The 118138-nt window shown below is 32.5% G+C and overlaps 2 protein-coding genes across 2 annotated transcripts; one reads left to right on the plus strand and one right to left on the minus strand.

Annotated features, from left to right (window-relative positions):
- The first annotated feature begins 1085 nt into the window (after positions 1–1085).
- Positions 1086–20223, plus strand: LOC127709522 (uncharacterized). The gene is made up of 2 exons (XM_052215127.1): positions 1086–2196; positions 19907–20223. Exons 1-2 carry the CDS (start codon positions 1557–1559, stop codon positions 20221–20223), a joined length of 957 nt encoding a protein of 318 aa, XP_052071087.1. The 5' UTR covers positions 1086–1556.
- A 7431-nt stretch (positions 20224–27654) lies between these two features.
- LOC127708483 (sodium-coupled monocarboxylate transporter 1-like) lies at positions 27655–78133 on the minus strand. The gene is made up of 15 exons (XM_052213360.1): positions 77714–78133; positions 69620–69685; positions 66373–66424; positions 63575–63642; positions 60729–60883; positions 58793–58933; positions 57810–57939; positions 57320–57408; positions 56301–56416; positions 55210–55277; positions 37780–37866; positions 33925–34142; positions 33214–33314; positions 29665–29783; positions 27655–27952 (listed from the first exon to the last, which is right to left on the minus strand). Exons 1-15 carry the CDS (start codon positions 78065–78067, stop codon positions 27773–27775), a joined length of 1944 nt encoding a protein of 647 aa, XP_052069320.1. The 5' UTR covers positions 78068–78133; the 3' UTR covers positions 27655–27772.
- Positions 78134–118138: the final 40005 nt, after the last annotated feature.

A 118138-nucleotide genomic window follows, 5' to 3' on the forward strand; every position in this document is an offset into this window, starting at 1 on the left:
TTTTTTAAACGCCTTCATATATTGAGCTGATTTTTTGTATGTGAGTGTACTATCATGAGTTACAGATCGAGTTAACAATTGGTTCCGCTCCATTAATTTTTGCTGAAATTACAGGCTTTGGACATTGAAAATTTCGCGAAAAATAACAGTTGTACAGACTTTCATTCTCAAATCATCACTCCAAAAAATGTCTCTAAGCTTTGTTGCGAACGGGGCCATTTGTACCGCTCTGACAGATCTAGTTTCATGAGAAATAATTCTACAACTTAAAGTGCATATGTAGCATTATTTTTATGTATCTGTTTCTTTAAGTGGTATATTTATAACCCAATTAACACCTTTGATGATCGTTTATCTGTTTATATTTAACATTCGATCCCGGGTTAATAATTTTCATCACTTCTGATTATCCGTGTGCAACAATTAAAATGTTTACTTTGCAATTTCCTTCAATCGAGACAATTTGTAAGCATAGAAGAAACAGCTTATTATATCCGTGTGCAACAATTAAAATGTTTACTTTGCAATTTCCTTCAATCGAGACAATTTGTAAGCAGAGAAGAAACAGCTTATTTTCTAAAGCACATATTTAATAAAAATTTGACGAATGTCGTCAGTAATGAAAGACGAATGAGTAAGTGAAAATGAACACCTTATTTTGCAAAATAAAACAAGATATTACTATTTTTAAAAATCTTCATTTCTGATGGCTTCAAATTCTTCACTCGTTTTTGTTTTCTTCAGAAAACTAAGATCCACGAATTTGAGAACCCACGAACATATAACTTTCCTCTAACCACGAAAATTGATACCCTCGAATAAAAGTACCTTCACACTATAATACTTTGATAGTATACGAAAAAAAATCAAAGTAATAATTAACAACAGCATATATATGCGACTTGAATTTGTTATTCAGATGAATGAGGAAAAATTAACAAAACTAAAATATGAGAACTAGGTTATCCGGATATCTGGTTTGATATTTAGGTAATCATTAATTGTTTTAATTTCCCATTTTTCGAATAGAATAAAAATTCAATAAAACTGCCATGGATGAAGCTCAAACAATCTGGTTTTGCAATTTATGTCAAGGTAGTGAAAATGTTAAATGGAAATGTGTGAGCTGTCAACTATTACTGTGCAATACTTGCAAATCAAATGTTCATTCAAAATTTAAACTTGCTGATACTCATATCATCATCGATGTCAAAGACGTAGGGACAAGTATTGAAGACTCTTCTTCAGAAATCGAATATGGAAAGTGTACTTTGCACAGAATCAAGGAAACGTGTTTGTATTGTAGAGACTGCAATAGTCTTGTTTGTTTGAAATGTGTATCCGAAACACACCAACAACACTTGTTAATTGATACTGATCAAATATACACGGAGAAAGAAAGCCAAGTTTCAAATCTTATTGAGTTGTACAAACAGAGAATTACGTCAATTACAAATATCAACAAAATCTGTCTGAAAAAATATGAAGAATCCAAAGAGAAAATAATCAAAAGAAAGGAAGATCTGACATCATTATTGGATGACCATTCAAAACATATGTTATATCAACTAGAGGAAAAATCTAAAAATACGGACTTCGAGTGTAAGTTAGAAGATTTGAGCAAAACTTTAGATCTACTGCAAAAATGTCAACTATCAAAACGTGCAGATTTATTAATAGAAACCTTAAACACCATTCAAGACATAGATTTACATCAGGATCTTGCAGAACGCTTCCCTAGATTTGTCATGGGAAGGCCATTACCATGCAAAATAATTGAAACGTTCGGTTCATTTCAAGAAGAAAACGTTGTAGATCCTAACGAGGAAATAGAACTGTTGTTGGAGAGTTCTCACTCTACATCGCTTAAAATGATCAAGCGAATAGTAGAAATTTCAGATGAGAAATGTTATGTCTTTGATGAGTCGTCTCTTTATTGTCTTGAATTTAAGAAAGAAGAAAAGGTTCATATAAAAAAGATTGCCGATATTAAAGCTTTTGATATTTCTCTTTTAAAGTCCAATGAAATTTTGATAGCAATGAAAACAGAAGGAAAAATTATGATTCTAAAACATTCACTTAAGATGAAACTATTCCACTCTTGTTCAGGTCTTTTACCAAGGGGAATACATATTTCAAAAGACGATAAAGTTATTGTCGGAGTTCGAGAAGAAGGTGAATTAGGACTTTCGGTAGGTAAAGATTGCAAACGGCAAATAAAAATTCTTGACATAAACGGACTAGAGGAAAATGTATTTGAATATGACAAAGATGGAAAACGCATTGTTTCAATGCCGATGAAAATAAAAACAAACACTGATGAGGATATGTTTATTATTGATACGATTTCAAAACTCGAAGGGCGCATTGTATTTTTGACTAAATATGGTAATGTTTCTTGGGTGTATAAAGGGGAAGAATCTGCAAAATATTTGTTTCAACCATGGGATTTGGTCGTTACCTCAAGAGACAATGCCATTATCTCTGACGTGGGGAATCAAGCATTTCACATCTTGAACAGTAATGGACAATTGCTTAAAAAGCACAGTTCAATTGATATAGGATTTTCATTTCCATTTTCTCTGTCAATCTACCGAGGAAATAAATTGCTTGTTGGATCACAAATACTCTATATGGATGATATCACTGATACGTGTAAACACAAATCCACGAACATTTTTCGTATTACCATCAAAGGAATATGAATAAAACCAACTATTTCTAGGTATAAAAACAAACCTTTTTGCAGATGTGGAAGTCTGCTTTCTTTGATCAGGACATACATTTGCAGATTACTAGTATTCTACTGTTCGTTATGTATGTACCATTGCGAAAAATTATTTTCACTGTTTTGCAGAATAGAAAACAATCAAATCAAGTTTTGTACTCTAAATTAAAAACCTTTTACTAGTGGTTATTGATGTTTCATTGTGCTATTTTCAGCTATATGGAGTTCAGGTTCATTGTTTTAAAGTTATTTCCCTTCTTTTTTTGTATTCATCTTGTCATTGGATATTCAGTACCTCTTAGATATTAATCTCCTTTTTACAACAAATTTGATTTGTGTGTTTGTTGATTTTGTGATTGGCCGATACTTTTTCTTACCTAGCACCTGGAATGTCTAATGTGGACAAGGTGTTTTTATACCATTGCGGTATTTGTACGGTTTAAATGATAATTTTCACTGTAAATTTTCAATTTATAAGTTATATAATTGTAGTACCGTCAGGTATTTCTTATTTTTTGGGGTCATTTTTCGTTTTTTTGCCATGGCATTATCAGTTCGTTTTCGACTTATGAGTTTGATGATCACTTTGGTGTCTTTCGTCTCTCTTTTTCATGACGAGAACAAATTAACAATATATACAACAAAAGGGTTATGCAAGGTAGGGATTGACCGGGTTGAATGTGAATAGATGTGAAATTTAAAAATCACTGGAAAATTAGGATATGATGGATAGGAACAGAAGTTTTGACGGTAAACATGCCACGAAAGGACCCCTCGGAGAGTTTTTGTAAGGGTTGGTTAATGCGCTGAGATCATGATTCTCTCTCTACACGAGGCATCGGATTTAAAGTACCCATTTCCACTGGACCTGACTGTGTATTTGTTCATCCTCCACAGCCAAACAGACGCCCCAGTCTAGCAAGGGTTTTACGACATGAATAGGAAAAATTTAAGGATTTCAACCATGAGAGTTATATCAAACCCAAAAAACATAATACAATACACAATAAAGGTCTTTCCACCACAAATTTACATCAGGTAATAAAACAGATGTTCGAATAAAGTAACCTTAAGATCAAAAAGTCACTTCCAGTATCACAAGATAGCTCATATAACACCTATTCTTAAAAACATAGGTTGTATTTATTGTTTTTCAATGATAAAGGGAGATAATTATCAGTTTGACGACTTTTTCGAGGTTCTACCCCCTAGGTCATAGCCCAGCCACTTTCAATTAATAAGCAATTTTTAATGTTACGTTTTCTGCTTAAGTCAGTTTGATAGGAACTACCTTTGAAAGATCGATGATATTTTCTATAAAGTTACATTACTATCAGTACATATCAGTTTGATGACTATTGTGAGGCCCTGCCCCCTAGGACATGATCCAGTGACTTTGAATTAAATAGCAATTTTCAATGTTAAGTTTTCTGCTTAAGTTTGTTTGATAGTATCTATTTGTGTTAGATCAATGATGTTTTGTATGAAGTTGCATTACTATCAGTTCATATCAGTTTGACGACTTTTTCGAGGTCCTACCCCCAACGTCATAGTTCAGCCACTTTCAGTTAATACACAATTGTTAATGTTAAGTTTTCTGCTTAAGTCAGTTTGATAGGAACTACTTGTGTGATAGATTGGTAATATTTTCTATAAAGGTACATTACTATCAGTACATCTCAGTTTGACGACCATTTCCAGGCCCTACCCACTAAATAAAGGCAACAGTAGTATACCGCTGTTCGAAACTCATAAATCGATAGAGATAAAAACAAATCCGGGTTACAAACTAAAACTGAGGGAAACGCATCAAATATAAGAGGAGAACAACGACACAACAAAAACACAACATTAAAATGTAACACACACAGAAACGAACTATAATATAACAATGGCCATTTTCCTGACTTAGTACAGGACATTTTAAGAAAAAAATGGTGGGTTGAACCTGGTTTTGTGGCATGCACAACCTCCCGCTTTTATGGCAACGTCAAACACAACACCAAAACGACAAAATCACATGACAGGACCACAATACAAATAAATGGGAGAACATATAGGACAAAGAAACATACGAATAATAGCTAACAAAAGGTACTAGGCTTAAAATTCAATACGCCAGACGTGTGTCTCGTCCACACAAGACCAACCAGTGACGCCCAGATGAAAAACGTTTGAAAGCCAAAACAAGTACAAAGCTGAAGAGCACCGAGGCCCAAAACTTCCAAAAAGTTGCGCCTAACACGGCCAGGGTTTTCTGCCTGGGACAAGAACATCCTTAATATTTAGAATAATTGATAATTTTGCAAACAGTAAATTTTATAAATTGACTATATAATAGATATACATGATAAAACCGAAGTGGGGACTAACTACAGAATAAAAACGGATACATCACATAAAACAACTTAATCCAACACACAAAAATACACAGCAGAGTTAGCCAAAGCCTAAACGCATAAAGTGACGTCACATTTGAAACACTAAATCATGGTCCAGCGACTATTGATGATATTGATAAGCAATGTTGCTGTCCATCAGATTGTCTTTTCCGGAATTTAATGCCTACAGACGAGACATATCTCTGTGTCAACAGTTTATTATAAAATCTAAACTGTACGACTTTTAATTCTCATGAGCAATTAGTTTTGGTTGATGAAAGTCAGATTTCCAGTGGTGATATGTGATGATGAAATAGATATAAGAAGATGTGGTATGAGTGCCAATGAGACAACTCTCCATCCAAGTCAAAATTTATAAAAGTAAACCATTATAGGTCAAAGTATGGTCTTCAACATGGAGCCTTGGCTCACACCGAACAGTAAGCTATAAAGGGCCCCAAAAATTACTAGTGTAAAACCATTCAAACGGGAAAACCAACGGTCTAATCTATATAAAAAACGAGAAACGAGAAACACTTATGAACCACATCAACAAACTGAACATCAGATTCCTGACTTAGGACAGGTGCATTCTATCTCCTCATAATTCTTATACGAAAGAAAAATTCAGATAAGGCTTGCGTTTTTATTATGGCCCAGCAACAAAGTTGTCGGGGCCATATGGTGTTATCCTTGTCCGACTTTCCGTCATTTTGCAACGAACAGTTATACGGACTTTTTTTTTCTAAACCCCTTCACATAATGAGCCTATATTTAGTATGTGAGTCAACTATGATAAGTAACAAATCGAGTTTACGTTTGGTTCCGCTCCGCAGATTTTTGCAGAAGTTACGGGCTTTGGACTTTGAAAATTTGGCGAAAATAACAGTTATACGGACTTTTTTTTCTAAACGCCTTCACATATTGAGCTAGTTTTCAGTATGTGAGTCTACTATGATGAGTTACAGATCGAGTTTACGTTTGGTTTTGCTCAATTGATTTTTGCTGAAACTAGGGGAAAGGACTTTGAAAATTTTGTTAAAATAACATGTATACGTTTTTTTTTTAAACGCCTTCACCTATTGAGCTGATTTTTAGTATGTGAGTCAACTATCATGAGTTATAAACCAAATTTACGTTTGGTTCCGGTCCATTAATTTTTGCTGAAATTACAGGCTTTGGACATTGAAAATTTTGTGAAAAATAACAGTTGTACAGACTTTTATTCTCAAATTATCACTCCAAAAAAATGGCTCTAAGCTTTGTTGCGAACAGGGCCATTCGTACCGTTCTGACACATCTAGTTTCATGAGAATTAAATCTACAACTTAAAGTGCATATGTAGCATTTTTTTATGTAACTGTTTTCTTTAAGTGATATGTTTATATATCACCTTTAATGATCGTTAATCTGTTTAACATTCGATCCCGGGTAAATAGTTTTCATCACTTCTGATTATCCGTGTGCAACAATTAAAATGTTTACTTTGCAATTTCCTTCAATCGACACAATTTGTAGGCATAGAAGAAACATCTTATTTTCTAAATCACATATTTAATTAAAAATTTGATGAATTTCGTCAGTAATAAAAGACGAACGAGTAAGTGAAAATGAACACCTTATTTTGCAATGTAATACAAGATGTTATTATTTTTAAAAATCTTCGTTTCTACTGGCCTCAAATTCTTCACTCGATTTTGTTTTCTTCAGAAAACTTAGATCCACGAATTTAAGAACCCACGAACATGTAACTTTTGCTTAAACCACGAAAATTGATACCCACGAATAAAAGTACTCTCACACTATAATATTTTGAGAGTATACGAAAAAAATATCAAAGTAATAATTAACAAAACCATATATATTCGACTTGGATTTGTTGTTCAGATGAATGAGAAAACAATTAACAAAACTAAAATATGAGAACTAGGTTATCCGGATATCTGGTTTAATCTTTAAGAATCATTAATTGTTTTAATTTTCCATTTTTCGAATGGAATAAATTTCAATCAAACTGCCATGGATGAAGCACAATCAATCTGGTTTTACAATTTATGTCAAGGTAGTTGGAATGTTAAATGAAATGTGTGAGCTGTCAATTATTACTGTGCAATACTTGCAAATCAAACGTACATTCAAAATTTAAACTTGCTGATACTCATATCATCATCGATGTCAAAGACGTAGGGACAAGTATTGAGCACTCTTCTACAGAAATCGAATATGGAAAGTGTACTTTGCACAGAAACAAGGAAACGTGTTTGTATTGCAGAGACTGCAATACTGCAATAGTCTTGTTTGTTTAAATGTGTATCCGAAACACACCAACAACACTTGTTAATTAATATGATGATCATTCAAAACATATGTTATAGCAACTAGAGGAAAAATCTAAAAATACGGACTTCGAGTGTAAGTTAGAAGATGTGAGCAAAACTTTGGATCTACTGCAAAAATGTCAACCATCAAAACGTGCAGATTTATTGATAAAACCTTAAACACCATTCAAGACATAGATTTACATCAAGATCTTGCTGAACGCTTCCCTAGATATTTCATGGGAAGGCCATTACCATGCAAAATAATTGAAACGTTCGGTTCATTTCAAGAAGAAAACGTTGTAGATCCTAACGAAGAAATATAACTGTTGTTGGAGAGTTCTCACTCTACATCGCTTAAAATGATCAAGCGAATAGAAGAAATTTCAGATGAGAAATGTTATGTCTTTAATGAGTCGTCTCTTTATTGTCTTGAATTTAAGAAAAAAGAAAAGGTTCATATAAAAAAGGTTGCCGATATTAAAGCTTTTAACATTTCTCTTTTAAAGTCCAATGAAATGTTGATAGCAATGAAAACAGAAGGAAAAATTATGATTCTAAAACATTCACTTAAGATAAAACCATTTTACTCTTGTACAGGTCTTTTACCAATGGGAATACATATTTCAAAAGACGATAAAGTTATTGTTGGAGTTCGAGAAGAAGGTGACTATCGGTAGGTGAAGATTGCAAACGGCAAATTAAAAATACTTGACATAAACGGACTAGAGGAAAATGTATTTGAATATGACAAAGATGGAAAACGCATTATTTCATTGCCGATGAAAATAAAAACAAACGCTGATGAGGATATGTTTATTATTGATAGGATTTCAAAACTCGAAGGGCGCATTGTATTCTTAGCTAAATATGGTAATGTTTCTTGGGTGTATAAATGGGAAGAATCTGCTAAATATTTGTTTCAACCATGGGATCTAGTCGTTACCTCAAGAGACAATGCTATTATCTCTGACGTGGCGAATTTCACATCTTGAACAGCAATGGACAGTTGCTAAAAAAGCACAGTTCAATTGATATAGGATTTTCATTTCCATTTTCCCTGTCAATCTACCGAGGAAATAAATTACTTGTTGGATCACACATACTCAATATGGATGATATCACTGATACGTGTAAACACAAATCCACGAACATTTTCCGTATTACCTTCAAAGGAATATGAATAAAACCAGCTATTTTTAGATATAAAAACAAACTTTTTCCGAGATGTGGAAGTCTGCTTTCTTTGATCAAGACATACATTTTCAGGTTACTAGTATTCTAATGTACTTCATGTATGTACCATTGCGATAAATTATTCTTACTGTCTTGCAGAATACAAAACAATTAAATCAAGTTTTGTACTCTGAATTCAAACCCTTTTACCAGTGGTTATTGATGTTTCTTTGTGCTATTTCCAGCTTTAAGGAGTTCAGGTTCATTGTTTTAAAGTTATTTCCCTTCTTTTCTATTCACCTTGCCATTGGATATTCAGTATCCTCTTATATATTAATCTCCTTTTTACAACAAATTTGATTTGTGTGTTTCTTGATTTTGTGATTGGCAGATACTTTTTTTTACCTAGCACATGAAATGTCTAATGTGGACAAGGTTTTTTTTCATATCATTGCAGTATTTGTACGGTTTACATGATAATTTTCACTGTAAATTTTCAATTTATAAGTTATATAATTGTAGTACTGTCAGGTATGCCGCAGTTTTTAGTTTTCAATGGTGTGTTACGTAAACTGTTGTTTGTTTTTTGGTCGTTTTTCGTTTTTTGCCATGACATTATCAGTTCGTTTTCGACTTATGAGTTCGATGATCCCTTTGGTATCTTTCGTCTCTCTTTTCCATGACGAGAACAAATTAACAGTATATACAACAAAAGGGTTCTGCAAGGTAGGGATTGACCGGGTTGAATGGATGTTAAATTTGAAAATCACTGGAAAATTAGGATATGATGGATAGGGATAAGTTTGACGGTAAACATGCCACAAAAGGACCCCTCGGAAAGTTTTTGTAAGGGTTGGTTAATGCGCTGAGATCGTGATTCTCTCTTTAAACGAGGCATCGGATTTAATGTACCCATTTACACTGGACCTGACTGTGTATTTGTTCATCCTTCACAGCCAAACAGACGCCACAGTCTAGCAAGGGTTTTACGACATGAAGAGGAGAAATTGAAGGATTTCAACCTTGAGAGTTATATCAAACCCCACAAACATAAACAATACACAATAAAGGTCTTTCCACCACAAAGTTACATCAGTTAATAAAACAAATGTTCGAATAAAGAAACCTTGAGACCAAAAAGTCACTTCCAGTATCACAAGATAGCTCATCTAACACCGAATCTTAAAAACATAGGTTATTTGTTGTTTTTCAATGAATTAAGGGAGATAATTAGCGACTTCCGATTTTCTAAAACAACTTCCGGTGTTATCTGATATCTTTCAGTGCACCGATTCCCAAAATATATGATTTCGACATATTCTTGATTGAAATAAGGGAGATATTTTGATACTTCTGATATGATATGAAAAATTACTAAACGTTAATTTAAAATGTATATGTTTGATCGGTATTTTAACATGTATATTAAATTAGTGCAAACCGGGATATTTCCAGTTTACACAAGCTCACTTAAAGTAGCCAATTTGAAGGTCGTGTATCTTCCAGCCTATTGCAAAAGATGCTATGGTCTTATGATGTACCAGTATGAAATTAAAGGAAATGTCAAAATCTACAACGTCAAATTCAAATTTATCCGTGACCTGAATGTCATAAAGCAAGGATCTGATATCAAAAGATTCCAGGTCTCTATTTATGTAGTGTTCATGAGTTACAACCAAACGCGAATCTGGTGCAGTAAAATTGGTATCGATAACGTTATTTGACCAACATTTTCCAGTTATAACATGTCGCAACTTGGTGATAATGATTTATTCACATTCATTAGTTTCTGAGGAGCAGCAATAACAAACAAAAGTCAAAATTTTTAATATGACATTGGTATCAACTTCCTTTTGGGGACTGAGAACCTCATAGAAAAACACTTTAGGTCTCCATCACTTACGGTTATTGAGTGTCACTTACATTTCAGTAATGTCAAATTTATAAAGGAAATTAACACTTTGTTCAAAATGAATTTCAACATCCTGAAGATGTTACGATTAATTTGGAAACAAATATTGTTGTTTTCTTTTACGGTAACAAAGGAGAAGTGATAACAAGAAAAAAATCACACAGAATTAAAAAAAATACCAAGGTTCAGTCGACTTTATTTTGTAATATCTAGAAGTATTTCAGTACTTTTGTTTATCAAAAGTAAAATAACAAAAATACCGAATTCCGAGGAAAATTCAAAACGGAAAGTCCCTAATCAAATGGCAAAATCAAAGCTCAAACACATCAAACGAATGGATAACAACTGTCATATTCCTGACTTGGCACAGGCATTTTCTTATGTAGAAAATGGTGGATTAAACCTGGTTTTATAGCTAGCTAACCCTCTCACTTGTATGACAGTCGCATAAAATTCCATTATATTGACAACGATGTGTGAACAAAACAAACAGACATAATAGGTAAAATTGTCAAAAATAGTGGTACAGCAGTCAACATTGTGTTATAATCTTAATCACTATAAAAAAAATATGTCAACAAAGAAAAACAAAAACACATATAGACAAAGCACATTAGCAAAAAAGATAGACAAGAATACAAAAATTTACCATAGCACAATAACAAAATGACGGGATATATAAGTACCGAGCCACGTTAAATGAATATTACCAAATATAGACTAAACAGTTAAAATGATAATTTACAAAGACAAATAAAATAATACTATAACACGTTATTAGGATAATAAACAACGTCAGCACCAAGAATCTATACTTCAAGACCATCTAGTATTATTTGTGAAGTTGATACGGAATATTTATCAACAAGGTCTTGGTATCTTCCGATGAACTTTTTTAGAAAAAGGACGAGACGTTCTTTGACATACCCCTGGTTCACCAACTTTCTGCTCAGACACTGGTGACGTTTAACAAAGTCTGAGTAGCAGCTGCAAGCTCTTGAACACCGAATGAGTTGGGAAATGTATATCCCATATGCAGGTGAAGTTGGTATATTACTACTAAGGTGAGGGAAATTGATAATTTCAAAATTAAAATAGTCTCGTTTTTCATAGATACAGGTACTGAGATGACCGCTTATGTCAAATTCGAGATATACATCTTAAAATGAGGCAGAGGAACCCGTGTCTTTTGTTTCTTTAATTTTTAGTTGTTCTGGAGGATATATTAATGGAACCCAATCAGAATTGGATTGTTAATGGAAAGAACACCATCAATACATCTGAATGTGAAATAAAATGATCTTGATTCTTTGATCTTTTGTTTTTGACAAGTGTCTGAAGGAACTCCGACTCATATGAAAATAAGAAGAGGTCGGCAAGCTAAGCGCACACTATACTTTGACCTATAATTGTTTACTTTTTACACATTGTGACTGGGATGGAGAGTTGTCTCTTTGGCACTCATACCATATCTTCTTATTTCTAGTAACCCTCCTGAGATTCATCTATAGATACTTCACAGTTTTACACAAAAGTTGGAGGGGAGTCAAAACGATGTACAAAATACCATGAAGGATTGCTTTTGTATATTGAATACAGGTCATACTGCATCTGATATACACATGGATTGCATTAAAATAAAGTTATTTACGCAATTTCATATTTTACACATTTGAATATACACCTTTATTGTGAAACTAATTGCTTAAAACTCTTCACTATTTCATATAAATGTATATTCGTCATGTTAACCTTTGTGCATCCATCATAACTAGATAACATTTGAACGTGTCCTCCTGTCTCAAGAATGTTTAATATTCTATTGAGACGCTTGAATCCTCACGTATTGAACAGACTATAACCTTTCTTTTCAATAATTTTTTTTTCTGGAACACCGGCTTGACACAGAGTTTTCTTGTCTGATTGTTTGACTTATGTCTGACTCTGAAGACAAACTCCTCGTTACTGTTAACGGTGAATTACATGCTGCTCTCAACCTGCTTGTTTATTGAACCATCTGTATCCTAATTATTTGCATGAAACAAATTCATTCTGAGTACAGTGTATCAAAAAAAGGCTTGATATTATTTCCGTATGCACATAGTATGTGTATGTGAATCATCTTAGACGAAAACACTTAGATTTTCCGATGATGAGCGCTAATTTCGACATCGAACTTTTTTTAACGAGACAGAAGAAAAACATAAAATTCGGTAAAGTTATGTTAGTCTATGCTGGGGTAGATAAACTTTAGTGTTTGAAATAATTATAAAATTAGAAGATGTGATATGATTCCTAATGAGACAACTCTCCACAAGAGACTAAGTAACATAGAAATTAACAATAATAGGTCATCGCATGGCCTTCAATTCAGAAGAGAAAACTAACGGCCTGATTTATGTACAAAATAATGAACGAAAAACAAGTATGATATACAGCAACAAACGACAACCACTGAATTACAGGCTAATGACAGGCACATAAAGAATGTGGCGTGGTTAAACTAGTTTGAAGGCGCCAATCCTCCCCTAACCTAGAATAGTGGTGTAAATATACAACATAAGAACAAACTATAAAAATCAGTTGAAAAGGGCGTAATTTATCACATTGATACAAAGCAGAAATGCATCTAAGAAAAACACACCCTGGACGTTGCAGGGTATTTATACATCCCCAAGACAAAAAAATACAGTAAATAGCAAGTACAGATCTGAGAGTACTTGCAGTTACTGATAGCATGTTCAAAGCCAAAAACAACTTATTAAAAATATCATGCATCTAAGATTAAAATATCAATCAGTTCACATCCAACATCCAGTGGATTAAGTGTAAGGACGTCATTAACAGTCAGAGAAAAACATGACATTGTATAATGCCAAGATACAGGTATCCAAAGATTGCAGAGCATGAACGTGCATGTGAATATAAAACGAATATTTAGTGTAATTTTAGATTACTGATAACAAAATCAATATTAATACCAATAAAACATGAATTGCTGTGGTAGTAAAACTTTAGTGTTTGGAATAACCCTGTGTATTCAACATTTTATAAACAGTAAATTTTCAGAAACGATTATTTATTCACGACTAAACAACGTGTAAATATAAGTGCAGACTTAATATGTTATACTTTGATTAGACCGTTTAAAGAAAACGAATAATTATAATCGTTTATATATATTACATATATATAAGACTGTGTTTGTTGTACAAAAATATAAGAAAACCAAAAGATGACCGCGATACAATTGGGCAAGTGTTGAAACAAAGAGTGTGGACACAGTAATAAGGTGGACACAGTAAGGATTTGTACACGGTAAATGCATTTAATTCTATTTCTTTAAAGAGATGAAAATGAGGAACATAATGCAAAAGACCCCATTCATCTCGGTTGGAAAATAAAAATATTAAATACCCTAAGAAAAGTGTGGCAGAGTGTGATTTTCAGTAGTTTTACCCTTTTAAATCAATAACCGTATGAGTTACGTAAAATCCGTATTTCGCGAGCAGTACGTCGACTGAGCATGCGCGAAAGCGTATAAGACACGGATCGATAACGGTCTCCGAATTTGGATATTTTCTCAAAAATTGGCGTTTTCTGTGGAAAAAATATTGTTTCAAAAACAAAACAAGTACAAAACACTACATTTATACGGGTAGTAAAACCTTAGTATTTGGAATAACTCTGTTTATTCAACATTTTGTAAACAATAAATTCTCAGAAAAGATAATGAACATTATACAATCAATCTTTTGTTCATTAATGCACGAATAAACAACGTTTTTAAAGTGCCAGTCTTTGTAAGAATCAGGCAATTTAGAACAATTTCAAAACATGGCCGAAAAAACCCACCAACCTAACCACCCTATTTTGAATGTACCCTCATCCTGAGTTACAAATGGTAGGTCTTTGGTTTCTGCGTGTCTGGTAATTGGAGAAATAGTTCGATAAATTTTGGTTAGAATGATAGCAAGTTAAAGAGTTATCTCCCCTTAATTGTTAATTTCTAGTGCATTTCAACCAAATTATATCTTGAATTACCAGAACAGAGAAAGGAAACAAATGTTATATGCATGCACCATTATACATTGTAAACTTGAATTAATGTAAAGCTGAGCGGGTTTTTGTTTGTCATGTTTTCACCACTGCCTGATTCTTAGGCAGATTGGTACTTAAATATAAGTGCAGACTTAATATGTTATACTTTAATTTGATCGCTTATAAACAAATGAATCAAACTAAAGAGAATGAATCCAATTTGAAAAAAAGTATTTTCCTCACCACCAGTCATGTCCTTCAGAAGACCTAAAACATCCGTGACAAACTATTGACAGCTGCATTTAGAAAGCAACCTACTCCTCCTCCTGATTGCTACAAACAATGTGGGAGAAGGAATTGTTTATGTTGTAAAGGTGCCCCAATACTAGCAGTTCTTTCATCAGCTCCTTTACAAAACAAACTTATTCGATCTGCGTAAATTCCAACTGTAAAACGTAGAACGCAAAATTGATGTATTAACATGTAACACTTGTGGCATGCATGGCATTCAGTACGTACAAGAAACATTGGACAAATTTAATATTCAGCTAAATAACCATCGATCATGGTAAAGAACCAACAAAAACTCACCTCACAAGACATCTTCGCTCAAAGAAACATCCTTTTGATATGGTTACTTTTCAAATAATAGAAGTAAACACTGAGTGGGACACCACGTCGAGAAGGAGACGAGAAAACCTTTTGATCCACAACTCCATAACTTAGAACCTGATGGTCTATATGATAAGAGGCTCCCAAGAGCCTGTGTCGCTCACCTGATTCTACTTTGGTTTTGGAAATCATGTAAAAATAGATTAAAATCATAACAGATACCCTAATAATGACTGAGGCCAAATATGGTTTAATATTGGCCCCGTAATTTAATCAAAAGCAGAAGACTTTTGTAAAGTTTACAGAAATTACCAATGAATTCATTGAAATTGTACAAAATGACTTTATAAGGACGATGACAAATCAGCTACAAAGTAACAATAATTGGTCAGCACCTCAAAAGAAACATTCATACCATGTTTGGTTTCAATCCATTCAGCGGTTTCCTAGAAAGAAGACATTTGTATATATTGTCCATAGGGTCCTATGTTAAATAAGTTCCCGCTGGCGGCCATCTTGGATGATTGATTGCCTACAAAGTAACAACACTTGGCCAGCACCTCATTATGAACATTCATGCAATGTTTGGTTTCATTCCATTCAGTGGTTCTCTAAAAAAACCATTTGTATGTATTTCCCATAGAGTCCTATGTTAAACTAAGTCCCCGCTGGCGGCCATCTTGGATGATTGATTGCCTACAAACTTACAACACTTGGTCAGCAACTCATAAGGAACTTGCATGCCATATTTTATTTCATTCCATTTTCCTCTAAAAGAAAACATTTGTATGTATTGTCCATAGGGTCCTATGTTAAACTAAGTCTCCCTCTGGCGGCCATCTTGGATGATGGATCGGCTTCAAAGTAACAACACTTGATCAGCACCTCATAAGGAACAATCAATCATGTTTGGTTTCAATCCATTAAGCGGTTTTCTAGAAGAAGACATTTGTATATATTTCCCATAGGGTCCCTTGTTAAACTAAGTCCCTCTCTGGCGGCCATCTTGGATGATGGATCGGCTTCAAAGTAACAACACTTGGTCAGCACCTCATAAGGAACATTCATGCCATGTTTGGTTTCATTCCATTCAGTGGTTCTCCAAAAAAAGACTTTTGTATGTATTGTCCATAGAGTCCTATATCAAACGAAGTCCCCCGCTGGCGGCCATCTTGGATGATTGATAGCCTACAAAGTTACAACACTTGTTCAGCACCTCATAAGGAACATTCATGCCATATTTTATATCATTCCATTCATAGGTTCTCTAAAGGAAATAATTTGTATGCATTTCCCATAGGGTCCTTTGTTAAACTAAGTCCCCCTCTGGCGGCCATTTTGGATGATGGATCGGCTTCAAAGTAACAGCACTTGGTCAGCATCTGAAAAGAAACATTCATACCATGTTTGGTTTCAATCCATTAAGCGGTTTTCTAGAAGAAGACATTTGTATATATTTCCAATAGGATCCTTTGTTAAACTCAATCCTTCGTTGGCAGCAATCTTGGTTGATGGATTTGTTATAAAGTAACAACACAAGGTCAGCATATCAGAAGGAACATTCATGTCATGTTTGGTTTCATTCCATTCAGTTGTTCTTCAAAAGAAGACTTTTGTATGTATTTCACATAGGTCCTATGTTAAACGAAGTCCCCCGCTGGCAGCCATCTTGGATGATTGATTAGCTACAAAGTAACAACACTTGGTCAGCACCTCACAAGGAATATTCTTCACATGTTTGGTTTCATTCCATTCAGTGGTTCTCTAAAAGAAGACATTTGTATGTATTGTCCACAAGGTCCTTTATTAAACGAAGTCCAACGCTGGCGGCCATCTTGGATGATGGATCACCTACAAAGTTACAACACTTGGTCAGCACCTCATAAGGAACGTCATGCCTTACTGTAATACCATTTATTGGTTCTTTAAAAAAAAAACCATTTGTATGTATTTCCCATAGGGTCCTATGTTAAACTAAGTCCCCGCTGGCGGCCATCTTGGATGATTGATCGCCGACAAAGTTACAACACTTGGTCAGCACCTCATAAGGAACATTCATGTCATGTTTTATTTCATTCCATTTGGTGGTTCTCTAAAAGAGGACATTTCTATGTATTTCCCATAGGGTCCTATCTTAAAGAAAGTCCCTCTCTGGTGGCCATATTGAATGATGGATCGGCTTCAAAGTAACAACACTTGGTCAAAACCTGATAAGGAACATTCATGTCATGTTTGGTTTCATTTCATTCAGTGGTTCTCTAAAAGAAGACATTTGTATGTAATGTCCATAGGGTTCTATATTAAACAAAGTCCATCGCTGGCGGCCATCTTGGATGATGGATCGCTTACAAAGTTACAACACTTGGTCAGCACCTCATAAGGAACATTCATGCCATATTTAATTTCATTCCATTTAGTGGTTCTCTAAAAGAAAACATTTGTATGTATTTCCCATAGGGTCCTAAGTTAATCAAGGGTCCTAAGTTAATCTAAGTCCCCCTCTGGCGGCCATCTTGAATGATGGATCGGCTCCAAAGTAACAACATTTGTTTAGCACCTCATAAAAAACAACCATGCTATTTTTGGTTTCATTCCAATCAGTGGTTCTCTAAAAGAAGACATTTGTATGTATTGTACATAGGGTCCTATGTTAAACGAAGTCCCCCGCTGGCGGCCATCTTGGTGGATTGATCGCCTTCAAATTAACAACACTTGGTCAGCACCTCATTAGGAACAATCATGCTATGTTTGGTTTCATTCCATTCGGTGCTTCTCTAAAAGAAAACATTTGTACGTATTGTCCATAGGGTCCTATGTTAAACGAATCCCCCACTGGCGGCCATCTTGAATGATAAATCAGCTACAAAGTAACAACACTTGGTCAGCACCTCATAAGTAACATTCATGCCATGTTTGGTTTCATTCCATTCAGTGGTTCTCTAGAAGAAGTTCAAAATGTAAAAAGTTAATGACGACAAGGACGACGGACAACGACGACGGACGACGAACGCCAAGTGATGAAAAAAGCTCACTTGGCCCTTCGGGGCCAGGTGTGCAAAAAAATACGAGAAAAGATACAGGAAAGATGAAGAATAATTTATTAAGTAGCATCGTCCTTAATATCTCTGTCATATTGGACGTTCCAAACTTACCAACAACAGATTTCGTAATTAAATAAATAATTTTTGAACTTCATTCAAATTTTGAATTTATTTATATATTTATTAGGCAGCAAAATTCAATGTGTAATGAGCTGCAAAAGTTTCTTATCTGCATCCGATTTTACGTAAAGAGACGCAAGCTCGATAAAGCTAGTTTGTCTAGCGAAATATTATTGCGTTTATTTCTTATCGCATTGTAAATATTATCAACATTATAATATTAACATACTAAATAGTGTGTTAAAATAAAATTGTTGGGCAATTTATATATATATATATATATATGACTGTGTGTGTTGTACTAAAATACAAGGACATAATTTACAAAACCATAATGTTAGAACGAAGGTTGTCCGGATATCTGGTATAAATTTTAAAATAGCATGAGTTGTTTATAATTTCTCAGTTTTATCCAAAGTTTAGTATAGCTTCAATGGATGAAACACAAACAATTTCATCCTGCCATTTATGTCAAAGTAGTGAAAATGTTAAATGGAAATGTGTCAGTTGTCAACTATTACTGTGCAATACTTGCAAATTAAACGTACATCCAAAATTTAAACTTGCTGATACTCATTTTATCATTGATGTTAAAGATGTAGGGACAAGCATTGAATACTTAAACAAAGAAATCGAATATGGAAAATGTACTTTGCACGTAAACCAGGACAATTGTTTGTATTGTAGAGACTGCAATAGTCTTGTTTGTTTGAAATGTGTATCCGAAACACACCAACAACACTTGTTAATTGATACCGATCAAATGTACACAGAGAAAAAAAGCCAAGTTTCAAATCTTATTGAGTTGTGCAAAGAGAAAATTACGTTAATTACAAACATCAACAAAATCTGTCTAAAAAAATATGAAGAATCCAAAGAGAAAATAATCAAAAGAAAGGAAGATCTGACATCATTATTGGATGATCATTCAAAACATATGTTTTATCAACTAGACGAAAGATCTAAAAATACGGACTTCGAGAGTAAATCAGAAGATTTGAGCAAAACTTTAGAGCTACTGCAAAAATGTCAACAGTCAAAACGTGCAGATTTATTAATAGAAACATTAAACCCCATTCAAGACATAGATTTACATCAAGACCTTGCAGAACGCTTCCCTAGATTTGTCATGGGAAGACCATTACCACGCAAAATAATTGAAACGTTCGGTTCATTTCAAGAAGAAAACATTGTAGATCCTAACGAGGAAATAGAATTGTTGTTAGAGAGTTCTCACTCTACATCACTTAAAATGATCAAGAGAATAGAAGAAATTTCAGATGAGAAATGTTATGTCTTTGATGAGTCGTCTCTTTATTGTCTTGGATTTAAGAAAGAAGAAAAGGTTCATATAAAAAAGATTGCCGATATTAAAGCTTTTGACATTTCTCTTTTAAAGTCCAATGAACTTTTGATAGCAATGGAAACAGAAGGAAAAATTATGATTCTAAATCATTCACTTAAGATGAAACTATTCCACTCTTTTTCAGGTCTTTTACCAAGGGGAATACATATTTCCAAAGACGATAAAGTTATTGTTGGAGTTCGTGAAGAAGGTGAATTAGAACATTCGGCAGATGAAGATTGCAAACGGCAAATAAAAATACTTGACATAAATGGACTAGAGGAAAATGTATTTGAATATGACAAAGAAGGAAAACGCATTGTTTCAATGCCGATGAAAATAAAAACAAACGCTGACGAGGATATGTTTATTATTGATAGGATTTCAAAACTCGAAAGGCGCATTATATTCTTGACTAAATATGGTAATGTTTCCTGGGTGTATAAAGGGGAAGAATCTGCAAAATATTTGTTTCAACCATGGGATCTGGTCGTTATTTCACATCTTGAACAGCAATGGACAATTGCTAAAAATACACAGTTCAATTGATATGGGATTTTCATATCCATTGTCAATCTACCAAGGAAATAAATTGCTTGTTGGATCAAACATACTCAATATGAATGATATCACTGATACGTGTAAACAGAAATCCACTAACATTTTCCGTATTACCATCAAAGGAATATGAATAAAATAAGCTATTTTTAGGTATCAAAACAAACCTTTTTGCAGATGTGGAAGTCTGCTTTCTTTGATCAAGACATACATTTTCTTATTACTAGTATTCTACTGTACTTCATGTATGTACCATTGCGATAAATTATTCTCACTGTTTTGCAGAAGAAAAAAATTCAAATCAGGTTATGTACTCTAAATTCAAAACCTTTTACCAGTGGTTATTGATGTCACTGCTTGATATTTCCAGCTATATTGCAGTTTAGGTTCATTGTTTTAAAGTTATTTCCCTTCTTTTCTATTCACCTTGTCATTGGTTATTCAGTACCCTCCTTAGATATTAATCTCCTTTTTACTACAAATTTGATTTGAGTGTTTGTTGATTTTGTGATTGGCAGATTCTTTTTCTTACCTAGAACCTGAAATGTCTTATGTGGACAAGGTTTTTTTCCCATACCATGGCGGTATTTGTACGGTTTAAATGATAATTTTCACTGTAAATTTTCAATTTATAAGTTATATAATTGTAGTATTGTTAGGTATTCCGCAGTTTTTTGTTCTCAATGGTGTGTTTCGTAAACTGTTGCTTGTTTTTTGGTCTTTTTTCGTTTTTTTTGCGATGGCATTGTCAGTTCGTTTTCGAATTATGAGTTTGATGATTCTTTTGGTATCTTTCGTCTTTCTTTTTCATGACAACTTAACAATATATACAACAAAGGGTCTGCAAGGTAGAGATTGACTGGGTTGAATGAATGTGAAATTTGGAATTCCACTGGAAAATTAGGATATGATGGATATTGACTGAAGTTTTGACGGTAAACATGCCACACAAGGACCCCTCGGAGAGTTTTTGTAAAGGTTCGTTAATGCGTTTTGATCGTGATTCTTTTTCTACACTGCGCATTGGATTTAAAGTATCCATTTCCGCTGGACCTGACTGCGTATTTTTTCATCCTCCACAGCCAAACAGACGCCCCAGTCTAGCAAGGGTTTTACGACATCAATAGGAGAAATTGAAAGATCTCAACCTTGAAAGTTTGAAAGTTATATCAAACTCTACAAACATAATATATTACACAATAAAGGTCTTTCCACCACAAATTTAAATCTGTTAATAAAACAATTGTTCGAATAAAGTAACCTAAAGATCAAAAAATCACTTCCAGTATCAGAAGATAGCTCATCTAACACCCATTCTTAAAAACATATGTTGTATTTGTTGTTTTTCAATATATTAAAGGAGATAATTAGCCACTTCCGATTTACTAAAACAACTTAGGGTGTAATTTGATGGCATTCAGTGCACTGATTCCCAAAATATATGATATATTCTTGATTGAAATAAGGGATATATTCTGAAACTTCTGGTTTGATATGAAAAATTACTGAACGTTAATTCCAAAAGTATATGGTTGATCGGTATTTTAACATGTATATTAAATTAGTGTAAACCGGGATGTTTCCAGTTTACACAAGTTCTCTTGTAGTAGCCAGTTTTGAAGGTCATATATCTTCCAGCCTATTGCAAACGATCCTTTAGTCTTATTATGTACAAGGAAATGTCAAATTGTCAACGTATATTTGTTCGTAATAATATTTATTCCTGAGGGAAACAATATTATAATAATATATGTTCTGCAGAATTTCTGTCATGGAATACTTTTTCCATTTGTATTATATTTGTCCCACTGATATTAGGAACTTATGTTATATGTTGATTAATATAACAAATGTTCCTATTAAGCTGGTGATTTTTTACACCTGATTGATTATTATCTAAATCAAAACAGCGTTTTACATGCTGATTTTCTATTATGTAATTATTATCTAATTTGAAAAGTGTTAATGAGTTAGACATATTCACCTGTACACAATACCTGTATGTACAAACAAACATGGAGGCTGATGAATATGAAAAAAAAACATTTATGTTCCTTGATGATGGCTCATATGTTGAAGGTAAGTAAATATGTTAACAAGTTCATCTGTGAAATATAAATATAAATTATAATGAGACAAATATCATTTTATATGAAAAATATGCATGCGAGTAATTGTGGATAATTTGAAATAATTATTTAATGTAAACTTCATTGGGAACAATTATTTTCCTTATTCACGATACCTGTTATTTTACTAGTATTCTTTCTACTAGTAATATCAGAATAATAATTGTACATACCAGTTTACCATTCCGGCATTCGTAATAGATAGTACATTATAATATTTTCGGGTCGGAAAGATATTACATAATATTTTTTCCATTTGGAATAGATATTTCATAATACTTTTTCCTTTTGGAATAGATATTACATAATATTTTTTCCATTCGGAATAGATATTAAATAATACTTTGTTTCCATTCGGAATAGATATTACATAATAGTTTTTCCTTTTGGAATAGATATTACATAATACTTTTTCCATTCGGAATAGATATTAAATAATACTTTGTTTCCATTCGGAATAGATATTACATAATAGTTTTTCCTTTTGGAATAGATATTACATAATACTTTTTCCATTCGAAATAGATATTAAATAATACTTTTTCCATTCGGAATAGATATTACATAATATTTTTTCCTTTTGGAATAGATATTACATAATATTTTTTCCATTTGGAATAGATATTACATAATATTTTTTCCATTTGGAATAGATATTACATAATATTTTTTTCCATTCGGAATAGATATTAAATAATACTTTTTCCATTCGGAATAGATATTACATAATATTTTTTCCTTTTGGAATAGATATTACATAATATTTTTTCCATTCGAAATAGATATTAAATAATACTTTTTCCATTCGGAATAGATATTACATAATATTTTTTCCTTTTGGAATAGATATTAAATAATACTTTTCCATTCGGAATAGATATTACATAATATTTTTTCCATTCGGAATAGATATTATATAATACTTTTTCCATTCGGTATAAATATTACATACTTTTAACCTTAGGAGTTTATATTAATACTTTTACCATGACATAATACCACTTTGAAAAGGGTATACATGCAAAAATAAAGATACATTGTCCTATAACAAATATACTTTACCCAAAAAAAACCAATCAATTAAACATTACAAAAAATGTTTTATTAAATATTTCAATGAATTAAGGACCTTCAAAACACTTTATAGCCTTGAAAATTTTAAAAAGAGCAAAAATCCTAAATGCTTGTTTTCTTTTAATTGTGTAGGCATGAATGAAAATGATAAAAGGAGAATTCGGAAACGTACCGACATGTTTGCAATCACAGGAGGAAAATTATATTATAAAGGTGGAAAATCTAACAAGAGAAAAAATAAATTAGTTATTACCAAAGATCAAAAATAGCATTTATGAATATTTTCCTGTACTTAAAAAATACAAATAACTCCAAATTGTTTGCTTATAAAATGTGCATCAATTTAGTACTGATTTGTATATATGTTATTAAGGCAATTTACCTGTATTTCGGATTACTTTCATTACAATGAATGACATGTCAAATTGACAAAATGATAAAAGTCAAAATGTTTTACCAGTCATGCGATAAAACTTCCACCATAATATTTATTTCAAAGATACTTTATTATGTAACAAAACTTCCTATTGAAATTTGTTTTATGTGATAAAAATTCCAGGGCATCGGTCCCTTTACTATTCTTACGGAATATGTATCATATAAAATTAATTCCAATTGGAATTTTTGTTACATAATAAATTATCTTTGGAATAAATATTATGGTGGAACTTCTATTCTGTGACAGGTGATTGGTGTTAATTTTTGTCTGTCATATTTATTTTTCATTTTTTTTCATAGTTTCCGTTACGGTCTCTATAGATGTGTCTGAAGAAAGTTTTGTGCATTTTTCTATGATCTTATATATAGTTATTTAAGACCTAAATTTTGAATAAGTCACTTGTTTTATAACTTGTGTAATTCGGCTTGCAGACGATATGGCATCGAAAAGAAATGGGCATACTCCTTGGGTTTCCCGGATAATACTTTTTTAATATTCTGCGTTGAATGGACATCCAGGATCAAATAAATGTTGTCTCGTGTACAGGTGTCTCATTTCCTTCTTTAATTTCTCACACAGTACCTTCATTAGAATAGATCTGGCTGCTTCTGTTTTTTTAAGGAGACTTTTAAATGCCTTCCTATATTTCTTTCTTTCACGTGACTCTTTGACTGAAAATGGCAACATGTGCTAACTGTTGCGTACAGTTTGAAAGCACACATTCAGAGCACGGCTTTAAGAGACACAGTATTCATTCACTGGACGGGGAGACTGTTTCTTCGTGCATAAGGACTGAACATTTTACACAAAGTTTCCAGGGAACATGACACTTTTTGTGACCAGAATGCTTCAAACAATTGAATACCACTGCTTTTTAAACAAACTCATTTTTCTCATAAGAAGATGTATTGCATCCAAGACTAAAAGAACATTCTCCGTCCTGACACAAATTATAGAAATATATAACAGGGGTTTCGGCGACCCTACTATAACAAATGTTCTGGGGAGAAGCTCACAGTATAAGTAAATAAAACATCAATTCAGATACCAAATATTATATTAATTCAATTTCAAATACAGCCACAATTATTGTTTAGCACAGTATAAATCATAAATGTAAATACACGGCAAAGTCCAGTATAAAAGTTTTGTTCACTACGGGTTCCGGATACGTATAATATCAACGTCCGTGCCTTAGTCTGTCGGGTTCCCAACTAAAGCTTACAGTGAATCTTATTTGAATTATCTACTACATGTAATATTACATCATTAGCTATAAACCAACAAAACACAAAAGCACCCTAAGTGTTAAGATAATAAATTGATCGTAAAATTATATAGACAATGGACAATTACAAAGGTATTATAAAGTACGTAATGTCAAAAACGGTGTAATTATTAGCACATACGTGTAGTTAAAGTCTTTAAGATTAACATGACTGACTAGAAAGAAAACTGAAGAATTGTCTGAAAGATAAATTAAATGAAATAAATGAATCTAAAAGTTTCTATATTTTCATACTAGAAGTAAATGGAAAATAATATCACTGTCACAAATACCTTACTTTGCAATTGTTGCATAGAACGGAGTACACACATAAAGAGCCTGATAAATTTAATGAACAAAGACAGTTAATTGTAACAACAACAAAAGAATACTTTTATCTTTATTTGAATAATGACCTGTAGTGAAATGTAACCAGATAACAACGAACAAACTAAGGAAAATCAACCAGTAGAATGAACGGCGAAGTCTTTATAACTAAATATATACACCATACAAGTGATTGGCCTATCATCAATCTGAACAGAAATGAATATTAGGCTAATAACAAAGAACGTCTCCTTTACTCATTAGCTAACCTGCATTTCGACTCTTATCACATTTTAAAAACTGAAATAATATATCGGAAACAGTTAAATTAATATTTATATCAACATTCATATATTAATATAACAATGTTTATGAAATAGACTTGTTTCTAAAGTAGACACAAATCAAAGAGTTATAAAGAGACATACTAAAACACACCAAGGGGGCTTCGTTGATAATGTAAAGAATACACGAATGATATACATCGTTCATACTGCGACACACATTCGTACATCGATGCTTGTGTCTGTCAATGATTGAAATTAGCAACTCATATAGTAAGATTAACTAGGGATTGAACGAAGTGAGCTAAAAAGATTGATATTATGTAAATCAGTATTCTGCTGTTTGGACAGACAGACTTGAAATATAAGAAGAGACCTGTTAAATGTTTTCCATGATTTTACTACATGTAATATATTTCAATAGGCATGTAATGTTATTTAGTCCCCATCAACAAAGTAGTCGGTGCTTCGGTACCAACAAACTTTTCTGATAATTTAAGATATCACTAAGAAACTAAGGTTTTAACTCCCTCGTGCCAAATTTACCTTAGATGAATTTGGCTATTTCTTAGGTTTCTTTTGGTCATATTGCTGTCCATGTGTTTAGGTCTTAAACATCCTTGGCTTCCATCTGTTTGTGTGTGAGCATTCCTGATGAGGGTAAATCCCGAAAAGCATTTCGGACGCACGTGGCGTTGTCAGTTTGTTTTCGATCTATGAGTTTGACTGTCCCTCTGGTATCTTTCGTCCCTCTTTTATCAATTTTAGTTTTTATTTTCATTTTGTGGCTTTGAGATTTGTACAGGATTCTGAAAATTTAACGTGGTCTGTTCAGTACCTACATACAATGTACATGTATATCTTTTTAAATAGCTAAAGCAGTCCAGTACCCATTAAAATGGTAACTTTGCCTTGGATTAAAAATGCTTAAGCTTCATAATGTGGAAACAAGTATACACATTTTGCAATAAATAAATATATATATATAAGGATAATATAACGGATGTTCATCCTGACATAACAAAAGTAATAACTTGTTGAAATCAAATAATTATAAATGATAATTTTAAGTTGAACTTGAATGTTGGTAAATGAAGAATTTGGACATCAACACAATGGGCATATCGGACACATAAAGTGAGAGGTCTTTATGAAAAGGTCTCAAGTCCGTCAAGCACATTGAGTTCAGATGGCTGTGGCTATTACTTTAAGCTCCTTTTTTGGCATATAGCTTTTCATACGTTACGGTGATTATACATCATTGACTTCCAAATTTTCGGCTTTGAACGTTTCTGATTAAGGTTAATCCGATAAGGTGCGTTGGACCCATGAAATTTATAAAGTGTAATTTTTATTTTCTAGCACTTGGTCAATTCCGCCGCAGGTGGGCTATTTGCCCCCTAAGGTATCATTTCAGTAATTAATGCTCCTGTACCGACATGATTTACAACATACCTTTCTCAATTCTCATTTGATAAATCGATAACGTATTATGAAATTAAAGTTAAAACTCCCTCAACAAAGTTGGCCTTTTGGTTATATAGCTCTTCACGTGTTCTGATACATGCTTCCAAAATACTTCAGAAAGATTAAATATACTTTATAAATGTGTGTCCTATGCGCTTTTCTGGTTTACCTTTATTAAGAACACTCAAACATAAACATTTAAAAGCCAGGGATGTAAAAAAAAATATGCGTAGAAACGTTCCGAGCAATATGACCAAAAGGGACCTTTAAAGAATAGCCATTCGGCAAATTAATCGAAGTCAACTTTGCTTGAGGGAACTAGAACCTTAGTTTCTCAATTCATCTGAATTTATCAACGGGGAATTGAAAATTTATTTTTCAAAATGCGTAATGATGAATAAAAACTAAATTGATTTTCAGTAGCATTGATTTTAATACTAGATAAAATGTAGCATCTGAGATACTGAATACAACAGTAAAATGTATTTCTAAGGCGTTATATATATTAAATATGCAGGTTTTTTTTATAATAAATAATGTATTTGTATACATTTCATAAGTATTTTTCATTTGTTTTCCTGTTTTGCACAGTCTCTTTATCCTTTATTTTTTCAACAAGGTTGACCGGTAACAGGATTTCTTCTTCCCTTTCATCATTTTTGTCGTCAACATTCAACACAATATTTTGTGGTTCTGGAATCATTTTAGAAAATGTATCCGGAGTTTCAAATTTCTGCAAAAGTTATAAGAAAAGAAATACACAAAATCCGTGTTTTTCCTCAAAGCCCTAAATCCTTGTGTGTTTGTCTGTATATGGTGTTGTTTGTAAAATGAGTTATATTTATATTTATAACAAATATACATTTTCCATTTTATTACATTTTTTAATACATCTATGTACAACAAAATAGTAAGTTGTTTGCATCGTTATCATAAAAACATAAATATTGATTGATTGATAGTTGGTGTTGAACGCCACTTTCAGCACTATTGGTTATTTTGGGGCGGTCAGTTTTTGTTGTTGGAGGAGGCCGATATGTTCGGAGAGAACCACCGACCTGCGACAGGCTTTTGATACAGTAAACGAACTACTAAGACCACTCGGCAACCGAGGTCCTAACAAATAAATATATAGTGTCTGTTAGTTATTGATAGCAGATAGTGAGCAAAGTTATAAAGTTCTTGTTCTGTTCATATCACATTTTAAGTTTATCGTGGCTTTTTTTTTGCCACAGCGGTGTCATTTCTTCGACTTTTGAATGTCATCTAGGTATCTTCAGCCTTTTCATTAAGTTCAACTCATTCCTTTCCTACATGCCATGAAAATGCGATTTTGTTTGTTTGTTTTATATATTAAATTTACTTGATACAAGATAGTAAATCGTCTGAAGTTCAGAAATGTATCTCTATGCGTAGTTCAGGACCTTGTCTTGGGTTTTCTAATTTTAGTCTTTTTAGATATTACAAGATCTCAACATTTGTATTGACAGACATTTTTACCTTGATTTATTTTCGAAGAAATATTATTTGTCAAACTGCGCATCTAGTGCAGTAAAATCGGACCTTTTTTACTTTACTTTTTTTATCCAAACGCCACTGATGAGTCTTATACACAAAACACGCGTCTGGCGTACAAACTTTTAATCCTGGTATCTATGATGAGTTTATTGGTACCGTTTTATGTTATTTAACAGCTACAAAAAGAGCATGCATAGATTATTTAACGCAATAGTCCGCAATATCCAGAAGGATAACCGGACGGTAAAACTCATCATCATTCATATTTAACGCAAATGTTAATGGATATAATCTAAATTTCCGTTTGCTTCAATAAATTGTATGCGGGATTTTTTCGCTGTGTTGAAGACCGACCCATTGGTGGCCTTCGGCTGTTGTCTCTTTGACATATTCCCCATTTCCGTTCTCAATTTTATGGTTCAAGAGTAACCAAGTTAAGAACTGTTTTGTACCAAATTTTATACTTTTGTTTTACATCTAAACAATCAAATGCAAAACGGTTTCCTATAATACAAGTTAATTAATGAGAGTACATTTTTTCTTCAACAAAGAGTTACGCAGAGTCTGTGTTTTACTTTTTCTATGTAAAATTCGGGGTATGGGTAAAATTTTCATTACATTCAAATAAACAGCGTTGAAAAATACCTTCATTTTTAAAGAATTAAATTATCCGAAAATTATTAAGATGTTATTAACATGTTAAATGTTTGTCGGTAGCAATCTAAATGTTTTTTAATTATCTGTCATCGTGTACTATAATCGAATTATCCGCCTTTGCGATAAAAATTGAAGTATTTGTGATTATTAAAACAGGGTTATTCGTTTTGTACTTACATTTCCTTTTCCCTGTTAACTATAAAATAAAAGGGCAAGATTTGAAAAATAAAACATTGTTTTGATAAAAAAAAATATAGAATTAAAACATACGTGTTTGTGTACTATTCCAAATCGTAGAGGTTTTCGTATCTTTTCGGGAAGGTATGGACAAAGAACATCAAATATTGGACAAATGTATCGTGCATCAACAGACTTTGGATCTGTATAACCTGTTGTAGTAAAAATACTACATGTATTAAAGGCTCTCTATAATAACATGCTACTGCAATGAAATCATGTACATGCTTGTTACCTATAATACTTTCTACACAAAAGTAAGATTATTTTATTAAACATTCATAAATTATATCAGTACATGTAGTAAATGTTATAAACCCTAATGAATTGTGTGCGTGCGAAGCGCTTTTCTGGATTAATCTTCATTAGGAGCACTTAAATCTAATTATTTGAAAGAATTGCATGTGTAAGTACGCTGCAACGTTAGAAGCTAGATGTAAAGTTCGCCATGTTTTAATTTAACAACTTATTTGCGTTCTAATTGCGACCACTACCAATATGCGATTTTTTATGGTTCAAAATTAGTTTTAAAAAAGCATATAAAAGTCTTACATAAAGACAAATATACTTCCTTGGTATACTAGTTTATAGAAATAACAGATTAACTATTTATACAAAATATTCGAAATCAAGATTTTTTTTAGAATATTTTAGTTGCATCGCAATTACTCAAATCTCCGCATGCAGTGTATATTTCATTTATAACTTTTTGATGCAAGCGCCATAAAAAGGAAACAGAATTACGTCAACTGGTATTTAAGAAAATTTCATTTATACATTTGAATAGTAAAACATATCACTCCTCCTCCCGAAAAGAAAGAGGTTACAAAAAAAGAAAGGGTGCCTTATGTGGTTGGGTTGCTGTCTCACTGACATATACCCAAAGCTGTATTTATATATAGGATATCAGCATGACCTCATCTATCAACTGTCTTTTGTATTGTAAGCACAAACGATGGTCGTTTGAGTCATGAGGATATATTATATAATATTACTGGTAAATTCCTTTAAACTGAATTAGAAAAAAAAAATTATGTATGACATTCGCGTTTCTTTCAACAACTAGCTATCCCGTCTCAAAGAAGTTTGTTGTATACATCAATAGTAAATTTTAATAGTGTATTTCAGAAAATACGAAATAAATACAAATAAAGATGAAATTTTCAATTGCATTTTGGAAAATATCAAGTTGCTATTATTTCCTATATCAAATTCTTTCATAGATACAAAGATTTGGTTTGCAAGAGTGGCTGTACCTGAAGAAAACTTATTTCAAATGTAATAGCACATCGTAAATTTTAGGATGATGTTGTTTACCGAGCCTGGAAATTTCGAAATGATCAGGGAAAACTTATCAATCCTTTAAATAAACTTAATCTAAAAGGTTACCAATTCAACACTGTAATTTGATCTTTGAATATTGTTTTTATTGGTATAAGTAATGACTTTGTTATCAGTAAATTAAAACCGTACTAAATATTATTGTTATACCCCAATGCACTTTCACGGTAAAACAATCTGTCGATACCTATATTTTGGCATTATACAAGTTCATGTTGTTCTCTGACTGCCAATTACGTCTTTTTACTGAATCCATTGGATGTTGGATGTGTACTAATTGATATATTAGTCTTGGATACATGATTTTTTTATTAGTTATTATTAGCTTTGAACTAGCTGTCAGTAAATGCGGGTACTCTTAGATCTGTGTTTTGTGTCTTTTTTGTTGTTCTTAGAGATGTAGAAATACCTTGCCACGTCCGGTCTGTGTTTTTATTAAGGTTTTTTTCCGCGTTGTTAAGCATTATTCAACTGATTTTTATAGTTTGTTATTACGTTAAGCTGTAACACTACTGTTCCAGATTAGGGGTAGGGTTCAGCGCTCACAAACATGTTTAACCTCGCCATATTCTTTATGTTCCTGTCCGGAGCCTTTAGTGGTTGTCGTTCGTTCATGTCTGTTATATTTGTTTTTCGTAAATTATGTTATTGTAAATTAGTTTTCTCAATTGAATTGTTCCATATTTTTTTATCTCGGGGCCTTTTATAGCCGACTATACAGTATGGGTTTTCTCATTTTAAAAGGCCGTACTGCTGCCTACAATTGCTTACCTCCGCTTCATTTGAACTTTGATGGATAGTTGTCTCATTGACAATCATACAACATCTCCTTATTTTTATGTAGTCATTAGAATGGTTGTCAGATTGCATATATTCATTTATTCATGCAGCATGAAGCATTTTAATTATATTACAAGTATGTAAAAATAGTATAACGAAATTACTATTACGAGTTTATTATACCGATCTCCAAGGTAAATCCAAAAAGAGTAAGTCCATTAAAACTGACAAAATCAAACGTTACGACTTTTATCAACCGATAGAACGAATGGAAAACAACTATAACATTCCTGCCTTAGTCAGACATTTTCCGAAGAAAATAAGTAACAAAATTGGGTCTTTTGATATGCGCTACATATAGTATGACTGTTTAAAATGCTTCATTCAGATATTGATACGTTTTAATGATGGAAAATATGCATTCCATTATAGATGCAATGAAGAGAGATATTTGTCTATTGGAGTATCATTTTCACTTTTGAAGATTAAATAAATAGATTTCACATTCATCACACACTGTTTTCGAGTTAGGAAAACACAATAAAAAGATATCTATAATAATAAAGGACCGAATTTGCTGGGTATTCAGAAGCTTTCATGAAATTTGTATTTTCTAAACATATATCTGTAATAGTTTCTATACAAAGGTAAAGTTATTTTTATTAAACCGCCATAAGATACATTTTTCTACTAATAAAGCTCTTCGAGGATATGAAATATAAATTTACCTGTAAAATGATTACTCCCAAATATAATAAAAAGTAGCGCACACATGAAATTCACTGGATATAGTATTACAAATCTTATTTGCCGGTGTGGACGAGACAGAATAATTAATTCCCTTCTAAGAAGTAAAATTCCTGACTATGACGTACTCACATACTCATATAAACACGTCCCAGCTACCTGTGAAGCTCAAATTTTAAAGTTTGTTTATGCAACCACATCATGGGATGGACATATGAATAATAATCCAAATCTGGGTGGGTAATTGTTACATCCTCTTGAGCCTCAGGGTTCATTACTAAAATAACTCTTATTGTTCACATTTTCCAAGTGATGTTTTGATAAGAGTCCGTTCTACTAATTACGCTCTTCGAGGATATAGCATTCAGTATGTTCAAATACATGTAGCTATTATAAACTAACCAAGGCACATATACACAGAAAACTTAATAACAATCAAACCTTTACTGGTAGATTCACAAACACGTTAACAGTTTTCGTTATCTTCAACATTTAACGACTATAAAATCATCTACTAAACTTGCTGACTCTGCAGGCTCAATTTTGGTTTATACATTATTATTATTTTTTAAACTATTGAGTTAAATTGTAAAAATAACATTAACGGTACCAAATTTTCTGCACCAGATGCGCATTTCGACAATAAATGTCTCTTAAGTGATGCTCGAAGCCAAAATATTTGAATATCCAATTGTAAAGTTAGTAATAACATACCTGTCACAAAACTCACAATTAGACCAACCACTATGACTATTCCCGGTCCTAGCACATTAAACCAAAGAAACGACAAGTCATACAGTGGAAAAATTGTGGAACTGAAATGTATAAAGTTCGATTATTTGTTTACATTTAAAAAGCATTATTAAAATTGAGAATGGAAATGGGGAATATGTCAAATAGACAACAACCCGACCAAAGAGCAGATAACAGCCGAAGGCCACCAATGGGTCTTAAATGCAGCGAGAAAATCCCGCACCCGGAGGTGGTCCTCAGCTGGCCCCTTAATAAAAATTGTGTACTGGTTCAGTGAAAATGGACGTCACACTAAACTCCAAAACATATAAAAGAACTAAAATTAAAAAAAAATTGGTTATTTTATTAAGATCCCTTAGTTTGTGTTTCCCCCTAAAAGCATTTCGAATGTTATTGTTACAAATTATAAAGATTCAACAGCTTAATAATAATTGTTAAATGCTTATATACCCTTTTCAAGACCTATCATTTATGCTTGTACATCAACAACTAACCAAACAGGAAAATGCAAACAAAGTATGGTATAAAATGTTGTTTGCAGATATGCATGCCTATCAGATGTAAAATTATCGAGAATTGTGTGTCACATTGTAAGAACTATAAAGACCACATCCCAAGGTCCATGTATTTCTATAATGTCTCGCGTTTGTTTTAACAGACCAAACTTCAAACCTGTTGTTTGCCGGCTCTACCGATGCTGTAGAATTGTGAAGTGTCTCTATCGATGCTGTGAAGTTGTATAATGTCCTTGTGTGATTGCCAAAATCTGATGTATAATTCATACATCCTTCAGTAGACAGAGGAGATATTGGATATTTTTTATATAAAAACGAGCCAATTCCAATCCAAGTCATCATAGCAATGCCTACAATTGTTCCAACAAATGCTCCCTGCAAAATAACTAAAAGTGAAATAACAAAAATATCGAACTCCTAGGAAAATTCAAAACGTAAGTCCGATATCAAATGGTAAAATCAAAAGCACAAACAAAAAATAGCTATAGTCCGTTTTGTTTTCATATCATTACTCCCAAGGAATTTAAATAGATTTTTTTTGTCAGTTAGCAATAAAACGATTGTATCCAAATCAGTATATACATTAAAATAGGTAGGTCTTGTAATAGAGGTCGTACGGGATGAAGGTCGGGGAAATTTTGCCTGCCACTTAAAAATGAGGATATAATGGATAGGGACAGAAATTTTGCCTTGCTTTAGGCCACCTACAGACCCATCGTAGAGTTGCGGTACGTGTCTTAACGCGTAGAGAGTGTGGCTCTCGGTTTATAAGAGGCACCTGATTTAACGTCCTCACTCTGACCGGACGTTAAAGCGTACTGTTACATCCCGCACATCCAAACGGACGCCCCATTTTGTCAACGGCTTTACTGCCAGTCGGAAGAAGACCAAGTGACGATATTTCTTTTCCCCAGTCAACCTGATTATTGTTCCATTTTGACATTTATTTTCACCTATAAGATAATCACTAATATTATATTTGATTATTTGAAGTTCTTATCTGGTAGACCATTCTATCTTTTAGTTCATAAGAAAATTTCTTAAAAATGAACACAATATGGATAAAATTGTCATTTCAGGGCAATTTCTCCTATTTGGAGTCGATCGACAATTTTCTTTGTGTGTGACTTATTTGTAAACTTATAGTGCTAGGCAATTTGCTCTTACAGTTTTCTCTCTATCATCTATAATGTTTAAGGTAATACGCAAATAGTAAATCATAATTTACAACGAGCCTGTAACGCGCACCCGGTATTTTAGCATAAATTAAGGAGACAGAAGTTTACAGACAATCAAATCAACAAACAAAAACCTAGGATATTCATGAACTCAAAAGAAGCGACCTCAGATGCGTAGACAGGTTTAGCGTTTCCTGCTATGCATTCATCACCCGCCATGCAACCTGTCACAATCCAGAATCCGTCATACAAAATGACGTAGATGTTGGCAACTATAGCTCGCCGTGCGGCCTTCAATAATGAGCAAAACACATACCGCATAGCAAACTATAAAAGGTCCCGACTTTATAAAATGTTAAAAAATTCAAAAGAGAAAATGAAGGCATGATTTATGTACAAATCTACAAACGAAAAAAAAAAATGATATACAATAACAAATGACAACCACTTGATTACAGACACATAAAGCATATAGCAGGGCTAAACAAGTTTTTGGGCCCCGAACCCTCCCCTTGCCTCGGACAGTGGTGCCACAGCACAACACAATACAAATTGTACAATACAATAAACGAAAAACAGTTCAAGAACGACAACGGATGCCAAGTGATGATAAACGTTCATTTTTTTCTTTGCGTCAAATGAGCTAAATACGGCAAAAAAAATCATAATTTAAGGACAATATCTCCATAAATGATTTTATAAACAATTCTAAATTTGCTGTGTAAACTTATTTCTTATCATTCTTATTATGTTTGCTGTTTTGAGTTTCTTTTCATAACAGTCGGGGCCTTTTATAGCCGATCATACGGTATGGGTTTTTTCTCATTGTTGAAGGCCGTACGGTTGCCTATAATTGCTTACATCCACTTCATGTGAACTTTGGTGGATAGTTGTCTCATTGGCAATCATACCACATTTCCTTGTTTTTATATTCAAGAACGCAAAATGGGTAAGGAGTAGTCTGATAATTTTGCAAAAAGTGGAATTTAGAATATCTGGACTTCCGTTGAGATTTGCCTTATCTTATAGATAGATTCCGATATGGCGTAATTTGAGTTTAGGTTATTTTGGAGGTGTAAAATGATTGATTTACTTACTTTACTAACCAAATTGAAACAATTGGTACAATAAACCTTATCAAAGATACCCGGCTTTAATTGAGAACACCAATTGCGTGTTTCGTCTACAAAAGACTCGTTAGTGACGTTCGAATTATAGATCGTTAAAAGGACAAATAGAGTACGAAGTTGAAGCGCATTAGGGATTATAAAAAAATCCGAAAGGGTTTGCCATGTACAGCTAAGATAAATTTTCCTTGGGGAAGAAAATCCTTATTTTTTCGAACATTTTAATGTTTTATAACACACAAGTCTGATAAGAGATCCATATATTACTAAATCGTAGGGATGAATTAAGAAAGGCTTAATGTTTTCTAAAGTGAAGAAGTCAGTACATTAAGTTGTATTTGGCAGATTAATGAAGGAATTTGTGCTCATAGACCCCCAACAAGGCGACAAAAGGGAAATAATTCATGGTCAAATCACTATCTTTAATGTATCAATAATTGGCAATTTACTTGCATGTTTTCTTTGTGTTATTTCATTAGCCATGGCGATCATGTCGATTTGTGCATAGAAACAGAAAACACTAGATATAAACTAGAAAGCCTTGCGGTCATTCAGAGACCGTTTTCTTCGTTGGTTTAGTGGTTTCAGAGGAGATTATTTGTGAAGACGATCGCAAAGTTATGGCACGTAGCTCACATCTTGGGTACTTTGGGGACAGGACAATTTTTTTTAACCCTCCCCTTTTTTTCCTTAATCCGTTATTTTTTGTTTTTCTATTAATTTAATTTTTTTTTTCGCGTTTTCTGTATGATATGAACATACATATACTAGAAATAACTTGTATTTGCTATTTACTATCAATTCCAAGTTTACTATCACCAGCGGTCACTGATATATTACATATATCTTACTTCATACCTTATCATCCATTTTCCTACGTGAATTGTAGGAGGAATCCCAAGTGTAATTAATGATATATTTAATTTCCTTAGGGTCAGTAGGCATGATTCGTTTCCGCTATCATTCCTCTTTTACGCAGTCGGCAATTTTAATGAAATTCGAACTCTGTCGGCAGAACAGATCAATTAAATGACGGAAGTATTGTAAGGGCGACAACTCTAATTCCGCGGTTCCCTGAAACTAATGTCCCGAATGTTATTGTACAGCACGATAAGGCACGAGAGCTGATCATGTCAGTATAAAGTATAAATAAACTGTAAAAACATGCTTGACGAAAATCAACAAAATGTCAAGCATAAAGTTCCAGAAATATATTTTAAATATGTATTATACATTAGGACATGCACATCTTCCGTCACTTTTTCTCAATTCCATAAATTGGTCTAAAAGAGGGACGAAAGATACCCGAGGGACAGTCAAACTCACAGATCGAAAACAAACTGACAACGCCATGGCCAAAAATAAAAAGACAAACAGACAAATAATAGTACAGATGACACAACATAGAAAACTAAAGACTAAGCAACACGAACCCCACCAAAAACTGGGGGTGATCTCAGGTGCCCCGGAAGGATAAGCAGATTCTAATTGAACCACTGTAACAAGTGTTTGCATTGTACTTCAAGATATTCTTGGCTTTTAACTGTTCTGGTCCTACTCAAATGCATGTTCCGAAGCTAGTGTTTCGAATACAATTTACAAAACAGCTGTTTAAGATAAGCTTGAAAAATCAATTGTTTATTTACTTTTGATTGGTTTTGATAACTTATATAAATGTTTATTCTAAGATGTGTAATCATAAAATACCTTTGTATTAGACCAAGGGAATATCATTCCTAAAGTAATCACACCACAAATGGGCGATCCCAAAATTCCAAACATTGATACAGCAGCCTGAAATTATATATTTTAATGTGTATCAGTATTTCGATGTCGTTATTTTCGTAGTGAAATCGCACAAACCGAAACTGTCTCCGACGGTATCTGATCAAATTGAAGAAAAATAACTATTTACTACCTATTTTGTACTAAATAAAAAAAAATACTACTTGGTTTTACTGTGGATTCATTTACTTTCCTGGATATTAGATTTTGTGGTTGGCATAAAACACTTTGCGGGTCAAATTGTAACTTGGATGGAGAGTTGTCTCATTGGCACTCACACCACATCTTCTTATATCTATATAATAGGTAAACATGTCAAAAATTGGGGTATAACAGTCAACATTGTGTTATAATAATCTTCATCACTATAAAAACAAAACAAAAATGTTTGTTCCCCTAAATTTTCCAAGGGAACTCATTTTACTTCCTATGGGAAAATATTTTTCCCTTGGCAACATTTCTTTCTTCCATAGGAACATATATTTTTCCAATGGGAACATTTCTTTCTTCCATAGGAATATATATTTTTCCATAGGAACATTTATTTTTCCTTTATGATTTTAAGCAATTTGTAAAATAGCCAGGATTAAACGTAACGAACTAACGTGTAAAAAATTACCGGGAGAAATTTTATTACATTTTCATTGCGATAAAAACAAATATGCTATTGGGTCAATATCCCTAATGCGCCTCAAATTGAGGAATACAAAAGAAGTGCGTAAACAAAAAATCTCAGTGTAGTGATATTGGACATGTTTCAATTTTTAGCAAATGACTCGAGCTTAACCAATTGTGCTGATTGGAGAGCAAAGGACCATAGAATAAAGGTGTAAAACTATGGAGTTATTAAATGTATGCAAAGAACTTATTGTGTGAAAAAAGGGATTTTTAACTCGAGAAGCCGCTTCACAACAGGCTTTTCGGGGTGTGCTAAATTATGAAAAAACGAATTACTCTTCGTAACCCGAAAATTTAACCACATATGTGGAAATGTCTCAGCTTCGAAACGAGCAATCATACATATCTAAGTTTACGACATGAGCAGAGGAATTTAGGTAAAGGCTACCATTACCGCTTACCTGAAATGAATTGCACATATGTATCCAATTATACTAAATTAATAAATTTAGAGATATTTGTATAATATGTTTTACTGTTAGTAAATGATTGATAGAAATACATTGATTATATTTTATCTTCGTAGATTGATTGTTACTATTTTACTTCCTGTGGCAAGTATTACACATCGACGACCACTTAGATGTTCAACTGATTCAACAGAAAATTAAAGTTGGATTCGGGGAAATTGCAGTTCATTATGCTACAATTCAAATATCTTAAAATTTGTGTCGAGGAACCCATACAAGTGACATGCACATGCATTGCTTTGTTTAAGACTAAAACGGTGAGCGTATGTTGGAAATAGATTATGTCTACCAGGAGACATTATTGTGAATTCGAGCCAAATTAACATATGTTACAACTTTACTCATTAATACTGCGTGCTTGTGGAAAAGAAGACAACACCAATCCCGATTGATCTTGTTGGGTTGTTGAACATAAAACCTCCCGAAATCAGAGAGTGCAAACTGCTAAGACTACCATTGCTAATTGTTAGGAATATTAAGAACATCAGTCGTATTCATAAATCAAAGCATGTATGGTGCTGTTTTCCGGAATTATAATATGAATATTGAATTTAAGGAATGCTCTGATTTTACATATTAAATCTTTTTCTTTTGATTGATATCATCCTGCATTTCATGCAATATTGTTCACTGAACGGCCAACGATCAGAGCCAATCCTATGTATTTTGGAATGTATTTATGTACATTGAAAATCATAAATCGTATTTTAGGTCGTTTTCGAACTTGAATCCTTGAATTTATGAAATTGACATTATAATTATTATTAGTGTAAAAATTCTTTTTCATCTTTGTAGCTCGATATGCGTGTTTTTTGCCACTTTATTTACAAAGATGTGCACTGATTTCTTGTTAGTTTATTTCATTCATTCGATCAAATTTCCTAATTCAATTGTTACTTGTCTACTAAAAAATTTTTTTTGGTTTCATTTTGAAACACCTTTGAAATAAAATTGAGAATGGAAACGGGGAATGTGTCAAAGGGACAACAACCCGACCAAAGAACAGAAAACAGCCCAAGGCCACCGATGGGTCTTCAACACAGAGATAAAATCCCGCACCCGGAGGCGGGCTTCAGCTGGTCTCTAAACAATAATGTATACTAGTTCAACAAAAATAGACATCACACTAAAATCCGAAACATATAAATGAACCAAAATTTAAAAAAAACATACAAGACTAACACAGACCAGAGGATCTCTCGTGTAAATATCAAAAATGACTCCACATTTTGCATGTACAAGTATGGATGTGAACTAAGGGTTAAATACTTTATGGAAAACCTATTTCTCTGGAGGGTACTATATACACTTATATTTTACCCTTAGGCTGTATTCATATTGTCTTCTGATAATTTGCACTGGACGTTTGCGCTTTTTTACCTGTAACACGATAGGACATTTGCGCTTTAAGTTTTGATACACCTGTAGTAAATTGACCGGATATTTGCGCTTTTACCTATCGTCGTCTACCTGTAATTTTAATGAGTTACGTAAATACATTCAACTTATACTAGAGCATTTGCATTATTCCCGTATTTGCTGGCGTATCGTATAACACTTATATGAGGAAATGATAAATTAAGTCAAGTTGGTCCCGATGAAGATATTTTATAATGCATTTAATTTTAATTTAGTTTTAATTGAGGTCGGGGCTAAATCATTATTTTATACAAATCTGTCCGATACGTATACGTTGGTCCGTGCACGTTTCCAGATACGTGAATAATGCAAATGCTCTAGTAGAACATTTGCATTATTCACGTATCCATATACGTGCACGGATCGACGTATACGTATCGGGCAGATTTGTATAAAATAATGTTTTAGTCCCGACCTCAATTAAAACTAAACAGATGTAAAATATGAACCAAATATTGATGATATATAGTTAAAACACTAAATAGTCATTGCTTTTATAAGATCAGGAACATACATGCTTCGTATTTAAGAACTGTGTGTGATAAGTGTATCTTTTTTATATACAAATATGAAAGGATCAAATCGAACACACCTTGCTTACGAAAATTTACAGGAACATTATGTATCAATAAAAGTGTGTTTATTGCCAGAGGCGGGTTAAGAGGGGGAACAAGGGGCCCGGTCCCCCCTTATCTAGGATTTATTTTAAAATTCTCATTGAATTTTGGCAGAATATGGTCCGGGCCCCATTATCAAACTGCTTATAAAACCGTAAAATTAAGCGAGACTATCCCCATCTCCATCTCCCTTATAAAAAAAAATCTGGATCCACCACTGATTGCTATACAAGTTATGATTGTTGCTTTACTACCACAGATTATATCTAAATCTGTCCCTGTATTTAGCTAAATTCCAGCTATTTAAAGTTCTTACGACACAAAGGTATTGATTTGGGTATGTGGGGCTGCATATTTGTAGGTACGGCAAACCAATGGGAGATAACTCCAAATTACCCTAAATAATTGATCCCGGATGTGCTTAAAAATAAAATCTTCAGGTGACCTCCGATTACGGCCTCTTATTAACTTGTTAAGTCTCTGAAGGTTCCGATTGCTTTTGATAGATATTATATGAATATTCATGATTCTGTATATTATCATTTTCCGGAATACGATGAATTGTTTGAGGTACAAACAAGGGTTGGAAGTTACATTCGTTCCAAAACAAATACAAGGGAACGTAATACAGCCATCAAATGTACTTTTTTATTAAGTTTGATATATTTATATAAATTTAACAGTAAACTCTAACGATATAATTTTTTTGTATACATATTTTTGTGTGTGTGATCACATTAACTGAATTGTAGTTAAATACTACACACATTTAATTTGCTGATACTAAATCATGGCATTCTAAGAAATTTCAAGCGTTGGCATCTAGTGTATTTGTATTTCAGATATCATCATGGAATTTCCAAAAAGAAATATCAAGAAAATGAAACATATTAGCATTTTGAAGTATTTATCCAATCGAGAAGTTGGAAATGTAAGTAAGAATAGAAGATATGATCTAAAACTTGCTTTGAACATGTGTACTGAACTTGCTTTGTATGACTATAATGACTTCTTTCAGAAGCACCTAATTTACCACTTAAACAAAATAATTGACTGCACAAATGCAAGAGCAATTTTTATCATAAATTTCTTAGAAGAACTTATTTGTGATGTAATCGAGTCATGTCACCCAGACAAAATAGATATAGTCTTTATATATTTCTGCATGAGATCAGAATTTGTCAAATATGGAAAACTGAAAAAAATGAAGTGCATAGTAGCAGAACAAATTGCTTGTGATTTATTAAAAAACTTGAAGAAATGGTTTGATGGTATATTCTAAGCCTTAAACTAAAACAAATATTTAGACTCAATTACAAAATGCCTCAGATAACAGAATTCAAAAATTTGATTCCACTCTTGGATAAACATAGCCTGTCAGACTTTGATATTGTTTAAAAACAGCCAAATGGCATTCGATATATTTGATTATGTCAAATCAAAAAGTATCAGTCAAGACAAAATGTGTAAGTGGTTTACAGAAATAACAAAAAACAATATAGAGAAAAAAAACTTTGGTTACACGGTTGCACAGACTGAAAAAAGAAGTAAGTCGAAAGAGAAGGCTACTTTATTAACAAATATTTTTAATACATGTAATATGTGTGCAAGTGACTCCAAAATACAAAATCTCAAGTCTACAGAAGATGCTACTTATAAAAGAATAGCAGAAGATTTAGCTAATGAATTACAAATAAATCAGGAAAAGAAGTCAAGTGAAGTAAATCAGTTGAAAAGAAAATTAGAAAAAACTGTTGATCTTCAAGAAAGGAAAATAAAGAAAGTTAAAATGAAAAACAAAACTTCAAGTGAAAATCTTAAATCTTAAGTACAACAGCAAAATAGTAAAATTAAAAAGTTAAGATATAGTTGTAAGAATTTAAAAAATCAAAACAGAAGACTATCATCCTGTGTAGTAAAACACAAATCATGTGCTAAAGAATTAAAGAAGAATTTAACAGACATGGAAAATATCAATAAGAGCAAAACAGATAAAATTAAAAAATTAAAAAGTGAACTGAATAAAATTCAGCGTTTGTACAAGGACGATAAAAAAAATGGATATTTTGGATGATAAGTTACGTGCATATACACCAGAATTTAGAAAAGCCGTCATGAATATATCTGGTAAGAATGTAGCAACTGAACACATAGTATCCGTTATCAATGAAAGTCTGAAATTAGCTGGTAAAACTTTGAAGCAAATTCCGGCGCGAAGAACCATTGATAATATTGTAACAGAAAAGGTTGTGGTAAGTAATATTCAGGTTGGACAGTGTTTGCAAGACAATGAAAAAACAACATTATATTCTGATGAAACACGGAAGTTTTTGAAAGACATATAACAGCTACTTTGTAAGTGATGATCATAAAAATGTATACATGTTAGGTTTGAGAGAAATGCACAATAAAGCATCCTCCACAACTTTAGATACTTTTAAGGAGATTTTAACAGATATATCTGAATTGTGTAATGGTAGTTTAGAAAACAATGAGATATCACATGGATATAAAATATTATGTAACATTCGCGACTTTATGTCAGACAGGGCAAAAACAAATATAGCCTTTACAGAATTATTAATTGATTACCGTAAACAAATTATGCCAGAAGTTGTTGATGGGTGGGATGATCTGACAGATGTACAAAAAAATGCCTGTTCTACTGTAAATAATTTCTTTTGTGGATTACACCTACTTGTTAACTTTGCAGAATGCACAACACCTGCACTAAAAGAATTTGTAGTCCTACATAAAGAGGACAATGTTGTGAATGACCTTGAAAATGAGTTCGGTGTAGATGAAAGAGATGACATTTTTTTATCAAAATTTGATGGTGATGTTATAACTTTTTTACGATTCTGTGCAAAAAGATTTGCCAGAGGAGTTGACGAGAAATGTGGTTGTTTCGCTTATTTCAATTCATATTGTCTTGAGAAGAATGAAAAAAATAACATTTCTTTCAGAGGAAACAGATTTAACATTATTTTTCTTATGGGTGAAACTGCTTTTTACCATCGAAATCATGTAGTAGATTTTTTGCAAAATGTGCACGGTGCAAATAATTTCCTGCAAAAAGCCACGCTTTCTCTGTGTAGATCAAATCTTGTATTAGCCGAGTGTAAAGTGCTGGGGTTAAAGGGAAACTTCGCAAAAAAAATAAAAAATTGATATTATGTCCATTCTGTATAAAAAAGCACAAATTCATAAATATTAAAGTTTTATTCTGCTAGATAAGAGATCACCGTCGATTTTAAATTTAGAGTATCAATTCTCTGCGTGCGGCCATTTTGACATCTTCTCGGTTTAGAAACCACGATATATCTATAACCACAAAGGACCAAAACCAGCAGTAACCTAACGTAGTCGCATTTATCCGACTAACTAACTTGATACGGAAAATGTAATTATTTTTTTAAATAACTATGGTCCTTTTTTTAAACTGTTTTTTCTTTACGAAGTTTTTGAAACAAGAAATTTATATGGGAATTAGTTAAAAAGTCAAAGCTCAATGTCATAAATAAGTGTTCCGTGTAAAATCGTTTTCGAGAATCTAATTTGTTCATAATTCTTTTATGTAATAAACTTATTTAAATAAATTCGGACCTTCTCTTATCTGATGACCAGCATGGCTAAAGGAATTATTCCCTGAGGTATTGTGAGGTGACACGTCCAGGTATTCAAGCGATTTCCTGTCGGGCTTAAAAACTCTTATTACACAATTACATAAAGCATGTTCATGCATCGCTTCACTTCTGAGGGTATTGGTCAGTGTACACAGCCGATAACTTGTAACTTTCCATTTTGAAACTATCAGGTGTATAATATCTCTGTCGTGCGTGTCCGATAGTGATATACTAGTCATTACTAAACTCATACGCGTGTTTATAAATAACATTTCTGGTGTAAAGAATGTTATTTATGAAAATCTAAATAATTCCCAAAAAAGATTTGATAAAATAAAAATCTATTTACATATTTTTTCCAAGGGTAAATTGGGGAAAATGTAAGTATATACTCGTTGTCAATAATGATGGACATTTTGAAACATGAAAGACTGTTGATTTAACAAAAATGTACGCACTTGTCGATCATTGGTTTATACGCCTAGATAGAAAGTTACGGAACTTTAGATAGTCGCAATTTAAAATTGTATATTGAATATAAGAAAGAACATCCAGAACCAATTTGATTTAAATACAGGTCGATATCTAACTTGCTTTGGTTCATCGAAGTTATGGACATAGTAAAATCACAGATTTATATTTCAATTAGATTGTTCTCGAACAGTTGAAGAAATTCATCATCATCTCAATTGTTGGGTATAATGTATATTAATGTGAACATGGTTCTAATAGAACCTTATGCCAATTTTCCTGTTCCGACATGCATGTAATATATATGCCACTGGACGTACACTAATGATCCCAAAAAAGTTTATTTGGAGAAATAAAGAAACTTCACTCCGGATAGACTGATAGTAGTTGTATTAACGTCTGATCAGCTTGAGGGTTGATTAATTTATTACGTTAGCTTGTGGGGGAATAAACCATTCCCAATATTGCACTTATGCATAAAATATTAAATAGAGTAATATAAGAGAAAATATAAATACGAAAAGTCGCATATCTGGTAAAAAAAAAAGTCTCACCAACTATAGGATTTCACGTACAATTGTCATTATAATCGAAATAACGGACAGTCATTAAAATACATGCATGTACGTTTTGATAAAAAGGGGTGCCGCAGTTGCATACTATTCATCATAAATCTATTTCAAGTTTATACTTTCCTGTTATTCTTATCAGTTAACGCAGAGACATGTAACTATACATCTCTAGTTAACGACAATCAACTATATAAATATCTGAATCTGATGTGACTTACCGTTCATCTCTAGTGGTTCATCTCTTTCATTTTTTTTCTTCTTCTTTTTTTTTATTTGGGCAGGAACATAAACATTGTTAGATATAATGTTCCCAGGTTTGAGGGGGGGTTGGAGGTCAAGTCTATCGAAAGTTACAAAATAAGAATGTTGTATTTATGAATTTACAAGAAGAATTCTGTTCTTGGACGTAGTTTTCTTCTTCTTTTTTTTTTTAGTTCAGTGATTTAAATTGAGAAAAAATCTAGTCAGAATTTAAATCGTTCCGGCAATCCCCCACCTAAGACTCCTCTAAAATCACGAATGGTCATGCTTCACAGTCATCAGAACTTACTTTGCATTGGTACATTCTGTATCGGTAGTGATTAACCTTGACATTTCCGGGTATAACAGAGCTACTTGTATATTACCTGTATGTGGTTAGGTACATCGTCCCATGAGGTCTTACGTATACAGGTTCACATTTATAATGGTTTCTGATATAAGAAGGTTTTATGACATTCACACTTCTGCATGTTCTGTATACCAGTTTCTTATCTTATTTTCAGACCGAATGAGGATGTGAATATTTTCCAGGAAAAATATTGAGTATCAAAGTATCATATTAATTTCGGGATTTTTTTCTTTCTTGGTATTAAATCACAGAAATTTAAAGAATATACTGCTTATAGATATAAGAAGATGTGGTATGAGTGCAAATGAGACAACTCTCCATCCAAGTCACAATTTATAAAAGTAAACTATTATAGGTCAAAGTACGGTCTTCAACACGGAGCCTTGGCTCACACCGAACAGCAAGCTATAAAGGGCCCCAACAAATTACTAGTGTAAAACCAGGAGTATTCTTGTCAGTTAAGACAGACATATAATTATATGTATATATATGTCTGCGGTATAGACATGGTTTATGAATGAATGATAAGTCTTGCAAAGGTACAAGATATAAAGCACATTGAAAATTGATTCCGCCGGTCTGTCTCCATTCAATAAAGGAAAGTTGACGTTAGATTGATTCTGTAAATTTTTTTTAAGACATCGTTGGTCAAATAGCTAAAGTATTTGTTGTGAGATGTAAAATATTTTAATAAGGACATTCCCGAAATGTAGATCGCTTTGGACGGACCAAACTATATTAATGTAACTGATAATTTTCTCTGCACATTTAAATATTCAAGGTTACCGATGATAATTCAAAATAGCACAGTTTTTGGTTTATACGCTCGTTTTCGTTGGCCATTTTTATTTATAAAATTATTTCATTGAAAGTTATTCAGAATTCCGATGTTACAACAAAATACTCACCCATCTATTTAAAAACTGAGCTAACGCAAAATATAAAAAATATATATAACGGCGATTCAGGTATTTTGCCACCATATTCCTCCCCAAATAATTATTTTTTTCTGTCTCAAACCCACATTTCTCTTTTATCATTTTTTTTTTTATCTTTTTCAAACCGGAAAATAATTTTTGTTCGTAATTATTCGATCTCATTCCAATAAGACAAAGTTGACCTTAAATTTCCTGTCAACTTTTTAAACATCTTTCTTCAAATGGCTGAAGTATTTATACGTTGTGAGATTTAAAATATTTTGATAAGGACATTAATTCCTGAATATGTAAATAAAGATCGCTTTGGACTGACCAAATTATATAATTGCAATTGGTAATTATCTATTTCAAATATGCAAGGTTACCGATTCTAATTTAAAATAGTACAATTTTTAGTTCATACACTCGTGTTTAGAATGCCATTATTATTTATTCAATTAAATTAATTCAGTATTTCATTGTAACAAAAATATTCAGCAGTCATAATTCATTTTAAACTGAGCTTACGGAAAATATAAAAATATACCACGGCTATCCAGTTATTGTGCCACCATATTACTCCCCCAAAATAATTATATTTCTTTTTTTATTTTCTGTCTCAAACTATCACTCCCGTTTATCATTCATACGAAATGATGTTCACACCTGGAACGGTGAACCGTGACGGCTAAAATTCACTGAGTGAAGATCAAAAGATTAGAATTACAGAATGCAAACCTTTAAATACCTTGAATTTAACCACGCATTCAACAGGTAGTCACTAAGTGTCACATTACAATACACATTGTATTAATTTTACACAGTACTAGCGAGAAATGTTTGCTAGACTGAAGTAAAAGGTGAGAATACAAACATGCATTTTTAATACACTATCAGTTGTATATGTTTGTTGAAAATATCCGTCGGAAAAAAAATTCATAAAAATATTCTATTGTATGATTTACTTTTATTACTATAATGACTATAATCATATCAGAAATCCTTAAAATATAAATCGTACATTTTATTTTTAAAAGTTGCACGGCTGATCACTTTACTTTCTTAATTATTAGTTGGTTAATAGCTACGCCAAAAGTCGTCGATGCGCTTTAAATCGCGTTATTAGATGATTAACGAACAAGACTTAAGTGAGATTAATTCCACTCCCGGCATGCAAAAAGACTTAAACTACGTCACAGAAGTCAGGAAGTTCGAATAAATAAAATTAATAATTCCCAATTTTCTTCTTTATTAGTTTTCATATCCAGATAAAACTTGGTGAATATGTTTTTTATGGTATTATGAACATAATAAGATGATAAGTAAAAAATCGCAAATTTTCCCTTTAATATCCAAAATTATAACTGCGCCATTGTGGCGCCTCATTGAAAAAACTGATAGACATGTTTTAGAAATGAATGCTTATTATGAAATGCGTCTAGACTTCTTTGATGAAAATAACAAAGATGCCAATTCCTTCATAAATTGTGAAGTATTTCCATTCGATGAGGATTTAACTCATAAGGACAAGTACTTTCATTGCTTAAAAATGCCAGATGATCAGATAGACACCCTTGCTGTGCAGGTAGCACAGACTTTGTTTGCTTCTTTTTATAAACTACTTAAAGTAGCGATGAAGAATCAACTGCCAGGAGAGGTCTATTTTATGTAGCATCACCAGAGTTAACTGCTGAAACTTTATCAGTTATACCACACAACAAGCTACCAGAGAGAGCATTTGGGATGCTTGATTTCATGGTCAGGTTTAGACCTAATGCTTCAATATTAACAAATGAATCGTTTATAACATTTTCATTCACCAAAACACACGAATGGTTGGATAGTTTACCCAAAGAAGAGAGAGATAAATTGCTGACAGATGTAAGGAAACAAGGTAAAGTATTAAGAGGAAAATTTAAATTGAGGTGTTCGGAAATAAAAAAGAAAAGATTAGAATCATTAAAGAAGAAACAAGAAGCAGTGAGGAAAAAGAAAGAAAACAGCTTCAAGAAGAAGGAAAAACAAACGTCAGAAGTTATTTTCTATGGATTATGGCAAAGTTCAAGTGTAGCAGATGACATACTAAGATCCATAACCAGAACAAGTGAGAAACGGAAGGCATTGATCGCGCAGTTAAGTTTCCGGCAAAATGTGTTGAAGCAATAAGTTAAAGATAAGAAAATATTTAATGCATCTGTAAAAGGAAAGGCGCTAAGTATAGAAGCTCTAACAGAAAATGTTAAAAAGCTCATAGAAGAGGCTGCTAGTAAAGATGTAAGTGAAAATATTCAACAAAGGTCATCTAGGATGCCAATTCTTGTTGGGAAAAAAGTACGACATACTTTCAACGAAGGAACATTCACTGCCAAAGTAATTTCAACAGTACCCGGATTTCCAGACTACTATAACTTAATATACGATAATGAATTAGACAGTGAAGGGAAGGTAACGGACACTACAGCTATCTACACATACAGACTATTAGAGGATTATCGAGCCAAAAAACTTGAGATAATACCGGAGGTGGTAGGTCTAAAACCATGTTCGAAGTTCTGTTCAAGATTCGTTCTGCATGGAGTTGCACAGGAAGTGCAATTTTTTAATATAATTTCAGCATGATCATGTATAGGAATACATGAACTAATCCATGACACTTGTTTACACAAAAACTTTACTTTGAGTACATGTGCACCCATCAAGTTTTCCCTTGGAGCTTCCCACATTCTGTATTGATCAGTATTGAAGTAATTTCATGGCCAGAAAAAAAAACACTTGCAAACACCATGCAATTTAATATATATCCTGAAATAATATTATATCTGGGAAGCTGCAAGTCATACTAACAACTAATGCTTGATACAGTGAAACATGTCTAAACTAAACCCTCAATAAACCAGAAACCATGTTCTGAAGTCCCTTCATCTCAGATTCAATGCATTTTGAACTTCAGTCATGAATGAGTTTGGTTTAGACAGATTTCACTGTATAAATATTGTAACTAATATACAGATATTAGTTTACTTTACTTTTATACATACAAATCTTTACAGTGATCTGACAAAATCATTTTTTTGGAAATTTCTCAAATAAAAATAATGTAATATTAAATTCATTGTTTTTCAGTGCAACAGGTATTTTAGACCTATAGTATAATTGTTGGAAGGTTGTTATTCATTTTTATTTATAAGCATTCACTATATAAGAATAAGAATATTTCATTAAATAGAAAGTTAATGAATAGGAACATTCTAAACTATCATGAGTGAATGACTATATAAAGACAGATGACATATTTCGATACTTGTCTCGTGCCTCATGGTACACACACACACATACATTTGTATATAAAGAGTACTTTTCATATTTATATTTTGTTTCTTTACATTCAAATGTTTATAAAGCTTTATTTTTCATTTTCAGTATACCAATTGATGTTCTGAAGAAAGGAATTTGGTACAATATATAAAGGTATCGTCATAATTAATGTTATGTGACTTTGGACGATAGAATTTCATGGGAGTGGTTGACATTTTCATGCTTTATGCTTCTATTTTGACCAAAGAACTGAACATGGAGGATTGAAAATGACTGACAAGATGTAAAAGAAGCAACATAAACAAAACTATAACCCAAATGATTAGAAATACACATTTTATTATTTTTTAAAGAGAGGAAACAGTTTTTCTAGAATAGTGAAAAATTACCATTTTGAAAATTTGCTATTTCTTCGTTGTTATTATGTGTATTGAAAAAAGTGAAACTGTTTTGAAAATGTCTTCACAATGCCTTTAAAATGAGGTAAAGTTTTCTTGGATCAGTTGATTTTAAAAAAATCACTTTCCGTACCTAATTTGTATGTTTTATCCTTAAAAAAAAAGTGGCTATTCTATAACATCATTGTGTATTCTACACATTTTTTTTCGGAATTAAGTATACTTTTATCAAATTCTTCATATTTTGCAGCTATTCAGTTTTAAAAGGAAAAACATTAAATAATATTATTTAATTGAGGTCTGGTGCTGGCATATCAGTAACTGCTAGTAGTCCTTTGTTAATTTATGTATCATTGTCATTTTGTTTAGTTTCTTTTGTTGCCTGTCCTGACATTGGATTCGGAATTCTTTTACACTAAGTTGTATTGTGCTTATTTCTGTGTGTTTCTTTATTCTACATTGGCTAGAGGTATAGGGGGAGGTTGAGATCTATCAAAACATATTTAACCCCACCGCATGTTCCAAGTCAGGAGCCTCTGACCTTTGTTAGTCTTGTAGGTTTTTTTTTAAATTTTAGTTCATTTATATGGTTTAAAGTTGAGGATGACGCCCATTTTCACTGAACTAGTACACATTTTTATTTAAGGGTCAGCTGAGGCCCACCTCTGGGGGCTGGATTTTCTCGCTGCGTTGAAGAACCATTTGTAGCCTTCGGTTGTTTTCTGCCGTTTGGTCCGGTTGTTGTCTCTTTGACATATTACCCATTTCAATTCTCAATTTTATTAGTGTTTTAAAGGAGGCATACGGACGTAATATCCGTCCCTGTCAGCATCCTTCATTCTGTGTTCTATATATTTTTTAAACAAATGAAAAAACACAAACCCCAATCTGTTAAATGTTCGTTCCCTTACCACTAAATTGAACAAGCATTTCATGTATATTTTGTTATATTTAATACCAATGTACATTATTCATGGACTCAGAATCGGAAGAGCCTGATGAAGAGATTCCAAACATTTTGTGCCTCAAAATTTCATTTTTCCGCATCAATTGTCTAGTGGAAATCTTATGGGATCTTTCGATATTTCTGGCCATGCGTCTTGCCATTCCAAGACGCACATCATCGTCTGAGGATTCCTGATGTTGATCAGGCTGAGCGACTCCATCTAGATCCCTTAAATGACGACGAGCTCTCTCGTTGATATTGTGTCTCGGGGCTGGAATTCTGCGAGACGCTGGTTTTTGTGGCCTGATGTGAGATGTAGAGGACTGATTAAGAGAGGCAGGGGACTGCTTGCGAGATGTTGACGGCGGGTTGCGAGATGTTGACGGCGGGTTGCGAGATGTTGACGGCGGGTTGTGAGATGTGGATGGTTGGTTATGAGATGTGGACGTTAGGTTTATAGATGTTGACGGCAGGTTGCGAGAAGTGGACGGCTGCATACAAGGACCAGACTGGTGATTTCGAGAGGTAGACGACTGGATGCCAAAAGTGTTCTGAGAAGTTGATGACTGGACAAGAGAAATTAGCGGCTGGCTGTGTGAGATGAAAGACAGCTGGTTTCTAGTGGTGGACGTCTGGTTACCTGTTACTGTTTGAGGAATTCGGCTTGCAGTAAATGGTGGGTTGCTCCCCGAATTGAGATGTGAAGAAAAAGATTGTATTATAGGCGAATTAGATATTGGTGTAGGCATGGAAGATCTACGAACCTGTTCAGAGGCACGAAAAGACAAAGCGGTTGGCATAGTAAGTGTTGTCAACGGTCTGGTTTTTTTTAGGTGTCTTCCCGATTGTCCCACTTTTTGAAATTACAGGTAAAAAAGTAATGAAATTTTGTGGGAAAATCGGGAATATGTTTGTGGGACAGGCGGGAAGTTCAAATGTGGGACAAGTGGGAAGTTCAAATGTGGGACAATCGGGAATTGTTTTGATAGTGATTAAATTGTTTTTATAGTGAATGAATGATTTCTGAATGAATGAATGACTTTTTATTCTCATAAAACTAATGACATAGTTATAGAGACAATAAGCATATACACCAATATAATGTACAGTGCATGTGTGAATGAATGTAATACATTAACCAGGAGGAGAGACATTCACAGCTTTAATATATCGACATATTTTTTCTAAAACTGTAATATTACTTGAGGTTTACATAATTTTAAGGTGTATGTATTTTTCCAAACAAATTCCGGTAAATATTTTTTTCTTTCATTATCGAAAGATTTAATGATACTCGTCACCGATATCAGCCGAGCAACAGAGACGACACAATTGTCTAATGTGTTTTTTTTTTATAAAACATAACCATTTACTCTCCAAACCATAATTATTCGAATAAATAAATAATAACTTATATAAGAGAGAGGAGAGTTTACATTCTTTTCATTGTAAATTTGATCTGGCAAAATTGTGGACATTAGCTTCGAAATCGATGAAGAAAGTTGTTGGGTTCAGGTGAATCTGAAGTCTTCAGTTGTGAAAAGAATCTTGTGTAAAAGTGCAAAGACTAGTGGAAACATCTCTCCGTCAACAATTGCGTTTTGAGTGTAAAGTGTAAATGAGTTTCTTTTTTTTTAATTGCATGCATTATTTCTAAATTATTTTAAAACTTTTAAAAAAGTTTAATTAAAATACGGTATTGATATTTGTTTTATAAATAAACGTAACATTATAGATATATGTTATATTATCTTATCAAAAGTGCATTAATCTGATGATTTAAAAAAATACATATCATAGTTTATGCATTTATAAAATTGATATTAAATAATAGTTTGAACATGCAATTATTGATTCTTGTTTATTTAACAAAACAAACAACAGTTGATTTAATAACATTTTACTTTTAAATAATGTGGGACAATCAGAACTATTGATGTGGGACAATCAGATCTCTTAAAATATTTAAAAGTTGGACAATTGGGAATAAACCTTTTTGACAATATATAGAAAAGTGATGTATATGTTACTGTGGGGTTGTCCTCAAAAGGTGAACTCCGAGCATAGAAAAATGCGCTCAGGACATATAATGTATTTCAACTGCAAAATGTATGTTCACTATTCAAAAGAAAATCTTATTTGTTTTTAAAAACACACCACTAAATTTAAAAAAACTAACTCTTATTGTTTCATATTTTACTGGATAATCAGAATTTCATGGAAGTTTGATATTGATTGCAACTTTCTATACGAAACCATATTGATATCTTGTTGAAAACCTGCTTACTGCAATAGTTTAATATTATAAATCCTGTATTTTCAACAAATTTCAATTTTTCTAGGAGAAAACTACTCAAATGGAAAAAATGTTACATTGTAAATAATATGTTCCTATGGGAAGCCAAATTTTCCCATTGAAAAAAATGTTCCCATAGGAAGAATAAATGTTCCAATGGGGAGAAACATGATTGTTCCCATACGAAAAGTTAAATTCCCATGGGAACTTTTTGAATTCCTGTTTTCCCATGTGAACTTTAAAATGCCCATGGGAACATTAAATTTTCTAATTGGAAGTTCTAATATTGTTAAATATCCCATTGGAAATGTACTTTTAATCAACTGTACTTGGGACATATGGGATTTTATTTTTTTTAATGATCTGTCATTAAATATTTTTGTTATCTTGTAAAACAACAAAGTCAGATTTGACAATTCTGGAATGGAATCAACGAAAATTGGTACCCCACGAATAAAAAGGAAATCTCAATTGTTTATACAATGACACAAAAAGGCGTACGAAGTTTTATTTGGTCGCAACCTTGTATTGCGTGATTTTGAAATAATTGGAAAACACGTGCACCTCTAATAGATACCAGCCGTTATCGAGTTCATCCTTAAAGTCATGAATGTGATTTTGATGAATTCATTTGATTTTGGTATCAATTGTATGAATTTCATTTTTAGATACGAATAGATAAGCCACAAAATGTATAATCTGGATTTCAAGCAGGACAGACCATGCACGCTTTTCTTCTCAAACTTAAAGTATAACAAAAATGAATAAAATTATTAAACTATAAATTAAAGAGCTCCTATATTCAAGTTTTCTACTTTGAAACATAAAATAAACATATTCATAAATGTTAATGTCTACATTAACTTGGTGAAAGTTTAATGAAATATATAACTTTAATAATTTCAAAGTTTTTTTTCTGCATTAAATTTTCGAAGATGTACATGTTATTTCTGTTCAGTAACGGAATCTATTTATTTGTTTAACTTACATGTAAGACTTCCTTTCAATAAACATTACCTTGACAACGCCTCCCATGGCTGATGCAATGTATACAAATACCAAACATACAATCCCGAGGACCAGTACTGAAATGTATGATATTTGTCTTTAAAAAATATAATAGAAATTTTTCTTCATTTCATATGGTACTTCATCAAACAGTTTTAAAGGATACATTTCACAAATTAAATTTTACTAAATGTGTAGAACAATAAACATGATAAACATGAAAGAATACAATGATTAAATGAAATTCACTTCTGCACGAAAACTGCTACTGGTTTCTGTTTTTCTAAATTTTTACGTTGAGTGTACATAAGGTCCTCACGATGTTTGGTAGAAGTTGTTAGCATCATGATAACCTACAACCGCAGAACAAACCTGGAGCGTGTCCAAGGAAATTTAACAGCTCTACATTATAGATGATGTTTTGCGGCCACATTTCCTCATTGTTATTAGATGACAGAGGGGCATTCGCGGGTCCTATACAACCACGGTAACAATTGATTTCCTAGCTCGGAACAGCATTAGTGTATTGACATGACCCTCAAAGTCGCCGGATTTGATTCAAATAGAGCATCTTTTGGACCAACGTGATAGACGCGTTTCCAAAGACGCGTGTCCAAACGCCAACTCGCACTCCAATCATTGGACCAACTCAACTAAACGTTGCAAAATGAATGGCAAAGATTAACACATTTTGATTCGATCCATGCCAAGGAGATGCAGAATAGTGTTAGCTGCACATAGTGGTCGCGTTAGATTCTGAATTTAGCATCACCGGCATACGACCCAATTTATCGACTGATGTGTTGTTCCTTCAAATATAAACTATAAAATTAATTTTAAGTACACAGAATTAAATTTTGAAGAAAAAAAGAACACGTGTTTCTATTTTGCAGAGTAGACATTCTAGATGCAAGACAAAATTCAAAAATATGATCTGATATTTGACAGTTGAATCGCATATGAACACATGAAGGATGTTATGTGATAGATTCATACTACTTTATAGCGACTAATTATGTGGCTGATCATTCCTTCTACTAGCAAATGAAGGTAGATGTCAAGCCGAAATGAATGCCTTCTTTTTATTTTGTTTTAATCACCTATGAATTTTGAGATGATTGCTGCTCTTTTGTCGGTGAGAGTTGTAGATAAGAATGGCTTAACGATATCCTGTAGAAGTGCCGCAGACATTGCGTTCAGACCAGAAGACACAGAGCTGAAATAAAAAAAGGTTTCGATTCTTGTATGATACATATTGTCAAAGAAAAGTATTACCCGACAAGAAATATTCAAAATAAATGGAAATGCTAACAAAACAAATTCAGTTTTTCTTTAAACAACTCGATTTTCAATTCACAAATAATCAACTTCCACCATTTAATGAACGTGCTGAATGTATCTATCCCAACGAACTACTTAATATAAGCTTAATAACAGTCAACGTAACTGTCTTTGTAGTAAATGGCAAAATTTAACCTAAAATATACGACAAAAAAGACGATATCAATTTTGCTATCACATACCAATACTTCCCTCTTAAGATGATGATGTTCCTCCTTATGTATCTTATGGTGTGTACATTTCACAATTTTTTTTGGCCAAAAATGTACTCACGGAGTTTAAGTTAATGAGCATTATCTTGGTAACAGAAAAGTATTTAACAAGAATACAGATAAAGACTTTTAAGTGATTTAATTACTTTCAATAAGGCTATCGGCATTCAACGCCCGCCTATCAATAATAAATTAAACCCATCAAAGATAACAGGGTGAGTATTTGTCACCCAGACGCGCATTTCGTCTACATAAGACTCATCAGTGGCGCTCGAATTAAATCAGTTATAAAGCCAAATCAAATATTACACCGGTCTCTGGACTTCGTCAAAGCCGGCTAAAACTATTAATTTAGTTCTCTTTAATTTACACGCTACTTTTGTTTTACTTGTTCTTTTTTGTATGTGTTTGTATCCACTTGTTTTGATATTAATTCGTCCAATTATTCAGTTAGGTGTGCTTTTAATACTTAATCAAACAATAAATTTGGACAGTTTAGTTATATCCTTTATTTAGTTAATTATAAGTAATTGCAGTGTATTCTGAATCTCACTAGTAAAATGTACCTAAGTGCACCACTGAATACTGCTGCAATGAAAATACCAGATACTCCAGGATAACGTCCCATTATGTCCATTACAAACAATGGTAACAACTTGAAATTATAAAAAAAAAAAACATATTTAATACATACATATATATGCGTTTCTAGTACCTATTCATTTTCAACGTAAGTGTTGGTTAATATGTCTAAACTTTGAAATCTCATTTACCTTCAAATAGCACATTAATTTGTCTGTTACTCGTGCAATCTTGATAAAAGAATGAAAATCTGACATTCTGTTTGTAGATTTAATTGTCATGCATCCGTTCGGTTTCACGATTTATTCAAATTGCCATACCGTGATGACCTTTAGGTTGAGGTCTCCAGTTGTCGCGTATCAAGTGATATCCCTTACCGTGGATTACATTTTACATATTTAATCATTTACTTAACATTATTGTGATTGTGCTGCTTCAAACCAAGTCAATTCTGCTTTGATAAGCTTTACAAACCTGGTCACCCGCTTTAATAGTTCCTGTTGAAAGAGGATCACAGGTATGATAGTAAGCAAAGACAACCAGACCATTCAATCCTCCGACCACAAGTATCATCATTAGTCCAGGTACACTTATCCACAAAGCCCTGTTATAAACGTCGATAGCAGAATCTTAGAAAATTCTATCTTATGGGTATAATATTAATATTGATTCACTCATAGGGTCTTTGCATCGGAAAAAACACATTTATTCTAAAACCAGCTGTTGGCATGATACGGGTTATGTTCTTCTCATATTTTTTATGATGGTATGATACTAAACCCCTAACGGGAGGCTAGAGGTATAGGGGTAGGGTTGAGATCTCACAAAACATGTTTAACCCAGCCGCAATTTTTGAGCCTGTCCCAAGTCAGGATCCTCTGTCCTTTGTTAGTATTGTAGGTATTTTTATTTTAGTTAGTTCATTTATGTTTTAGAGTTTAGTGTGACGTCCATTTACATTGAACTAGTACACATTTTTGTTTAGGGGGCAGCTGAAGCCCGACTCCGGGTGCGAGATTTTCTCGCTGTGTTGAAGACCATTGGTGGCCTTCGGCTGTTTACTGCTTTTTGGTCGGGTTGTTGTCTCTTTGACACATTCCCCATTTCCATTCTCAATTCTATAGAAAGGTATATGGTAAACCAAATTATTTGTGAGGTTGAGCTTTAGACACATCATATTTATAACAAATATGAAGTGTTATTTTAATTGTCTAACACTGGTTAATACCGCATTTGGTGGACTGTTAGTCCCATGAATATCATCAGCTCACAGATTAGTGCTTCGAAGCTGAAAAGAATTATAACATTACGTTTTTTAATTATTCGTCTATAAATCTTGAAATATCAAACTTATGTTTTAAGTGGTTTTTAAAATTTAGACAAATCTAAACTTACAATTGATGCCAAGTATCTAAGTACCATAAATTCGTATTCAGGAAATATAAAAGTATACTTACCTTTGGGAATGTTTAAGTGTTGGACATGTCAGCGTTCTTTGTACCATTGCCTGATTGGTTCCAAATAGTGTGATCCACATAAAAGCTTGACCAATAATAGCACTCCATACAGTATAACGTGTTGACATATTGAAACTAAAACTAAATATTTAAACATTTCAAGACTTGCACCGTGATAAAAAAAAATGTAAAATTTCCCATTCCCAGTCAGTATGGAGTATTGTATCAAACTAACGGATTTTTCGTAAATAAATACATTGTGATTCCATCGCTTCACATATTGCTTTGTATTTTTGTCCTCCGCGTAACGCGTTGCGGGGGACATGGAAATACCGGGCGTCCGTCCGTCCGTGTGTCCGTCCGTCCGGTCTTGTTAGCGCTCTCACGTGTACAATTCTTGCCAGATTTTTATAAAACGTATACTATAGGTTAATATCAGCATTATCTCGAATAAGTTCTATAATGGTGGCCGATCGACTCTTTAAAAGAGTTATGCCCTTGGAAATATTGAATTTATGGAAAATGGCCTTGTTAGCGCTCTCACGGTTACAATTATTGACAGATTTTTATAAAACTTATACTATAGGTTAATATCAGCAATATCTCGAACAAGTTCTATAATGGTTGCCGATCGACTCTTTTTAAAAGAGTTATGCCCCTTTGAAATATCAAATTTATGGAAAATGGCCTCGTTAGCGCTACAAAAAAGTGTTTTAATTAGTTATTGCCCTTTTACCTTGGAAAGATAAAATATGTGTAACACGGGGGAACTCTGTTCTTTTATTGATTTATCTGTTTTGGCTTCATATCTACACTTAATAATAGAAGAATAACATAAGATGATGTAATTTATCTATACATATAAACCAACGATACAGTTATTAATAATTGCTCGAACGATGTTATCTTACAACCACTATGTCGATACCTCTGCTAAATTCGTATCTGATGCATTACAATTGGTTTCCGTTAATGTTTCTACTTCAATTTGGTCAATACTTCTGCTAGTGGACTGTTCGCTCCTGAGATTATCACCAGCCCAATAGCAAGTATCGGGTACTGGCATGAATATACGGACACTGTTTGATTGAAATTTCTTGCGTCGCGCGTCTGGCTTACCATATTATGATCTTATGGGATCTTTGATGAGGTTTTAATATGCTTCAAAGAGCTTTTTTAACGAAAAAATAACACAATTATATTCAATCAGTAAACTTATTTTGATAATGCACAATACATTAAATGACCCGTTACCAAAATTGACAAAGCCTAATTTTGAAAAGATTCGTTTTTGAAACGTTTAAGATTTGGCGAGCATAAATTATTCAAAGGGCTATTCCGTTTTCATTTTCTTGGTTAGGAATATTACTGATTACAATTTTCATTTGTAAAGGACGGGCATTATTGGTTCAAGGATTGATTACCGTTCCGGATTACCCGAAATCACTCCCGTTTTTGATGGATTTCGTTTTTGTTTACAGTTAGTTATCTTTGTCGTGTTTTGCTTAGTGTTGTTTGTCTTTAAATTACAATTTGCTAGCACTTTCAAATATAAGGCTTAGCATGTTGGTCTATCAAAACAAGGTATACTAATATCTCATTAATATATATGTATGCAATATTTGTCTCTGTAATATATTCTTACTACTTACAGTGACTTACATATAAAAATAATTTGATTACGGAAACCAATGAATTTGTTCAAATATCAACATCGCAATATATATTCATACTGAAACCATTCATTCTGTTTGTTGATAGTGGCTAACGTTTGAAACAATATTACATGGAAAACTGGTATTGCATCAAGGGTTAAACAGAAACAGACAAAAACTGAAAGAGAGCAGGAGTTCATTGAAAATATTCTGATAAAAATTACGTGCACTTTGCAAATATGACTACATATTCGTCAAGTTTCTTTTGTTACTTTATTTACTCAGTGAAATTTATTCTTCCATTTTCATCTGCAATTTTCCAAACTGCAGCTATCCCACCAACTTTCACAGTTCCCAAAATAAGGGTTACCAGGATACCTGTTAGCATGAGTACAGCCTGGAAACTATCAGTCCATAAAACTGCTTTCATACCTCCCTAAATAGAAGTGAAATTCATAGTAGAAATATAAATAAAGGCAATAGTAGTATACCACTGTTCAATAGTCATAAATTAATTAAACTGAAACAAATCCAGGTCACAAACCAAAACCGAGGGAAACACATCAACTATAAGAGGAAAACAACGGAACAATATAAACACTGAACTGCTACAAAAACAAACGCCAACATACACAGAAACGGACTATTTGATAACAACTGCCATATTCCTGACTTGGTACAGGACATTTTAAGAAAAAATGGTGGGTTGAACCTAGTTTTATGGCTAGTCAAACCTCCCGCTTATATGGCAATGTTGTAAATACCGCTAAAATGACAACATTACGTGACAGGAATACATTACAACTAAACGCAATAACACTCAGGACAGAGACATACATAAATAAATAATATAATAGTACATAACAACATGTAAACCACGGAATAACAACGGACACCTCCCATTTACACCGCAATAAAATTATGAACTATGCGTCACACGAATGTATCAACGCCACAAAAAGTGACGTCATAAGTAAATTTCTAAAAATAGAATATAAAATTGGGATTAAGTTTGTAATGGTGTTATTTTATGTATTTTCTAATCATTACAAGAATATTAATATAGAGTTATGTTAGTAATGGTGTAATTATTTGTATTTTCTAGCCATGTCGGCTTTTCTTCTAAGTCAAAACTGTAAAAACAAATAAATCCTGTGCATATAGTAGCTTTAAACTAAAAATCATATAAATCATATAAAGAACAAGCTGATTATAAGCCGGAAAATATTTTTTAAGAATCTTGAACTTTTTTGTTTCTTTAACCTACTCTTACGTCATGGGCTTAATTCAAAGTTAAACAAGTTGTGTTTGTTGTTATATGTTTTTTTCTATTAATTCAGAAACGGAAAGTAAACGTGTAAAATAAATTTCACTTAACCTCGTCGACTGGGAGCAGTAAACGTGTTGTTAAGGTATTAAGATATATACTACCGATTTCAGTGCATATTATACTTTATTATACGCCCGATTAGGGGACGTATTATGGTATACCGTTGTCCGTCCGTCCGTCAACAACACTTCGGGCAATCACTCAAAAACGCTTTCACCAATTTTCATGAAACTTTGGTGAATTGTTTATATCTATTCACGTAAGTTCCATTCGATTTTTAAAAATTTCTGATTTTACGTTCTAGAGAATCCGGACTTTATTCATAAGAAAAGTGCGTGGAAAGGGGGTTGGTGGTAATGATTTTCCAGTTTTCTGACTATAATTCAAAAATGTTTTGAGCAATGTTCATAAAACTTTGGTCACTTGTTTATATCAATTGAAATAAGCTCTCTTTTGTTTTTATAAATTTCTGATATGACATTGCGCAATTATGGAACTTTATTTGTTGAAAAATCTTCTAAAATGTTTCACACTTTGGACGGTTATAGATTGTTATTCGTTAAACAATCAAGATCGCAAACTTAGTTTCTCTTGAGGTAGCCTTAATGATGTCAAAGTATTTATGTTTTGTGTAAATTGGTACCACTGTGTGAGCATGTCTTTTTATTAAGGTGGTGGTGAGGGGGAGGGGGGTCTAATTGAGCAATGTTCACAATATTTCTAGTTGATCATATAAATTCATTTAAAGCATAAGAACGAGCTAAAAGGGAGACGGGCGTATCATGTGCTTATGGCGCAGCTCTTTATTCTAACTTACGTTTATAGTATATGTGTTCATTCAAAGAAAAAAACACAGTTATCATCATATTATTGGAGGTTTAGCTAACTATAAAACCAGTTCAACTGACCATTTTTTTCTTCGGAAAATGCCTATACCAAGTCAGGAATACGACACTTGCATTCCATTCGTTCTGTTTGTTGATAGTGTCTAACATTTGATTTTGTCAGTTTTTGTGGACTTCGCCTTTTTGAATATACATTTGATTTCAATGTTTTTGTTATACTTTTTTAATTGATCGTTGAGGAAGGAGCAGTCAGCTAATTAAAAGAGAGACGAAGGATACCAAAGGGACATTCAAACCCACAAGTCGAAAATAAACTGATAACGCAATGGCTAAAAAGAAAAAAGACAAACAAACAACGGTACACAAAACACAACATAGTAAATAAAGGCAACAGTAGTATACCGCTGTTCGAAACTCATAAATCGATAGAGATAAAAACAAATTCGGGTTACAAACTAAAACTGAGGGAAACGCATCAAATATAAGAGGAGAACAACGACACAACAAAAACACAACATTAAAATGTAACACACACAGAAACAAACTATAATATAACAATGGCCATTTTCCTGACTTGGTACATGACATTTTAAGAAAAAAATGGTTGGTTGAACCTGGTTTTGTGGCATGCCAAACCTCCCGCTTTTATGGCAACGTCAAACACAACACCAAAACGACAACATCACATGACAGAACCACAATACAAATAAATGGGAGAACATATAGTAAACCAAAGACTGAGCAACACGAACTTTGTTTCAATACTATGACTAACATTAACTCTTTGTTTCACTACTATGACTAACATTAATTCTGTTTCAATACTATGATGAACATCTACTCTTTTTTTCAATACTATGACTAACATTTACCGTTTGCTTCAATACTGTGACTTTCAATGTATACTCAACATGTAATTCTAACATGTTACACTGCTAATATGTATACTTACGATGGATGTATATAATATGCATACAATCCCAGCAGACAATATTGTACCCCACAGCGAAAGTCCAGTTACTGTCATCAGAATTAAAGAATTATTAAAAAAACATCATAATAAGAATAATAGTACTTTTTAATGTTCGATTGTGTTTTACGGTTGAAAAAATTTAAACGAATGTAAATAAGAGAAAACCTTTAAAGATTACATGTATCTATAATTGTAATTAGTAAACTCCCTTCCTTTGCCAAAAAGAAATAATTGTTTACGTTTAAATATTTGAATTGCAATGAAACCGTTGTGTAAAAGTCAGGCGGTTATGATCACCGTAATTTTACTATCCATGAATTCTTTAATAATGACCTTTTGCCATTTATACAGTTGCGGTTGGTTATTCATCACATCCACACGACGCTTTATTCATAACCCATTTCAAACTTCATTCTTTGTATAACTTATATTCGGAAACCTATGTTACAAATACACATTCATACAATACAAACTTGCAGCTATCGTTTCGGAAATTGCCAGTATGACTTTTTAGACCAGTTGGTATTGGTGAAAATCCAAAGGAAAAAAAAACATCCTTTTTAAAACGTTCCCTGGCCAACAAAGATCTTGACGCCATCGGTTAATGCAAAATCTCTCATCATAAATCAGTTTAATCCCTCTCTTCTTTTAAGATCCGTCTGTATCGATCATACCTTATACCTATACTAACTTAATTGCTACTAAAATTTTCATTTTCAAACACATGATGCAGGATCTCAATATTGACCACCTTACGTTCAAACCTCCTGATAGCACCTACTAGTTCTCTACTTGTATATTATCAGGCTTTCCATGTGATTACTGGTGACCTGCACATTGTTAGTAACAATTCTATGCGGAATGTGCAAACCAAAGGCCCGAAATATCTCGAGCTTAAATCTATCCAATTGAACATAACTTTTAAATAATGATGGATTCAGTCTAGAATTATGCCAGGTAGTGGGCTAAACGCGAAAATGAAGACGTTGTTCTCTTTCTTAATGGGTTAAGGCTATTAGGTCGTTGATACAAATTAGAATTAATAAACTGAATGTGTCTATGATTACTCGTGCTACATGGACCTTTAAAGACACAAATTTCGCAAAGCACTTGAGCTACCTCCATGACAAATATGTTGTCAATCAAAGCCGGAATTCAAAGTATTTTGAAACTATCACGTCTAGGAGCGGTACCGGTATGAATCAGATGTGGATACTAAATAATTCCAAAGATCTGTTCGAGTACTGTGGATTCAATATTATCTGTTGGATACTAATTGTCGTGGATTTCGTCGGTACAGGGAAACCACGACTTTGAATGATCAACGAATTACAAATTTGCTGTATTATTATATGCAGAATTTTGAAAAACGAAGAAATCAAATATCCACAAAAATGCAAGTTTTCCTCAATCCACGAAAATTGGTAATCAAGAAAATAAATGAATCCACAGTTTACACTTTAAATCTCTATCGTCTTGCAATAGAATAAAACATTTCATTTTTCTACCCTTTACACGAGAATTTCCCATTCCAAACTTAAACGGCAAATTGAAAGAATTGGTCCTACTTTGGTTTTATTACAAATGGCCACTGTAGATACAAATATCTTGTTTTATGGAGGGGTAAATTATACTTTAAAAAACCCAATCGAATTTAAACAACAAACTCACTGATCCTGACATTATCAAGATGCTTGATTTCTGAAAATATATTTATTTTATTTTGAGGACCTATTTATTAAAAAAAAAAATCCCATCAAACTTGACACTTAAGCCTTCCTCATATTTTGACTTACATCTAGAAATTGACAATCAGTGGGGTTCAGTAAAGAACGAAACTTGACAACAAAAGTAATTGTAATTGTAGACTTGCCATTCCTATGTAGCAACATTCCAGAAGTTCATGTATATGGAGTATATATCTTCCAGTTGATAAGATATCCCAGAGCGTGCATTTCCTAATATGATTTCCCTGACAGAGTGTTGCTGCTCACGAGGTAACTATTAAACCAAGGGTCCTAGTGATGAAGTCGGAAGTCATCCCTTCGCAAATTTTATAAATGAGACAGATGTGTTCCAATTGTCGTTACTAAAATCCCGTCCTCTTTTCATTGAATGTGACATAATCGCATTTATCCTTACATGAACAACACAAAGGGTGCCGCATGTGGAGCACGATCTGCCTATTCTTCTGGAGCTGCTAAATCCTAATGAATACCTCATTTGTATTTTTCGTCCTCTCTTTTGCAGAATGCGCAATAATCGGCATATATATACATGCAAGTTTTAATTTAAGAAGTGTAAATTATTCTTTTTTGACACCGGCAACACTAGTGTGACATAAAAGTAATATTGCTTCAAAAAAACCTACATTTTATAAATTTCATGCGTTCGAAACGTTTTTTTTCTGGATTTAACTTCATCACGAACGACCAAAGCAGAATATTTGAAAGCCAAATGAATGATGTATAAGAACCGAAACAGGCTACATAACTAAATAGGACCTAACGATAATAGCCAAACCCATCTGTCTCACTGTCTAATCGTATGAAAACAATGCACCATTATGATTTACATCACACAATTGAATCATGGTTATTAGAAAAGGAACAAATGAAAGTCTATAAATTTATGGTCAACATTTTCCATCAGGTAATATTTACTTAAGTATTTATCCAAAACTAAATGTATGTCCCAAAAAATTACCTTCGTCACTTACTGTAGTTTTGTTAAAAACTTAAATCTTCTTTCATTTTTTAAGTGAAGTACATAGTTACCTGCATTAAAAGCCAGAGCCGGAGCATATAAAACGATTGCCATATACATTATCTGAAAAAATAAGACAATTTACAGAAGTTAAAAGGGATTTACTATTATAGCATTTTTTTGATAGGAAACTTTTAAACGAAATATAATCTCTTAGGCGATTAAAATAAAAGCTGGGTTTGTAACCCTGATTAATTGGGCTTTTAATCAAGTAACGTCGATCATAAAACATTGATATATCAAGGAATTCGTATCTATCTGAGAGAATCGACCTGTAAAGTTTGTTTAAACAAAAGTGTTGGCCTTTTTGTATTTATTCACAAATGGTAATGGCGATATCATAAGCTTTTAAATGCAATTCTAGTGGTACGTTCTTTGCAGTATTTATTTTTCAAAAAGGTTCTGAATAAATTAATAAAGACACTGATCTTAAATTATAAAATAAATTTAATAAAAAAACGAATTTCTTTTTTTTCTTACAACCCGTGGCCATATAGATGATCAGATTTTCTCGAAGCTGGAGCCCTATGAAAAAAGTGTTGGAAGATAAACTTAATGAAAAGGAAAAAGCAATCACTTCTGCCATGACAGTTTCCTATCATTTAGCAGTTACAGATCAGCACTTAAAAGCCAATTTACCGCAACAATTAATTTGTCGGACTATATATGGTTAGACTTGTCATCTAAACTGCGTAAATCTAAAACTATTAATTATGTTAGTCAGACATCTGTTTCTGAATATCAATCATGTTTTCCTGAAAGTATATGCCAAACATTAACATTATGTAAATAAATCAGATTTTTTGTCTGTTGTGGTAGATGAGAGTACTGAAAGGGCATATGAAAAGCAACTTCTGGTGTACTGCGAGTATTTGAAAGACAACGAAATTGAGTCAGATTTTTGGCAAATATTTAAATTACATCTACAACTGCAGATGCTAGCAAAATTTACAGTGATATAGTTTCACATTTGGCAGGGAGAGGTATAGACATCAGTCGCTTCATTGGCACTAATGAAGCCAGTGTAATGACTGATAAATACAACGGTGTAATCAAAAAGTGTCAAGAAGAAAATTCAGAAATGATAGGTGTTCACTGTTCAGCCCACCGTTATGTACTGGCTACATCTCAAGCAGCTCCATTTGACCCTAATATCGTACACTGCTGAAGGGTTTTGTTAAATACTTGTTTAATTTTTTTAGTTGTTTAGTTAAGTGAAGCAATTAATAAATTAAGAGAAATACAATAATTGTTAAGATATTCCACAGCTGAAATATGCTGCTTTTCTTTCTGCTAAGAAAGTCAAGAAAAGCTAAGTCATTATGAACAGCGAAAACATTAGATTGTAATTTGTAAATTGAAAAATATGGTCAAAACCTTCAGGCAAATATGCTAATGATAATTCACAAGTAATGTTTTGAGGTTTGAATTAAAACAAGAGAAGTGAGAATCTGTTTTGGATTTAAATTTGAACTGACTCTTTGGCTATAAAATGACCAAAAATGTGGAGAGGTAGTCTTATATATAATATGTTTGCACTTATATAACAATAAATGGGTGATAAACGTCAATATAATAATAAATGGGTGATAAAAGTCAGAACACTCTACAATTTTTTTCTATAAAATTATTCATATTAAAGTGGTAGGTACTGAGAAAAAGTGCCATCCAATCCTCAATACATTTTTTGCCTTCATTCGCCGTTACACAAATTGAGAACTTAGTGATGAATGCAATTTGTAAAGACATGTTAACTTTCGTTAAAAATCAATACAAAAATATGTTACATATAACTTAGAATTACCAGTTTTCTAAAGATTACATATTTTGCTCAGTTACATTTGAGAAAATTAAGGAAAAACAGCTCCCATGATCCTACACAATCCTTTTAAGAAGATACTGTTGTAAAGAATCATGTTACTTTTGGTAGAACCAGAAAGCAATATCTAGAGATAGAAGTACTAAATTAGCAGCAAATCAGTATAAAGCTAAACATATCATGACTGGTGAGTTCTTAAAAGACCATCAAATATGGCCATCCAGTACAAAAAAGAAATTAAGATCACAATCTTTAGCCTATATATCAATGTGTTGCTTGTTTCTGCAATTTATTTTTGCAGAACAAGAAAGCAAGATCTAGAAACACAAGTTCTACATTTACAAAGAATTATATAGCTAATCATATAATGACTGGTGGGCTCTTGAGAGAACATGAAATATGGCGGGTACAAAAACACAATTAAGATCACAATCTTTAGCTTAAATATTGATGCGTAGATATAAGAAGATGTTGTATGACAACTCTCCATCCAAGTCAAAATTTATAATAGTAAACCATTATAGGTCAAAGTACGGTCTTCAACACGGAGCCTTGGCTCACACCGAACAGCAAGTTTATTTCTACATTTTAATGTTGTTTTGATTTGTTAGTTGCCAAATTTAAGTTAATTGGGTAAACCTCTCTTTTCATAAGTAAAATTGGAACTGAATATCATGGGTAAAATGAACCAAAAAAATAAACATAAATTGAAATGTCAGATAACAGTGAAAAATTAAGCTCCGATTGTGACCTCCCCTTTCACATGTCATTGAATGTCGGGGATATATTTGTTCCTCAAAACATATTTTTTCTGTAAACTTGGTTATAGATAAATGGAGAATGTGTCCATGGGACACAGATGATGCCCTCGCTTTCATTTTACGTTATAAAGGAATAAAACTAGAGAACTGTAAAAATGCCATTCAAATTCGAACTTGATCTGTGTTTTGTGGTAAAAAGGATTGTGTATAAGTTTCATAACATAACATTTTGTTGCAGCAAACTAAAGCTAGAGAACGGATACTAATACTAGACGGACAAACGGACGGACATTCAGACGGACATGGGTAACACTTAATGTCCCCTCCGACGCGGCGGGTGCATAAAAATATCATAATATCTGTTCGTATTAGAACATTTGTACTCTTTAATACCGTCAGGATATAAACTTATATTATAAAAAAGACATTCTATTACATGACAAGGATACCTGCTAGTAAAATATATATGTATGTCGTTTAATTGGGGAGTTTGAACCTACAAGGGAAGAAGTATGTCACTTTAACAGGACACATTATTTTGACTAAGAGCAGACCAGAATATGTAATGTTGTGTGGTAAGATAGGAAACAGCAATTTCCGTTTTCATCTGGCAGGTGATAAAACCCATAACCTTAATCGTACATTAATATGAGTGTCAAAAACAAAAGTGAAACTCACCATGTAGACACAAAAACAAATGGTTACTAATATTCTAACACTCTTGCTAAAACGAAGTTCCAGATACTGAAAAAGAAAGTAACCAACATCATAAACATAAATTAAGATACTGAACGGTTTCATCTACTGATGATTTTGTGTAAATTAGGTCGGCCTGGATTAACTTACTTTACACTGAAATTAAGATACTGAACGGTTTCATCTACTGATGATTTTGTGTAAATTAGGTCGGCCTGGATTAACTTACTTTACACTGAAATTAAGATACTGAACGGTTTCATCTACTGATGATTTTGTGTAAATTAGGTCGGCCTGGATTAACTTACTTTACACTGAAATTAAGATACTGAACGGTTTCATCTACTGATGATTTTGTGTAAATTAGGTCGGCTTGGATTAACTTACTTTACACTGAAATTAAGATACTGAACGGTTTCATCTACTGATGATTTTGTGTAAATTAGGTCGGCCTGGATTAACTTACTTTACACTGAAATTAAGATACTGAACGGCTTCATCTACTGATGATTTTGTGTAAATTAGGTCGGCTTGGATTAACTTACTTTACACTGGTGTTGGGATTGGCGAGAGTAAGCTTCCTTTCAATTTGAATATTTGGGAGCATGCTTGGAATATGACAGTTGTTTTCCATTCGTTTGATGTGTTTGAGCTTTTGATTTTGCCTATTGTTAAGGGACTTTCCGTTTTGAATTTTCCTTGGAGTTCGGTTTTTTTGTTGTTTTACTTCTTCCAGAGTTTTGGCCTCTGAACGTCAAAAAAAAATAATTTTTATACGGCTAAGAACATCCTCCTGCTTTTTTCTGCTGCTGGACCTTTTTCTACTGACTTATGATTTAAAACCTCCTACAATTTACAATATTTCATTGTATTCTTGCAATTAGTATTATTATTATTATTAAACTAATTATTATTATTATTATTATTATTATAAAACAGTAATTAAAATTCTCTTATTAATTGCAGCCGACAAGATTCAGAAAATAAAATAATAACTTCAGGACATATTATAAAAAGGAAGTCAGCAAAGTTGAAAGTTATAAGAGAATTGAGTCAGGTGCAGATGACATTTACGAAAGTGAATAGCCTATTTTCACACAGATGGATAAATCACTTAGACCAGTTGTAAATAACCTCAGGACATATTACAAGAAGGAAGTCAACAAAGTTCATAGTTATAAGAGAATTGGGTCAGGTGCAAATGACATTTACGAAAGTAAATGGCCTATATTCACACCGATGCATAAATTTCTTAGACCACAAGTACAAAAGGAAAATCTGACTCGGTAATAAATAATTACTAATTTCAAACAGCATTTTAAAATTACTTATCTACTTACTATACCACTAGATAAAACACGAATAAACGAATAAAATGAAACAACTGCACGCCTACTCAAGCCCTATATCATATATACAAGAAAAAATATCCGCTACTCTTCAGACAGGGTTACGATTTCACCCATTACTCCCAATGGAGCATGTAAATTATTCTGATATCTATTCGTTCCATCACATGAAAAAAAAGTAAAATCACAAAAATAATGAACTCCGAGGAAAATTCAAAACGGAAAGTCCCTAATCAAATGGCAAAATCAAAAGCTAAAACACACCAAACGAATGGATAACAACTGTCATATTCCTGACTTGGTACAGGCATTTTCTTATGTAGAAAATGGTGGATTAAACCTGGTTTTAAAGCTAGCTTAACCTCTCACTTGTATGACAGTATAAAATTCCATTATATTGACAAAGATGTGTGAACAAAACAAACAGACACAATAGGTAAAAATGTCTAAAATTGGGATACAGCAGTCAACGTTGTGTTATAATCTTAATCACTATAAAAACAAACAAATATGAAACAAAGAAACACAAAAAAGGCATATAGACAAAGCACATTAGCAAAAATGAAGGACAAGAGTATAAAAATTTACCATAACACAATGACGGGATGTATAAGTACAGAGCCACGTCATATGTAACAAAGACACACAAAAAGGCATATAGACAAAGCACATTAGCAAAAAAAAAACACGTCATATGTAACAAAGAAACACAAAAAGGCATATAGACAAAGCACATTAGCAAAAAAAAAAAAAGACAAGAACACAACATTTTACCATAGCACAATAACACAATGACGGGATGTATAAGTACAGAGCCACGTCATATGTAACAAAGAAACCCCAAAAGGCATATAGACAAAGCACATTAGCAAAAATGAAAGACAAGAATACAAAATAAATTACCATAGCACAATTACACAATGACGGGATGTATAAGTACATAGCCACGTCAAATGGATATCACCAAATAAAGAAGCAGTAGTATATCGCTGTTCAAAAGTCATAAATAGATTGAGAGAAAACAAATCCGGGTTACAAACTAAAACCGAAGAAAACACATCAACTATAAGAGGAAAACAACGAAATAACAGAAGTGCAACAAAAACAAACAACAATGCAACATTCATAGAAACGAACTATTAGATAACAACTGCCATATTCCTGACTTGGTACAGGACATTTTAAGAAAAAATGGTGGGTTCAACCTGGTTTTGTGGCTAGCCAAACCTCCGCGCTTTATGGCAATGTTAAATATACCGCTAAAATGACAACATTACATGACGGAAACAGAGTACAAATAAATACAAAAAACACCAAAGACAGAGAAATACATAAATAAATAATATAATAGTACATTTCAACATGTTAACCACAGAATAACAACGAATAACTAAAATAGTTTAGGACAGTACACAAAAACAGCTTAATAGAATTACGAAGTGTGTGTCTGTAAAACGAATGGATCAACGCCACAAAAAGTAACGTCACAGGTAAATTTCTAAAAATTGGATATAAATCAAGATTAGGTTTCTAATAATCTTATTTGATGTATTTTATAACAATTACAAGAATACTAATATAGAATTGTGTTAGTAATAGCGCAACTAACTATGTCGGCCTTTCTTCCAAATCAAACTGTGTAAAACAAATAAATCCTGTGCACATAGTTGCATTAAACTAAAATCATACAATTGAACTGGGTGATTAATTATCTTTACTTTTCCATACGAATAGAAAATAAAAGATAGAATCACAACTACAAACGATAAGACAAAAAACAATATACGATCAGAATTACAAATAAAACTTCGTAACTAAATACATGAATGTGGATAAACAAATACCGAGACACGTCTTATAGCAATGTGAATTAACACTCAGTAAAACAGTCATATTCGGGAATAGGTCACGTTCGGTACTTAAAAGACCTGACGACGTAAATGGTAAACCATAATCTAAGACGTGGAAAACATGTCCTTCATTAGTTTAGAAACTGACACATCGTATAAATCAACCAATTCGTGATGGTGTCCATAAAATTTACGGAGTGTCATTTTTAATCTTTCCTCCTCATAACTTTGTTGGAGCAGTTTCTGCGTAAGGAGCACACTCCTGTAAATTAAGTCCGTATAGTGTGAACATGCATGAGCATTACGTATCAACTGAGATATGTAAACACCATACGAGGGGGCAGAGGGTATGTTACTGCTGAGAAATGGAAAATTGATAATTGGGAAGTTAAAATCGTCCTGTTTGTCATAAATTTTAGTGTGAAGTCGTCCATCTGTGTCAATATTGAGGAAGAGATCAAGGTATGAAGTAGTCCTTCTAGTATCAGTAGTATCCTTAATTTCAAGATATATGAGATGTAAGTACTGGCTGAAATATGGGTTATTTAGTGATAGGGCATCATCAATATATCTGAAAGTAAAATTAAAGAATTTCGCAAGGTGCTTTTTCTTTTTTCTCAAAAATAGACTAAACAGTAAAAGTAATATTCAAAAAGACAAATAAAAGAGTACTATAACACGTTATTAAGACGATAAACAACGTCAGTACACAGAATCTATACTATACCATCATGATTTATTCCATAATTTATCAGTTAATTGTCATTTCATTAGTGTTTTCAACAAATATGATCAACTTGTGTTTTACGAAGAGAAGTGTCCTGGGTATTGTTTTATATTTTGCAATTAACATGTCAAAAGTTAACAACCTTAATAGTTCCCTCGGGACATTATTGCAGTTATAGTTCATATTGTCTAATTACATAACATTAATAATATTGTTGGGGTTAAAAGATCAGATTGAGTTGAATGAATTAATGTTTTTTATAAAGTATTTAAATGTTAGTATATTTAAAGTATTTTAAGATGTAAATTGATTTTTGCTTTTGTTAATTCAAATGGGAGAAAATCCAACAAATACACCCACAGATTTGAAATTCGATAATTACTCAATAGCTTGCTTTCTAGATATTCCGTAACTAAAAGAGAGGCGAAAGATACCAAAGGGACATTCAAACTCACAAGTCGAAAATAGACTGACAACGCCATGACAGACAACAATAAAAAGACAAACAATAATTTGCAAAACATAACATAGAAAACTAAGCAACACGAACCCCACCAAAAACCGGGTATGATCTGCTGTGCTCCACATGAGGCACCCATCGTGTTGCGCATGTAAGTTCAAACCCGGTGAAACAGTTGCGTAAGTAAGGACAATACTTATGCCCATCACTGTACCTTTGATTTCTAGATAACATTAAATACAAAGAAAAAAAGTTATTTTCGAATTTTCGAGCACTTGTTGTAATACTTCAAATATGAAGTCCAGGGAATCAGACTATTTCATCTTGATATTTTTCTAACCAGAATCTTATCGCTTCAAGACCTAAATTGTGGGAAATGCTTGTATAAAGCTAGCATCCCAACTTACCAAAATTGTGATTTGCTTTACATGTTGAGAAATGTAATTTAAGATACAAGGTCATCTCTGGTGAAGTTGGGTATTATTTTACATAATGTCTTTAGCATGTCTATTAGATTGCTTAATCTTTGTGAACTTGATGAAGGCACTACTATTATAAGGCATAATTTTAAATCTGAAGGTCTAGGTGTGAGGAATTCCGATCTTTAATGGTACTTTGGAAAACTTTTACAATGAGTGACAACGTGAAACTTTATAGACTAAACTGTCTAGCAGTGTAGTTAAATGTCTTTATGTTGACTGTGGTAGCTTTGTTAAATAATTACGTGCACCTGTAAAAGATATGTATACATTTGTGTACTTGTTAATTTCATTTTACAGATAACCTTATCTCGAACATCATCTATCATTTGACTGCAGTTGTCTATTTGTGACAAGTCTCCTCTTTTGTATCGATTTACGAGATTGAAACAGCGGTATACTACTGTCGCCTTAAGTTGTAGTCGGCATTAGTTTGAAAATTAATTTACACATAAGCATTTAAATATACATAACAGAACATTACCTAATAAGACATAAAATGAAATCAATAATGTCCTTCAATTATTATTTTGTTCTTGTGAGGTGTGTGTGTGTTTTTGGGGGGTTTTTTTTGCACAAAAAAAGAATTAAAATTTAAAAGAAAAGAAAAATAATTCATGAACAACATGATTTGTGATTGCTCATATATAGGCACTGCAAGGTGTCTGCTATGATTTTACACTGAGCAGTAGCGAGTGCTTATTTTGCAGATACAATATTCAATCAAAGATTGTATCCATTCTAATATGGTAACAAAGCAATTTCTGATTGAAAGACACAGTCATAAAATATTGTAAACTGCACCAAATTTCATTTTTTCATATAGTTTCTTTGCATTAATCAATTAACGGCGTCAGTAAATAAAATCACGATGTCCATCCATGGTAAAAAGGGGTTAGATCATTTTATAATTATGTACAGTGTTTCTCAGTGTAGATAATCGATTCAAAGCACAGTAGTCTACCAATGTCCAATATAACTGCTGAGAAATGGGAAGTTAACATTTTGAAAGTAGAAATAATCATTTTCTTCATAGTTTCTAGTTTGAAATCTTCAATATCGTAGAAAAGGTCAATATATGAAGCAGACCTTCTACTTTTGGCTGTACCCTTAGTATTAAGTTCAATGAGAAGTAAGCACTCATGTGGATTATTGAGTGACATTACATCAATTTATCGGAAAGTGAAATTATAGAATTTTGCAAGATTATAGCTCACCTGACCAAAAGGGTCAAGTGGCCTTTATCATTATTTGGCGTACGTCGTATTCGTCCGTTACCTTTTACAAAGACTTATTTTGTCTAAAAATGTGTGTCCAATGAATAAAGGCAACAGTAGTTTACCGCTGTTCACTATTCATAATTCGATAAAGCAAAAACATATCCATGTAACAAACTAAAACCGAGGGAAACACATCAACTATAAGAGGAAAAACGAAATAACACAAGCACATAACTACAACAAAAGCAAACGCCAACATACATAGAAACGGACTGTGTGATAACAACTACCATATTCCTTGGTACTGGACATTTTAAGAAAAAATTGTGGGTTGAACCTGGTTTAAGGCTAGCCAAACCTCCCGCTTATATGGCAATGTTAAAAATACAGCTAAAATGACAACACTACGTCACAGGAATACAGTACAAACAAACGCAAGAACACTCAGCACAGAGAAATACCTAAATAAATAATATAAAAGTACATTACAACATGTAAACCGCAGAATAACAACGGACACCTCCCATGAATTTACGACAGCACATCAGGACACCAGCCCGCCTTTGAACAAACATGGGTAAAACCAGAACACCTGTAAAACCGCTATTGGTTGAGATGAGAAAAATCTGACTAGACAGAAATGTTCAGAATGACTAGATTTATCTACTGTCTATTTGCACCGGTGTGGCAAGACGACTCTTACGAGTTAACGCCCTTAAATGACGATTTATACCAATTTCTTTTATTTTTGCCTCTTGTCTTGAAAACTATAATAGATGGCAAATCTGATCAGCAAGATAGCAATATAAGGTCAACATAAAAGTGATATTAGTCATACATATTCTAGTCTTAAATGTTAGAGAGTGGCCATTGTTGAAAATGCACATAGATCCAGGAGAACGACACATTGCGTTTAGAGCCTCAAGTTATTCTACAGGATGTTTAAACTTATTTATTTTGCATTTTATTCCGAGTTTAGTTTTTAAATTTTTCTAATAACCACACATTGTTTAACATATAGATTCAATATCATATGAACTTGCAACAACTCTCTTCATTCTATAACTTTCTTATGGTGCAGGTTTAAATCAAAATTTCCTGAAATCTTTGAATAATTGAACATTTAATAAATAGAAAATTATAACTACGGCTTTATTGCATTATAACTAGATTAATAAAGTGAACTAATTTAAAAATAACATTACTATTAGAGTTATTTGTCAAGTACACTTCAAACATTGCATTAGACAGGAGGAAAACGAATATTCTGAAACACATAACGAAAGAAACAATAGTGTATTAAAAGCAAAATAAATTTTCGCGCGGCTGTGTGCGGAAATATAAAGCATGCGTACACGAAGAAACATAAAAATGAATGGTAAATCCGAATACAATCCTCCCGTCTTCTTCAAAATGAGCGATCAACTGCACTTAATGGGCGTCCATTTAACACCGTGGGATATGAATAAACACACACATAACGAAGTACGGATGGATATGCGGAATGTATAAATACGCGGCTATGCCCGACTGGGGACATTTAATTCAAGACCCATTACTTATTGGAATATTAACTAAATTAAATTACTGTCACACAATTTGGGAGATCAAGCGCATTGTTTTACCTTGTTCAACCAAACTCTTTTACTCAAAATGATGTGAGAGGACTATGAAGGTAAATCAATTATAGTTTTCCGTGAAGATCTTCTGATAAACGAATTCCATACAAACTCGCCAATATATAAAGAAAATGAAGTTCAGGGGACGACCATTTGTTTTTTTCTGGGGTGGCAGGGAGGCAATGGGATTTTTGAACTGAATATTATGGCCTGGTAAGAGCTGAAAATTAATTAACCTTGCATAAGACAGGATAAATATGAATATTCCGCAGCACAAAATGCAGGAATCAATCGTGTTGCGTAACAATAGATGAAAAGAAATTGTATAAATATACTGTTACAAAAGTATGAGGTATAAACAATATATCTTACCTCGTATGCATTTGTTAGCTTCAAATTATAGAAAATTGGAATATAAATGTAAGCCGACAGATATATGGATATTGGTGCAGCTACTGCGCCCCACATGACCATTGAATCAAAAATGTATGCTTCAGCTGGTATTCCTATCATGGAAACAGACGAAATAAAACTGGCAAACAGAGAAAAGGCCACAGGTATCACTCCCATTTCTCCTCCGGCTAGCAAGACCTCCTTAGTACTCTGCTTATATCTAGATTTAAAAGCATTGTATATTCCAATACTTAATGATATAACTAATGTCACCACAAATATAATATAGTCCAGTGTTGAGAATTCATTTCTTTGGTACAACGTTGATTGCATGCTGTTTCGCTTTTGTATTACTATCGTATAGCAAGTTCTGTGAAAGACTATAAAAATATTCAACGTGCGAACATAATTCTATCAGAAAGTACAGTGTAATTTGGTATTCTATTCACAATTAATTGCGGTGTCGCCATGATTGACGATTTTACAAATGTTTTTACAAACTTATGTCAGGAGTATGTCATATAATTTTCTTCCTTTATTGAAGTAAAAAGGTTAATTGCAAATGTACCTTACTCGCTGATTGCTGTATTGCTAACCATAACTTCACATATATTTATCATATGCTAAGTCCGTTAGTTCTTATCTTATTAGGGTTACAATGAAGAAGGGTTCGATACAGGTCATTTTGTTTAGGATTTTCATTCTTGTAAAAAGTTAACTTTCTATGCATTTATCTCTCCCATTTCGACAAAAAGTATTTTGCAAGGTATTTACTATTCACCAATCTAATGCTGTAGGAAGTTGATTGATTGTTGTTTGTTTAACGTCCAGTGGCAGTTATTTCATGGATGTTCATGACAAGAACAATTAATAGAATAGGTAGGTCTAGCGGGATATGTGGACTGTCACTTGCAAATTGATGGTATTTTGGATAGGGGAGATCAAACAATCCACCTACGAATTTCTCAGTGATTGTTTCCAATTGCTCTTAAACGTGACTCTCACTTAGTACAAGAGGCATTTTAAAATAACGTTTCTAATCTGATCTGACTTAGCTGCGCATCTTACATCCAAACGGACGCCTACCTGTTGCTAACCGGAATAAGTCAGTCGTTATATTCCGGTGCTCTACGATTCCTACGTAAACGCCCGAAGTCCTAGTCAATGAAATATCGTCAATTCATCATTTGGAATTAGCTCGGAATTTACGTGTCGATAACATTAAGCTACCAGCTGAGTGGTCATATGGACTTACTTCAGATATTAGACGATTACTTGCCTTACCCTTATGTTATATTTTAAGCCATCAGTTCCAATGCTCGTTCAAGGTTTACCGACCCCTTCGGCTATTTCTTGTCGAATACAAAGCGTGTACATTTCGCTGACATGGATCTAAAATTGTTTTTATACTGCCGCAAAAAAATGGCAACAATGTTATTTATTTATCCTGCAATCGACCACTTTACCATACAGATAACGTGACGCGAAATTCGTATATAGTATACATTTATAGTCTCTTGGTATCCTGCTTCTGTTGCCTGCGAGCAAACGGTTACATTCAAATTAGTATTTACGTCACAGTTCATTTTGATGTCCTTAGAAATTCGCGTCTTAGCAATGTCGATTTCTTTACTGAACGATTGTGAATTTAGAATAACGTTTATGAGTCAACTATAAATTACTGGATGAAAACATACATATATAAAAATGTTAACATAACAATAAAACTTAAATGTCATCCCTAAACAGCCCTAAATTGTCTAGAAAAGTGACCTTACATGAAATCGACATTACACGAAATATCCATTTGTTACTATATTTGGTACATCAAGACAACTGGAAGTGTTCTAGCTACGGTATAAATAATTTTTTTTTGTTCAAAAAAGTGAGAAGTAATTATACATAGTAACATGTGGAAGTGGCTTTTTGAATCAAGATCAGCAACGAAATTTTGTATTCTATTCACAAGTCCATCACGTCTCTTGAATAATATTGATTAAATGACCATCAACACGACTATCGTATTGAATTATTCCAAAAATTTCTAAAAATTATATCTATTATTGAGATTTGATATTAATTTTCATGACATGAAATATTTGTCACTTGACGTAATCAAACAACATTCGGTCATCATTATTGTGATATTTGTTGCTTGATTCTGTACAGATAACTTAATTAGCACTATCATTATTAGAACTAGTCACTATATAACAAAATATGTGGAGATTTATAGGTTTCCCAACGAGTGAGAATTGGATATTGCTTATTATTACATGACTATAAAATTCTCTTTTCTCATTGGCTAAAAACGTATCGAATCTTCTTTGATAAACGTTATATTACAAATGGTTTGATTTTTCTTGTTTCTCATCGGTTTATTCGGTCCAACGATTTAAAGAAAAGGACCAAAAAGAACAGAAAAGAACCGGAAAGGAACCGAAAATAGCATCCATATATTTATTTCATATTTATAACTACTCTAAATATCAGCACAATAATGTTAAATCTGCAAATTTGCGGGAAGCAAATTTTTGTTCTTCCCTCGCCGGGATTCGAACTCATTTATTTAGTTTAAACAATATTTTATTTCAAAAGTGCACAATATACAATTATACAATATAAATTCTGGGATTCGGAAACAAGAATAACTTATATAAATCCGTCTCCCTCATTTATTTCATATTTATATACACATGAAATTTTCATATTGTTAACAATGCCTCGTAATAAATGAACCCATAACTCTTACTTAGATTGTACATTTTATAGAGATATGTAGACACACAAAAAAGACAGCATAACTTGGTTTTTAGTAAAACAAAATTGTTATATATGTACAAGTAATCATTTACACACTGTACAGTATAAAACACTCCTGTTATACACCATAAAACAAAATGTTTCTTTTGATGACCACATCAAATAATTTTATTCGCATAGTATCGAAATACAATAAGCATTTTAATAATATAATGTTGTTGTTTTTAAATAGAACTAGCTATTAGTCTTTGAATTTAAAAAAAAGAAGGAATAGACAACCTGGGACCAAGAGACTGTATTATTCATGTAAGTCCCAGATGCGACAAAATGTCATCAGATAAATAAATAAATAAATAAACTGTAAACTTGTTTTTTGACTATTGAAAAGTATTGTAGATTTGAAGAAAATGGTTAGCTGAAATAGATCAGCCATATACGACCAACAAATAAGTTAAGATAACTTAATTTGAAATCAACTCCTTGACATCAATTGTCCTAAAAAATGATTTTTCTGCGTTTTTGGTTTCATTTTTAAGAACTATACAACACAGATCCGTGTGGATAGTATATTTAGATGTTTAAAAGTGTTTTCTAACAAAAAGAGTTCTCTGTTTTCACCATAGGGTTCTATGTTAAACTGTGTTTCACAGAGACAGCCAATCTGTACCAAAAACTAAAAAAATAGCAGTGTAGTTCATTTAAAATTTAGTTTTAATGTTCACGACTGTCATGGAGGAGACACTGATTGCATGGATTACCAATGATTCTGATACAATATGTTCCACAAATTTTGTTTTCGATAGCAGCAAAACTCAAAATTAGGAAGATGACAGAATTGGTTGAGGCTAACAATTAAGATCTGCTGAGAGCATTGACAGGAAGAAGACCTTATACGCTTGCGAGGACACACGATCAGTTTAAGATTGTCTGACATGTATGGGCAAACAAGACTTTGAAGGAACGATACAAATATTTTACCAGGTTCCGCCGGTACCGCATTCAGATAAAATTGGTTCAGCAACAGATAGCAGATAAGTGGTCAACGAAGCTAGCGCCAGAGGAAAGAAGAAAAGTCAGAGGAAAAGGAACCTTGCTGATAGGACAAATACAGCAAAACGGCAATGCGTAAAGTAAAACAACAACAAAGAATATTTGTAAATTGGGAATACATACTGTAAACTAACTTTATTGTTAAAGAAATCAATGCGAGGCCATATAAACTTTTCTCCAAATAAGAATTTATAAATGAGTGATTCATTAAGATTTGACTGTATCCTAAATTATATTGTTTTTCCCTTTTCTGACCTTAGAACTTAGTTTTTTGCCATAATTTCGTCATAGAATTTCTTCTGTATAAGTACCGGAAAACAATACTAATTCCTGTTTTTAAAACTCCAGGGTTCATCACTGAAAAATTTATAATCATAAAGTATTATTTACTGTTAAAGCAATTTGTTGCATGAAATGATATCAAAATGTTTATGAGTTAAACAGTTTTACAAAGAATCCAGTAATTTCTAATATATTTAAATACTGCAAGGTTATGGACAAATGTTTTCAGAACAGAAAGTTATCATTAGATTGAAAATGATTAAATTTGATCAACATAGTAATATGTTTTTGTGAATAATTATGAATATGTAATATTTTTCCTTCGCTAAATTACCGTTTAAACTAGAAAAAGTTTTTAAGCCCAAGAATGCCTTATTTCTTATTCACATTTTCTTTTAAAAAAACCCGGACCATTTGTTTTTGCTTTCGAAAAGACCTGGACATTGAAAAACATTCGAGTTGAAAGTGAACTACAAGGAAATTTTGCGTCGTAGGTTGTACTCTTACACCACTGTCCCAGGTTTGTGGAGAGGTTGTGTCTTCAAACATGTTTAACCCCGCCACATCATTTATGTGTCTCTCCCAAGTCAGAAGCCTGTAGTTCAATGGTTCTGTTGGTTTATGTCCGTCATATTTGTTTTTCGTTAATTGTTTTTTTTTTATATAAATAAGGCCGTTAGTTTTCTCAATTAAATTGTTTCATATGATTCATGCGGGGCATTATCCGACTATATGGTATGTTTTTTGTTGTTTTTTTTTTTTTTTCATTGTTGAAGGCCGTACGGTTGCCTATAATTGCTTACATCCTCTTCATTTGAACTTATGTGGATAGTTGTTTAATTGGCAATCAAACCAAATTTCCTAATTTTTATACAGTATTCAGAATAAGATGAACAGTCATGAATAAAAACTATTATTCTCGCAGAATAGCAGTAAATCGATCTGATCGCATGTAATATCACTCGAAATAACATGATCTATTTTCGAAAAAAAGTTTACCGATTCCCTCGAATTTTTTTTTATCTCAGTCTGGCACTATATCTACCGTGTTTTTTTTTAGAAAGCTTGGACTTGTTTATTTGCAGTTTTTAACTCGGCATGATTCCTGTTTTGTTGGAGCTATTTTTTTTGTCAGTTAGAGGAAATATCTGGGACTTCTCTTATTTTAATTGCATTTTCATCTCATTAAAAATCCCTGCTTGGAAATAGTTTTTACACGTATTATCATTGTTTTAAAAGAACGTAAGTGTACATTTAATTTGTATGAATTGATACTTTTGGATAAGACTACAGATTAAAAATGACAAAAAAAATGATTTTCGTCATAACATCCTACGTTTCTGAAAAATTCGGATAAAATGGCAAGTTTTACAGTTTATTTTCTTGTTAAAACCTACAACAAAATAAAGAAAAATCAAAATAAATATTGCAGTGGCTCTGGAAAAGTGAATCAGTCATGGATGCCATCAGACCAGAGTTCCCATTGTTTTGGATCTTCTTCTGATGGTATGAAATTGATAGATTATTTAATTGTGATTAAATGTTCCCGTAGATAACTTTAAAAATTATGAAGAAACTGTGGTTCCGAACTTCTCCCTCAGGAAAGTTATCCTTTGATGAAATTGGCTCTTTGTTTTATAAAGAGGACATATTTGTTGAATAAACTGAATGTGATTTTTTTCCTTTGAAATACTGGTTATTTCAAGCATTACTATTAAGTTTTGTTATAATCAGTTCAATAGATTGAGAAAATTTAAGTATAATGTAAGACGACATCTACAACGATTTGAGCAAAATTTCTTAGAAAAATCCAAAATCACGCTGCATCATGATAGAATACATTGTGGACCAATAAATTCACCAATAAATTATCATTTCATCTGCTTAACAACAGTTGGATATGATAAAAAAAAAGCTGACTATAAGATGATAAACACCCCTAAGGTACCTCTTTGTCTTCATTATAAGGTCCCTTTTGGTCCATTTAAACCTCTCATTCCCTCAAAATTTTAACTTTTTAGGCTAATAAATCAAAAGATTTGGGTAAATATCATACATTTATGTAAATAATGTGATAATAAATGAGTAATTGAAGTGTTCAAGCTGAATAAACCATCCATATAAAAGTTTACTTACTCCATGGAGGTTTCAATTAGTCCTTACGTAAAACTAAGTTTACACCGCGTTCCATAGATGGACATATAATGGTTCCCTTTTAGTGAATAATTTGTTTTAACTTCTTCAAAAATCATTTTATTCACTTATTAAAGAATTAAATAGGAAAAATTTCTTTTATAACCCAATATAGAACTAGAGGCTCTAAAGAGGCTGTGTCGCTCACCTTGGTTTATGTGATATTTAACAAAGTGACACTCTCCAACATTGTAGACGAGAATAGAATTCATGTAAAAAATCCCTGTTTTGTTGATCTTGTATTGCTGATCATTTAGTCTGTTTAGTTTCTCTCTGTCTTTGGTTTTTGCTCAAAACACAAAAGAGGGTGAAAAAAATCCTCATTTAAGGGCAATCACAATGAACACTCCTATTTGGAAAGAGTGACAGTCTACTAACGATATTGGCAAAATTTGACTTGTTAGTAGATCTTGCTTTGCTGATCATTTTTGTGATTTAAAGTGTCTATTTATCTATTATAATTTTTATCATATAAGGCAAAACGCAAAAAATGGTAAAAACCGTCATTAAAAGGCAATAACTCCAATAAGGAATCGTCGGACGATTTCCTCCATCTTGTCTTAATTGTAGATCTTGTCTTGCTGATCATTTTTGCTTATTTAAGTTTCTATCTATCTATTATAATGTTTAAGATATAAGGCAAAACACGCAAAAAATTGGTAAGGGCAATAACTCTTATTTAATGAGTCAACTGACGATTTTAACAATGAGACCTATTTGTAGAACTTGTCTTGCTGATCATTTTTTTCAATTTATAGTTTTTCTCTATCTATTGTAATTTTTAAGATAATAGACGAACATAAAAAATGGTAAAATTTGTCATTTAAGGACAAGAACTATAAGAAGTCGTCTGACAGTTATGACGTATAGAGACAATTGGTAGAGCTCAACATTCTCAACATTTCTGCGCCGTCAGATTTTCTCTATTTATAACGGTTTTTGAAATAATAGACAAAACTTGCATTTTACCCCTATGTTCTATTTTTAGCCATGTCGGCCATCTTGGTTGGCAAGCGGGGTCATCGGACACATTTTAAAAACTAGATACCCCAATGATGATTGTGGCAAAGTTTGGTTAAATTTGGCACAGTAGTTTCAGAGGAGAAGATTTTTGTAAAAGTTAATAGACGACGCCGGACGCTAAGTGATGAGAAAAGCTCACTTGGCCCTTTGGGCCAGGTCATCTAAAAAAGGAAAAGAAGCTCCAACAAACACTGGATATGGCTTGCTCTGCCCACTAATATTTATGGTATAGCCCTATTTCAAGGCAATTTTGACTCAAATGTGTTTTTGCGACCCAGTCCACTCAGAATATTTCATGTTTGCATTATTTCAGTGAAATAACATGAAATTTAAAAGAATGAGAGTACATACAGGGTCAAAGGTGCAAGCGCAGCTTTCCTATTTAGGTGTAATACCACCATTGTTTTTCCCCTATTAGTCTTTGTTAAACTGGTTATTTTAAAAAAAAAATGTGCTGAATTTATCTTTGTTTTAAATAAAGAAACACTTGGCGTGAGTAAAATTTTATCCCGTCCAGTAGTACAGTGAAAATTTCACATAACATTTCATTGCATATAAGATAATAACCATCACCGGAAGTAAACAAATAAAATGTTCACCCCCTTTTTCCTGTTTACAAGCTTTAGTAACCATGTCATCTCAAGTTTCCAAAATATTTTATAGAAGCACTAAATGAAAACAAAATTGTGCTTTGAAACACCAAAGATATATGTTTATGACTCAGAATTTTTTTTTCTGCAATTAAATGCAGGGTTAATTTCCTATAACTGTCAAATTCAATGGAATATTTTTTTCGACCCTTTTTCGTTTGAAACCGGATATGACGTACTATGATTTGATGGTATTACACCTTTATGTCTCTTTTGTTCATATAGTTTTTAAATATTTATACACCCCTGTCTCCTAAATGTTAATGTTTGAGCGTTCTTGATAATGATAAATAAAGAAAAGTGCTTCGGACGCAAGAAATTTATTATGTGTTAATTTCATTTACAGAGGTAGTAATACTTAAGTGTTTCTAGGAAAGTCGTTTCCATCCTTTATGCACGTGATTTATTATCTCGAATAATCCAATCCATCTCCGTGTCCGCGATTTTCTCTCACGCGAGGGCTTGAACTCTTAATAATCACCTGTCCTAAGTCAGGAATCTGATGTTCAGTAGTTGTCGTTTGTTGATGTGGTTCTCGTTTCTCGTTTTTTATATAGATTAGACCGTTGGTTTTCCCGTTTGAATGGTTTTACACTAGTAATTTTGGGGGCCCTTTATAGCTTATTGTTCGGTGTGAGCCAAGGCTCCGTGTTGAAGACCGTACTGTGACCTATAATGGTTTACTTTTATAAATTTTGACTTGGATGGAGAGTTGTCTTATTCGCACTCATACCACATCTTCTTATATCTATTGGACGCGTCGTTGGCTGTCTGTGAGAGAGAGAGGCAATCGGCAATGATCAGGATTTGGAGTCTGCGCAAATGTGTAAAACAATTTCCGATTTAAATTTAAAAACAAACAAAATGAATGTCGCTAATGCTTTGGAAACAATTGAGATGAAATATGCCTTTACATTTAAATAAAAACAGCTTGAGTCGATAAAATACATTATGTAGGGTAAAGATACGTTCGTTGTTTTACCAACAGGATATGGGAAAAACAAAATATATTCCCATTTACCCGAGTTTCATGAACTTGTGAAAGACACTCCTAGTACAGTGCTTGTAATTTCGCCGCTACAGTCTTTGATGAAAGATCAGGTTTTGAGGCTCAATAAGATGAGAATTTCAGCAACTTTAGTGGGAGAATGTCAAAGTGACAAGAACATTGCTGATATGATACGAGAGGGCCAATATCAGTTTGTATTTTCTTCCCCAGAGGCTGCCTTGTTTTGGAGACGTTGCTTCACCACTGGAATATTTCATGACTTCCTTGCTGATGTGGTTGATGAGGCTCACAGCATTATAAGATGGTTAGTTTTCATGATATTAAAAAAGTACTTTTAGTTTGTCCGATATACTATACAACAATGCAGCCATCGTAGATCAGCGGAATATAACGACTGAATTAGTGATTTATAAAGTGTTTTTTCATTTTTTAGAAACAGTTATGGGGAAATAGCTTTGTATGAGATAATTGACTATTATGCTTAAATTAAAGAGCGTTTCTGAAGGAATTTCTACATTACATTTTCAGCTATTTCAAAGCTTTTCGATAATAAGATTTTAATATTTACCAAATCCATGTTTTATATAAAAAAAAAAACTTTTTGGATGGCAAATATCCGTGATGAATAGCAGCGGTTGTCAAAAGTTATGCAGATTTACAGTTTTACTTTGCTTTTAATCCAGTGTAATCACATAAAAATAAAATTTTGTTGAGTTTCGGCTTTGATCCTTCTAGGACTTATCGCAAGTTTAATGTTTCTGAGCTAAATTGTTGGTGTGAGACCAAACTGTTAAAGCAACATGCAGCCAAATGTTTGATGAATGTATTGAAAGAACATTTTTCCATTTTTGCCAAAGAGGACTTGCAATATGATGTGTGGCGGTTCTATTGGCACTCAGTATAGTTTGTATAAGGTCTTAAGTTTTGCTCGTCATTTAAGGATGTATAGTGACCTGTAGTTTTTTTACATCCTCATTCTTTGTTTTATGGTGGTTAGTATCTCATTGACAATCATACCACATCTCCTTATTTTTATATGAACTAGAAACAAAGTTTATTTGTACTTGAATTCTAAAAATAAGTAGAAAACCTAGACAGATGTTTGCTCATTTGCCCACTTGTACAAACAGTTTTTTATTTTATTTTTCGATGGCTTTCATATCATGACTTTAACACGATTAATGAAAACAAAAAACTTTAAAATGACAACAATGAATGGGCATTTTTATAGATTTTAATGACCTAACACGGAAATTATGCAAATTTAGTATTTAGCACCGGATAATGACTGATCATGTAATAACATGGGTGAAAGTACAGAAATTGCCAGACTTTGAGAATCCAGCTTATTCCTGAAAAAAAGAAGTCTTGACGAACCCATTGAAACATTTACATGTTAATAAATCTACAAAACTTGTGAATAAATCTAAATTTTTTCGTAGTAAAGGAAACATGGTCGGTTGATTAATTTTTTTTTGAATTGATTACAAGCCTGAAAATCAAAAATTATCTCCACTTGCTTTTGTATCAAACATATCGCACTGGCGGAAGTTGGGCGAAATGCAATCTTTATATGAACAAACAACAACCATTTTCGATTCTTGTGGTATTGATAATTTCTGTCGCATATTCTAAAAAGAAAGCGGTTATACCAAGTAATAAGATGAGAAGAAATTCTCATAAAAAATATTAATTTAGCGTTATGTATCTCAGGTAACCGGATACACGCATATTTTTTAGATTCTATGCATTCTAAAATTTGCGAAAGAAACAAAATTCTACACACGAGAATAAATTTGCTTGTTGGAAGTCCATTTTTCAAAATAAATGTTTTGGTAAATTCTATGACTCAATATGTATCCTTTTGGATACAACTCTCTGGTATCTAACAAATTTCTCCGGTTCAAATTTATTCTTGCCTTTCAACATAGTTAGAGTGTTCATTCCAACAACCTGTGTTGAAAATGAATCCTGTTCCATTATTACACGGTCAGCAATTACACTGGCTGAACTCCTACACAGGGAAATTTCACTCACATCTATTTCACCTGAATTTAAATTCATGTGAATCTAACGTGAAATTCGCGTGAATTTCACCTCAAACGAGCTCATACATGAAACTCACGTGAAATCAGTTCATGTGATTTTCACGTGAATCTCATGTGAAAATCACATAAATTTTGTTCACGTGAAATTCATGTGAATTTTTAAAATAAAGTAATTAATGTGAATTTTTTTAATCAAATAATTCAAATAACAATCTATATTTCAAATTAAATTAAAATCATGAAAAATTCCATTTTTTTTTTTGTTAAGTTCACATGAAATTCATGTGAAAAATTTCACGTGAGATTCATGTATAAGCTCGTTTGAGGTGCGAGATTCATGTGAAATTCACGTGAGCAAATTTTGCCTGTGTGTAGGCATCAGTTACATAAGATACTGTTCCTCTAGAAGTGCAACCGCACGCCTTTGATTGTGTTTTTATGCTTTTAGCTTGTTCATGTCACACTTGGTGCATCAACATGTGATGATTTTTGGATTAGGGTCTCTGTTGCAACAAATATTATACGAGTGGATCTAAATTTTTATTTTTTAATGCTCGGGCTTTAATTTATCTACAAATTCCCTTGATGGCAAAATGTCAAGCTTTTTTCAATTGAAAGTATATAATAGTTTGATCCGTATCATAGTTATCTTGAACACACTAGATTCAGACACCTCAAATTAAAAAGTCAATTCGAAATCTTCTTTGTTCTGTCGTAAATTACTTAAACGCATAGGCAGCTGACTTTTTCTGTGACAAAGATATGCACTGGTAACTTACTTAGTTAATAGCAGGGCCTTAACAATTGAAAAATTGCATAAAAGCATAAACAGTCACTGGATGAGATACTAGTAGTACTCGTTAAGGATCATTGAACTTGTTTTCAATTGCAAATCTTTCTAGTATTCTACTGTAACGGGTCTTTATTCTGTGTTTTTTGTACCTAGTCATATTTCGGATCTATGTATCCGGGATCGATTAATCCATGTTTTGCCCGTCAGCATAGGGAACCAGCAATTGTAAAATTTCTCAGTAAGCTAACATCTAAGTCTATTTAATGTTCACATGTTTAATGTTTGTAGAAATTCATATAACAGTACATGTATAATATATATAAAGGTTCACAATTATAGTTTCCAATTAACGTTCGTGCATACAACTTGTTACTTCCATCTCATCTATAAAACAACTGACCAATATAAAGTTCCTCACAAGATCTTGCTATTAACATCTGTTCTTAATTTAGACTAAACATTGCTTTATGGTCTTAGAGTATTTTGATAAACCTATAAATGTTATTGCAACTCTACTGTGCAACCCATGTACTTTATAAACTGTCACATTAATCAAGATGAAAGATCATTAAACTGATTAAATGTTGACCATCAAATCTTTGATTTAATTGACCACGCCACACTACATTGCACTCAAAATTTTATGTTTCGGGAGTTCAATTCCATCTAATTCTTCAAACTTCTCATTTTCCTCTAGCTTATAACCAACTGCAGTATCAATCTACAGTATTGACAACGCTCGCCTGATGTATCTTGAAGTCCTGAGTGTTGAAAGGGACAGCGTAAGGAAGCAAAATCGTACGTGAGGCTGTAAGCAAAAAAATATCAATTGTTTATCTTACATGCTGTCATATATATGGTGCTAAACAGCCATTTTCTTATTTTAACTATTACGTTTTGCGTATTTTTTTCTTTTTTTATATTTAAACATTTTAAAGGCGTAACAAAAAAAGTAATATTAATCAAAATCTAGGGCATGTAATGAAAGGGGTATACCATTAGAAAAAAATAACATCGCTCTACCAATTCACGGATTTTGCACGTTCTCTATGATTCTGTGTAGATTGTTTATCAATGTCACGATCCAGTAGACTTTGGCAACAAACTCGAAATTTAGTTAGCATATATATTGCTTGTCGATAATATCTTGCAGTTATGCCTTAGTTTAAAATGGTTTTATGTACTTAATCCTTTTTACTATTTAATATAATTGAATGTGTACTAGCTAGGGCGTTATCAAGTGTACAGAATTAGGATAGATAGCAGCGTATGCTTAAAATTCTAAATGATTTTAAGTTTATTCTATTATCTATTTATATATTTAGTAAAAATGAAAGTGTGCTATCTGACTCTGTGCTAGAAAGTACTTAGTTTTAACGAGTTAAGTGAATTTGCTATTTAAATGTGTGGCTTTAGTAAAATAATTGTACAAAAATTTAAATATTAAGTAATTCTCAATTTATAGTAATTTAAACTTTAGTGACAATTTTTCTATAGACTCTACTAGCCGCGTTGGTCATTCTATTTATCTTGAACATATACTATGTATCTTGAAATAGTGTTTGTCACTGATTAAGTTTACTTAGTTAATTCAATACAAGTACCAGAGATTTCGTTAAATAACAAAAGTTTTACTTGGAACTTTCACCATGTAGTATTTCATCCTTTGCCGAAATAAAATTTCCTACACACTGACTAAAATATTACATAAGGAATCGAAACTTTTGTTACATAAATAATTCTTTCGAACTAATATTATGTGGGAACTTTAGTAGCACATACGGATTAATTTAACCCCGAGAGAAACAATTTGATTGTTAAAGTGCAACTATTTAGATATGTGACAGAACTCATATCAAAACAAAATTTCAAGAATAACAAAATATTTATATGTCAGTATTTTTTTAATCATAAAACCTTAATTATGTAACAGAATTTCCATGAATAATAATTATGTTAGAGAAGTTCTTGGAATAATCATTATGTAACGGATATTCATTGCCTAATTATTTAATTTTTTAATGTATAAACTTTTATGTACAGGTGTGAACAATCACATGATATCTATGTAATTTTCATGACCGTTACAAATCTATTGTATAATTTCTACTGATCCTAGAAACAAATATTCGGAGTGTTTTGTTCTAATAAATTATTTTATATTTCTAGTAAAGTCTTAAGTGACTTGGATTTTCGCTAACTTAAAATACATCTTAAATTTTGAAAAGGAATCTTAAGTCTTGAATTTTGAATAACATTATTTAATTTTGTAATGGTTTTCATTTCATTTTCTCCGTGTTGCTCGCAAAAATCCGCAGGCAGAACTTTAAAGATCAAGCTAACCATCTGCCATTGTTGAACAAGACCCAGAGCCTATGGAAATGGTAGATACTGATAACTTAAATGACACCACAGAATCTACTGCAGGCCCAAACATCATTCAATCTACTGCAGGCCCAAACATCATTCAATCTACTGCAGGCCCAAACATCATTGAATCTACTGCAGGCCCAAACATCATTGAATCTACAGTAGTTTTGGCTGAAGATGTGCAGGAATATTGGGTATGAGTTATTACTTTACCTCTCTATCATACATAAGTAAGTAATAAATAGACCTTTTCAACAACTCTCGATACCGACTATTGACACCTACAGTTTACAGGAGAAATAGAGTGGTCGTATCAAAGATAAAAATCATTCAGGTATAACACGCATGAAATATAATTTCTACGTACTAGATATCTAGATATTCGATTTGAAATGTAATATTTTGAGAAAGAACGGATATTGAGCAAATAGCTATTGTGGATTTTCTGTGTTCCTACAATACTTATTATATGTAAAATTGATTTATAAACCATTTCGGATCACTTTCAAATTCATAAATATAAAAAAGAAAATCGGCAATCTATTCACATCCGAAACATTGCTTCTTCGATAATATGATCATTATATTTAGTTATAGTAGTTTCCCATGGAAGACCGCACTACTTGCCAATAGCCGTTAACTATATTTGGAATGTTATTTTATGACTACATTTCATCATCCCCATAGTAACAAAGTTACGGAGAGGACAGTGTAACGGGACTGTCTGTCTGTTCGTAACGCGATCAAAACACACGTGGACATTAGAGAGGTTGTGTTTCATAACAGATCTTCACTTTACTTGTTATACATACATGTATTGAATATAATTGACTGTTATAATTTGTCTTCGACCCGAACGAATCAAACATTGTCCCATTGTTATTGATACATTTTCTCCGTTCCTGGGCATAACCCTTACGAGAAACACGTCTAGTGTCTTGTAGGAAGCTAGAACTGCTTACCCTGTCGGAGCACTTGCGTTGATCCCAGTTTCACGAAGTCAGTGTTTTCTCAAATTACTTTGGTTTTCTATGAGAAAATTACCCGTTTTTTTACTCTTATCTAGTTTTACTACTGGTCTTTTTTATTTCACCTCTGACTAAACATCGGGAGAGGTTTTGGATCAAATTATATATTAAGTAAAAACCCCGCCGCATATGTTATGCGCCTGTTCCAACCTCGGAATATGTTGGTCAATGGTATATTCTTTTCTCGGTAGAATTTTTAGTTTACGATATTATGCTGCGGCCTTGGATTTGATCTCTTTTTTAAGCGGGGTCGTTTAGATCTCGCTGTTTGGTAATGATTCCCCGACAGTATTGAAGATCGTGCGGTAACTTTAAATGTCTGTTTTATGTGTTGCATTTTGTGATTTTAAGCTTTATTCATGCCGTGTCCATTGTCCGAGCTTGCCTTTTCTCATTATTGTCAACCTATGATTTGTGCTATTGGAATTAAAAACAAAATATAACCGAAATATGAAATAGGACATTCGCTTTATCTAAAAGTTCTGTACAAATTGTCACTGAATATTGATTTAAATTGAACTATAGCATGAGTGAATTAAAACAAAAACTAAGTATAAAGAACATTATGAAGGCATCCGAGGCCAAAAATAACGGACTTTGTATAGTCATGTGCCGCCCTTGTCAATGGACATAAAACAATTGTCTGTTTAAATATATATTTACTCCTTAAGTTTTTATCATTTTGCTAGTTTAAAGTAGCTCGAGTCTCATCTCTCTAAAAATATTGAATAGAATATTAAAGATCTCCCTTTCATTCATACATGAGGGACTGGATGGGGTTCCCTCAATTCTGTATTTGTGAGCTATTTTTCTCTATTCTTTATCTATTTTGCCCATTATTCTCTATTCACTATAATTTATTACCCCATTATTCTCTATTCTTTATTTTTATTGCCTATTTTACTCTGTGTTTACTTTGCCCATGATTCTATAGTATTGGTCCATTTATGTCTATTCTGTAATTTGTAAACCCCATCCAGACCACCATTGATACTTAGTTCTAAAATAAAATTAAAGAATTGAAATCAGTAAATGGTTTACAACCAAAAAAAAAAATCGTACCGTTGTGGTAAATACATATAAGCAAACTTTTTTTTCCTTTCGTTTCAGTTACTGGTAACAATTATATACAACCATTACTACTTTTGAGACGACCACTTACATCTTACCTGTCGTAGTCGTTGTCAACTGTAGGTGTAGACAATTGTTGAAAAGGTCTAATAATTAAGAAGCCCAGGTAAAACTGATACTACTTTTTTCTCATTTAAAACTTTGTAATTGAATGTTTCTATTGGAACTTAAAAGTATAATACTGTTCAAACTCTCCACAGCACCGAACATGGCATTTCCCCCTTATTAAAGTTAACTTAAGAGTCAATTTGTCTAATTTTCATATTTCAATTGTAAATTGTGTTTTCATTAACTGAAAGTAAATTGGTAACAATTTATAATGCAAGTTTGATAATTTGTATTTAATAGGTCAATATAACCATCACTAGTTATGGTTTGATGATGAGGAGGAATTTTCGGAATGAGAGATAAACATTTTTCTGGACTTTTATATGAGAGAATAAATGTTAAATCTTGACTTCTTTATTTTGAACATTAAATTTCAAAAGCCCTAAAATTCTCAATATGTTTTTGGCTTGTAAAACAAAATCAGGGCTTGTGGTTTATCTGGCACTACAGGCCCAGTTGGCTTTTTGTGAAGACTGAAATACAGTATGAAGTTGAAGAGCATTAAAGACCTACATTCGGAAAGGTTTTGCTAAATACAGCTAAGGTAATATATTTCTGGGTTAGAAAATCCAAGTATTTTGAACAATTCAATCAATAGAGAAAAAGATAAAAATAACAACAACAAAAAAACGAATTTCCATTGAATATTTTTTCACTTTTCATGCAATGACGACAAAACATTGTAGACTTTCAACAAATTTCTAATGATTCATTTACAATAGCGTATTGTTATATAATTCAAATAATTTTTGATTAAAGATTTTATTTACTACAATATATTATGTTAAAGAAAGACTTTTTTCTTTTGGTACATAGAACACTTGTAATGATTCATGATAAGTAAATTGTAATCATAGATATGTACAAAGCCAAATGCATTCTTAGATGAGTCTTAAATGGCATTCTGTGCAAAAAAAAATCATCAATGCTACCAGGCTTATAATTTTGTACGCAAGACGCGCGTTTCATCTACAAAAGACTCACCAGTGACGCTTGAATAAAAAAAAGTAAAAATATAAATTCTCTTGGCAAGGTTCATCTGAGTATACGTAGCTGTTTAGTAAAGTACAAAATGTAAAATGTAGAAATGGAAAGTCCACAATTGGGAATCTGAAATCATCTCTTTTGTCGTAAAGTTCTGTTTTCAACCGACCCTCATTGTTAAATTTAGATGTAAGTCAAGATATGAGGCAGACTTAACTTAAACTGTATTTGTTGTATGCTTTATCTCAAATTCGATGGAATATAGAACAGTCACCAAACTTTAAAATATTTAGAGAGATGACATCAGTTATATATCGGAATGTGAAGTTGGAGGATAATTCTAGATTGATTGATTGGTCATTGATTGATCGTGGCGGTCAGTTTTTATCGTTGGAGGAAGCCGGAGTGCCCGGAGAGAATCACCAACCATCGGTAGGAAAATGACAATCCTTGTCAATTAAGATAAGAGTCGAGCTCACCTGCCACGTGCGAGATTTAAACTCACAACCTCTGTGTTGAAGGCTAGTGATATAGTAGTTCGACTGCTTATACCACTTGGCAACCAAGGCCCCCTCCCCGTGTTAGAGTGTATGCATAAGTTCTGAAGAGTGTTATTGAACTTACCGTTGGTATGTGTATATTTAATCATGTAAGATAATTGTACATAAATTTAAATATTAAGTAATTCATTCTCAATTTATACTAATTTAATTTTCGATGACAATTGTGCTAGAGACTTGACTAGCAACGTTAGCAATTGAATTACCCTTAACATTTATTATGTATCTTAAAATAATGTGTGTCACTGATTTATTTGACTTAGTTAATTCAAGACAGGTAACAGAGACTTTACTAGGAGTTAAGTCTTGAAATTCAAATCCCTTAGCTTTTAGTTTATTAACAAAGACATATGCACTATAGACTATACTAGAAGCAGATGTATTTTAGCCTATCGTCCTTATTTATTGAGGTATTTAAAACAGGACATGTGTACAAAAGATTTACTAGTAGCGTATATGTTGTAACTAAAAATGATCAAAATATATAAATGAAAAACTCGGATATATCTTTGAATTCTATTGAAAACTTCTGTGCAAAAAGATCTTATTAATTAAGTACTGTTCCATGTAACATTCAGGAAAGACCCAGTACACAATATCTTGTGGATGTTTCTAAAATACTTTAAAATGCATTCAAATGTGCAGTCATACTTCTGGTTAAAATTAGCACTAAAATACCCAAATCTTAACAAAAAAAAAAGGTTTTTTGTCGTGAAAGTAGGCAAAATATATAGAATGTGCAGTGTAACAGAACATTAAATGGTGATTTCTAATTATGGTACAACTGATGTATAAGTTAAATATTGCAATTAAATATGAAAAAAATTATAATTACCAAAAAAAATTACATTTCTGCGACATAGTTCTCCAATCTATAAAAACGACAAATTTAAGGCATATTTCAGTTGTTATAATTCTCAAGACCAGACAGATCTGGTCAAAACTGCACTTAAATCATAACATAGGACAGGTTTATTACCTTTTCAAGAAGAAAAATGATCCGCGTTTTATTATTTTGACTGCATACAATGGCTCTGACCTTGTTCAAAGAAATAGGGAATATTACGAATATCAATTGACATTACTTTCGTATAAAATTTGTTGTAATAAACTTAATTAGTCAATCTCTTTACATATTCAAAAGTATTGAAGACGGTATGAAGTTATTACTCGGAACATGAACATCTGAATATATTTTCTTATGATATATTAAGATTTAATCTCAACTTCGAGACCAATACTTAAATATTTGAAAATCAGACTAATCGAATTTTTATCATATGTGTGTTTTTTTTTGCATAAATCGCATTTTTTCATTTGTATATTTATAAGGTTGCAAATAGATATGTAACAACAGGGAAGAACTGTCCACTTTTCGACAGAATGATGTAACACTGAGACGATGGCAATATCGAACGTTAACACAGCAGCTTGCTGACTCAGCTTATCATTGATTTGTAATTATAATATAGTCATTTTTGAATATCGACATTCGTACTACTGCTTGCTTAGTATGTATATTTTGTTTCCATGTTTATTATTGTGTTTACCGTTGACTTATTGCAGGTGATCAGTGGGTCATCCAATTCTAAACAATTGGGAGTCACTCATACTTATCCGATTTCTAATCACTCAGTTCCGTCTGAATTTTATGGCACCTTTTGAAATATTTCACTTGTCATTCAAAATTACCATTCATTTTCAAAGCACTTTGCTTTAATTCTCGAACCTCAACACTCAGAAGTCCACCGTCACGCGGGGGCTGGTCTACTGACACGCATTTGCTGCCAGATGAAGCTTCCTTTTGTTCTCCTGCAATTTCGATTCTGTGTTGTTTAAGTTGGGCGTAGTGGCTTTTCAGCAGATGGATGTACTTTCTACGAAAGAACTGGTTGCTGACAAAGTCCCGCAGCAAAAATATTTTTCAAATAGTTGAGGGATTTCCCTAGGCCAAAATTTGATTCTTAGTGTAATATTCATGATGAATATCTTAAATTATACTTATTTTTAGTATGACTGGTTCCATGAAAGTTATTATTGAAATCTACAGTCTGAAAATGCACTATGGTTACAATCATCAGACAGGACCCTTGAAAACGTATTACCTCGGTTGTAGCAGATGTTAAAGGTCAATATGGTTCCGCTAATAGCCATACCAACACATTACGAAACTTCACAGACTGAAATCCTGTGAAGATCTTATATATAAATCAATAATACTATCAGTAATGTATGTATGATTGGTTAGGATTATTACAGCGATTGCAATTTCCACTTCAACAGTTACACATGTATCGTAGACCATAAAAAACTTAACTTCATAACTTTGAACACATGGTATAATCGCTAGTGAAATCGGTATCACAGTTTTTAATACTACATTTAACTATTTTATCATTTTATTACATTAAATCAAAGGGCGTGACCTTTCACCTCTACCGATCGTGCTACATGTACTTATTGTCTAAACAAGATTATTTTAGATCTGCCGTTATTTTTGATTGATTGTTTATTTTAAACCCAGTGGCAAATATTTCACACATATACAGGAAGACATAACATGGAATATATTCTGCGGTGCTAAAATAAACCATCCACGACTCAAGTGTAGTTATTATACTTTTTGTAAACAATAACCTGCACAGACTTGTGATAAAGCAAACTCAATTCTCGATATATTGTTTTAAGAGTTAGTGATAAATGCAACTGCTTCAACTAAAACATCAAATAAAGGAATATTTTTGTTTTTAACTCACGAGAGAGAAATTCCAGCGTTAGTTTTAGACATACACCCACAGAAATAAATGGATACATAAAGTTTGTTTTATACCATAATTCATTAAATTTTATTTATATCCAAAGTCGGACAGTAGTCTAATTTAATGCACCCGCTTAAAGTATCAACATTCAAAATAAGCCATATCTACATTTTGTGCGATAACATGCATTGATACATTTTCACTAGTTGTTAATGTTAGATCTTGTCTTGCTGATCATTTTTGCTGTTTACATGTTCTCTCTATCTATTAATGCTATCCCATGATCTTCTATAGTTCATGAAATTACAAAGATTGCATTTTTCGCCTTTCTTTTTCATGGATGATTTTGCTCAAAACAAAATAAACAGAATACTTTGAAATCTATCTGATATTAAACACCTCCTAGCTCTTTCAATAGTTTCATTTTCTTCTAACTCGTACTGATTCAAGTTACTTTTGAAGAAAACAATTCGGGAAGGAAAATAACTGAAATCAGTTAAATAAATACCTGGGGAAATAAATCATCCATGATAGTTTGTCCCCAAACATGCGGAACAAGGTATTCAAGTCAGGAATATGGCAGTTGTCATCAAATAGTCCGTTTCTATGTATGTTGCCGTTTGTTTTTGTAGCAGTTCAGTGTTTCTGTTGTTCCGTTGTTTTACTCGTATAGTTGATGAGTTTCCCTCGGTTTTGGTTTGTGACCCGGATTTGTTTTCGCTTAATCGATTTATGACTATTGAACAGCGATATACTACTGTTGCGTTTATTAATCATCATCATAAAATAGTAATGAGGATTTGACTGCCTTTTTCTGCCGAGAATAATTATTTGGAAATCTTGTTTTGCTGATCAATCTCAATCTTCAAGAAAATAGACCAATTTTTTTTTTTAAATGGTAAAAACTTTAAACTGACTATTTCACGAATATTGACTTATTTGTATATCTGGTCTTGCATACAGACAATGGAAGACAACATATGATGAGAACATCTCAGGTAAACAGTCATGTGAAAAAACATGAAATTGAATATATTGTTATCCTACCTGTTCTTTGAGACAAACCAGGAAGTGACAACAGGAGATGATCGCAAAAGTAACACCCACCATTGTCTTAACCCAAATAAACCTCTGTTATCTTAGGAAGTTGGATCTTGATTGTCTTTAGAAAGTGTTCTAGCAGTGACAATACATGGAAAGGAAAATCTTCCAGAACCTATGACAAACGAGACGATTTTAGTTTTGAAATTATAAATTTCCTCCACTTTAACATCAATATACCAACTTCACATCATGTCTCATGACGAGCCTCATCTTTATTCACTGTGCGTAAAAAGTGAGATCTCCATTCAGAAACTTGTCGTTCTGCCCACTGATCATCCTGTTAGAATACATATTTATCTGCAAATTGGCATGAATGCATATCTTCAAGAATGTTGTCAATTGCACTAGTAAATAAATCACATTTGTCACATGATTGCAAATATGTGTGTGTATAGACATGATTAAATGCTGGAGTTGTTTTAATCGATTAATTCATACTGTTGGAAAAGATATGCACATTCATCTTCTCTCTGTATGTGTAACTTGAATAATTTACATTTCAAGTAAAATTAGTCTGATAATGACTCTTCTATTTAACTATGCAGTCAAACAAAATAAGGTGCAAATATTTCTTGAAGTGTTGAATGCAAATGTAGTCTTAAAATTAAAATGCAATAGAGGAAATATTTTCGTAAATTAACTTTGCAAGTATAAATTTAATCATAAAAACGTCAAAATGGTCTTATTTACATTTGAAACTTTTTTCAGAGTTACGTTTTCAAAGGAATATGTCATGAAAGTGAACTCAATGTAGCATTTTGGGGCCTTTTTATGCCTCTCGCGCTGTTTGAATGTGCATGTACAATGCCCCAATGTGCCGTGGTGCTGTGTGCTGTAGCGACCGATAGCTAATCAAATCAAGGGATTCTTTATCTATTTCAAGCGACAAAGAATAAAACATTTTTTTTTTTAATTTACCGTTTATAAAATATTCAAAACTAAGATTTACATCCCATGGTATAGATACCCTTAGCCGTATTTTCGGTTGTTAATGCTCTTCATCTTCGCAATTTTTTATAAACCTGATATCTTTGATGAGTTTTAACAACCACTGGGTCGATTCTCACTGCTGGTGAACGTTTTGTCCCTAGGGTATCACAAGCCCATTAGTCAGCAATTTTGTGTTGACATGAAATATCATTCATATTTTCATTTTCTGTAACTTTACTTTATTTTAAATGTGCAAAATATTAAAACCGCTAAGGTTAATCTGCCCCTAGATATAGATAGTCTTACTCGTGTTTGGCACAACTTTTTCGAAATTTTTGGTTATAAATGCTCTTCAACTTCGTAATACTTTATTTTGCTTGCACCTGTTTTGATTCTGACGTCACTGATGAGTCTTATGTAAACGATACGCGCGTCTGGCGTACCAAATATCTACATAGTATCTTTGATGAGTTGTACAACTACTGGTTCGATGCCACTGGTGTTGCACGTTTCGTCTCCTCGGGTATCACCATCCCAATAGTTAGCTCTTTTTTTCTGTTATAAAATATCGTTGATTTATGAATGTTCGGTAAATTTACTGTTTATAACCTGTTGAAATATTATAAGCAATAAATGCACACCCAGGTCTAGATTGCCTAAGCCCTATTTGGCAGATCTTTTCGAAATTATCGGTTATTGATACGCTTTATCTTCATAATATTTTATTCGGCTTTACAACTGTTTCGATTCATGCGCCACTAATGAGTCTTTGTGTGGACGAAACGTGCGTCTGGCGTTCCAAATGTTAAACCTTGTATCTTTGATGAGTTTTTACAGCATGTTTTCGATTACAATAACATTTAACGGTATGCTATAAAATGGTACCTTAAAACTAATACTAAAATTCTTATTCTGGCAATGAAGTCAGTCTATAGGTTTTTTTACTGCTCCATTATAACACATTCTTTACTTGTAGAAGGTAATGCAGTTAACATAACGGTTAATCTGCCGCGTGGTCTTCCATATCCAAATATACATATCAGCTAACAAATATGTTAAAAGACAATAATACGAAAACAAAAGAACGATAGGTAACAAAAACAAACCAAAACAATGTATCAAAGTTAATCCAGGTTGCCTGTCAAAACACACACTTACACACAAAGCAATTATCATGCATTTCAACAACAAATTTGTACAGAAATGTTTCTTTTATTTTGAATCATCAAATAATTTTACAGGACATACATGTTCATTTTGGAAGTTTCACTGAAATTCACTACTTGTTACGATAATATTTAGAAACTTGAGATCTTATAGGAAATGACAGTAAAGTGCAAGGTTTGCTATGGGAAACATTTTGAGCAATCAGGTAACGGTACAAAACCAACAACAGATTAAAGAGCAATGATTACCCCATCCCCTAAATCTATCAGGCAATAGAATGACAGGATACTATTTTGTGTTGAACTGCTCTTCCCTTTTCATTTTTAATATACACCTATTGTTCTAAAATTACATATCAATAACAACCTGAATAATTCAGATCCTTCTTGTGAACAATTTCTCCTACACACCATCGTCTAGGAGTGGAAAATTACGACTGAAAGATTCGGGTTAGAACATTAACTTAATTCTTCCGTTTATCATGCTATTATGTTGACCACTGAGAGGAGGAAACCGTGGCATGGAATTGAATTACGCGAAGAAATAGATTCCCGTATTGTATATTCATCAAACGGTAAACTTGTAAATAGATTAATGAATATTACACACGAAAGACAATACAAAGTTACAAAAATACAAGCTAAATACATGGAACAGACAGAATACTTAATTAACTTGAAAAATAAAAACAAACGCTAGCAAAGCAAACACAAACTGTGTAATACTGTTTAAAGTTTTACAACTTGCTAATTGCCATGTTCTGAAGTTATTCATGTTGATAACTGTTTCGTGTTTCGTTCCTGAACCTGACAATATCTATTATTTTGAAATAAAGTCCCATATACTAGCATATATTGTTTTTGCATTTACTGTCCCTTCAGGACCTATTGTGTGACCTTGGAGGTGTTAAGACGCAAAACCAAAAGTAAAATTGCCAAAGTCCTGCACCTAAAAGCTGCCCAAATTAATGATTTCTTACAAATTAAAACGTATTCAATACAAGAAAGTGATTTGAATATAGAAAATATCAGAAAATCATATCACAATTAAATCAATATTCTTCTTAAAACAATTATAAACTTGAATATAAAAGTATGGGGTTCCGTATTGATAATTTTGTTATATAACCGTTTTATAAATTTTGTATTCACATAACGATGAGACGTCACACGATGTATGACGTGAAACAAGAACTTTTCAGGTACGGTGCAGTCCGGTGTGTCCGCGCACCTAAGAATTCTGGCTACGCTTGGGCTTACTTATGAAAATATAATTGGATGATATTTTGTGAACAATTTCATGACATACTTTAGATTCATGAAATCTCCTTTAGGTATGACTTTACTCTTAAGTTTTTTTGTTATGTGTGTCCCAATTTATGGAAACCCCTGTTTCGACAGTTTTACCGGTGATTTCGCGCATGCCTTCTAAAAATAGTTTATATTGAATTAAGGGAAGATCTTACACCATCAAATACTGTTTACTTTGAACCAGACAGACTGCTAATGACGTATAGCAAAAAATATTTAAATTTTATGATCATAAAATAAAACAATTTTATTAAATGATGTCACAATTTTTTATTAAAACATCAGTTTTGACAAAAATTAGTACATTTATAATGTTTCTTTAAAATCTACAAGGTTCAACCAGAAGTATTTAATGTCAAATGTAAACACTGAAGACCATCAAAAAGCTTTCATATTAAAAGAACAAGAGCTTACAGGTCCAAACACACTGGTCAACAGAAATGTTCACTTTTAGACACATTCTCCCTATTAACACAGAATTTTAAGTGAACCTACTTCAGACATTTCTCTCATTGAGCCCATTGCACAAATTGAAGTTTAAGATCTAAGCTGAACCCATCTGACAGGATTTTTCCACATATCATGCAAGTTTCCGTATCCTCTGTTATTATTTCAATATCTGAATTATCCTCATTATATGTCATTGTCTCCTCTCTTTTGGAACTTTTTGCGGGACCTTTTCCCTTGTTTTTGTTTTCTTATGAGTTACCTTTTCTTTTTGTTACAACTTTTTCATTAGTCAATGAAGTTTCCTGAGCTTTATCTTTGGCGTATGGGGTAACAAAAGCTTTTTTTTTTCATTTGGGAAAGTTCCTTCATTTGTGAGACATGTCTCATTCTTTTGCTTCGGTTTGACCTTCTCTTGGTTTTTTTCTATAAGCATCTGCCGGAATTTTTCCTCTGTAATTGCAGCTTCAAAAAGAGGAACAAAGGTTGATTATTATTGGGATTAGGCTTTAGGGCTATTATGCTTACTTTTTTTTTCGAACAGAACTTCAATGGATCTCTTATCTTTTCTTTCTTTTCGTGTTGGTACGATGGAAGGGCTGCTGCAGAAGATATATAATCTGCTGGCCCGGATTTGTTTTAACTTCTTCAGGGTTGAATGGGAATATTCCAGTTTTTCGGAAGCCAGATTAACATTTGATACAGTCATTGAACTTTTGCATGCAGTATTTATAAAAGCAGACAGTTGCTCACGAGTTGCAACAGAGTTTAGATTTTCGTGCATATGTTTATGGAATTCAGAGCTGAGGCTCTTATTGAACGGACTGAATGCTGAGACATCCAAGGGTTGCAGCATATGACTGCTATGGGGTTGAAGAACAAACAGATGCACATCTGATTTCGCATTGCTATACGACGTGTCTCGGTATTTATACATCCAACATTCATGTATTTAGTTATGATGTTTCTTTTGTAAGTCTGATTAAATATTGTGTTATGTCTTATCGTTTATGGTATAAATTCTGTATTTTCGGTACATTTCACAAATGTCTTATTTGTCAGTATAGTCGAGTTACTCGTGGTTCGTCTACAGTGTTTTTGTTTCATGTTGTTTGTTTTCAAGTGTGTTTACTGTTTGTTCTTACATCATCTTGCCTTATATTACAGTTATTTTATTTTTATTTTCTATATGTATGTTAAAGTTAAGATAATAAATCAGCTATTTCATTTATATGATTTTAAGTTTAAAGCTACTATATGCACAGGATTTTTTTGTTTATACACAGTTCTGATTTATAAGAAAAACCGACATGGTTAGAAAAATACAAATAATAACACCATTACAGACAAAATTCCATTTTAATATTCTTGTCATGGTTAGAAAATACATAAAATAACACAATTATAAACTCAATCCCAATTTTATATTCTTGTACGTGTCTACAACAAAACAAATCAATTCTATTTTTAGAAATTAAACTGTGATAATACAAATATCACAAAAATGCGTCACTTTTTGTGGCGTTGGTACATTCGTGTGACGCGCAATTTATACTTCGTTTGTGGTGTACTGGTGTACTGTCGTAAATTCATGGGAGGTGTCCGTTGTTATTCTGTGGTTTACATGTTGTAATGTACTATTGTATTATTTATTTATGTATTTGTCTGTTCTGGGTGTTCTTGCGTCAATTTGTACTGTATTCCTGTCAAATAATGTCATTTTGTATTTTTAACATTGCCATATAAGCGGGAGTTTTGGCTAGCCATATAAGCGGGAGTTTTGGCTAGCCATATAAGCGGGAGTTTTGGCTAGCCATATAAGAGGGAGTTTTGGCTAGCCATAAAACCAGGTTCAACCTACTTTTTTTTCTTAAAATGTCCTGTACCAAGTAAGGAATATGGCAGTTGTTATCAAATAATCCGTTTCTATGTACGTTGGCGTTTGTTTTTGTTGCAGTTCAATGTTTCTGTTGTTCCCTTGTTTTCCTCTTATAGTTGATGTGTTACCCTCGGGTTTAGTTGGTAGCCCGGATTTGTTTTCGCTGAATCGATTTATGACTATTGAACAGCGGTATACTACTGTTGCCTTTATATATCCATAGTAATGTGAGTTGAATTTCCATCATACAACAGGATCAGAGGACGGTAAGTTACATGAACAAGAAAATTATTCTTGAACAAATATAAGAAAATCTCTGTTTCCACCCACCCATTTAGAGAAGTGTTAAATAGAGATCCTGCCATGCAATGCATAACTAGTTCTTGAGTAAGTCGTTGCCCTTTGTATATAATGTAAGGGGGTGTTGTTTCACCCAAGGCACTACCTGCACCTCTTATTGTTTGTCCGTGAAGTATGACATCATCATAAGCCTCGATCAACATTTAACCTTCTATCTTTTTCCCCCACCATGACCTGTATGTTATATGTCATAAATTTATTTTACAGATAAATATGATTTGTGTTTATATTTCAAATACATGTAATTTCACATCCAACTATTTATTATTTTCATGTATTTAATGTGATAAATAATTTTACCTCAATAAATCGATTAGATGCTATATAAAATAAAATCATTCCTTACAAAATCTTCAATTAAATTACACATTACATTTGACTTTATTTACCAATGTAATTAATTACTTTCCAATTACTTGGCAAATGTAATTAATTACTTCAATTACACTTGAAGGGAAAATTTAGATAAAATATTGAAAACATTAATTTATTCTTTGATATGTGTATATTAAGTATCATACATTGCCTTATAGTAATAACAAATGAGATCTATAGCGACTATTTTCAAATTCAGTCAGTATCAAAAAAGAGTGTAAGTTAGATATCTGGTGTGTTACGGGAATAAAGAAAAAAGCATACATAAATCTGAAGTAGACATAATACTTTGTCTATCGGGAATCGTTAGGACTAGAGGTCTGGTCTAAATTAATGCTCAAAATGATAAAAGGCCTTATTCAATAATTTTAAAATATTAAATTTTGTTGTAATCACCTCGTGATATTTTATATTTTAATGTATTTCATTGAAAATGATACAAAAAGAGAGCCCTAATTTTAATATTTTGAAATGACTTTTTATTTTGATCACAACTTATTAAAAAACTTTTCCTTAAGAAATTATTTAGAAAGCCTTACTTTTTTTTTAAATATACTTTAGTTTTAATCACAATTAATTGATGTAAAAACATGTACCTAGGGGTATATTTATATCTCTTATTGGCTTAACACCTGTTTAACATGCAAACATTACTGTTGTAAAAACAGTCATTATATAGTTTATAATAATACAAATAGTCAGAGGTTATTTTTATTGATTGACTACTGTATGTCCTTTAAAATTGATTATGTTAAATCAATGTCTAACAATATCTATCTGAATATACATGTAGGTAACAGGTTAATTAAGGCATAAGACATTGACTTACTAATGGGTTTTTTTAAAAACAAATTATGGAATGTTTCTACAATCCTTTTTTTTTTTTTTGTTCATTCAATACAAAATAAAGAATCTCCCATGGTTGTGTAGGCTTTGCTTTGTCAGCTAACTACATTTTCTAAGGTCATGGGTTTTTATCATTTTTTTTGAGAAAACACAAGATTCAATCTTTCTGATCCAAAATTTAAATGTAATTGAGTCGTAATTGAAAAGTAATTGTCGATTACAGACAATTTTGGCTATGTAATTAATTACTTTCAATTACTTGTAATTGAAAAAATGCTCAATTACACATTACATTCAATTTCGTAAAAAATTAAAATTAATTACGGTCAATTGCAATTACATATTTCAATTACCCCATGCCTGATGTGTATTCTGAATTGTGTCGAATGCAGACGCCATTGTGTTGCTAATCTGATTGTGTCTTTAAAAATTATTGAATGAGTCTGTCATTGTGCTTAGAATGAATTGATGCGGATATAAATGTGAAATTAATGCATATTTCATTTTGTAGAGGTCAGTTGTTTATTTTTTAGTTATAAAAAATTTAATTTTTTGCGAGAATGTTACTTTTGCTGTAATTGAAGCCACGCATTTATAATTTTTTACGATATATTGCTATTAATAATTTTATTTCGACGTTCCCATCGGTTGTCAATGCACTTCCAACTCCCTAACCTGTAAAATTAAACAAAATTGCCAATGTAAAAGAACTCAATATAATTGAGTCACTCATTTATTTGTATGTCCCCGCCGCTAGGGGAAGGGGGCATTAAGTGTTACCCTTGTCTGCCCGTTTTCTGTCCGTACGTATGTCCGTAACGTACGTCCGAAAAATGGTTTCCATTCTCTAACTTTAGTTTGCCTCAACCAAATTTTATGAAACTTATGCACAGTTCTTATTACTATAAAACACATATCAAGTTCGAATTTGGGTGGCGTCACTTGTATAGTTACGTCCCTTTATAACGTTATATGCAAGCGGGGCGTCATCTTTATCCCATGGACACATTCTCCATATATTCTTATTTTTAGAGCACCTGACATATTTATTAACCATTTTGAAGAAAAAACCAAGGACAGGGTCCTATAATTTGGATTCATGGTTTAAGTTCCACGAGGTCCCATATACAGCCGAAAAATGATATAGTATTACTTATGAGTGACAGAAAAGGACCCCACGTTTGTCTGACAGATTTTTTTTTATGTTTTTTTTTTTTAAGTTGACAAGACTGCTTGCTCTTTTGTGATAAGTCACTCATCTGTGGTCATCTTTCTGTATGTAGGTTATATCTTTCTTTTTCCCCTCTTATTGCTGTTTTGTCAAGTGCCATTGACCTCCCTCGCTTTGACATCATAATAATCCATGATCTAAAATAGAAATATTACATTTCAAGGCAAATCATAAAACTACCTATATAGTTTTATGATTTGCCTTGATATGTAGTATTACCTAAGGTGAATGGTAAATTAACCAATTTTCAAAGTATAAAACACAAAATGCACATTGGATACCCCTGGATAGTTACAATTTTATTTTGAGATGGTCACTTCATAGTCCATGACCTTACAGATTTGACAAAACAGTGAACATTAAAAATTCTGATGATATTAAGAAATAGATGATATGCATAAGGTAAGCAGAGATTGAATTTTGAAAATGAATGAAGACCAAGCGACGGTGTATGTTGACAGGGCGTGTCAGAATAACGGACAATCTAACCCCCTCGGTGGTTGTGGTGTTTATTGGTGATAATACCATCCCTTTTTTTAAATTTTTCTGAGAAATAACATGGACAAAAGCTTACCAGTAATTGTGCCGAACTTTCATTTGCCATCATTGCCTACAAAAACATTAAAATTTACAAGAGTTGAAATTCATACGGACAGTAATTATGTGAAAGATGGTATTACTAAATGGATTTCACAATGATAAACTGGAAGAGGAGGAAACAACGTTCCCACAAAGATTTGTGGAATAGTATTGGGTTGAATACCATAAGAATGCAGTAAACATACAAACAGACTTTTTAGCTAAAGAGGGTATCAGTATATTGGCAAAATTTTGATTTGTGTCAAATGAAACTAATAAAATTAAAAATGATGAAACAGTGAATCAGGTTGTTACGGATACACATAAACATCTTTGTGGTAAATGTAAATAAACTGTAACCAACAGTGGAGTAATGTGTGTAAACTGTAAGCATTTGTACCACTTCAATTGTATAAACCTACCACAGGAATTAAAAATATATAATATCTAAATGATAAACTAACCTTGACGATAATAATAGTACCCATCATCACAATATGAACACTTTATTGTTATAAATGCAGAAACTCCAATAAAAAATGCAAATAATTTCAAATCTATTAGAATAAATACAAAAGTTCCGATGAAAATCGTAGAAGAAAAATGTGTACAGAAAGAGGATCATTCGGTAGCGCTCATTGACAAATCTCTTACAAGCATTGAAAAAATTGTAGAAGCCATAGAAAAATTGGCAGTCATTAAGGAAAAAGAAAAAGAAATACATATACTAAGACACGAGAAAGAAACTTTAGAGAAAAAACAAATACATTTGAAAACGAAGAAGTAGAGAAAACAAAATGTACAAACTGTTTAGTTTTGGATGAGTTAACTGATCAACTGGAAGTGCAGATCTGGAAAATTGAATATGGAAATGGCTTGAAAAGGAAATGTGAAGCTGACACTCAAATTGTAAACAGCAATTAGACTGTACACAAACGAAATCAAAATACTAAGGAATGAAGTAGAAAAATGCGAGAATAGATTGAGTTTAAAAGAAAATGCCTTCCTAGACACTTAAAAGAATTGAACTAAACATCGGGAAGAAATCTTAACATTAAATGATAAACTGTCGTCATGGAAATTACATGCAAGTAGAATTGGTAAAAGTTTATAAGAGTTTGATTCACAGCAAAAGTCAAAGTTGTACAAGGTTGATGCCAACGATGACGAGAAGGATGAGATGAAAACGGAGAAGACTGAGATGAATACAACTAAATCATTAGATAAATAATCTGTTTCAAAACCTTATTGCAATATAATGTATGTCTTATGAAGGAGGAAGAATCTTGCAATATGATTTGTAATTAACTACTCGTGTGTAAATAACACCTAACCCTAATTCACCAAGGGATTGAAAAGGTTATATTTAACTTCGCGAAGCAATATGTAAATGATACATTTACATAAATTTCCATTATTAAACTTGAAATGTGTAATATATTAATTTTTTCTCTTAACAAAATTAACAAAATAGTGATTTTAATTTCTTTTTCAATGCACTGCTTTTGCTTGCGTAGGCAGTAAAAGGGAAGTAACTATTTATTTACGTCTGCTTAAATTGCATCAGAAAGATGTGCTTCTCATACAGAAGCGGAAACAAAAAGAGTGCCAATATGCATTGGGCGTACCTGTCAGAAAAAGAAGAATAACCAGACTTCGAAAATTACACTCCGAGTCAATTAAATATTACTTTGAATGGACAAAATGTGCTTGATTTTCATATGATGATGACATAATATTTCAATCAGTTTAATTGAGGTCTGGAACTGGCATGTCAGTAACTGCTAGTAGTCCTTTGTTAATTTATGTATCATTGTCATTTTGCTTAGTTTCTTCTGTTACCTATTCTGACATCGGACTCGGACTTCTTTTAAACTGAGTTTTACCGTGCGTATTGATGTGTGTTTGTTCTAGATTGGATAGAGGTATAGGGAGAGGTTTGAGATCTCACAAAACATGTTTAAGCCCGCCGCTTTTTTGAGCCTGTCCCAAGTCAGGAGCCTCCGGCTTTTGTTAGTCTTGTATGTTTTTTTTTTTTTTTTTTTTTTTTTTTTTTTTTTTTTTTATTTTCATTCATTTATATGTTTCGGAGTTTAGTGTGACGTCCGTTTGCACTGAACTAGAACACATTTTTGTTTAGGGGCCAGCTGAAGCCCGCCTCATGGTGCGGGATTTTCTCGATGTGTTGAAGACCCATTCGTGGGCTTTTTTCTGTTCTTTGGTCGGATTGTTGTCTCTTTGACACATTCTCCATTTTCATTCTCAATTTTAAAAGTACAAAACCTCACTCCGCCTCACTTAAAAACATTGATACTATAAAGAATTCAGATTTTTTGTCGTCAAATTAAATCTTCAAGATTGGAATATCTGAACCTAAACACTTGAAAAAGGAGATGGACAGCACTACCCTGCAGTTGAGGAGTGTGATATCCACAAACGTAACTCAACTATTCACATATCAACTGACACTACATGTGGGTTACTTAATATGGTACAAATATGCATTTGTCTGTATTTTTGTCGTAGAGAGCTTGAAAACATACCAGAAACGACAAAGGGCACATTTATTGTTGATATCAATTCAAGTACTGTAGTTAATAACATAAACGGTACCAAAATTTTATAAAAGCAATTTTTAATCAAACAATATCCGTATTTTTTCATGTCAGTACCGAACTTCTAGCTACTGTGCTGGTGATACCCACGGGAACTAACAGTCCACAAGCAGAGGTATCGACCCAGTGCTAATAATAACATATACGGTACCAATTTTGATGCACCAGATGCGCATTTCGACAAATAATTTCTCTTAACGTCGTTGAAAATCTAGGGATGAACTGGTAAAATATAGAAGATTCAATGAAAAGGAGAACTTTGGTGGTTTTATGACGGAAGACAAAGACTCGCCTCAGAGTCCTGTGAAATCATTTGAAAAGCTTCTATCCAAACTGCATCCTGAAATAATCGTCTTTGGCAGCGTCCCAGAGATATGTTTTGTGACAATGACAGTGTGTGGTTTACTAAACAAGGGCCCGGTAGTCTCTTAAAGTTCATGTATGACAAAACTGAGTAAATCCTGCTATTTATCGAATATCTACACAAGTCATTCGATTCGGGCCACCGGTATTATTTTAAAAAAAAATTTGCAAATTCACAAATCATGGCTGTGATAGGATATAAGTTTGTTAACTCCTTGGCTGTTTACCATCGAGTGTCTGACCACGAAAAAGAAGAAATGGGCCAAGCCATCAAGAATTTAATTCAACCTACACAACTACATCTCAACTGCAGTTACCTGCTCCAAAAGCACACGTAATGTTGACACTTCCTACCGTTCCCGATCAAACCGTTTCAAATGAACTACATGTAGTACCAGTCTCTAAATAGGAGGTAATTAACAATTTAAATGAGTTTTGAGATTGATCAGCTGTTTTCAAATGAATGTTTACTTCTGAAATGGGGGATCGCCAAATTGAGTGTATTCCCTTTAAAAAAACAATTACTAAAACTTCTAACAAGCCATTGTGGCCAATATTCAATAACTGTAATATCAGAAAAGTGGAAATAGTTTTCAGGCAATAAAAACACAACGTTATCACATGTGTTTAAATGCAAATTCTGAGCTTTTCAACTTGTTATCTTTTTAACAAGTTAATTGTTAAGTTTCAACATTTATCTTTAATCAAAAACAATGTTACACGCACATCTATCCTAAAATGGATTTGGCTGCACACTTTGCATTCGTCGTCTGAAACCTAACATTGTCCTGGCTGCACAATTTGCTTTCGTTGTCTATAACATAAAATGGTCATAGACGCACACTTTGCTTTCGTCGTCTATAACATAAAATGGTCTAATCTGTATACTTTGCTTTCGTTTTCTACATGTATAAGGTATAGAACCACTAATTCAGGCCCGGTCGGAAAGAACATACAAGAAAGTAGTACATATTTTAAATAGTTCCTACGCATAGCTGTATCTTTGTCAATAGGTGAAATATTTGGGTAGTTTTGATATCAAATGAAAGCTTGGGGACTTGAGATCACTGTAGAACCCTTTTTGAAAGTTTCTTTTGAATATTAAAGAAGTATATAAAATTTTAATAGCAGGGCACTTTTGCCCTGTTGTTCAGATGAGAAGTACCTGTTTTTGTACTATCAAACTTCCGGGAACCAGTACGCTCTAATATGCAATTAAAGGTATGTTGAATTTTTCAGCACAAGTCAGGATAAGGTATAGTTTTGACATGAAATAACTGCCACTATATTTGAACTTAAAACAAAGTAGCCATTTATTCTTGAAATTGCAGAATTTAACATAGAAAGCAATAGGGCTATGAATTAGTGGTTTTATACAATAACCAAAAATGTTGTTGGACGCACTTTACTTTTGTCGTCTGAGAACTTCGTCAGAATTTTACAACCCAGTATAAAAATGATTAAAGGAACGTTTCAAAAGAAATAGATTCGTTATCTTGGTAAATTCAGGGGTGTACGAAATGCGACACCGTTGTTGAAAATTCTGTACACCCCTGATTACACAATGCAAGATAACTAATAGTATCTGTTGAAAAATCAAATTATGAAAGAAAATAAGATAAATCAGCAACGATACGGGGAAATAAGAAATCTTTTTAAATGATAGGTACGTCAAATACAAAATGTGTTAATACCCGTTACTTATCGGGAGAAACAGTGGTGGTTACAAAACAGCATCTGAATATTTACAAACTTTGAAAGAGTCAAAACTTAATTATTATGCTGTTATACTTCACACATTAGGAAATGACATTAAAGAGAATATTCATCAGAGTGTATTGAAGAAATGCATACAGTTGTGAACAACAAAGGGAGCCAAACATTAAGATAATAATTTCTCTATGATTACCAAAACAAGACATAAAATCAAAACAGCAAGTTGAAGGAGAAATTTTGTGGAATAAAACACATGTAACTTTGTGGTAACAGATATATTCTGTCAGGGAATTTGAAACATGCACTCAAAGTACATTTAGGAGTATCAGATTACAGAAACTTTAACAAACCGTTCTGGATTGCATTTGGAACCTATAATCATTCGAAGGAGATGACATTAAAAATGCATATTAATATTGTCTATTGGAATATAATTAAACATTTTACAAATACACATTTTGAAAACTATATAGGAAATCATATTAACAGGTTAAAGTCTCATAATCAAAATCACATTTTTTGGAGGTTAAAAATGTTAATGCATAAATCTAAGAAAAAAAGGAATCAAATATATACCTAACATATGCAGTGAATTTCAGTGGTTAATTCTAGACAAAAATATTTTGGATTTAAAAAGCATGTTTATTTACGTTTTTGTGAGGAGTCTTCCTATAGAATTTAAAATTAATACACAAACATTATTATATTTAAAGAATGTTGCAAGTTAAATCCTCTTTTGAAAGAAGCTTACATGCTTAGGAAAAATGTAGACACAAAAGGAGTCTACTCCTGGTTTACCTATGTAAAAAATATTCTATGTGAACTTAATTCAGATATAACACAAATACAACAAGATACTAGTTCAAACCTAAAAATAAATAATTCATTTAAAGGTTATATAAAAACAAATTCTAAAAACTACTTTGAAAATTGTATTCATGATAAGATGGAAAATAATTGATGAAAAAAAGTTAACTTTATTTATATAAGAACCTTAAAACTAATTTATTTTTTGAAGACTGTTTAAGAACACCAAACTGTACATATAGAAAATTAATAACAAAATAAAGAATTAGTTACCATAATTTGAATATAGAACCAGGAATATTCCTAGAGAGAAGAGAGTATGCATTAAATGCAACATTTTAGAAGACGAAAAACCTCTTTTTTTTTTATTAGATTAAGAATTGAATAGTGAACTGAGAAACACCTTTTTTGATAATTTGGAATTAAACTTTTCTGTTAAAGATTTGTCTGATGAAGAAAAGGTGATTTTAATACTCAATCCATCAACACTATCACGAGTAAATAAATTGGGGTCCTACATCAAAAAGTCATAATAACTAAGGACAAGGGACACTGGACTATTTACTAAATGATTGTGTGTATATATGTGAAGTTCAGTTCTATTGTTTACTTATTTTGTATTTGTCACAAACTTATTGTTTAAAGTTTGTATAGCAATAAGTATTTAAATTTGAATTTGTTATATTTCACCATTAAATTCTTCATTTTTTAGTAAAAACAACGTGGATATATTTGCATGTGCCGGTGAAGAAATTGCAAAATATAACGACATAGGTAAAATTATGATTATTGGACACTTTAATGAAAGAACTGGTGAAGGGATAGACTTATAACACATGAAGAAGGTGATGAATATATACCAGTACATGAATTATATAACAGATCAAATTAAAACATCTAGAAAAATCAGGATCAAAAGATATGTTATAGAAGTAGAGATATATTAGATATGTGTATTGCTTGTGGATTATGTATTTTAATTGGAACATTTTGGTGACATCTTTTCAGTATAATGACAATAGTGCTGTAGATTTTTGTCTTATTTCGGAGAATTTTCTTCAAAATAAATTATATTTTTCAGTAATAAGATCAGATTCTTAGCTTGTCGGATCACTCTAAATTTTCAGTCAGATTATGAAGTATCACTTAAAAATGTCCCAACAAAATGATTTTTCAGTAAATTTATTTTAGAAATCTCCTGAAACTGAAGAAATTCAGTGTAAAATTAGGAGTCTTTTATATTGAGAACAGTGTAAAGCATGCAGCAAATATTTTGCCGGATATCTTATTATGGGGAGCTTATAAATCATTTAAGAAGAGGTCACCGAAAAAGAAGACAAAAATTGTTATGATTCAGAAGTTCATAAAATGAAGAAAAATCTACATCAGGAGAGTACTTTATTTTGTAAGTTTCCATATGATCCCGTTATATGGGGGTCGGCTTTTTAAACACAGAATAAATTACAATAAAAAAATGTAAAAAAAAAGTATAAAAATGTAAGGCGGAAATGATTTCAAAACTAGATTCTTTACATGAAAATGGTCTCTCTAAATATTGGGATCTTTTGAATAAGTTTAAACATGCAGATGGTAGATAAGATTCCTGCTGATACGTGGGTTTCACATCTTGAGAAACTTAATAAAGTATCACCAAATCTTGAATTAAAATTAAGAGAATAAAAAATTCACTTTGTAATTTAGAAAGTAATGAATGGGACTTTCAATGAACTATGTAAAATCTACTGGATTAGACTGTATTTCGCATGAAATGCTAAAGTGTAGTAAAAATGTATTGTCAACATGCTTATGAAACGGATATGTTCCTTATGTCGTAACTACAATACCCTTCCCTTTTCACGAATGTGACTTACCGAATTAGTCTATTTATCGGATTTGTAATAACATAAGCAACACGACGGGTGCCACATGTGGAGCAGGATCTGCTTACCCTTCCGGAGCACCTGAGATCACCCCCAGTTTTTGGTGGGGTTCGTGTTGCTTAGTCTTTAGTTTTCTATGTTGTGTTATCTGTACTATTATTTGTCTGTTTGTCTTTTTATTTTTGGTCATGGCGTTGTCAGTTTGTTTTCGATCTATGAGTTTGACTGTCCCTCTGGTATCTTTCGTCCCTCTTTTAACGGTATTCTCAGCACTGGTTTTATCCAAAACAATGGAAAATTACTTACAATTTTCCAATATTTAAATCTGGTTCAAAATGTGATCCAACTGATTTCAGGGTTATAGCTATTATGAGCTGCATAGCTAAACGTTTTAATTATTGTTTAATAACAGATTAGATCTGTACTTGGTGTCTTTTATGTTGTTATGCATGTATAAATACCCTGCCACGTCTGGTCTGTGTTTTTGTTAGATGTTTTTCTGCTTTGTATCGATCTGATGAGTTAAGCCATTTTCAACTGATTTTTATAGTTTGTTCTTATGTTGTGCTTTAACATTGCTGTCCCGGGTTAGCTCACAAACATGTTTCACCCCGCCACATTCTTTAGCTCGTACTGCTGATCACATGTTCATTTTGAGGACATTAATAAAAAAAATATACGTTAAATGGTAAATCTTATTTATATACATGTTTTGTAGAATTTGAAAAAGCGTTTGATTCAGTTATTCGTGAAGCTGTATTTTTGATTTTTTAAATTGTTTTAAATTGGCATAAGGTTTTTTTCATAGAATTGTTAAGAGTATGATTACTGATAATTTACTAAATATTGAATAAATGATAAATCTTTCTAAAACTTTTATCAATGACTTGCTAAATATTTTTGAAGATCCTTGTTTGTCTGCAATACTTGGAAATCGTAAACTCAATTTTTTATTAAATGCTGATGATGTAATATTATTTTCAACAACAAAGAATGGAATAACATGCTGTTTAGAAAATTTGGAAAAAATATTGAAGTACATGGTGCATTCAGGTTAATTTAAAGAAGACAAAATTAATTGTTTTCAACAAAATTGGAAAATAAATTAATTGTAAATCTAATTTCAATGGCGAGCTGATTGTAAATGTACAGTGTTATAAATATAAATAAATTTAGCAGTTCACTGAGAACTTGGTCGTACTCCCCTACTTGTTCAGTTATATTTTTCTGTAGAATCAAAGACATAACTTAGGTCATTTGTTAAAGTCAAAATCTTACAAGTAGCATTTATATGCACCAAAATGTGTATACACATGGTATTCTTCTTTTATTTTTTTCATCGCAAAACCACAAAATGTAGATATTCTTTATCTCAATGTTAATGATATTACAGATGTTTTAATTAAAAGGTATAAGCAATTTTCGAAAGATAATCTTTTAAAAAAACTACAGTCAAAAAAGGTAACTTACGAGCTTATGTCCAATTGAAGGATATTTTCAATAGACCGACTTATCTAAATGTTGTAAAGAATTTTGAAACTAGGAAGCACCTCACACAAATGAGAAGTAGTGCTCATAACTAAGCTATTGAGTAGCGTCGTTATAAAAAAAATTAAATAACATAAAAGAATTTGTATTTTTTTTTTTAAATTTTAAGTCAATTAATATGAAATTCATTTTTTGATGGATTGTCCAGCATTCGAACAACAACAATTCATATTTATAGCACTGAAGTCTAGTATCTTCAATCCGTGGTATCACGTTTTTAATAAAAATGAAGGAAAACATATGAAGTTATTTTAACATCTAACCCGCCTTAGCATTAATATCTAAAATGACTAAGTTACACTCATGGAAAAACCATTCCAAAATTTATTCAAATGTGTCCAATATAAGAAGATCATCTTCATTCTATTTGTGATTAGTGTGCAGTTTCGATAACATTGAAGGAAACACACGACACAAACTAGGTACGTACTCTCTATCGCATTTATTGACAAAAATGACTATGTTCCACACATATGAAACCTGAGAGATAAAATAA

Source organism: Mytilus californianus, unplaced genomic scaffold (genome assembly GCF_021869535.1).
Source record: "Mytilus californianus isolate M0D057914Y unplaced genomic scaffold, xbMytCali1.0.p SCAF_7, whole genome shotgun sequence".
Lineage (NCBI taxonomy): Eukaryota > Metazoa > Mollusca > Bivalvia > Mytilida > Mytilidae > Mytilus > Mytilus californianus.

Bases quoted from the DNA above. Each gene is read 5' to 3' on its own strand.
- LOC127709522 (XM_052215127.1), top strand. From the start codon at position 1,557: ATGTTATATCAACTAGAGGAAAAATCTAAAAATACGGACTTCGAGTGT. The intron at 2,197-19,906 runs GTAAAGATTGCA...AACATTCGGCAG, and splicing joins TGAATTAGGACTTTCGGTAG to ATGAAGATTGCAAACGGCAA.
- LOC127708483 (XM_052213360.1), bottom strand. From the start codon at position 78,067: ATGCAATCAACGTTGTACCAAAGAAATGAATTCTCAACACTGGACTAT. The intron at 57,409-57,809 runs GTTTGTAAAGCT...TATAATTTCAAG, and splicing joins CTATTAAAGCGGGTGACCAG to TTGTTACCATTGTTTGTAAT. The intron at 33,315-33,924 runs GTTTGAAGTTTG...TATACATTTCAG, and splicing joins GTAGAGCCGGCAAACAACAG to TTCCACAATTTTTCCACTGT.